This window comes from Rattus norvegicus, chromosome X (assembly GCF_036323735.1).
Source record: "Rattus norvegicus strain BN/NHsdMcwi chromosome X, GRCr8, whole genome shotgun sequence".
Taxonomy (NCBI): Eukaryota; Metazoa; Chordata; class Mammalia; order Rodentia; family Muridae; genus Rattus; species Rattus norvegicus.
In genome coordinates this window covers 78437150-78581328 of record NC_086039.1, presented here as the reverse complement: position 1 = coordinate 78581328, position 144179 = coordinate 78437150, and the positions used below count along the sequence as shown (strand labels likewise).

At 38.7% G+C, this 144179-nt stretch overlaps 1 long non-coding RNA gene across 9 annotated transcripts; it reads right to left on the bottom strand.

Annotated features, from left to right (window-relative positions):
- Positions 1 to 50825: 50825 nt before the first annotated feature.
- LOC102554698 (uncharacterized) lies at positions 50826 to 123504 on the bottom strand. Of its 9 annotated transcripts, none has more exons than XR_005498274.2 (11): positions 123443 to 123504; positions 122135 to 122273; positions 68839 to 70114; positions 68497 to 68749; positions 65389 to 66665; positions 65047 to 65299; positions 61939 to 63215; positions 61597 to 61849; positions 54363 to 60721; positions 54141 to 54229; positions 50826 to 54031 (listed from the first exon to the last, which is right to left on the bottom strand). It is a non-coding gene; the product is annotated as an uncharacterized LOC102554698 (long non-coding RNA). The 9 variants fall into 9 exon arrangements; XR_005498272.2 differs by lacking the exons at positions 122135 to 122273; positions 123443 to 123504 and adding an exon at positions 85297 to 85887 and having other exon boundaries at positions 54363 to 56796; positions 57844 to 60721; XR_005498273.2 differs by lacking the exons at positions 122135 to 122273; positions 123443 to 123504 and adding an exon at positions 85297 to 85468 and having other exon boundaries at positions 54363 to 55348; positions 56544 to 60721.
- Between the last annotated feature and the right edge of the window lie 20675 nt (positions 123505 to 144179).

Sequence of the window (144179 nt, the reverse complement as noted above, 5' to 3'; positions counted from 1 at the left end):
AGATTTTTAAATAAAGTATTCATTGTGTGTAAAAAAAAACATGAAGATTTTTAAATAAAGTATTCATTGTGTGTAAAAAAAAAAAAAAAAAAAAGAAAATGCTTTCATTTCTCCACTGTATGATTTTGGCTTCTTTGTCAAAGATCAAGTCACCACAGTTGTCTGGGTTTGTTTCTGAGTCTTCAGTTCTATCAATTGATCTACTTGCCTGTCTCTGTACCAGTACCATGGGATTTCAATCATTATTGCTCTGTAGTATAGCTTGAGTTTGTAGACATTGATTCCCCAAGAAGTTCTTTTTCTACTGTGAATTATTTTCCCTATCTTGGGGTTTTGTTATTCCAGATGAAGTTGAGAATTGCTATTTCTATCTCTGTGAAGAATTGAGTTGGAAATTTGATGGAGATTGTATTGAATCTGTAGATTGCTTTTTGTAAGATGATATTTTTACTGTGTTAATCCTACTGATCCATGAGCACTGGATATGTCCATTTTCTGAAATCTTTGAATTCTTTCTTCAGAGACTTGAAGTTCTTGTCATTCAGATCTTTCACTTCCTTGGTTAGAGGTACACTAAGATATTTTATATTATTAGTAACAGTTATAAAGGGTGTTGTTTACCTGATTTTTTTCTCGGCCATTTATCCTTTCTGTAGAGCAAATCTACTGATTTTTTTAAATTAATGTTATATTGTACCACTTTGCTGAAGTTGTTTATCAGCTGTAGGAGTTGTCTGGTAGAATTTTTGGAGTTGCTTGTGTATACTATAAAATCATCTGCAAATAGTGATATATTGGCTTCTTTCTTTCCAATTCATATCCCTTTGGCCTCCATTTGTTGTCTAATTGCTCTAGCTAGAACTTTGTGTACTATATTGAATAAATAGGGAGAGAGTGGGCACCCTTGTCTTGTTCCTGATTTTAGTGGGATGACTTCAAGTTTTTCTCCATTTAATTCGATGTTGGCTGTTGATTTGATATACACGGCTCTTATTATGTTTAGGTGTGTGCCTTGAATTCCTGATTGTTCCAAGAATTTTAACATAAAGTTGTGTTGTATTTTATCATAGGCTTTTTCAGCATATAATTGGATAATCATGTGATTTTTTTATCTTAGGTTATTTTTATAGTAGATTACATTGATGGATTTCTCTATATTTAACCATGCATGAATTCCTGGGATGAAGCCTACTTGATCATGGTAAATGGTGGTTTGGATGTGTTCTTGGATTTGTTTTGTGAGAATTGTATTCAGTACTTTTGTATCAACATTCATGAGCAAAATTGCTCTGAAGTTCTCTGAAGTTGGGTCTTGGTGTGAGTTAAATATTAGCATAACTGTGGCTTCATAGAATGAATCAGTAGTGTTCCTTCCATTTCTGTTTTGTGGAAGAGTGTGAGAAGTATTGTTAGGTCTTCTTTGATAGTCTGTAGAATTCTGCACTAAAACCATCTGGCCCTGGGTTTCTTTTTCTTTTTTCTTTTTTTTGGAGGGGGGTTGGCAGGCTTTTAATGACTGCTTCTATTTCCTTAGAGGATATCAGACTGTTTAGATAGTTTATCTGGTCCTAATTTAACTTTGGTACTTGGTATCTGTCTAGAAATCATCCATTTCATCTAAATTTTCCCAGTTTTGTTGAGCCTAGGCTTTTGTACAAGTATCTAATAATTTTTTGAAACTCCTCAGTTTCTGTTGTTATGTCTTACTTTTTATTTCTTATTTTGTTGATTTTGATACTGTCTCTGTCCTCTTTAGTTAGTTTGGCTAGGGGTTTATATATCTTGTTGATTTTCTCAAAGAATCAGCTCCTAGTTTTGTTGATTCTTTGAATAGTTCTTTTTGTTTCTAAGTGATTGATTTCAGCCCTGAGTTTGATTATTTCCTGCCATCTACTTCTCTTGGATGTGTTTTTTTCTTTTTGTTTTAGATCTTTCAGATATGTGCTGTTAAGTTGCTAGTGTAGCATTTCTCCAAATTATTGAGGAAGGCACTCAGAGCTATGAGGTTTCCTCTTAGCACTGCTTTCGTTGTATCCCATAAGTTTGTGTATGCTGTGCATTCAGTTTTGTTAAATTCTAGAAAGTCTTTAATTTCTTTATTTCTTCCCTGACCAAATTATTATTGAATAGAGAGTTATTCAGGTTCCAAGAGTATTTGGGATTTATTTTTTTTGTTGTTATTGATAACCAGCCTTAGTCTGTGCTGATCTGATAGAATGCATGAGATCATTCCAATCTTGTATCTGTTGAGACCTGTTTTGTGACATTATATGGTCAATTTTGGAAAAGGTACCATGAGGTGCTGAGAAGATATATTCTTTTGTTTAAGGATGAAATTTTCTGAAGATATCTATTAAATCAATTTAGTTCATAACTTTTGTTAATTTCACTGTGTCTCTGTTTAGATTCTATTTCTTTGATCTATACATTGCTGAAAGTGGGGTGTTGAAGTCTCCCACTATTGTTGTGTGAGTTTCAGTGTGTCTTTTGAACTTTAGTAATGTTTCTTTCACAAATGTGTGTGGCCTTTCATTTGGGGAGATGTTCAGAATTGAGAGTTGATCTTGATGGATTTTTCCTTTGATGAGTATGAAGTGTCCTTCCTCATCTCTTTTGATAACTTTTGGTTACAAATCTATTTTTATTGGATATTAGAGTGGCTATTCAAGCTTGTTTGGAGACTTTTTCCATTGTTTTAATCTGAGGTAGTGTCTGTCTTTGTCACTGATGTGTGTTTCCTGTATGCATCAAAATGCTTGGTCCTCGACAGGAGCTGGATGTAGATCGCTCCTGAGAGACACAGCCAGAATACAGCAAATACAGAGGCGAAGGCCAGCAGCAAACCACTGAACTGAGAATAGGACCCCTGTTGAAGGAATCAGAGAAAGAACTGGAAGAGCTTGAAGGGGCTCAAGACCCCATATGTACAACAATGCCAAGCAACCAGAGCTTCCAGGGACTAAGCCACTACCTAAAGACTATACATGGACTGACCCTGGACTCTGACCTCATAGGTAGCAATGAATATCCTAGTAAGAGCACCAGTGGAAGGGGAAGCCCTGGGTCCTGCTAAGACTGAACCCCCAGTGAACTAGACTGTTGGGGGGAGGGCGGCAATGGAGGGAGGGTGGGGAGGGGAACACCCATAAGGAAGGGGAGGAGGGAGGGGGATGTTTGCCCGGAAACCGGGAAAGGGAATAACACTCGAAATGTATATAAGAAATACTCAAGTTAATAATAATAATAAAAATGCTTGGTCCTGTTGTATATATCTTTTATAGTCAGTTTGCCTATATCTTTTTATTTGGGACTGTATCCATTGATATTGAGAGATATTGAACACCAATGATTGTTGGTTCCTGTTATTTTTGTTGTTAGAGGTGAAATTATGTTTGTGTGGTTCTCTTCTTTTGTTGGTTGTTTTTTTTTGTGAGATGATTATTTTCTTTATTTTGCGTGGGTGCAGTTTCCCTCGTTATGTTGGAGTTTTCCTTCTATTGTAATCTGCAGGGCTGGATTAGTGGAACGATATTGTTTAAATTTGTTTTTGTCATGGAATATCTTGGTTTCTCCATCTATGATGATTGAGAGTTTGGGTGGGTATAATAGCCTGAGCTGGCATTTGTGGTCCCTTATGGTCTACATGACATCTCTCCAAGATTTCTGGCTTTTAGAATCTCTGTTGAGAAATCTGATATAATTCTGATAGGGTTGCCTTTATGTTACTTTGCCTTTTCCCTTACTGCTTTTAATATTCTTTCTTTGTTCTGTGTATCTAGTGTTTTGATTACTATGTGACAGGAGGAATTTCTCTTCTGGTCAAATGTATTTGGTGTTCTGTAGGCTTCTTGTACATTTTTGACCAACTCTTTTTTTAGGTTAGAGAAGTTTTCTTCTGTGATTTTGTTTAAGATGTTTTTATGGACATTTGAATTAGGAATCTTCACTCTCTTCTGTTCCTATTATTCTTAGGTTTAATCCTTTTCTGGATATTTTCATTTAGGAGCTTTTTGTGCTTTGTATTTTTCATTGACTGTTATGTCAATATCTTCTACAGTATCTTCTACACCTGAGATTGTCTCTTCTGTCTCTTGTACTCTGTTGGTGACTCCTGATTTCCTTCCTAGGTTTTTATCTCCAGAATTTATTTCCTCCCTTTTGGATTTCTTATTGTTTCCACTTCTATTTTTAGGTCTTGGACTTCTTTGTTCAATTCCTTCACCTGTTTGGTTGCGTTCTCCTGTATTTCTTTAAGGAACTTATTTATGTCCTCCTTAAGATCCCTCATGAGATAGGATTTTAGGTCAGAAACTTGCTTTACAGTTGTGTTAGGGTATACAGGGCTTGCTGTGGTGGGAGAACTGGGTTCTTATGGTGCTACATGGCTTTGGTTTCTGTTGCTTATGTTCTTGTGCTTGCCTCCTCCCATCTGGTTATATCTGGTGTTAACTGGCTTTAACATCTCTGACTGGAGCCTTCCCATCCTCTGAGCCTTTTATGAAGGATGTCCCTTCTTGAGTCAGGCTGTCTGTAAGTGGGGGAGGGGATCTGGAGTTCCAGATCTGAGAGCCTGGTTATGACAGACCTCCTGGGAGTCAAACTGTCTGTGTGTGTGGGCATAGGGGTGGTGATGGAGCACTTGATATGCCCCCAGGTGCAGTTGTGGACTGAAAGGATGATGTGTGTCCAGCAGGGCAGATGGGTACTGTTTCTGCTTTGCCCCAAGGGTTCCCAGTTAGACCAGGTATTGGGATATGTGGATGTCTGACCTGTAAGCCTGCTTATGACAGATCTCATGGGAGTCAAGCTGTCTCTAGGTGTGGAAGGGGGTCTGGAGAACTGGTTTTACCCTGGTCAGAGTTGTGGACCAGAAGGAAAATGTGCCTCCACTGAAGGAAAGGCCATCCAGACACTGCCCCACCTGAGGATCCATCCCATACTCAGTCACCAAACCAGACACTATTGCAGATGCCAGAAAGTGCATGCTGACAGAAGCCTGATATAGCCTTCTCCTGAGCTGCCAGAGGCTGACAAACACAGAGGTTGATGCTCACAGCCAACCATTGGACTGAGAGCAGGGTACCTGATGGAGGAATTAGAGAAAGGACTGAAGGAGCTTAAGGGGTTTGCAATCCCATAGGAAGAACAGCAGTATCAACTAACCAGATCCCCCAGAGCTCCCAGGGACTATACCACTGTCCAAAGAGTGCCTATGGATAGATCCACTATCCATAGTGGGTCCATCTACATATGTAGAAGAGAATGGTCTTTTGGGCATCAATTAGAGGAAAGGTCCTTGGTCCTGTGAAGGCTGGTTGCCCCAGTGTAGGGGAATGCCAGGGCAGGGAGGTAGGAGGGTGTGGGTGGGTGGGTAGAGGAGCACCCTCATAGAAGCGGGGGAAGGGAGGATGGGATAGGGGTTTCTGAAGGGAAACCAGGAAAGGGGATAACATTTGAAATGTACATAAAGGAAATATCCAATAAAAGAAAAGAAAAAATGTTTCTCCTACAGTAGGGCAGATGTGTCCTGCCTCTGCTGGGCCCTGTGGGGGTCCCTGTTAGGCTAGTTATTGGGATGGGGGTGTCTCACCTGTGTGCCTGGTTATGCCATACCTCCTGAGAATCAAATTGTCTCTAGCTGTGAGTATCAGAGGCAGGAAGTGCTCTGGGATATACTTGTAATCACAGCATTTAAGAGGTAGAAGCAGGAGGACCAGGAGTGGAATGTAATCCTCAGCTATACAGAGATTCCAAAGTCAATCTGTGCTATGTGATACTTTGTCTTAAAAACGTGTGTGTGTGTGTGTGTGTGTGTGTGTGTGTGTGTGTGTGTGTGCGCGCGCGTGCATACTACATATATAAAACTCTGAGGATAAAATGAGTTCATCAGAAAGGATTCAATCTCAATGCAGAAAGTGTTAGTAGCTTCAGTAGGATATAACCCTGCTATTTTAAGAGAAGTTTAATCAAAGTTTTTACAACTTCACAAGGAAAGCACAAGAATAGATTGTGATAAGCCTATTGTTTTTTCAGTGTTTTGAAAAAGAAGCTACCAGCCTCAGGAGAAACACCCCCTTTAGGTGCATGTATGAGGACAGTACACTAAAAAAAGGCCACTATAATAATGTACTTAGAAGCATGGTGCAACTCTTTTGCTCTTCTGAAACTGATGGTAAAGCTAACTCGCCCTATATTAAGGGATTTTCACACGGATTTTAAATGCTGCAAATATATGTAGAATATTCACAAAATATTCCTGTAGGAATATTCACAAAAATGTTGCTTATGATTTTATTTTTCATATGTATTTATAAATGATGTCTTCATTTGTTCTATTCCCCCTTTTATAATTTATTTTGTTTGCTTTGGGTTTGTTTGTTTGAGATAAGGTCTTCCTGTATACTTTAGGTTACTCTTAAATTCAGCACATAGCCCAACCTGGTCTAGAAGTCTTGATTTCCAAACTCAGCCCCCAGAGTATTTGGTTTATTGCCAAGAGCCATCATACTTAGCTTCAATTTTCTGACCGTTTCAAGTAAGTATACATAAAATAAGGAGATCTGTGTTTTCCTTTTTTACTTGATATGATATATAGTTATCAGAACGATAGGCTACCAGTGGCACTGAAGTCTAGAATAAAGTGAATACATGTGAGGGATCAAATGAGTAAGATTCTTTCTCATTGTGTTGACATAAAATACACGATTCATTTATTCTTATTTGAAAAGCAAGTAAAAGTACCCATATGCAATTTGTTGACTCTCATGAATAGGTTAAGTACTATGCTAAAGTTTGATTCTCATAACTGGGTTACCAAGCTACTATGTAGTGAAACGGGGATTGGAAACAGACCTGCTATCATCTTAACCTTTGTGTCTATACCTCAGTTAAACAGCCCAAGCTCACAATACTTGAAAATATTTAATTACATTATATGATTAACTACTTCCTTAAACTACGATGAAATAGTGTTTCTTAAACATAGTAGTAGTGGAAATACAAGTTTGTTTTGCTATACTTACATCATTTATAGTAGTGTATACTGTAACCCTCTCTGATATATCCAAGTCCATTTTATATGTCATAGCAACTAAATCACTTGTTGGGGATTTAGCTCAGTGGTAGAGTGCTCCTTAAAAAAGAAAGTTTTCACATTCATATTACTCTACCTTCAGGATTCAGTGTCTTGATTGTTCCTATATTCTAGGTGTGGAAGCCCATTTTATCTTCAACAATCTTGCTCAAACTAGCTGAAAGAGCAGATTTAATTTATTAATAAGAATGATTGGAAAATATGTTTTAAAGGAGACATATGAAATACAAACTGCAATATATTTTATACCTAGCAGAATAATGAATACTATAAAAGTTTTCAATATCTATAGTAACCAACAGTTTACGAAACAACCCAGGTCTATGCAGCACACTTTAAATGTTATTGATTTAGATGACAATCAAATATTTCACACTGTCAAAACAAAATTTATTAGTCTATCACAATCCCCTTTTTACAGAGTCACAGCAATACCTGGCTTCTCTAGATCATTCCTGGGAGAAAATTCAAACATCTGAACATGATTTGAAAGCATAAAATGTTTAAGCATCTTTCTTTTCTAATGAAATTAACCTTGTTTTCATGTGCTATTTTAATTTCTCATGATTTTTTTCCTTGCTGATTCTCAGACTCATTAAGAACAGAGTGAATTTTAATTAAAGTATTGACTTGCCATATGAGTAAAAAGTTTGTTAGTAATTAAATTCTAAAATGAAACGTTGTGTCTGCCATTGACTCATTGCAGGTCTTTAAAATTTTCACTTTACCTTCTTCCTTAACTATAGCAACATAATGTCATCTAATAAGTTCTTAGATTTATTTTCTATATTGCAAGGATGCGTGACTCATAGACCCATGAGTAATATTTATAATTTCTTTCACAGAAGTAGCCTCATGAAAACCTATTTTGAATTCTGTTAGCCATTTATACACTTAGTTTTATATTCATTAAAAACTTGACAGGAGCCACTGTGTGGATCTGAGATGGCTTAATGGCTAGAGATACTTGCTTCTGAGTCTGATGAAAGGATGGACTGGGTTCATTCCTTAAGACCTACATAGTAGAAGGAAAGAACCTACTCTTGCAAGTACCTTTTGAGTACAACTGTGGTTGAAAAATCATTCTTCATTGAAGTGTACTTTTTCAAAATCCTAAATTGAAATCAGAAACAAGCATATTACAAAATAATTTTTGTAGAAAGCATGATCCTTTATGCAAGGATTTTTATGATTTAAAAATAGAATATATAAACAAAAATTGGTGTGTGGCTTTCTGCCCTGTCATTTAGATATAATGATAATTATGGAACCAGAGCATAGTGCACTTCACTAACTGTGTGCAGAAATAATACCACACATGTGCAGTTGCTCCTCTGTCTCCTTTGCCAAGAAGTAGTGTCAACCTGACATTTAAATAACAATGACTATCCTAGGTTCTGAGAATCTTAAGAATATTATTAGACAGTCAAAGTAATTAACAAATGTTATCCTCCTTATTCTAGTAGGCAACAATAGCAAAACAGCAACGTTTTCACTCTAAAACACAGAACAATTTGAAATCTGAGGGTAAAAATATTTCATGCTTTGCAAAACCTTAAAACAAATTAAATTTCAAGGTGATTAAAAACTATTATCAAGTTTCTAAATAGAAATCTAACCTTGGATATTAATCTAAAAGTATACTTACAGCTAGTAATTAATAATTTAAAGATGTATAAGATGACATTTTATTAAACTATATTTCATATATAAATTGCATATGCAGCAATTCATGGTGCTGGTAAGTAAATTTATTTCATTAAAAATGTCTAAAGTAGGAGATTATTTACTATCAAAATATAAGTAATTTTAAACTTAGAAGGCTTTAGAAACAATCAAAAAATGAACAAAATTATTTTTGAAAATAGAGGTAATATAACACTACTAAACACAGCTCTCATGAAGGCTGGACACTTCAGTCTTAACCTGGAAACAAGTGTTCAGTCTCATAGCTCTTCCAATAGAGTTTTAATTACTTTTCATACAGTACAGTGGCTTCATCCCCATCCTCCAGCACACACTAAAAGTACAAATCAATCATGGTATCGACCAGTCTCAGAACTAATAATTCTCCAGGGAGAAACTAATTCATGCACAAGTCATTTCTGAAAAGGTAATCAATGCTTAAGTAAATGTAGGGGTTTCATGCCTCTGTTCTTCAAATTATCAAGTGATAAACTAAAGCAAAAGGTGGAGAAATTTTTTCAAATAAATATTATAGCTATATCACATGCTTTCTTAGATTCTCTTTCTTTTACTTAATTTTTTTCATACAATATATTTTGGACCATGTTTTTCCCACCGCACCCAGCTCTTTCTAGATTCCCCCCTTCTCCTTACCAACCCAACTTCATGCTCTGTCTCTCTCTCTGTGTCTCTCTGTGTCTCTCTGTGTCACTCTGTGTCTCTCTGTGTCTCTGTCTCTCTCTGTCTCTCTGTCTCTCTGTCTCTCTCTCTCTCTCTCTCTCTCTCTGTGTGAGTGTGTGTGTGTCTAAAAACAAAACAACCAATAGGATCAAAAATATTAAAAAAAAGATTCAAGAGATAACTACATTATGACTGAAAATTATTTTATATATAATACCATTGAGTTACTATAAATTTTTATTTTAGTATCTATTCCTATACTGAAAAAATATTATAGACAATTATCAGATAAAGGGATGGAAGCTCTGTTTGGGTAAAGGCATTATATTTCCATTGGGGGAAAAATACATGTATTCATGTCATAATAGCAGAAGTAAAGCTTTCTGTCCAGAGGGGACTAGAAGGGGAAGAATCGATTGTTTTAAATTATCATACCTAAATTTAATTATGAATTTAATGTGTTTCATAATCTATATAGATTTAGGATTTAAGATGGCCCAAATATCAGCTTCATCTTGTGTGTGTGTGTGTGTGTGTGTGTGTGCTTGCTTGCTTGCATGTCAAGGTACATATGTGGATGTAAAAGGACAATTTCCTGTAGTTGACTCTCTCCTGATCTTCATGTGGGTGCTAGAAATCAAATTCAGGTTATTAGACTTGTTCAAGAAGTATCCTAACATACTGAGCTATCCAGCCAGTATCAGTGCTCAATTTTTTAATCTAGTAATTTCTGTCTTATTAATTTTCTAATTAATGCAATGTCCTTAAATATTTTCAATCATGCTTGTGTTCTTTATGTACTTCCTTCAAATTAATTGATGCTATGTAATACATAATTGTACAATAAACACAGTTTGCATATGTGTACATTTTTAAAAGGATATTAATAACCTTAATAAAATAAAAGTGCACCTACAACATCAAGTTAAAATTGTCTAGACAATGTCTAAATTATTTAAAAGATCTTGTTAAAAAAATCTCCATAGAAAACAAGGGAATTTCTCTTTTTCATTACCTCTGCAGACACAAAAATTAAAATTAGCATATCAGAGTCTCAAAGGGATCTTATAAATCTAAAGCAATAGAAAGGATGCTGCACTTCTTTTTGTTTTGTTCTTTCTTTTTTTCAGAGGTGGGGACCGAACCCAGGGCCTTGTGCTCGCTAGGCAAACGCTCTACCGCTGAGCTAAATCCCCAACCCCTGGATGCTGCACTTTTAATAAAGATAAACCTCTAGAGATTTATTTCCACAGGAAGAAAATAGATTTAATAACAGTATTTTCCATATGTTATATTCTTTCAGAGTTCAAAAAGGGATTGCAAATAATCACTACACTCTCAGGTGCTCAAAATATGTAAGCCACTTAAGAGATAACATTTTTAAACACTGTGGACAATCCCTTGAGTAGAAAAACTAAATTTAAATTGTTACATTGAAGTCCATACATTGTCCAACTTTTAAAATCTTTCGGAATAAATATCTTTACTGCAGGCAGTAAAAGCTAGTCCATTGAAAGACCAAGCTCTATTTATCAACAAGTGTAGATATAATTGTCCGGGCACTAAATGGATTCCTTGCTTTCAGCCTAATACATTTCAATCCAAAATAAACTAATTGCCATCTATACTATGATATTTATTATTCACAGCAAATCTTTTTAAAATTTAGATTAATATAAAGGCATTTAATCTTTGGGAAATAAATTAATCTCTATTCATGTTCATAAACTTCTGGAATGCCTACAACATTTGAAAACATCATTTCATTTCCCAATACAAAAGATGAGATGTTCTTTCTGAATCATAGCACAACATCTAGATTTTAATACTCTTTACCTTAGTCCATCGTCATTTAGCTTTAATTTTTACCATTAAACTGAATGCTCATCGTCACTGGTTCAATGTCAGTGATGATTTAGAAAAACAACCTCCACTATATGGTATACAAAAGAAGTGATAAAATCTTGTTAGTGTTATGGCAGAAAGCTCATCCACATAAGAATATCTGATTGTAAGAATACCATGGATGGTATGTCATCTGACTACTTAGAATAGCAACTCTACTGTGCTTAGCCACAGTAATCTGGTAGAAACATTTTGGCTTAGGGAGTTGTGTGCCACTTACACACAATCCTCATTATTCAATGAAGGATCAGTATTTCTTCTCCCCACTATAGGAAAGGTGGTCAGTGTATTAAATTCAAACTTTGTGTGGAGCCCACAAGTTTGACTGTAAACCACACTGGTGGTAATGTGAGATTCTAACACAGGAGTCCTAGAAAAGCAAAAACAAAAGATACAATCATCCTCCCCATATCTCAAAGACTTACAGTGGAAAAATGAGACTGAATCCCTATAAGAAATTATGTGTATCAGAGGCTTCTTCCTATACTAATGCTATAATCCCTGAGAAATGGAATATGTCAGGGCTTAGATAGGAAGGATAACTGTCTTAACCTATGAAACTCTGATCTTTATAGTATTGAAGAAACGAGTAGTAAAAGCAGAAATCATCCCAGCCCGCAGCAGCTCTCTGCTCCCAGACCCGGTGAGAGAGAGACCCAACCGCCTGGTCAGGTGGGCACTCCTGAGGCTGCAGAGAGGAAGAGACCACCAACTCTGCTCACCCCTGCCCACATCCCTGGCCCAAGAGGAAACTGTATAAGGCCTCTGGGCTCCCGTGGGGGAGGGCCCAGGAGCGGCAGGACCCCTGCCTGAGACACCGCCGGAACCTGAAAGAAACAGACCGGATAAACAGTTCTCTGCACCCAAATCCCGTGGGAGGGAGAGCTGAACCTTCAGAGAGGCAGACAAGCCTGGGAAACCAGAAGAGACTGCTCTCTGTACATACATCTCGGACGCCAGAGGAAAACGCCAAAGGCCATCTGGAACCCTGGTGCACTGAAGCTCCCGGAAGGGGCGGCACAGGTCTTCCTGGTTGCTGCCCCCGCAGAGAGCCCTTGGGCAGCACCCCGCGAGCAAACTTGAGCCTCGGGAACACAGGTAAGACCAACTTGTCTGCTGCAAGAAAGCTGCCTGGTGAACTCAAGACACAGGCCCACAGGAACAGCTGAAGACCTGTAGAGAAGAAAAACTACACGCCCGAAAGCAGAACACTCTGTCCCCATAACTGACTAAAAGAGAGGAAAACAGGTCTACAGCACTCCTGACACACAGGCTTATAGGACAGTCTAGCCACTGTCAGAAATAGCAGAACAAAGTAACACTAGAGATAATCTGATGGCGAGAGGCAAGCGCAGGAACCCAAGCAACAGAAACCAAGACTACATGGCATCATCGGAGCCCAATTCTCCCACCAAAACAAACATGGAATATCCAAACACACCAGAAAAGCAAGATCTAGTTTCAAAATCATATTTGATCATGATGCTGGAGGACTTCAAGAAAGACATGAACACACTTAGGGAAGCACAGGAAAACATTAATAAACAAGTAAAAGCCTACAGAGAGGAATCGCAAAAATCCCTGAAAGAATTCCAGGAAAACACAATCAAAAAGTTGAAGGAATTAAAAATGGAAATAGAAGCAATCAAGAAAGAACACATGGAAACAACCCTGGATATAGAAAACCAAAAGAAGAGACAAGGAGCTGTAGATACAAGCTTCACCAACAGAATACAAGAGATGGAAGAGAGAATCTCAGGAGCAGAAGATTCCATAGAAATCATTGACTCAACTGTCAAAGATAATGTAAAGCGGAAAAAGCTACTGGTCCAAAACATACAGGAAATCCAGGACTCAATGAGAAGATCAAACCTAAGGATAATAGGTATAGAAGAGAGTGAAGACTCCCAGCTCAAAGGACCAGTAAATATCTTCAACAAAATCATAGAAGAAAACTTCCCTAACCTAAAAAAAGAGATACCCATAGACATACAAGAAGCCTACAGAACTCCAAATAGATTGGACCAGAAAAGAAACACCTCCCGTCACATAATTGTCAAAACACCAAATGCACAAAATAAAGAATATTAAAAGCAGTAAGGGAAAAAGGTCAAGTAACATATAAAGGGAGACCTATCAGAATCACACCAGACTCCTCGCCAGAAACTATGAAGGCCAGAAGATCCTGGACTGATGTCATACAGACCCTAAGAGAACACAAATGCCAGCCCAGGTTACTGTATCCAGCAAAACTCTCAATTAACATTGATGGAGAAACCAAGATATTCCATGGCAAAACCAAATTTACACAATATCTTCCTACAAATCCAGCACTACAAAGGATAATAAATGGTAAAGCCCAACATAAGGAGGCAAGCTATACCCTAGAAGAAGCAAGAAACTAATCGTCTTGGCAACAAAACAAAGAGAATGAAAGCACACAAACATAACCTCACATCCAAATATGAATATAAAGGGAAGCAATAATCACTATTCCTTAATATCTCTCAATATCAATGGCCTCAACTCCCCAATAAAAAGACATAGATTAACAAACTGGATATGCAACGAGGACCCTGCATTCTGCTGCCTACAGGAAACACACGTCAGAGACAAAGACAGACACTACCTCAGAGTGAAAGGCTGGAAAACAACTTTCCAAGCAAATGGTCAGAAGAAGCAAGCTGGAGTAGCCATTCTAATATCAAATAAAATCAATTTCCAACTAAAAGTCATCAAAAAAGATAAGGAAGGACACTTCATATTCATCAAAGGAAAAATCCACCAAGATGAACTCTCAATCCTAAATATCTATGCCCCAAATACAAGGGCACCTACATACGTAAAAGAAACCTTACTAAAGCTCAAAACACACATTGCACCTCACACAATAATCGTGGGAGATTTCAACACACCACTCTCATCAATGGACAGATCATGGAAACAGAAATTAAACAGTGATGTCGACAGACTAAGAGAAGTCATGAGCCAAATGGACTTAACGGATATTTATAGAACATTCTATCCTAAAGCAAAAGGATATACCTTCTTCTCAGCTCCTCATGGTACTTTCTCCAAAATTGACCATATAATTGGTCAAAAAACAGGCCTCAACAGGTACAGAAAGATAGAAATAATCCCATGTTTGCTCTCGGACCACCACGGCCTAAAACTGGTCTTCAATAACAATAAGGGAAGAATGCCCACATATACTTGGAAATTGAACAATGCTCTACTCAATGATAACCTGGTCAAGGAAGAAATAAAGAAAGAAATTAAAAACTTTTTAGAATTTAATGAAAATGAAGATACAACATACCCAAACTTATGGGACACAATGAAAGCTGTGCTAAGAGGAAAACTCATAGCGCTGAGTGCCTGCAGAAAGAAACAGGAAAGAGCATATGTCAGCAGCTTGACAGCACACCTAAAAGCTCTAGAACAAAAAGAAGCAAATACACCCAGGAGGAGTAGAAGGCAGGAAATAATCAAACTCAGAGCTGAAATCAACCAAGTAGAAACAAAAAGGACCATAGAAAGTATCAACAGAACCAAAAGTTGGTTCTTTGAGAAAATCAACAAGATAGATAAACCCTTAGCCAGACTAAGGAGAGGACACAGAGAGTGCCTCCAAATTAACAAAATCAGAAATGAAAAGGGAGACATAACTACAGATTCAGAGGAAATTCAAAAAATCATCAGATCTTACTATAAAAACCTATATTCAACAAAATTTGAAAATCTTCAGGAAATGGACAATTTCCTAGACAGATACCAGGTATCGAAGTTAAATCAGGAACAGATAAACCAGTTAAACAACCCCATATCTCCTAAGGAAATAGAAGCAGTCATTAAAGGTCTCCCAACCAAAAAGAGCCCAGGTACAGACGGGTTTAGTGCAGAATTCTATCAAACCTTCATAGAAGCCCTCATACCAATATTATCCAAACTATTCCACAAAATTGAAACAGATGGAGCACTACCGAATTCCTTCTACGAAGCCACAATTACTCTTATAGCTAAACCACACAAAGACACAACAAAGAAAGAGAACTTCAGACCAATTTCCCTTATGAATATCGACGCAAAAATACTCAATAAAATTCTGGCAAACCGAATTCAAGAGCACATCAAAACAATCATCCACCATGATCAAGTAGGCTTCATCCCAGGCATGCAGGGATGGTTTAATATACGGAAAACCATCAACGTGATCCATTATATAAACAAACTGAAAGAACAAAACCACATGATCATTTCATTAGATGCTGAGAAAGCATTTGACAAAATTCAACACCCCTTCATGATAAAAGTCCTGGAAAGAATAGGAATTCAAGGCCCATACCTAAACATAGTATAAGCCATATACAGCAAACCAGTTGCTAACATTAAACTAAATGGAGAGAAACTTGAAGCAATCCCACTAAAATCAGGGACAAGACAAGGCTGCCCACTCTCTCCCTACTTATTCAATATAGTTCTTGAAGTTCTAGCCAGAGCAATCAGACAACAAAAGGAGATCAAGGGGATACAGATCGGAAAAGACGAGGTCAAAATATCACTATTTGCAGATGACATGATAGTATATTTAAGTGATCCCAAAAGTTCCACCAGAGAACTACTAAAGCTGATAAACAACTTCAGCAAAGTGGCTGGGTATAAAATTAACTCAAATAAATCAGTTGCCTTCCTCTATACAAAAGAGAAACAAGCCGAGAAAGAAATTAGGGAAACGACACCCTGCATAATAGACCCAAATAATATAAAGTACCTCGGTGTGACTTTAACCAAGCAAGTAAAAGATCTGTACAAGAAGAACTTCAAGACACTGAGGAAAGAAATTGAAGAAGACCTCAGAAGATGGAAAGATCTCCCATGCTCATGGATTGGCAGGATTAATATAGTAAAAATGGCCATTTTACCAAAAGCAATCTACAGATTCAATGCAATCCCCATCAAAATACCAATCCAATTCTTCAAAGAGTTAGACAGAACAATTTGCAAATTCATCTGGAATAACAAAAAACCCAGGATAGCTAAAGCTATCCTCAACAATAAAAGGACTTCAGGGGGAATCACTATCCCTGAACTCAAGCAGTATTACAGAGCAATAGTGATAAAAACTGCATGGTATTGGTACAGAGACAGACAGAGAGACCAATGGAATAGAATTGAAGACCCAGAAATGAACCCACACACCTATGGTCACTTGATTTTTGACAAAGGAGCCAAAACCATCCAATGGAAAAAAGATAGCATTTTCAGCAAATGGTGCTGGTTCAACTGGAGGGCAACATGTAGAAGAATGCAGATCGATCCATGCTTATCACCCTGTACAAAGCTTAAGTCCAAGTGGATCAAGGACCTCCACATCAAACCAGACACACTCAAACTAATAGAAGAAAAACTATGGAAGCATCTGGAACACATAGGCACTGGAAAAAATTTCCTGAACAAAACACCAATGGCTTATGCTCTAAGATCAAGAATCGACAAATGGGATCTCATAAAACTGCAAAGCTTCTGTAAGGCAAAGGACACTGTGGTTAGGACAAAACGGCAACCAACAGATTGGGAAAAGATCTTTACCAATCCTACAACAGATAGAGGCCTTATATCCAAAATATACAAAGAACTCAAGAAGTTAGACCGCAGGGAAACAAATAACCCTATTAAAAAATGGGGTTCAGAGCTAAACAAAGAATTCACAGCTGAGGAATGCCGAATGGCTGAGAAACACCTATAGAAATGTTCAACACCTTTAGTCATAAGGGAAATGCAAATCAAAACAACCCTGAGATTTCACCTCACACCAGTGAGAATGGCTAAGTTCAAAAACTCAGGTGACAGCAGATGCTGGCGAGGATGTGGAGAAAGAGGAACACTCCTCCATTGTTGGTGGGATTGCAGACTGGTAAAACCATTCTGGAAATCAGTCTGGAGGATCCTCAGAAAATTGGACATTGAACTGCCTGAGGATCCAGCTATACCTCTCTTGGGCATACACCCAAAAGATGCCTCAACATATAAAAGAGACACGTGCTCCACTATGTTCATCGCAGCCTTTTTTATAATAGCCAGAAGCTGGAAAGAACCCAGATGCCCTTCAACAGAGGAATGGATACAGAAAATGTGCTACATCTACACAATGGACTATTACTCAGCTATCAAAAACAACGAGTTTATGAAATTCGTAGGCAAATGGTTGGAACTGGAAAATATCATCCTGAGTGAGCTAACCCAATCACAGAAAGACATACATGGTATGCACTCATTGATAAGTGGCAATTAGCCCAAATGCTTGAATTACCCTAGATGCCTAGAACAAACGAAACTCAAGACGGATGATCAAAATGTGAATGCTTCACTCCTTCTTTAAATGAGGAAAAAGAATACCCTTGGCAGGGAAGGGAGAGGCAAAGATTAAAACAGAGACTGAAGGAACACCCATTCAGAGCCTGCCCCACATGTGGCCCATACATATACAGCCACCCTATTAGACAAGATGGATGAAGCAAAGAAGTGCAGACCGACAGGAGCCGGATGTAGATCGCTCCTGAGAGACACAGCCAGAATACAGCAAATACAGAGGCGAAAGCCAGCAGCAAACCACTGAACTGAGAATAGGTCCCCTGTTGAAGGAATCAGAGAAAGAACTGGAAGAGCTTGAAGGGGCTCGAGACCCCAAAAGTACAACAATGTCAAGCAACCATATCTTCCAGGGACTAAGCCACTACCTAAAGACTATATATGGACTGACCCTGGACTCTGACCCCATAGGTAGCAATGAATATCCTAGTAAGAGCACCAGTGGAAGGGGAAGCCCTGGGTCCTGCTAAGACTGAACCCCCAGTGAACTAGACTATGGGGGGAGGGCGGCAATGGGGGGAGGGTTGGGAGGGGAACACCCATAAGGAAGGGGAGGGGGGAGGGGGATTTTGCCCGGAAACCGGGAAAGGGAATAACACTTGAAATGTATATAAGAAATACTCAAGTTAATAAAAAAAATAAATAAATAAAAAAAAAAGCAGAAATCATGTCAGAGAAGAGGCCAATTGAAACTCTTCCTATTCCAACTAAAAAGAAATCCCCCCATTACTCTGGAATATCTTCCAGTTCTATCCATAACAATTCATTGAAAGACTTCGATTCCTTATAGAGCACCTGCTTGAGAAGACAAAGCCACTGTAGCAAATAGAAAAGTGTCCAGTTGTGGTCTCCCTACCCTTTGTTTTTGGGAATCCTCATCTCTCAAGCTATCTAATTCCCCATGCCTACGCAACATAATACCACAGGAAACTTCTCCCATAACAAGTAATATTTCTGCAAAGAATTTTCTCATGATTTTATGTAAGAAATTTTTAGTGGGCTAGGAAACTGTCCTTCATGGCTGAGATACACTTATATGTCATGACTGAAAAGAGAACACTCTATAGAAGATTTATCTCTGTCTTCAACTAATAAATTTATGTATGAATGTGGTAGCAAAATGCATTATAGCTTTTAATAATTGTTAAACCATACTCTCCTAAGCTATACACTTAATTCTAAGACAAATATCAATAATAGCCTAATCAGGATTCCATTAAGAAGAGAGCCTCCAATAGCAAATTAGGAAGCTTCTTTTTCATATGTGTTTCTTCAAATATAGACAGCACACCCACAATGAAACCACCAAACAATGGTTAGGGAGCAATGACATATGAAAGCAATAACAATATCACTTACCAGTCACAGAAAGAATGGCCTATTCCAGCTGTATCTCACACTGTTCCAACTACACCATATAACAGAGTGCCGACTAGGTTCTCACAAAGGGGGCAATTGGCCATAAAATAGCTTGCCCCAAGGACTATTAGTGAAAGGGAGTATAAAAATCTTAGAAGAGAGAAGGAAATAATCACTGGGAGGCAGGGGGAAGGAGGGGTCTGGGTGGGAGATGAGGAGAGGGAGGGGAAAAAAGGAACAGAATCAGGTACGGGGTGGGCAGGAGAGAATCCCAAAGGGACAAGAGAATGAATAGGGATAAACAGCTTCATAAGGAAAGTGGGAGGCGGGGGAACCCTCTAGAAAGTACCAGAGACCCTGGATGTGACAAACTCACAACTCAATGGGCAAGGCCAAATTGCCCAACTCTGGGGAGAGGGAACTCAGAGTCCTCTAGTAGAAAGACAGGGCCTCAAGTAGAAGGACAGGGTTACTAACCCACAGTCAAATTTTCTGACCCAGAACTTCCTGTCTGAAAGAACTGTGGGGACAAAAATAGAGAAGAGACTGAAGGAATGGTAGTCCAATGGCCATCCCAACTTAGGATTCAGCTCATGAGAGAGCACCACGGCCTGAGGCTATTATGAGTGCTGTGATATGCTTATGCGTATAGACAGGAGTCTGGCATGTCTGTCTTCTGAGAGGCCCTACCAGCAGCGAACACAGACAAAAGCAGATACTTACACCCAAACATTGAACTGAAGTCAGGCATCCCTATGGTTAAATTAGGGGAAGGACTGAAGAAGCTGAAAAGTAGAGAGACCCCATAGGAAGACCAGCAGTCTCGCCTTACCTAGATACCAGGGAGCTCCCAGAGACTGAGTCACCAACCAGGAGCATACACAGGCCCTGGCACATTTATAGCAGAGGTCTGCCTGGTCAGGTCCTAGTGGGAGATGTTCTTAAACCTTGAAAGACTTGAGGCCCCAGGGAAGGAGGAGGTTGAGTAGGGGTTACACACTCTTGGAGACAAAGGGGAGGAGGAATGGGATAAGGAACTGTGGGAGAGAGGGCTGAGGGGCAAGCAATGGCAGAAATGTAAACTAAAAAAAAATAAATAGAATTCTTCCATTTCTAATAGGTATTTACCATTTACAATGGAAATTATTCCTTCCACAATGAGACCTACAAATACCAAGAGGCAGCTTTCAAGTACAATGGTAGGCATCTCGTGGTGGTAAAATCATAAAAAAACAGGAATAATTAGTATCTTTATTATTATTCATCTCTATATGCCATCTTTATGTCAAGCCTTGTGACTTAAGGAAATTAGCTATTCAGTCATTTGATATTTTTCATTTTTATAATGACTTAAAGATCCAGAGGTATGAACAGAGATATCTGTCTCTATATCAGAAAAAATATTTACTAATAGAATAAAAGTATTCACAGTTAATAACTTCCATGTGTCCACAGACTCATTTCAGAAATGAGCACATTAAAACAATGCAGCTGTCATCTGAAAACATTCTTTGCTTTTGCTCATAATTACAGTGATACACATTTAGTAGTTTAAAAAAGTATGTAATAATTCAAATGTCAACTTTGAGTAAGAAGACCTGAAAATAGCCTTTAGTAATCATATCTAATTCCTCACTACTTAACAATTATATAACTGTACGGGATGATGCCACAGGTGAGTCAAGTACAAGATAGAATGAGGCCTGTCGTTGGACGAGAAGGAAGGATGGACAGGAGAAAAGTTTGAGGGAATGTGGGGAGACTGGAAGGAAAGGAGGAAGAGAGGAGAAAGCTGTGGAGAAGCTGCAGAGAGGACGTGGAAGCTGATGTTAAGATCCCACACGGTTCCTTTACAGATTGTTATGAATGTTCTTAAGGGATGGATATGTACAGGACTTTGTATATTTAAGTGGGCAATTATATCCAAGCAATTGGATCAAAAGTTATTGGGTTGTGTGTTCTTTCTTGGGGCGATGTAAGTTTAAGAGAGTATGTGGCGGCTGGGACACTGAGCCACCATGGAATTAGGATGTATATTTCTGTCATGGTGGCAGCCTGCCTTGGGAACTGGATGGGTAGAGAGATTGTTGCCAGGCTCAGAGAGAGGCCTTCGGCAGTATTATATTGAATGGAGCAAAGTGGGTGAGAGGCTTTGCTGACTGAGATTAAGATACCTATCAGATATCTTGTGGTACTGTGGTGCCGGACCTATAGCCCGTAAAAAGACTGATTTATTTTTTTATAATTGTACCACAAGATAACTACTTAATGAAGGAGTGGACAACAGGAGGAAAGATAATTCTGGTTACAGATACACAGCAAACATGTGTCATTTGTATGATAAAAAAATACAATCCCTGGCCAGTGAGATGAATTCATGGCTAAATTCTTTGCTGCCATGCCTGACTGAGTTCAATCCCACAGACCCAGTGATGGAAGAACTCAGTCATACCACTTGTAATCTAGCTTTCACACGTGCTATAGTACACACAACCCTTATCAATAAACAATAGTTGTAATAAAGTATCATGAAGTGGTTTCTCTCCCAAGAACATGAGTTTTTTTTAACTTCTGTGGAAAATCCAGCTACCAGCTCATCTGACAGAAGTTCTCTATTTTATTTTGTATTCTTTTACTTTGCCCTGTATTCTATGCCATGCTAGATACTAGTTTGCATTAAACCATAGATAATATTCTTAATTATGACAAGCTCTCTCTTTTACAGCTAGACCTTAAAGCCTATCAAGATAATCATTCCCTTCCTTGCTTAGCATTCCTACTTAATCCTGATCAGCCCTTTTCAATAATGATGGTTATTTTTCATGTATTGAAGCTAGCACTTCTATTCATCTTTAGCAAAATGCTGGCACATGAAAATAGCTGAGCAGACATCTATCAAACAAATAATAAATACATTTTTAGAAATAAATCCCAGCTGGTTCCTGAAAGATATTCAATTTCTCAGTGGTTGAAAGAAGTATTTTGAAATACATCCTCCCATTTAATTTTCTCAGTAAACAAATATAAGTCATAATCTGATATTCTAATTTTTAAATTATAGGAATGGAGAAAGTAGTATTAAATCAATCAATTTACATTTATTAATAATCTGCCATGCACTAGGCACCAATTCTTAAATAGACAGAAATACTAAAAATAATCTGTATTTATCCATCATAACATACCACTTCTGTCTTGATCCTCCACTGAAATGTTTCTTTCTTCTGGATATTGGAATAATTTGAAAACTCTTGATAATAAAAATAATTAGTTCTATAACCCAGTGGCATAACATAGTATTTCCCATATAAAATGTGCTCAGAAAATATTTTTAAATAAATGAATAAGTTAACAAAGCTAATAGACTATTTTATATTTTTAAACTTTTAAAATACAAAGAACTCATGAAGTTAGACTGCAGGGAGACAAATAACCCTATTAAAAATGGGGTTCAGAGCTAAACAAAGAATTAACAGCTGAGAAACACCAAATGCATGAGAGGCATCTAAAGAAATGTTCAACATCTTTAGTCATAAGGGAAATGCAAATCAAAACAACCCTGAGATTCCACCTCACACCGATCAGAATGGCTAAGATCAAAAACTCCGGTGAGAGCAGATGCTGGTGAGGATGCAGAGAAAGAGGAAAACTCCTCCATTGTTGGTGGGATTGCAGACTGGTAAAACCATTCTGGAAATCAGTCTGGAGGTTCCTCAGAAAATTGGAAATTGCACTACCTGAGGACCCAGTTATACCTCTCTTGGGCATATACTCAAAAGATGCCCCATATAAGAAAGACACATGCTCCACTATGCTCATAGCAGCCTTATTTATAATAGCCAGAAGCTGGAAAGAACCCAGATGCCCTTCAACAGAGGAATGGATACAGAAAATGTGGTACATCTACACAATGGGATACTACTCAGCTGTCAAAAACAATGACTTCATGAAATTCATAGGCAAATGGAGGGAACTGGAAAATATCGTCCTGAGTGAGGTAACCCAATCACAAAAAACACACATGGTATGCACTCATTGATAAGTAGCTATTAGCCCAAATGCTCGAATTACCTTAAATGAACACATGAAACTCAAGAAGGATGACCAAAATGCAGATGCTTCATTCCTTCTTTATAAGGGAAACAAGAATACCCTTGGGAGGGGATAGGGAGACAAAGTTTAGAACAGAGACTGAGGGAACACCCATTCAGAGCCTGCCCCACATGTGGCCCATACATATACAGCCACCAAGCTAGATAAGATGGATGAAGCAAAGAAGTGCAGGCTGACAGAAACCGGATGTAGATCTCTCCTGAGAGACACAGCCAGAATATGGCAAATACATAGGCGAATGCCAGCAGCAAACCACTGAACTGAGAACGGGCCCCCCTTCTCGGGGGGGGGATCAGAGAAAGGACTGAAAGAGCTGAAGGGGCTTGAGACCCCATATGAACAACAATGCCAACCAACCAGAGCTTCCAGGGACTAAGCCACTACCCAAAGACTATACATGGACTGACCCTGGGCTCTAACTGCATAGGTAGCAATGAATAGCCTAGTAAGAGCACCAGTGGAAGGGGAAGCCCTTGGTAATGTAAATAAGAAATACCCAATTTAATAAAGATGGAGAAAAATGTATATTCTCTTTCTTAGGTTATGATATCTCAGTCCCATTTATGGATGAGTATCTCTTAGGTGCTCCACTTTGTCCTATGATCCTGATTATTGCCATTTTTTATAATTACTCTATCTAGTATTGCAAAACATTAAAAGAACCTCAATTATTCATATATGCTGTAATTACTCCAAATACATGCTTCTGGGATCAAGGAATTAGAAGCTGAGCACTAGTGAGTCATAAATGTGCCAAGGTCTCATCTCTCCCTAGGCCTTACATATACTATATATAAAGGACAATAGGTGAACATGAAGATTGCATGAGAATGGTCTATATTAACCAATAGAGAAACCAACCTTTCCCTGACACTCTATCTGCATGCTGTTAATTTATGGGCATTGTTTCAAAACTGAATAATACTTTCTGTTATTATTGTGATACTTATATACTTTGGGAATGCAAAGTAAGATTTCTTTTGGAATTAACATTTTTAATTAATTAATTTATTTATTCACCTTACATCCCAACTGCTGCCCTCACCCTTTTCTCAATCCCCACCTCATAAATCCCTCACCACATCCCCTTTTCCTCTGACAGGGTGAAGGCCCCAATTTCTTTCCCCCAGCCCTGTCACATCAAGTCTCTGGAGGGTTAAGCACATCCTCACCCACTGAGGCCAGACAAGACAGCCCAGATTGGGGAACCGATTCCACAGACAGGCAACAGCTTTGGGATCAACTTCTACTCCACTTATTGGGGATCTACATGAATACCTGAGCTTCATATCTGCTACATATGTATAGAGGACCTAGGTTCAGCCTGTGTATTCTCCTTGGTTGGTAGTTCAGTCTCTGGGATCCCCAAAGTGTCCAGCTTAGTTGAGTCAGTTGGTTTTCCTGTCGAGTTCCCATTCCCTCCAAGGCCCTCAATCCTTCCCTTAACTCTTCCATAAGACTCACCTGCACTTTGTCTAAAGTTTGGCTTTGGGTCTTTGCATCAGTTTCTGTCAGCTACTGGGTGGAGCTTCTCAGAGGACAGCCATGCTAGACTCATGTCTGCAAGTATAATAGAGTATCATTCATAATGTCAGGGATTGGTGCTTGGCCATGGGATGGGTCTCAAGTTGGTCTCGTTATTGGTTGGCCATTCCCTCAGTCTCTGCTCCATTCCCAGTCCCTGAATTTATTTTTGTTTTAAATTTTAAAAAGTTAAATGTTTTATTAGCTATTTTATTTATTTATATTTTAAATGTGAATTCTGCCCCACAAACCCCCTATCCCATCCACCTCCTTGTTGCTTCTATGAGAGTGCTTTACCCACACCACCTACTCCAAGCCCTGCCTTAGCATTCCCCTACACTGGGGCATCTAGCCTCCACAGGATCAAGGGCCTCCCCTTCCACTGATGTCAGATAAGGCAATCCTCTGCTATATATGCATCTGGAGCCATGGGTCCTCCCAACCCCAGTGCACACTTTGGTTGGTGGTTTAGTCCGTTGAGGTCTGGTTGGTTTATATTGTTTTTCTTCATAGACAGGTTAAATTTGGGGTTGAAAGTTTTGTGGGTGGGTTGATGTCCTTATCCCTCCTAGCTAATGTAGGTAGCCAAATAAGAGAGCTAATATTTTAATAACCATATTGTCATTATTAAATTCCACATTAAACGGGGAGAATGAATCATAAATAAATTTAGCACACATACCCCACTAGCTTGAATTGAAACAGAGTGGACTCCCCAGCTGCTCCTTGGATTAATCATAGGATGCTCTGCTCTGGCCTAAGATTTAGACCCAGGAGCCAGGAAAGAAAGCTGTGGAAAATTAAACGATTGACAATTGAGAAGAATTTTAGCCTCAGGTACAACTATCAAGAGAGGGGACAAAGTCACTGGAAATTGGATTCTCCCCACTGAGAAACATGGGGTATTTTTAATTAAATTATTCTCATACAATATATTTCAAACATATTTTTTGTTACAGTAATACATCTTCGTTCTTTAAATACTGAAAAGGTATTTCTAAATCAAAGATTATCAAGGCTTCTGCACAGAAGAGCACTAACCCTGTCAAGAACACTTGACAGGAAGAGATTTGATGCAGAGCTCCACAGCCTAGCTCCTTGTTTTCACAAACAGAGGAGTTCCACTGTGGCAGACATGCCCTGATTTAATGAACACAAAGGTCATGAGAATTTTCCAGTAAGGCTGTCATTTAGAATATGTGCAAATCGTCTCCATTGCTGCTACAACCAACAGGTTTCCTACTGATTTTCCCTCCACTGAAAAACAGGGGAAAAGAATAACTAGACAGAAACAGACTTATTCAAGTCTCAGATTGAGGAAGATTAATTAGACCTTTCCTCTCATAACCTTCATTTTAGGGGCAGATTTAGTTTTGAGGGACTACCTGGGACAGTAACTGGGAAATTCCTTGCTCATTAGAAAAAGAATGCTTAAGTAGCTTGCATTTACACATTTACACTGTATATCAAAGCAGATCAAAAAAGAAAGTAAGCCTTTTTTCTTCAGGCAAACCATTACTTGGAAAACTTTATTTCCCATATATCCTTTAAGCATCAGAAAAACATTGTAGTTTCATATTTTTGTCTGTTGTTACAATATTTTTTATAAAACTTATTTTTATAAGTTTTATAGGGTTTTGCTACAGTAATGTCCTTTTGGTTTTTCCCAGCTCCACAGAGGCATAATTGATAAATAAAACATTCATATTAAAGTTGTATCATGTGATGATCATTATATGCATAGATTATGAAATGAACTCCACATACATATACATAGAAATATTATCACATGCTGACAAGGATAGTGGATATTGCTGACAGTTGTATGCAACACTATATTTTAATATTTGTCATGAATTACCTTAAATCTGACATCTATATTGTCTCTTTTCTGTAAATTGTTGTTTTTAGCTTCTAAAATTAAAGCATACCAAGATGAGCATGAGAGATCATGACTGTAATCACAGCATAGGAGGAAAATAATGAGTTTGAACCAAGCACAAGTTACAGGGTGATTTCCAGACCAACCTGTATTCTAGAGTGAAACCTAGTCTCACAAAAGAAAAAAAATTAAAGTGAACACAGCAGAATAGGACACGACTTTTCAGATTATTGCAAAATTGCAAAGTAAACAGGCAAAAACATTTTAGAATGAACGTCTTGATTCCCAATAAAAACATGTTTTCCTTTTCTGATAATGGACCAAGACAGAGGTAGAGGGAATAACAATGAAACAAAGAAACTAAGGGACTAAAGGAACAAAGTGATTAATGTAACTAGCTAGTCACAGAAAGCATAAGTAATGAAAATGTGGGCGCCTTAGGTTACTGCATAAATCAATGGATCATTTTTCTGTACTGCCCAAACATCATCAAAGCTAACAGCCAATGAAAAATCAATCACACATTTTTAGTAAAAACAAGAAAAAAATCTACGATACAGATTCACCAATGCTTGTTTTTATGTTTTTTTTTGTTTGTTTGTCCATTGAACAAGAGGTTCACTCTGTATCTAAGACTGATGAGAAACTCTCTATACAGTCAACTACAATCCTTTTGCCTCAGGCCCCAAGTAGTGGGATAACTGTTGCTATAACACCCAGCTTGAAGATACGATTTTGATTTCCCAAAGAGCAGTACTTTTGTGGAGGAAGGAGAGGAAGATGATGCAGGTTATCACATGGCCCATGCTGCAAGCTCAGTATGTATGTATGGCATTGAACTCCTGATCCTCTTGCCTCTACAAGGGCTCAGATTACAGGTATGAACCATCAAGATAGTGAAATAGATTTTTCTTGAAAGGAATTCTACTTTTTTGGAAGTAAGGTATTATTTGAAAACCTAAGAACCTAAAATGTTATTTCCTTGTAATCTTCCTCATCTACAGTTCCATTTATCATAATCCTTTACCAACAATTTACATAGTCACTTTGCTTTGAGAACAAAGATCACTAATTTTACATTAGTTGCTATTCTCAGCAATTATTTTCTGAGTTTTCACTAGACTGATCTCTGAATAATTACATTACCTGTGGGATATTCAGTATTGATGACACTTATTATCTAGACCTAGTCTTTTATGTCAGAGTTCTACCACTTTGAGTTATCATTTTAGAATCTAAAGAGTACCATTACATGGACATAAAAACACTTCTCCACTACATTATTTTATTGATGTATATATTACAATTAATAACATGAAATTCCTAAAGTATTCAGCTTGATAAATAATTGATTATATATATATATATATAAAACCATTGCCTAATATATGCTCTGACCCCATTAAAAGATAGAGATTTTAAAAAAGACATTGCACTAGAAATATACTGATATAAATAGAAAATTTCAGGAAAGAATTAATGAATGTGGTAACATCTTAAATGAGTAGCTTGAGCCAGTACTAGGAATCTCATTTTGGAGACTATGAAAATTTGGAGTATAACAGAAACAGTGGTACCATGCAACTGACAAACTAGAAAGACTTACAAAAATCAGGGAAATGCAAATCAAACCTATATTCACACTCATTCTCATACCAACCAGAATAGATATTATCAAAATTACATAAAACCATTGTTGTTAGGATGCAGGGGATTAAAGAACCCTTATACAAGCTTAGTAAGAACATAAGTTAACCTAGTCATTGTAGAAATAACTATAAACCCATTTGAGAGCCAACAAGATGGCTCAGGGAAAGAAGTCTAATTATCACAATTTGATACTCCAGCTCCACGTGGCAAAAAAAAAAGAGAACTTACTCCCTCAAACTGTTCTCTGATCTTCACATGAACACTGTAGGATGTACATACGAGCAACACACAAATTCATTAATAATTAATTTTAAAAATTAAATACATAAATCTCCTTCAAGACCTATAAAATAAGTAAAATGGAGACAATCTGAAAACAGAAATGAAACAAATAATAAAGGGAGATGACCTGGAAATAAGAATAAAATAATTTATTATATATAAGAGACTGTCATATGTATTCAATAAAATTTTACTTGGCCATAAATAATGAAATTATTTTCTTTGAAGGAAAATTAATGAAACTGGAAATCACTCTGTTAAGCAAAATACATCAAGTAACACGTTTTTTCTTTTACATGTAAAATTTAGGAGAGAAATGAGTATATTAAAATGGAACTATTAGGAAAGTGAGTGGGAAACAAGGAGTTAAGGAAACAGAGTAGAGATCAACACAGAGATACAAATGATCAAATTACATTATATGCATTATGAATATGTCATTATAAATGCATTACTTTGTACAATTAATACATCATAACTTTAGACACAAACATGAAAACAACTTTCCTTAACGAATATATAAATACTTCAGTTATGAGCCAGTAGAAATTATTAAGAAAATTATTTTTTTAAAAAAAGAAAAAACTGATTGTGTTTAGGCTTTCATCTCTAAGACAAAATGTCCCATATAAACAACTTAAGGGTAGGGAGATATACTTTATCTCATGATTTCAGAAGGTTCAGTCCATGACTCTTTGGCCTCATGCATTTGGATATAACATCATGCTGGCAAAACACACATAGTGTCCAGAAACAATAGACTAATCAGGACAGTATATATTTTCCAAGGATCTACTCACACCAACTAAAACTGTGGATAACATATAATGCTCAAACTATAACACTGACATTTCCCTAGAGTAGCAGAGACACTTAATACTTGCAAAAGAAAGAAGACATTTAAAATGTTAAAACTAGTGCATGGTTTGCCATAGTGAAACTGATGTGTGAGGAAGACCTCTGACTTCTTAAGCCATCCCCAATGCCAGAGGCTAAGTAACTGGGATATCATTCAGTCAAGTAGCTGAGTATCTCAGTCATCTCTCTCCAACCCTAGAAAGACTAGCGAGCTTGATTCTACCCATGGAAAATCAGAGCACAAAAGATGGCTAAAATTTGTTCTCCTAATGAAAAGCAAAGCCCACATTAAGAGGCTCAAAATGTAGCCCAAACATAGTGAAAAACACCCCCAAAAATCTCAATATCATGACAGAGATCATAGAAGGAACTTCTAAGCCTATCTTAACAAAAGATGTGATCATAGATGAACAGAGTCACAGTTCTGTATGTTTTACTCTGAGACAGTTTCACTCTCTATAACCCAAGTTCCCATTGAAGAATGACTGCAAAGAGAAAATTCTGTGTGTGTGTGTGTGTGTGTGTGTGTGTGTGATATTATAACAATTAACAAAATAATGCCTTTATAAGAAAATAAATTTAAATTAGATTCATCATATTAGGTGAATTAAGCTACTTTGAAACACAAATAAAAATGCCACAATGTAGCCATCTCTCCAGCGTCTCGTAGAGAATTTTTAAATATTTGCTTTAAGGAAACAACAAATTGGAGGGGGAAAAGTAACTCAGTGCTATACCAGAGAAGCATAACAAAATATTGGAAACAATTTGAAAAACATTTTCAATCTTGAGATGAAAAACATTAGCAGTGAAATTTAAAAATGTGATAGAACACAGGGAAAGTAGGCTGTGCTAACAGACAAAAGAACTGGTGAGGTTGAATGAGCTCAGACCTCAGGAATCTCAGAGATTTGAGATCTTCAGGAGTCAAGCTCCACTTCCTACCTGTCTCTGTACCTGTTCTGGAACACATAACCATGACACCCCACTGAAAGGACCATAGATAGTCAGTCAGGTAATATAATGCCTGGAGTACTTCCCCATGCAAAAGGAGCATCACTAACATTTCAACCTCAGCTTACAGGAAACACCTACCCCCTAAATCCCACCCTACTCCTTAATATTTAGATAATCCTATTCCATACAGAATAAAGCACACAATTTATTTCACTGAGCATCCTCTGAGCGAGGCCATTTTCATTGAGATGTAACACTTGGGAAAGAGTTCTCTCTCCTGAAGTATTCACCACTGGAGCTTGTACCCACCTGACTGGCCAGGTTCATGCCACCATCACTGCCTGTGCTCCTGTCACTACCAACAAGAGACCTGGGACCCTGGATACCAGCCCTCTGCAGGCCACTGAAACCTTTTCACTTCTCTTCTAAGAGCTCTACTACTTCCAGCATTCCTAGCCAGACTGGAGTCTAGTGGAACCTATTAGTCTCTGGCTTGGCCTTGCCCTCCTTTTATTGCTCATTAAGAAACAGAAGAAGAAAGGACCACAATAGAAAGTAATAGCAGAAGGAAAAATAGAAGGAAGGAAAACTAGTCAGCTCAAATGGAGGGCTATTTGAAAATAAAATGTCAGAAGCAAAAATAATAAAAACAACAAGTGTTCTAAAATGTTGGGACAGTATAAAAAGAGACAATATTCAGGTTATAGGTTTAAAGAGGGCCCGAGAATACCAGTAGGAAAATGCTTATTCAAAGAAATAACTAAAAGAAAAGATACAAGTAATCAAATACAGAAAGGTGAAAAGTCCATAAACTGTTTTAACTCAACAAAGTCTACCACGATGGAAATTATAATTAACCTTTCAAAGGAGCAAGATAAAGAAGATTCACTGGTATAAAAGAATTAAAAGAAGGCCAAGGGATTGTCTCAGTTGGTAAACTGAAGGCCCTGAATTCTGTTCAAGTTTTGCTTCCTTTCATGTGTATATGGGTTCTGCCTGCATAGATGTTTGTGTACTGCACCCCTAACGCCCATGAAGGTCAGAAGAAGGTGTCAATCCCTTGAAACTTGAGTTATAGGCAGTTGTAAGCTGCCTGACAAACTATTGGACACCAAATTCAGGTATTTAGGAAGAGCAGCCAGTGCCTTTAACCACTGAGCCAGCTATCCAGCCACAGTATATGAACTTTGAACTCATGTAAAAAGAAATATGTACCTGTAATCCCAGAATCCCAGTACAGAGGAGAGAGAAAAAGGAGAATTTCTTGTGCTTTCTAGATAGCCAGTCTAGCAAATCAATGAGCTCGAGATTAAGTGAGAGACTCTGTCTCAAAATAAATAAAGAAATGAAATGAAGATAGGAACGATGACAATTAACATTTATTTCTGCTTTCCACATAGACATGCAAGCATATGTGTGCAAAGTGCCACAAGCACATGCATGTGTACACACACACACACATGCACAGAGAGAGAGAAAGAGAGAGAGAGAGAGAGAGAGAGAGAGAGAGAGAGAGAGAGAAGGAGGAGAAGGAGGAGGAGGCGGAGGAGGGGGAGAAGAAGAAGAAGAAGAAGAAGAAGAAGAAGAAGAAGAAGAAGAAGAAGAAGAAGAAGAAGAAGAAGAAGAAGAAGAAGAAGAAGAAGAAGAAGAAGAAGAAGAAGAAGAAGAAGAAACAATTAACAAATTGTCAAATGTCATATCCCACTCAGACAGATAATAAAGAAATATCAATAGTTACATTGCTAGAAGAAAGGACCTAGCCAACACTATAGACCATTTCAGCCACCTCTTCTGAATATTATTTTCCATCATTAGTTGCTATGTAACTAGCCACAAAATAAACTCAATACATTTTATTTAGAATAAAATCAAATATAAATGCATAGAATCAAAAAGTATGAACCTGAGAAGCCAATTAGTAAAAGACTGAATAAAGAAAAATACTACTTTTTAAATAGAAAATAATGATACAACATATCAAAACAAAAGAGATAGAAGGAAACTAAAATTAAGGGGAAAGTTTATACTAATTATAGCTTATAACAGATAATAAAAATGGTCTCAAATTAAAATATGTATTACTGCATCTAAAGAGCCTAAAAAAAGTACATACTAAATCCAAAATTAATAAGAGGGAGGAAAGGATAAATATTAGAAAGAAATAATGACAAAAGTAAACAGTATGAAGTACCAACAAAACAAATACCTTTTTCTTTAAAAAAAAGTAAAAAAAGACAAAAAACAAAAACAAAGCTTTGGCTAAACTAAGAAAAAGACATAAATCACAGAAATAAATAAAATAAAAGCCAGAAACAAGAATGAGAGAACTTATAACAGATAATGCAGAAATAAAAATGATAATTAATGATTATTATAACTATACCTGTAAATCTATCTGGATAAAAGAGAAAATATCTGTATACATATACCCTACAAAAATTTAGCCATGGAAAAATGTGAAATCTCACCAGAATAATAAGTAATGAAATTGACTCAGCACTAAAAATGTCTGCCATCAAAGAGAAGCGCATAGTCAGATACTAAATGCAAACATTTAGAGGACAAAGATCAATAGTTCTTATGTTATTTCAATAGCAGAAAGGGACAGAGTTCTCAAAACCCATTCTATAAGGCAAATCTGTTCCTGGCATGAACATACTGCTAATGTACCATTAGATTTAATTTATTATTATTTTATTAAGTTCTGCATTTAGATTCATCAAGAATACTAATAAACTGAAACTAAAAGCTTACTAAATTGGTACCTTTGATGAACTGGAATTAATGCCATTGATTCAAGGGTAGTCCATTTATATTTATATAAATCAGTGACATATGACACATCAAAGCAATAAGATAGAAGGACATGAATCATATAATTACCATATAGCACTTATGCCAAATGGAGGGAAACTAAGATTTCCACTTTTACAATTTCTAGTCAACATATTACTGAAAGTGTTACCTAGACAACCAGGTAGGCACTGTCTTCCTGGAATTGGATGTAGAGATGAAGATACAGTGATGTATGTCCTATAGATTTTATTATTTGCAACATACAGTTTCTCCTCTCAATCATTTTTTGAGACAGTTTCTTTTCTTTTCTTTTTTTTTTAGGTTGGCCTTGAATTCATACTACTTCTGCTTTTTCCTTTCAAGAGTTGGGATCACAGGTATATGTCATTATACCTGTATTTCTATTAAGTTTACCTTTTTTAACATACCAGATTACTCTTAAGACTTATTACAGAATCAAACCACCAGTGCAGAGCGACGAAAAAAGAAAAAGCCAATACTCAATTAAACATGACCAACATTGCAGACATTATTGTCCTTTTCAACTTGATATGGTAAAATTGATCACTAAGTGTGACTCAGCATGATTCTATTCCAGTGTCTCCTGTTGGTGTTGTGTGTAATTTGTTACCAGTTTTCACTTGGACCTATTGATAATCCATTGCATTTTAATGAGATGGCCAGCAACGATTGTCTTAGTCATTTTGTTTTTCCTGTTATTCTGATAAAATAACTCAAAGTAACTCAAGGGAGAAAGAGAGGATTGATTTACCATTCAAGGGTATAATCCATCATGGTGGGGAAGTTAAGACAGCAGGTGCCTGAAGCAACTGGTCACATTAAGCCCACTATGAGGAAGCAAAACATCATGGTTATGCTGATTAGCTTCTCTTTCACCTCCTACATAAGTTCAGCACAGCTCAGTGAATCAATGAGTTTATTGGGGTTACTAACAAAACTCAATGATAGAGGCACCATCAAAGTTCACGCTAGTATGGGTGATGATTCAGGAACGCCAAAAAGCTGAAATTCCCATGACAACTTGCAGGGCAGGCAGTTCAACAGGTTGTAGTGTCCTTTCCAGACACTCAGTTGGTCTGAGCCCCTTCCAGGAATCTGCGCAGGTCTTTGCCACTTCCAGGCAGCTCAGCCTGTCTAAGAATGCTTCTATACCTACTCTGGGAAGAAGGAATTATTATATCTGGTCAGTTTCAGGGATTTCCTAAAGGTTCTGAGCTGTTTAGTTCTTGAGTCTTAGAGAATATCCATTTAGAACATCTTTAATCTTAAGGAACTTCCATGCAGGGTGTAATGTTTCACCTTGATTGCTGCTACACAGCAGCATCCTCTAACTTTTTTCTTACAAGCTCATTCTTCTACACAGAAACTAGGCTACCCTTGAACTCACAAAGATCCATTTACTATGCCTCTGCCCCTGCCCCTGTCCCTGCCCTTGCCCCTACTCCTGCCTCTGCCTCTCAAGTGCTAGGATTAAAGTATGTGCCATCATGTCTGACACATTATATTTTCATACATGTACTTAATGTATTTCAATAATACTTGCCATTTGTTACATTTTTGTCCCCTACACACACTGACTAATCTCATTACTCATCTTAACTAGTACCCTTTTATTTTCATGCTTTGTTTATTTATTTTTATTCATTTATTTATTTATTTATTTATTTATTTATTCCCTTTATCATAGTGATCTGGTAAGTTTCATTAAGATTGCTTACATAAGCATGCAAAAGGGTTTTTGCCCCTCAGGAATAACACCACCTCTGGAGTTGCAATACCACTTTCAATGTGTGTAAATCCTCAGGGAGGTGTAGGATCCCATAAGCCCCACTTCATTGTGACTGGATATGAATGGGCTCCAGGTTGTATAAATCTTATGCAGGTAGTTACAGCTGCTGGAGTTCAAGAGTGCAGCAGCCATATCATGACTGAAAGCCAGTTCTCCACACCCTTCCCCCAGCCCTTAGGTTATTTCCAGACGTGCTTCAGCAATGTGCCCCCAGCACTAGATATATAAATGTCCTAGTCGTGTAATAATCACTTATTTTTCAGCATTGGGACTCATTATTAGTTTTTGCAACTCTCACTGCATAAAGAAACTTCACAGAGTGACAGCAGCACTAATCTCTAGTCAAAAACATAGTTATTTAGAATGCAATTTGACAGGTAGATCGTGTCTATTTGCAAAACAGCAGTTACTTCTCCAGTGGAGTTGATGACCTCTTCATCCATTGACTTTTGATTAAATTTTTATTAGCACGTATGAGTTCTCTTCTGTGAAATGGACCCTAAGTCTAATCAAAAAAGCAGTTACTCACGCTTATAATAGACTTGACACCATTGCACCATGTGTAGCTTTCCTGGATACTCATTATTATTACACTCAAAGTCTGCATCTGAGTAAAACTTCACATGACAATTTTTTCTAGTAGCTTGCACACTTTTGACCCTATGAAGACTAACTACTAGGGAGGTAGCCTCCAGCCTAATTAAAGCTTGACTTTTATAAGTCCTGCCGCTGCTAAAAACAGCTTTATCCACCCACATAGGGTAATTCCATTCAAACTTTTTTTTAAATTCATCTTTAACTATCTAACCAACCAACTCTCTAAATTCCCTTAAAGCTTTATAATGCATTGTTCATTAGGTGGACCTTCTCCTCCACTCTCTGCTCAGCACAATCTCCTGGGACTCCCCTCACCACTTAACCTTTACATTCACTAAACTTATCCATACCAAATATGTCCCTTTCCACTTTCATATCACATACATTGTACTATTTCCATCCCGCTTAAGGAATCCCTTTTCTTCTCTCATGTGCCCTTTTTAGTTTCAAGGTCTCTATATACACTCACTCCTACATAAATGCACAAACATAAATATTGGAAGCTAGAATTTACATATGAAATAAAGGATGCAGTATTTATATTTCTAAAGCTGAGTTCTAGCACTTAATATATTTGCTAGTCCCAAGCATTTCTTGAAAATTTCCTAGTTTCATTTTTAAGGCAGAATAAAATTTCATTGAATATATGTATAGCACTCTAATCATCTATAGGCTTGTATTTTTCTAAACCAAAAAACTTTTGCTTTGATCATCCTTTCATTTGTTGATGGAAATCTAGGTGGATTCTATCCATATCCTTCCTGTTATTTATAGAACAACAATAAACATGGATTTCCATATTTGTAAATATAAGCATGAGTATAGGGCCACCCATGGACATGTGGGCACCCTATCAGAGGCTACTGATTCTCTTCCCCAACAGCAATCAACTTCTAGCAGCGCCTCAGTTAGGGGCAGGATCCTCTTCATATGCCCCTTCCTTAACTATACTGGTATTGTGTCTTATTTGATCTCAGATAGGTCTTGTGCAAGAAACCACAACCAGTATGAGTTTATAACTGCAAAACCCCTTCTATGTTCAGAAAACACTGTTTCATATTGTTCCTCTTTCTCCAGAGCCCATAAGCATTAGGGGTAGAGGGTAATATAGGTGCCTTGTTTAGAGTTAGGTAATTCACAGTAACTTATTCTATGCATGTTGTGAGTCTCTGTACTAACTACCATGTACCATGTCCCATTGCCAGCTTGTGTCACTAGATGGTACTAGCATATTTGTAAGATGGGTTCTGGTAAAAGGAAGTTAATCCACTGGAGGCACCCCCCCTCAAGGCTATTGGGAAACTAGATTTTTCCTATCCTGGTTTCCCATCCATCATGGAGTAAGTAGCTTTCTTTTGCCACACACTATTCCATGAACTGTCTCACTATAGACTCAAAACAAAACAGATAAGCAACCATGGACTAAAATGTATAAAACTATGAGACAGGAAGAAAAAACTAACGCGAAAGGCAAACTCAAATAGGTCTTAATTATCTCTAGCATCAAATAAAATTTACATGAAACAAATAAGCATAGAATAAAACATGGATGTCCTTTATGTTTGGAGACTGATTCCACACTTAACAAACATCTATGAGGTGGTTTGAATATGTACAGCCTCCATATATCATTTGTATGAATACTTACCCCAAAGGGAGTGGCATTAATAGGAGGCTCAGTCTTCTTGAAGTAAGTGTGGCCTTGGTGGAGGACCTGTGTCACAGTAGGGGTCATACTTTCAGGTCTCCTATGCTCAAGCTCTACACAGTATGACAGTTTCCTTCTACCTGTGGTCAAGATGTACAACTCTCAGTTTCTTTTCTTGTATCATGTCTATCTGCCTAATGCCAGGATTCCTGCCATGATGATAAAGGACCAAATGTCTGGCACTGTAAACAGGCCCCAATGAAATGGTTTCCCTTTAAAAGAGTTGCTGTGGTCATTGTATCTCTTCACAGCAATAACAGCTTATCTAACAAAATCTGTGAAAGAATTTCTTCTGGTCTCCATCTAAATCCCATAGCTAGGGCTGTCCCACAATCCTCCATACACAAATACTGTCCAGAATGAGCATTCTCCCAGGAGTGCTGTCACTCCTAAGCTCATAGGTGACACCACCACTTTTGTTTCAATAACTGGCCAAAGAGAGACCCACCAGGAGTGCACAGGGCATAAGAACCACAGAGTAGCATGTAACAGGATCCTTCAAATCACCATCTGCACCCCAGAGCCTTGTGTACCCAAATCCTGCTGGGAGAGAGACGATTGTCCAGGAGTGCTGGCACACCTAAGAGCATGAATTTACAGGCCCACAAGAGGGAGAAGTTCCAGCCAGAGACTACAAGACCAACTAATAGCAAAGGTAACCAAAGAGCAAGAGGCAAGCACAAGATCATAAGCAACAGAAACCAAGAATAATTGGCAACATCAGAACCTAGTTCTCCTACAAGAGCAAGTCCTGAATACCCTAACACACCAGAAAAGCAAGATTCAAATTTAAAATCATATCTCATGATGATGATAGAGGATTTAAGGAGGACATAACTAACTCCTTTAAAGAAATACAGGAGAACACACGAAAAAAGTTAGAAGACCTTGAAGATGAAACACAAAAATTACTTAAAGAATTACAGGAAAACACAATCAAACAGGTGAAGGAATTAAAAATTGAAATAGAAACAATAAAGAAAGCACAAAGGGAGACAAACCTAGATAAAGAAAACCAAAGAAAGAGACAAGGTGTCATAGATACAAGCATCACCAACAGAGGACTCCATAGAAATTGTCGACACAACTGTTAAAGATAACGTAAAAGGGAAAAAGCTACTGGTCCAAAACATACAGGAAATCCAGGTAACAAGGAAAAGATCAAACCTAAGAATAATAGGTATAGAAGAGAGTGAAGAATCCCAGCTCAAAGGACCAGTAAATATCTTCAACAAAATCATAGAAGAAAACTTCCCTAACCTAAAGAAAAAGATGCCCATAAACATATAAGATGCCTATAGAACTCCAAATAGATTGGACCAGAAAAGAAACTCCTCCAGTCACATAATAGTCAAAACACCAAATGCACAAAATAAAGAAAGAATTTTAAAAGCAGTAAGGGAAAAAGGTCAAGTAACATATAAAGGCAGACCTATCAGATTTACACCAGACATCTCACCAGAGACTATGAAAGCCAGAAGAACCTGGACATATGTCATACAGACACTAAGAGAACATAAATGCCAACCCAGGTTACTGTATTCAGCAAAACTCTCAATTAACATAGATGGAGAAAGCAAGATATTCCATGACAAAACCAAATATACACAATATCTTTCTACAAATCCAGCCCTACAAAGGATAATAAATGGTAAAGCCCAACATAAGGAGGCAGGCTACACCCTAGAAAAAGCAAGAAACTAATCGTCTTGGCAACAAAACAAAGAGAAGAAAAGCACACAAACATAACTTCACAGCCAAATACAAATATAACAGGAAACAACAATCACTATTCCTTATTCTCTCTCAACATCAATGGACTCAATTCCCCAATAAAAAGATGTAGATTAACAAACTGGAAACGCAATGAGGACCCTGCATTCTGCTGCCTACAGGAAACACACCTCAGAGACAAAGACAGACACTACCTCAGAGTAAAAGACTGGGAAAAACATTCCAAGCAAATGGTCAGAAGAAGCAAGCTGGAGTACCCATTCTAATATTGAATAAAATTGATTTTCAACCAAAAGTCATCGAAAAAGATAAGGAAGGACATTTCATATTCATCAAAGGAAAAAACCACCAAGATGAACTCTCAATCCTAAATATCTATGCTCCAAATACAAGGGCACATACATAAATAAAAGAAACCTTACTGAAGCTCAAAGCACATATTGCACCTCACACAATAATAGTAGGAGATTTCAACACCCCACTCTCATCAATGGACAGATCATGGAAACAGAAATTAAACAGAGACATACGCAGACTAAGAGAAGTCATGAACCAAATGGACTTAACAGATATTTATAGAACATTCTATCCTAAAGCAAAAGGATATACATTCTTCTCAGCTCCTCATGGTACTTTCTCCAAAATTGACCATAAAACATTGTCATAAAACAGGCCTCAACAGATACAGAATGATAGAAATAATCCCATGCATCCTATCAGACCACCATGGGCTAAAGCTGGTCTTCAATAACAATAACGGAAGAACAGCCACATATACATGGAAGTTGACAATGCTCTACTCAATGATAGCCTGTCAAGGAAGAAATAAAGAAAGAAATTAAAGACTTTTTAGAATTTAATGAAAATGAAGGTACAACATATCCAAACTTATGGGACACAATGAAAGCTGTGCTTAGAGGAAAACTCATACGCTGAGTGCCTGCAGAAAGAAACAGGAAAGAGCATAAGTCAGCAGCTTGACAGCACACTTAAAAGCTCTAGAACAAAAAGAAGCAAATACACCCAGGAGGAGTAGAAAGGAGGAAATAATCAAACTCAGAGCTGAAATCAACCAAGTAGAAAGGAAAAGGACCATAGAAAGTATCAACAGAACCAAAAGCTGAATCTTCGAGAAAATCAACAAGATAGATAAACCCTTAGCCAGACTAACCAGAGGAAACAGAGAGTGTGTGCAAATTAACAAAATCAGAAATGAAAAGGGAGACATAACTACTGAATCAGAGGAAATTCAAAAAAATTCATCAGATTCTACTACAAAAGCCTATGTTCAACAAAACTTAAAAATCTGCAGAAAATAGACAATTTCCTAGACAGATACCAGGTACCAAAGTTAAATCAGTAACAGATAAGCCATTTAAACAACCCCATAACTCTTAAAGAAATAGAAGCAGTCATTAAAAGTCTCCCAACCAAATAGAGCCCAGTTCTGGATGGGTTCAGTGAAGAATTCGATTAGACCTTCATAGAAGACCTCCTACTAATATTATCCAAACTATTCCACAAAATTGAAACAGATGGAGCACTACCGAATTCCTTCTATGAAGCCACAATTACCCTTATACCTAAACCAGGCAAAGACCCAACAAAGAAAGAGAACTTCAGAACAATTTCCCTTATGAATATCGACACAAAAATACTCAATAAAATTCTGGCAAACCAAATCCAAGAGCACATAAAAACAATCATCCATCATGATCAAGTAGGCTTCATCACAGGGATGCAGGGTTGGTTTAATATACTGAAAACCATCAACGTAACTCTCTATATAAACAAACTGAAAGATAAAAACCGCATGAACATTTCATTAGATGCTGAGAAAGCATTTGACAAAATTCAACATCCCTTCATGATAAAAGTCCTGGAAAGAATAGGAATTCAAGGCCCATACCTAAACATAGCAAAAGCCATATACAGCAAACCAGAAGCTAACATTATACTAAATGGAGAAAAACTTGAAGCAATCCCACTAAAATCAGGGACTAGACAAGGCTGCCCACACTCTCCCTACCTATTCAATATAGTTCTCAAAGTTCTAGCCTGAGCAATCATACAACAAATGGAGATCAAAGGGATACAGATTGGAAAGGAGGAAGTCAAAATATCACTATTTGCAGAGGATATGATAGTATATTTAAGTGATCCCAAAAGTTCCACCAGAGAACTCCTAAACCTGATAAACACCTTTAGCAAAGTGGCTGGGTAAAAAATTAACTCAACTAAATCAGTAGCCTTTCTCTACACAAAAGAGAAACAAGCAGAGAAAGAAATTAGGGAAAGGACACCCTTCATAATAGTCCCAGGGGTTGGGGATTTAGCTCAGTGGCAGAGAACTTGCCTAGCAAGCGCAAGGCCCTAGGTTCAGTCCTCAGCTCCAAAAAAAAAAAAAAAAAGACATAATAGTCCCAAATAATATAATATACCTCAGTGTGACTTTAACCAAGCAAGTGAAAGATCTGTATGATACGATCTTCAAGCCTTTGAAGAAAGAAATATAAGAAGACCTCAGAAGATGGAAAGACCTCCCATGCTCATGGATTGGCAGGATTAATATACTAAAAATGGCAATTTTACCAAAAGTGATCTACAGATTCAATGCAATTCCAATATACCAAATCCAAATTCTTCAAAATACCAATCCAATTCTTCAGAGAGTTAGATAGAACAATTTGCAAATTCATCTGTAATAACAAAAAACCTAGGATAGCTAAAATTATCCTCAACAATAAAAGGACTTCTGGGGGAATCACTATCCCTGAACTCAAGCAGTATTACAGAGCAATAGTGATAAAAACTGTATGGTATTGGTACAGAGACACACAGATAGACCAGTGGAATAGAATTGAAGACCCAGAAATGAACCCACACACCTATGGTCACTTGATTTTTGACAAAGGAGCCAAAACCATCCAATGGAAAAAAGATAGCATTTTCAGCAAATGGTGCTGGTTCAACTGGAGGTCAGCATGTAGAAGAATGCAGATCGATCCATCCTTATCACCTTGTACAAAGTTTAAGTCCAAGTGGATCAAGGACCTCCACATCACACCAGATACACTCAAACTAATAGAAGGAAAAGTGGAGAAGAATCTCAAACACATGGGCACTGAGAAAATTTCCTGAAGAAAACACCAATGGCTTATGCTCTAAGATCAAGAATCAACAAAGGTACATGTTCCACTGTGTTCATAGCAGCCTTATTTATAATAGCCAGAAGCTGGAAAGAACCCAGATGCCCTTCAACAAAGGAATGGATACAGAAAATGTGGTACATCTACACAATGGAATACTACTCAGCTATCAAAAACGATGACTTTATGAAATTCATAGGCAAATGCATGGAACTGGAAAACTTCATCCTGAGTGAGGTAACCCAATCACAGAAAAACACACATGGTATGCACTCATTGATAAGTGGTATTAGCCCAAATGCTTGAATTACCCTAGATGCATAGAACACATGAAACTCAAGAAGGATTACCAAAATTCAAATGCTTCACTCCTTCTTTAAAAGGGGAACAAGAATACCGTTGGGAGGGAATAGGAAGGCAAAACTTAGAACAGAGGCTGAAGCAACGCCCATTCAGAGCCTGTCCCACATGTGGCCCATACATATGCAGCCACCAAACTAGAAAAGATGGATGAAGCAAAGAAGTGCAGGCTAACAGGAACCAGATGTAGATCTCTCCTGAGAGACAAAGCCAGAATATGGCAAATACATAGGCGAATATCAGCAGCAAACCACTGAACTGAGAATGGGATGCCTGTGAAGGAATCAGAGAAAGGACTGAAAGAGCTTGAAAGGGCTTGAGACCTCATATAACCAACAATGCCAACCAACCAGAGCTTCCAGGGACAAAGCTACTACCCCAAAACTATACATGGACTCATCCTGCGCTCCCACTGCATTGGTAGCAATGAATAGCCTAGTAAGGGCAGCAGTGGAAGGGGAAGCCCTTGGTCCTACCAAGACTGAACCCCCAGTGAACAGGATTGTTGGGGGAGAGCGGTAAGGGGAGGAGGATGGGAAGGTGAACACCCATATAGAAGGTGAGGGAGAGGGGTTAGGGTGATGTTTGCTGGAAAACAGGAAAGTAATAACAATTGAAATGTAAAGAAGTAACCAATTTAATAAAGATGGAGAAAAGGAAAAATTATGAAAAGTAAAAAAAAAAAAAGAATTACAGGAAAACACAACAAAACAGATGAAGGAATTGAACAAAATCATTGAGGATCTAAAAATGGAAATGGAAAAAATAAAGAAATCACAAAGGGAGACATCCTCAGAGATAGAAAACCAAGGAAAGAAATCAGGAGTCTTAGAAACAAGCATCACCAACAGAATATGAGAGACAGATGAATGAATCTCAGGGGCAGAAGATACCATACAGAACATTGACACAACCATGAATTATGATGTAAAACACAAAAAGCTCCTAACTCAAAAAATCCAGTAAATCCATGACACAATAAGAATATCAAACCTAAGGATAATATTTACAGGAGAGTAAAGACTCCTAACTTAAAGGGCCAATAAATATCTTCAACAAAATTATGGAAGAAGACTTTCCTAATCTAAAGAAAGAGATGCCCATAAACATACAAGAAGCCTACAGAACTCCAAATAGATTGGACTAGAAAAGAACTTCCTCCAGTCACAAAATAGTCAAAATGCCAAATGCACAAAACAAAGAAAGAATATTAAAAGCAATAAGGGAGAAGAGTCAAGCAACATATGAAGGCAGACCTATCAGAATTACACCAGACTTATCAGTAGAGACTATGAAAGCCAGAAGATCCTGGGCAGATGTCATACAGAAACTAAATGAATATAAATGCCAGGCCAGGCTACTACATACAGCAAAACTCTCAATTAACATAGATGGAGAAACAAATCCATGAGAAAACCAAGATATTCCATGACAAAACCAAATTCACACAATATCTTTCCACAAATCCAGCCCTACAAAGGAGAGTAGATGGCAAATTCCAACACAAGGAGGGAAACTACATCCTAGAAGAAGCAGGAAAGTAATCTCCTTGCAAGAAAACCAAAAGAAGACAGACACACAAACATAACTCCACCTATAACATTAAAAATGACAGGAAACAAAAATCACTATTCCTTAATATCTATTAACATTAATGGATTCAATTACCCAATAAAAAGACATAGACTAACAGACTAGATATGTAAAGAGGACCCAGCACTTTCCTGCACACAGGAAACACACCTCAGTGACAAAGACAGACACTATCTCAGAGTAAACTGCTGGAAGACAATTTACCAAGCAAATGGCCCCAAGAAAAAGTGAGAGTAGCAATTCTAATATGAAATAAAATCAACTTTCAACCAAAGCTTTTCAAACCAGATAAGGAAGGACGCTTTATATTCATCACAGGAAAAATCCACCAGGATGAACTCTCAATCCTGATTATCTATGCTCCAAATGCAAGGGCACCAAAATTCATAAAGGAAAACTAACTAAAGTTCAATGCACACATTATTCCTCACACAATAATTGTTGAAGATTTCAACACCCCACTCTCATCAATGGACAAACGTGGAAACAGAATTTAAACACAAACCAAGAGAAGTTATGAACCAAAACGGATTTACCAGATATTTATAGAATATATCATCCTAAAACAATATAGCTTCTTCTCCGCAGCTCATGGTACCTTCTCCAAAACTGACCACATAATCTGTCAAAAGACAGGCCTTAACAGATATAAGAAGATTGAAAGAAGCCCATGTATCCTATCATTACCACAGACTAAGGCTGGTCTTCAATAACAACCAAAATGACAGAAAGCCCATATATACATTGAAGAAGAACCACATTGTACTCAATGATAACTTAATCAAGAAATAAAGAAACTAAAGCCTTTTTAGAATTTAATGAAAATAAAGGCACAACATACCCAAACTTATGAGACACAAGGAGAGCAGTGATAAGAGGAAAATCCATAGTTCAGAGTGGCTCCAAAAAGAACCTGGAGAGAGCGTGCATTAGCAGCTTGACAGCATACTTAAAAACTCTAGAACAAAAAGAAGCAAATACACCCAGGAGGAGTAGAAGGCAGGAAATAATCAAACTCAGAACTAAAATCAACCAATTAGAAATAAAACCAGGATCTGATTCTTTGAGAAAATCAAGGAGATAAACCTTAGCCAAACTAACCAGAGGGCACAGAGAGTCTATCCAAATTAAGAAAAAATCAGAAATAAAAAGGGAGACATAACAACAGAATCAGAGGAAATTCAAGAAAATCCTTGGATACTACTACAAAAGCTTATATTAAACAAAAGTGGAAAATGAGGAAAAAATGGACAATTTTCTAGACAGATAACAGGTACCAAAGTTAAATTAAAATCAGATAAACCATATAAACAGACTCATAACTCCTAAAGAAATGGAAGCAGTTATGAAAAGTCTCCCAACCAAAGAAGGCCTAGGAACAAATGGGTTGAGTGCAGAGTTTGATCAGACATTCATAAAGACCTAATACAAATACTGTTCAAACTATGCAGCAAAATAGAAACAGAAGGAACACTACTCAATTTCTTCTATGAAGCCACAATTATGCTTATACCTAAACTACACAAAGACCCAAAAAAGAAAGAGATATTCAGACCAGTTTCCCTTATGAATATCAATGCAAAAATACTCAATAAAATTCTCACAAACCAAATTCAAGAACGCATCAAAATTGTCATCCATCATGATCAAGTAGGCTCCATCCCAGTGATTCAGGGATGGTTCAATATAAGGAAATCCATAAACATAATCCACTATGTAAGCAAACTCAAAGAAAAAACACACAATCATCTCATTAGATACTTGGAAAGCATTTGAAAAAATTCAATACCCCTTCATGTTAAAAGTCTTGGAAAGTTAAGGATTTCAAGGCCCATACCTAGACATAGTAAAAGCCATACACAGCAAACTACTAGCCAACATCAAACTAAATGTAGAGAAATATGAAGCAATTCCACTAAAATCAGGGACTAGACAAGGGTGTCCACGCTCTTCCTATTTATTCAATATAGTACTCGAAGTCCTAGCCAGAGCAATCAGACAACAAAGGAGGTTAAAGCCATACAAATTGGAAAGGAAGAAGTCAAAATATTACTATTTGGAGATGCTATGATAGTATACCTAAGTAACCCCAGACATTCCACCAGAGAACTACTAAACCTGATAAACAACTTCAGCAAAGTGGATGGGTATAAAACTAACTCAAACAAATCAGTAGCCTTCCTCTACACAAAAGATAAATAGGCTAATAAAGAAATTAGGGAAACAGCACCCTCTTGTAACTCTCTGCTGTGAACCTTGTTCACAGTCCCATCATCTGCCCCCTGTTGTCATTGCCACAATTCCCAGTATCCTAGTAAAATCAAAACTCTAGAAGCTTGTAAATTATCAATCACATTTATATCACTCCACAAAACATCCACACAATATACTCAGAGTCAATTGATAATGAAATTAACTGCCCACTTAGATTAAGACAAATTTTCCTATAGTAATCCATCCCTTATAAGATATTCATAGCTAATTAAAGTCACATGGGGGTGGATCATCCTTCTCCTCCTCTATCTTCTCTTCTTCTCCTGTCTTTCTCCTCTCTCTCTCTTTCTCTCTCTCTCTCTCTCTCTCCACACACACACACACACACACACACACACACACACACACACACACGTACATGTAGCATAAATGGTTTTCTGATTTCTATGGAGAATGTAATGCTAATTTTTTTTCCTTTCTGCTTGATTTATTTAGAAAATTTATCTCTTTTCTGCTCATATAATGTTCTTAGCAAAGTTACTTTATTCTGTTGGTCCTGGTGGTACATGAAGATCTTTGGATATAGGGGTATGAGGATCAGAAGTTGAAAGCTAACCATGACTACATAGTATGTCTGAGATACTAGAGAGATCACTGGATAGGTAAAGAGTGCTTGTAGCTCTTCACGAGGAATAGAATTCAGTTCTACATACCCATATTGGGCAGCTCACGATTCCCCTTATCTCCAGGGTATCTGTCACCGTCTTTTAGACTCCATGGGCCTCTGTACACATGTGGCATTTACAAAAACAAAAACACACGTATACATATAAATTTTAAAATACATCTTAAAAAACAACAAAAATTGTGATTTTGAGAAAGCCCTGGGATATATGAGATCCAAGTTTAAAAAGAAAGAAGAAAAAGAATAAAGATATTTTTAATTTATGCTCTTATTTGGGTTTGTTTTACTCTATTTTAAAATTTATGAGATTTTTAAAAAGATTTATTTTGTATATATAAGTGCTTTTTTCACATATAAGTATGGATCCCTCATGAGTGCCTGGTGCCTGCAGAGCTCAGCAGGAATTAGATTCCCTTGAGCTGGAGTTACAATTGTGGACTTCCTTATGGGTACTGGGAATTCAATGTGGGTCCTCTAGAACAAACAGTGCAATCAAGAACTGAGCCATCTCTCCAGCCCCTTTAGTTTATTTTAAAAGTGATATTAAGCCTCATTTTTTTCTGTTCAGATTCATGTACTTTCTCTATTAGTTGTGTTGATGATGATTGGCAGGAAGCAAATGAAAAGGTGTGTGGAGAGTCGTGAAAGTCTACCTTAACAAAAAGAGATTTTCTGCTTCCTTTACAACCTCTCCCTGCCTCATCTCCAGCAATTGCCTCCTCAGATCTTCCCACAAGATTCTCCAAAATTCAGAGAATTACGCTTTACCAGCCTTTCAGGGAACTGCAAAGTTATTTCCTCTAAAGACTCAATCCCACCACATACCCATCCACCCTGAAAGGCCACTATGTGTTCTACTCTTGTGAGTTGCTAGAACAATTTGCTACAACCTTATCCTGTTTATCCCATATGTGGGACTACCTTATATACTTGTTCCTGTCCAGGAAGGGCTTCAGAAATTTCTGCAAATATCAAAGTTCCCAGGTGCCCAAGTCCCCTATATAATAGCACCATATTTGCATGTAAACTGCACACATCCCTCCACATACTTGAAATCACCTCTACAAGACTTAAAATACATAAGAAAATATGCACTCTATATAAATGGTTGTATTGGATTACTTAGAGAATGAAAGAAAAGTCTGCAAACATTCAGTATAGATGTTGTGTTTTTCTTCAAGATATTTCCTGTGTGTAATTGATTAAATGTGTGTGAAACCAGATACTAAGGGATACTATGTCTTAAAAACCATGTTATCCAATGGTTGAATACCATTGAAATTTGGGTAAACTAAGGAAAATATGTACCCATGAACCCTGGTATTCTAGCTGGATAGAAGGTATCCAAGCCTGACATTGTTGAGAAACCACCAACTTCCTTACATGTGCTTTTCAGAATGACACCAGAAACACCCTGTCTACATTCTGGGGCCAGGTATAAGCATTTTACTTCAGTCTTCTTGTTATCAGGTTGGTTTACTTCTCTCTGTGTCCTTGTCATAGGAACACCCTTTGATTGTAGAACAGTGCAGGTCTTTTTTTGCTTAAAAAGACTGAAAAGCAATAGTTAACACAACTTCAGGACAAATAGCAGAAACCAGCAAGGGTTTCAGTTATCCTAGATTTAAGTGAGACAATCCCAACTGGACTTCCGTTTTTATTACTATGACTATTGTTAATATTATTTGATTGAGACATGGTTTTCATGTATCCAAGGGTTGGTACAAATATAGATATAGATATAAATATAGATATAGATATAAATATAGAATTAAATCTATATATGAAATCTTTGACCATTGCCCCCCTCTTGGTCCACCCTCTGAGAGTTTCTCATCACAATCCACCTCACCCTGTCTCTAAAAGGATGCTCCCCTCACTAGGCCTCCCCACTCCCTAGGGCCTCAAATCTCTTGAGAATTAGACACATCTTTTCCAAATAAGTCCAGACCAGGAAGTCTTCTTCTATGTATATGTCAGCATCCTCCGACCAGCTCCTGTGTGTTGCCTGTTTGGTGTCTCAGTGTCTGGGAGATCCTAGGGGGCCAAGTTAGTTGAGACTGCTCATCTTCCTATGGTGGTCTTCCCCTTCAGCTTCTTCCATCCTTCCCATAATTCCACCATGGGGGGGGTTCCAGAGTTCAGTCCAATTGTTAGATATAAGTATCTGAATGTGTCTCAATCAGTTTCTGGTTGGGCCTCTCAGAGGAAAGCCATTCTTAGTCCCTGTCTACAAGCATACCATAACATCAGTAATATTGTCAGGTCTTGGACCCTCCCCTTGAGCAGAATCCCAAATTGGTTGGTCACTGGACTACCTTCAGAGTCTTCTCCATTTTATCCCTGCAGTTCTTTGAGACAGGAACAATTCTATGTCAGAAACTTAAAACTGTGTGTTGGTAACCCCATCCCTCCACTTGAGGCCTTGTCTATCTACTGGAGTTGGATGCTTTTTAAATTTTCTCTCCCCAAAGTTGGGCATTTCATTGAGTCCTGTGAGTCTCAACTCCCAGGTCTCTGGTACATGTTGACGAAGATATGGAGCAAGCAGAACATTAATCCTTTGCTGGAAGGACTACAAAATTGTGCAATCACTTTGGAAATCAATTTGGTGGATTTTCAGAAAATTGGAAATAGTTCTACCTCACTATCCACCTATACAACTCCTGGTCATATACAGAAAAGATATTCAACTACCCCACAATGACACTTGCTCAACTATGTTCATAGCAGTTTTACTTGTAATAGCCAGAAACTGGAAACAACCTAGTGGCCCCTCAACTGAAGAATGGATATACAAAATGTAATAAATCTATACATTGAGGTACTATACAGCTATTAAAAAAAGATACCATGAATATTGTAGGCAAATGGATGGAATTGAGAATATCATCCTAATTGGGGTAACTGGGACCCAAAAGTCATGGATGGTATATAGTCACTTAAAAGTCAGTATAAGAGCTGAACCAATCCCACAGCTATCTGTACCCAAATCCTGTGGGAAAGAGAGCTGGACTCTCAGAAGTGTGGCAAGGGGCAGGATAGATGTCCAGATGTCCAGATGTCCATGATAATTAATAGAAATCTGAAACTTGCCAGGATGTAAAGCTTAGGGGCAGGGCATCATGACCTGGGATAAGGGAAGGACCCAACAATCAATGGGGTGACCTAAATTGTGACTCACAACATTGGGTTTATGGAACCTGAAGAGGCTATGTCTTGTAACTAAGCAAGGACCACAGTGAAGCTATAGTCACATCAAATCATTCACAAAACTCTTGACTGAAAATTTCTCCTGTCTATGAGAAATGTAGGGCATATAGCAGACCAAAGCAATAACTGCCCCAACAAGAGACCCATCCCATGGGTGACCACCAATTCCTGACATTATTAATGATACTATGTTAGGTTTGCAGACAGAAACATGTTTTCCTCTAGGAGATTCTACCCAGCACCTGACTCAGACAGATACAGACACACAGCCAAACATTGAATGGAGCTTGTGAACTCTTATGGAAGAGTTGGGAGAAGGATTGAGGGCCCCAAAGGCGATAAGACCTCTAAAGGAAAACCAACAAAATCAATTAACTTGGACCATTGAGGCTCTCAGTTATTAAACTATCAACCAATGAGCATACACAGACTGAACCTGGGCCCCAAACACATATATAGCAGAGTGCAGCTGTGACATCAGTATAGAGTCCATGCTGTTTACTGCCAGTTATATCAGTGATATCATCCTAGACCCAGAGGATACAAAAGACCATGTACATAAACCTCTTCCACAGTGGCAGGATGGATCAATGACATCAATAGCAAATCTGGTGTCAAAAAGGCTATTTTATTTAATGTGGTCTACATTGTGGGGTGCATGCATGCATCAGGGAAATCATCATAGTTTCTTGTGGAAGTTGTATCTCAATAGTATCTATGGACACAATCCTGTTTGCTTGTGACAGCAGGCAGTATTGATATCGTTATAGATTCCAGTTGCAAGTATCATCACACATATTTCTCAGATGGCCTTCAGAACACTTAACATGAAATAGGCAGCAGTATTATGTACTTCAAGATAGACTCTTCCGGCAGTAGGGCTCACAGACATCACCAAGCTCCTGAAGGTAAACACTGACTAGGGATATAAACATGGTTACCATAGGCAGCAGTGTTAAGTGGCATCAAGATATTTTCCTTTGCAATTGTTATGAATGATATAATCCTTACAGTCCAAAGTATCATAATATCCCTAATATCCTGGTGGCTAGTAGCAGCCATCATCAGGCTTAAACCATGGTGTTTATTGCCAGGAGATATTTTTGACATGTACACAGTTTCAGAGGATGTATCAGACCATGGCAAGTAATGTCTACTCTAGTGGCAGGATAGACCTTTGACATCAAATTGGTTGCAACCAGCAGCACAAATCATGGTACGAGATGGCATAAGTATTGATTGCTGACATAAGCATAGATTCAGGTAGTATTTGAATAATTCATATTCCAATTGGCAGCAGAGAACACGACCATACTGGCTGTTCCTGGCATCAAGGATTGTGGACACACAATGGTATCTTTTCCCAAAATATACCAATGATCTCAATATAACATATCTCAGAACACTTCACAACATGACCTCAGGCAACAATATTGACTATAAACTTCAGAATAGACACTGGTGGCTGGAGAACTCCTTAATATTAACATTCTCTTCAGAAGCAACATGGACTATGTGTAACATGGGTACTGTTGGCATCATGGATGATGGACATCAACATAATTTCTGAGGGCAGGTTAGATTGGTGATGATTGTATAATTTCCAGTGGCAACAGGGAACATTGATGAGGTTGCCTGTAGCAGCATGGATCTTGTGCTATCCTACCATATATGTTGCTAGGTATGTCAGTGACGTCAGTATATACTCAGAGGGAAAGAGTCTATTGGCATAAATCTCTTCTAATGTCACAGGATGGATCACTAACACAAACATCACTTCTGGTGGTAGTATACATGATAGTCTGTAGCAAGGGATAAATGCACGCATCAGGGACCTCACCATAGTTTCTTGTAGCAGGTAGAATCTCAATAGCAATGAAGGACATCATATTGTTTGCTGATGACAACAGGTAGCACTGACATGAACATTGCTTCCACTGGAAAAGTGGGATCGCTAATATAATCATCCCAATCCATAGCGGGACCTGGGATCACTAACATCTTGTAACTTGTGACAGAATGGATCCGGGATATACTGTAATTTTTGTTACTGTGGAGTTGTCATTGACATCATAGTTTCACTGGAAGTTCAGATCATATACTGAAACCTCTTCTCTAGTTCCAGCATAGATCCTCAACATCAAAATAGTTACAGCTGGAAAGTATCTATAAGGTTGCAGAATTTATATCAATAACTATTCTGGTGACAGTTAGGATCTTATACATGGCATGCTCTACAAAGCAACTACAATCATACGTCAGGGACATCACCATAGTTTCCTGTGGCAGGTAGGACCTCAATAGGAATAATGGACATCATCATGGTTGCTGGTGGGCCAGAGGCCTCAGTGATCTAGGATACACCATAGTGTTTGCTTCTAGAAGGTATCAGTAACATTGATGCAGTTTCAGAGGACAGATCAGACTATGAACAGAAACTTCATTTCTATTGGCAGGATGGATCCTTGACATAAAATGTGGTACAGCTGGCAGCATATATTTATTATATAACATAGTCTCAGATGGCAGAAAAATGGATCACAGACATCAGTATAGGTTCTGGTGGCAGCTGGAATCACTCAGATTAATGTGGTCACATGTGTCACCAGTGATCACTGACATTATAGCTGCTCATTGCATCAAAATTCATGGGCATACAATGGTGTTTGTTGCCTTAATGTATCACTGACCTCAACATATCACAGAAAGGTTAACTCAACAAAACCTTAGTTAGCAATATTGACTATGAACTTCACCATAGACTTTGGTAGCAACAGGTTTCCTTTACATTATCAGTCTCTTCAGAACCAACATGGACTATGGCATTCAACCTTGATGCCGGTGTTATCATTGATGATGGACATCAGCATAGTTTCTGGTGGCACTTTGAATTAGTGATATTAACATTGTACTCATTTGCAACAGGGATCACTAAAATCAAGGTTACCTGTGGCAGCATTTATCTTGGGCAATACCATTGTATCTGTTTCTGAGCATATCATGGACATTGGTATAGATTCAGAGGGCAAGAGAGAATATTAACATAAACATCTTCTCCATTGTCAGGATGGATCAATGACATCTTGAACAATTCTTCTGATTTCAGTGAGGATCTTATGCATAATATAGTCAAAAGAGTTATGATTAGTCAGCAGGGGCTTCATGCATGCATAAAAGGCATTTCATACACTCCTGTGTTTTGTTGTACTGGTACATGTCCTTAATGCATGCATTTATCCCTTGGTACATGTTAGTTTCATAGGGCAGGTCCTACCTGCCACTGGAACAATAAACACCATCACAATTAGTGATGTCAGTATGCAGCCATGACATCAACACTGCTTCAGGAGGCAAGTCAGGTCACAGTCATAAAACACGTCTCTGGTGGCAGCATAGTACACATACATCAACATGACTTAGGCAGTATTATCGACCATGAACTTCAAGACAGACTCTTCTAGCACCATGGATAACAGACATCACAAAGCTCTTCAGAGGCAGCAACATCTATGGATAGTAATATATTTACAGGTAGAAGCATGGATGAGTGACATCACTATATTTCTGTTGGCAGTTGTGGTAACTGATATCATCCTGGTCCAAAATGGCAGCACAAATATTTAATATGATGCTTGCTATTGCAGCAGGGACTATAGATATAGTATGATATCTGTTGACAATTGTATCACTGACATCAGTGTTGATTCAGAGGGTAGAAGAAATTATGAACATAAGTCTCTTCTCCAGTAGCAGGATGAATCAATTATATCAAATTTCTTCTTGTGGCAGAAAGGATATTACTCATAATGAGGTCTAAAAAAAAGAAAAAATATGCATGTATCAGAGACAGCAGCACAGTTTCCTATGGCAGGTAGGATCTCAGACACCAATCTTATTCCCAGTGCCAGCTGAGAACACTCACCTCAATATGACCCTGCACATCAGTATAGAACTTGGAATTCAGCCTGTTCTCATGCAGCAGCACAGATCCTTGTCATCAATAAGGTCTTCCTAGGAAATAGAAACGATGGATGCCATCATGTTTCCTAGGTCCAGTATATAGCACTGACAGGAATATAGGCTCATATTGTAGATCATATTAGAGACTTAAAACTAGTTTTCAATAGCAGCACACACTACTTACCTCATTATGATCTTTGGAAGCAGTTGTGACCATGAACTTCACAATTGACACGCTGGCCACATTGATCATAGACATCAAGAAGGTCTTTAGAAACAGCACTGACTATGGATCTCAATGTGGTTATAAACAGTAAAACAGGTGAGTAAAATCAATATATTTCTCTTAGCAAATAGGACAATTGATATCACATTTAGTCCAAAGTATCAATAGGGATCATTAAAATCCTGGTTGCCTGTAGCATTAGGGAATCTTGGATATACTATGATGTCAATTGCCAGGAAGTATCAGGAACATCATGGTAGTTTCATAGGGCAGGGAGGACCATGAGAAGTAATAATATCTATAGTGTCAGAATGAATCATTGACTTCAAAATTATTATAGCTACGAGTATACTTCTCATAAAGAACATTCTCACAGGTGACAGAAGCATGCATCACTCACATCAGTATAGATTCCAATGACAATTGGAATCATTCATATTAATGTGGTCCCAAGTGGGGAAAGAATCACTGACAATATGGCTGCTTGTGGCATTAAAGAATATAGACATACAGTGCTGTCTCTTCCAATGATGTATATATCAGTGAACTCATGGTTTACATCAGGGGATTCATGCATGCATCAGGGACATCAACAGAATTTCCTGTAGCAGGCAGGATCTCAGATATTAATGTGATCTCTAGTGCCAACTCAGAACACATACCTCAATATCACCTCAACTGTCAGTATAGACCTTAGAATTAACATGTCCTTAAATAGCAGCAGAGATCCTAGCCATAACCATGGTCTCTATCAGCAATAGGAATCCTGGAGTCCATCATGATTCAGCATTGCCATCAACATAGCTTCAGGTTGCCGTTAGGATCACAGACATCAAACATGTCTCCAGTAGCAGCACACAACACTTACCTCACTTTGACTTTAGACAGGGATTGAATTACCGTGGAATTCACAATAGATCCTTCTGGTTGATTTAACTAGAGGCCTGAAATATCATGGACATACAGTGGTGTCTGGTGTGACTATATGTATGACCTCAACATAACATATCTCAGAACATGTAACTCAACATTATCAAAGGCAGCACTATTGACTGAACTTCATTATAGATTCTGATGGTCTCAGGGATTCTTAACATTGCTATTTGCAATGACCACACAGATTATGGATGTCAACATGATTATCAGTGACAACATGGATTATTATCAGTAATGTCAGTATTTCCCTTGGTAGTTGGGATCACAGATGTTATCAATTTGGTCCAAAGTGGGAATAGGGATCACTCATGATCTGGTTGTCTATGGCAGCAGGGATCTGTGAGATAACATGGTGTCCATTGCCAGGAAGTACAAAGGACATGAAAATACTTTCAAAGTGCAGGTATGACCATATAGAGAAACCTTATTTCTAGTTGTAGAGTGAATCATTGCATCAAATTACTTATGAATGCAAGATACTTCTTAGATTTTCTGCAGAAGCATAGATAATAAGCATCAGTAGTGATTCCGTTGGCAATTAATAAAGTCATATTAATGTGGTCACAAATGTCATAAGGGCTCAATGACATATTGGCTACTAGAGACCAGAAGAATTATAGACACACAGTGGTGTCTGACTTTTATAAATACATACTCAACATATATCTTGTCTCAGAACATGTAACTCAACATGATCCAAGACAGCATTATTGACTGAATTTCATTGTAGATTCTGATGATCTCAGGGATTCTTAACATCCACAATGTCTTCAGCACCAACACTGACTATGGATTTCAACATGGCTACTAGAGGCAGCATGTATGACTCACATAATCAAAGTCTCTGCAGCCTCTTTGCATTAGTGACATAAACATGGTACCCCATGAAGCTAGGATCACTGACAATAAGTTTGCCATTGGCATCAATTATCTTGGACAATACCATGGTGTCTGCTGCCAGGTATATATCAGTGCCATCAGCACTGATTCACAGGAGAGAAGAAATTATGGTCACAAACCCTTCTCCAGTGACAGGATATATTATTGACAAAACTAGCACTTATGGTGGTAGTAAGGATATTGTGTGTTTCATGGTTGATAGTAGGTTCTACATGTATGCATCAGGGACACGAACAGAATTTCCTATGGCAAGTTGGATCTCATAAATCAATCTGATCTCACGTGCCAGATAAGAACACTTACCTCACTATGACCTCATGTGTCAGTATGGACCTCAGAATTTAGCATGTTCTCCAGAAGCAGCACAGATCATAGCCATCACAATAATAGACTCCATCATGATTTCTGGTTATAGCATGCAGCACTGACATCAACACAGCTTCAGGTTTCACACATGATCACTAGCATCAACATCACTAGCATCACTAGCATCACATGTCTCCAGTAGGAACACACAGGACTTGCCTCATTATGACCTTTAGCACCAGAACTAACACTGAAATTCACAACAGATTATTCTGGTTGAGTTATCACAGACATCAAGGCCTCTTCAAACATGCTACTTATGGTTCACAATGTGGATACAAATGACAGCATAGATGAACGACATCAATATTTTTCCCTTGGCAGTTGGGATCACGAATGTCATCAATTTGTTCCAAAGTGGTAGTAGCAATTATTCACTGCCTGGTTGACTGTGGGCATAGGAATCTGAAATATACTATGGTATATCTGTTGCCAGGGATATCAAGACAGTTTCATAGGGCAGGTATGACCATGTACAGAAACCTCTTGTCTAGTGACAGAATGCAACATGACATAAAAATGGTTACAGCTAGAAGAACCCTTCTCATGAATTGGGCAGAATCTTAGAAAATTGGCATCAGTGACGATGCCATTGCCAGTTAGAAACAGTGATATTAATGTGTTCCCAAGAGGCAGCAGGGATCACGGACATGACTGCTGGAAGACTGAAATATATATAACAGACAACCGTGTCTGTTGCCACACTATATGTGACTTCACCATAATATATCTCAGAACATATGACTCAACATGATCTCAGACATCAGTATTGACCTAAAACATTACCTTAGATTCTGCTAGCCCCAGGGATCATTTGCATTAAAAATATCCTAAGAGGCATCATGGACTATGATTTTAAACATGGCTACTGAAACCATCATAGTTTCTACAAGCATTTGGTAATGGTGATATTAACATGGTAAGCAGGTGCAGCAGGGATTACTGACAACCAGGTTGTCAATGGCAGCATGGACCTTGGACAATACCATGGTGTATGTTGCCAGGTATATATCAGTGACATCATCATCAATTCATAGGGCAAATCATACATCTCTTCCCTAGTGGCAGGATAGATCACTGTTATCACTATCACTTCAGGTAGCAGTAAGGATCTTGCACGTAACAAGGTCAAAAATCAGGGGCTGCATTCATGTATCAGTGATCTCAACAGAATTTCCTGTGGCAGATAGGATCTCATATATCAATATGATCTCCATTGCTAGCTCAGAACACTTACCTCAATATCACCTACCACATCATTACAGACCTTTGGATTCATCGGGTTCTCAAGCAAAAGCATAGATCATAGCCATCACCAGTGTGTCCATTAGCAATGGAAATAATAGATTCCATCATGATTGCTGGTCATCAAACAGTGCTGACATCAAAACAGCTTCATGTTTCAGGCAGGATCACAGGCATCAATATTTATTACATGTTTAAAATGGGGGGCTACACACATGTATAAGGAACATCAACCAATTTTCCTGTTTCGGGTAGGCTTCTAGATAACAATCGGATCTCCAGTACCAGCTAAAAATATTTACATCAAAATGATCATGGGCATCAGTATGGACCTTGGGATTCATTGGATTCTCAAGCAGCAACACAAATAAGAGCCATCACCATCAGCATTAGGAATAATGGACACCATCATGATTTCTAGTCACCACATGCAGCACTGGTATCAGCACAACTTCTTGTTACAGGTAGGATCATAAGCATCAAAATACAATGTTTTTTCACATCAGGAGCTACATGCATGCATCAGGAACATCAGTAGAATTCCCTGTGGTGGGTAGGATCTCAGAGATTAGTTTTGTCAGCTAACAACACTTACCCTCAATATGACCTTGGATGATATTGGTCCCAAGGTCCTTGGAATTCAGAAGTTTCTCCAGAAGCAACACAGATTCTAGTCATCATTAGGTTTTCCATATGTAATAGGAACAATGGCCTCTATCACGCTGGCTGATTAGAGCATACAATGATATCAGCAGAACTTCAAAATGAAGATATGATCACTGACATCAAAGGTGATGACAGTAATAGTATACGGCTCTTTCCTGTTTATAAACTTAGGCAGCCATAATGACAATGATCTTTACAATAGACTCTAGTGGCCAAGGGATCTCAGCAGCCAAGGAGCTCGTCAAAGGCAACATTTGTTGCTAAGCCATTCCACCTACAAACATTGACTATGGATCTCAACATGGTTACCAGTGGTATCATGGATGAGTGATATCAATATACTTCCCTTGGCAGTTGTGGTCTCTGGTTTCATTGAATGGTCCAAAGTGGGAGTAAGCTTCACCCCTGACCTGGTTGCCTATGGCATCAGGGTTGTGGGATATAAAGTAGAGTCAGTTGCCACAAAGTATTAGGGAGCATCAAAATAGTTTCAGAGGAGAAGTATGGTCATGAACATAAACCTCTTCTCTAGTGGCAGGATGCATCATGACATCAAAATTGTTATAGAGGGCAAGAATATTCTCATAAATTGAGCAGAAGAATGGAAAACAGATATCAGTAATAATTCCATTGGCAGTTGGATAAACTCCTATCCCTAATGGCAGCAGGTATTACTTGCATGGCTGTTGGAGGCCTGAGGTATTATGGACATACACCAGTGTACATCACCACAATTTATATGCTCTCAACATAACATATGTCAGAAAATATAACTAAACATTACCATTGGCAGCACTATTGAACTTGAACTTCACCTTACTTTGATGGATTCAGGTACCATTAACAATAATCATGTCTTCAGAAGCAATATATTCTATGGGTTTCAACATAGCTCCTGGTACAGGATGGATGATTCACACCATCCAAGTTGCTGTAGGCACTTTGGATTAGTGATATTAGCATGGTTCCCAGTGGAATCAGAGATCACTGACAACTTTGTCAAAAGCAGTATGGATGATGGGCAATACTGTGGTGTCTCTTGCCAGGTATATTTCAGTGACATCAGCAACAATTCGAACAGCAGATGAAATTATGATTATAAACCTCTTCTCCAGTGGCAGGATAGATATTAGGCATCACTTCCACTTCTTGGGGTGGTAATGATGATTAACAGCAGGAGCTACATGCATGCACCCATGACATCTTCTGAATTTCCTGTGGGAGGTAGGATCTCAGACATCAATATGATATCCAGGGCCAACTAAGAACACTTACCTCAGTATGCTAGAAGGCATCAATAAGAACCTTGGAATTTATCAGGTTCTCAAGCAGAAATGTAGATCATAGCCATTCCAGGATCTCCATCACCAATAGGAATAATGGACTCCTTCATGATTGCTGGTCACAGAATGTATCACTGATATCAACATAGCTTCTTGTTAAAGGTAGGATCACAGGCATCAAGATACATTCCATGATAGACATCACAGACTACATGTTTTTGTCAGGAACATCAACAGAATTCCCTGTGACACTTAGGATCTCAGCCATCAATCTGTTCTCCAGTGTCATCTCAGAACACTCAATATGACATCAGTTGTCTGTATGGACATTGGCATTCAGGTAGTTTTCCAGAAGCAAATGAGATCATAGCAATCACCAGGGTCTCAATCAGTAATAGGAATAATGGACTCCATAATGATTGCTGGTCACAGCTGGAGCACTGGCATCAGAATAACTTCATGTTTCAGGTAGTCACAGGCATCCAATGCATCTCCTGTAGCAGCACACAACACTTACCTCATTATGACCTTGGGCATCACTACTGATCATGAACTTCACGAAAGACTCTGCTGTCTCAGAGATCTCACACATCGGGGAATACTTCCATGAAAACACTGACTTTGGATTTCAACATGATCACCAGTAGCATCATGGATGAGTGACATCAATATACTTCCTTTGACAGTTGGGATCATTGATGTCATCGATCAGGTCCAAAGTGACAGCAAGTATTAGTCATAACCTTGCTGCTTATGGCAGCATTGATCTGGAATATGCCATCTTGACTTTTGCCAGGAAGTATTATGCATATCCAGTACTCTGCATATTCAGATGATCAGTAGGACCTTGTACAGAAACCTCTTCTGTAGTGGTAGGCTGCATCATGACATCAAAACGGTTAGACTGGTAAAACATTTCTCCTAAATTGGGCAGAAGCATGAATAACAGTCATAATCAAATTTTCAATGCTTTTGGAGACATTCATAGTTTGTGCTCCCACATGGCAGCACGGATCACTGACATCATGTCTGATGGAAGCCTGAAGTCTAATGGACATACAATGGTGTCTGTTACCACTATATAGGTGACCTCCACATAATATATCTCAGAAACTGTAACTCAAAATCACCTGTGGAATTATTATTAAAGTTTCACTTCTTTGTAGACTCTTCTGGCCTCAGGGATCCTTGATATTAATAATCTCATAAGTATCATGTACTATGGGTATAAACAGGGCTTCTGGATTAAGCATGGATGAATGACATCATCATCGTTACTGCAGGCACTTTGGATTACTGTTGTTCAATATAACCTCCCTTGAAAATGGATTGTGACCTAGAAGTCCCTAGAATAAATGATCTGCTCTGCATACCCAGGTCACTTTTGATCATTGTGTTTATCACAATAGACACCTAGCCAATTGTTTATAACAATAGAAAGCCCCTCGGGACCCACAGTGTTCTCAGTAGAAGCAGAGATCACTGACAAGGTTTCCAATGGCAACGTGGATCTTGGCCAATTCCATGGTATCTTTTTCCATGTATACAACAATAATTTCCATTTTGAATCAGAGTGCATAAGGTATTATGGTCATGCACCTCTTTCCCAGTTACAGGATAGATGTAGCATGACATATTTTCTATATCACTATCTCTTTTGGTTGTAGTAAGAATTTTATACATTACATGGTTGACTATGGGTGCTACATGAATGTATCACACATCAACAGAGTTTCCTGTGGAAGGTTTGATCTCAGACATCAATTGAATCTCCAGTGTCAGCTCAGAACACTTACCTCAATATGACCTTGGGCATCAGTATTGACTGTCAAATTCACCAGATTCTCAAACAGCAACACAGATCATAGCCTTAACTATGATATGCCATCAACGATAGGAATAAGGGACTCCATCATGATTGCAGCTCATATCATGCAGCATTTACATCTACATAGGTTTATGTTTCAGATATTATCATAGGCATCATCATATATTGCACATATAGCATCTGGACCTATATGCATGCATCAGGAACATCAACAGAATTTCCTGTAACAGGCAAGATCTCAGTCATCAATCTGATCCAGGTAAGATCTGAGTCATCAATCTGATCTCCAGTGCCAGCTATGAATAATTACCTCAATATGAATTCAGGAATCAATAAGGACCTTGGAATTTATCAGGTGCTCGAACAGCAACACATATCTTAGCCATCATCAGAGACTCCATCACCAATATGAAAAATGTACTCCTTCATTATTTCTGGACACAGAATACATCACTGACATCAACAGAGCTTCATGATACAGGTAGGATTGCTGGCATCAAAATACTTTGCATGATCAACATCGGAGGATACATGCATGCATCAGAAACTTCAACTGAATTTACTGTGATGGGTCGAATCTCAGCTATCAATCAGATCTCCAGTGCCAGCTCAAAACAATTACCTCAAAATGACGTTCTGCATCAGTATGGACCTTGGCATTCATCAGGTTCTCCAGAAACAATGTAGATCATAGCCATCGCCAAGATCACCTTCAGTGATATTAACAATGGACTCCATCTTGATTGCTGATCACTTCAAACAGCAGTGACCTTAACATAACTTCAGGTTGCAGGTAGGATCACTGGCATCAATGGTGTCTTCATTAACAAAACACAGTACTTACCTCATTATGACAGTAGGCAGCACTACTGACAATGATCTTTATAATAGACTCTTCTGGCATTGGGATCTAAGACATCAGGGATCTTTTCCAGCACAACACTGACTATGGATCTCAGTATTGTTACCAGTGGCATTGTATATGAGTAATATCAATGTATTTTCTTTGGATGCCGGTATTTCTCATGTTATCAACTGATCCAAAGTTGCAGGAAGGATCAGAGATACACCATGGTGTCAGTTGCCATGAATATCAGGGACATTAAGATAGTTTCAGATAGCAGGTATGGCCATGAACAGAAACCTCTTGTTTAGTGACAGGATACAACATGACATAAAAATGGTTACAGCTGGCAGAACCCTTCTCACAAGTTGGACAGGATCATGGATAACTGATATCTGTAATGATTTTACTGGCAGTTGGAGACACTCATATTAATGTGCTCTCGTGAGGCAGTGGAGATCAATGATATCATGGCTGCTGAGGCCTGAAGTATCACATACATGCACTGTTGTCTGTTGCCAGTATATATGTGACCTCAACTCACTATATGTGGAACTCTCAACATGACCTGAGGTTGCAGTATTGACTGTGAACTTCAGCGTACATTCTGCTGGCTTCAGGGATCCTTGACGTTAGAAATCTCTTCAGAAGCAACAATGATTGTAGGTTTCAATATGGACATTGATGGCTCATGGATGATTGTCATCATAATATTATCTGGGGACACTTTGGAGATTCAGGTTCTAATTAAAAAGAGAGAATATAAAAGGAGTAAAGAGGGTAAGATAAACTAAGGATATCTGGAAAAGTCATAAGAAATCACACTATTAAGTAGCTACAAAAAGACCTATATACCATATAAGTCATAAGTAAATGAACACACATAATTTAATTAAAAATTTACCCTTTAGCTTACATATTAAAGCAAATGAATGCAATTATTTGTATCTCTTTTATTTCAAATTATGTAAAATTTTTAATTATATCTAATTTGCTTCAGATGATAGAATTATATTTTTCTCCATCTTTATTAAATTGAATATTTTTTATTTACATTTCAATTGTTATTCCCTTTCCCAGTTTCCAGGCCAACATCCCCTTAACCCCTCCTTATCACAGCTAAATATTACCCAAATATTTGTGATTTTTTTCATGTGGGGTTTGATTGATACTATATCCATCAGCTAGAAAATAATAGTACTAGATTCTCCCCTATGTTCTATGACCTCCTTAGCTATATGATTTTGGTTAAATTTGTATTATGGAACATTGGTCCTTTCTTGTGTAGTGGGCCTTGAATTCAACCAGAACCCTAACATCTACAGACTAAATTTACCTAGTTTCCTTATTCTTTATTGATGTGTTTTTAGGTGAAAAAAATCCCCTCACCATTTTCTCCCTTCTAATTCGGTTTCTATTCCTGTAGCAGTAACTATCCCCTTCATATTTCATGTGTCCTTTCTGTTAAACCCATGAAGTCCATTGAAATAGTTACTTTCCAGGTGCTGTGATAAAATACCATGACCAAGGCATCTTACAGAAGGAATAGTTCATTTGGGAATATGCTCTCAGATGGAAAAGTCTCCATCATGTTAGGGTTGTGTTCCAGAAAATGTCAGGAATAGTAGAATGAGGAGGAAGCTGAGAGCTCTCTTCTTTTACAAGCACAAAGAAAGGAACTAAACTGGTAATTGAACTAAGCTATATATACCCAAAGCCAGCCTGTAATAACATATTTCTTCTGGCATCACCATAAACTAACTATATCTTCCCAAAAACCAGCACCAAAGGAGGATAACCTCCTTCCTGATGGAAGCCTGAAGTCTAATGGACATACAATGGTGTCTGTTACCACTATATAGGTGATCTCCACATAACATATCTCAGAAACTGTAACAAAAAAATCACCTGTGGAATTATTATTAAAGTTTCACTTCTTTGTAGACTCTTCTGGCCTCAGGGATCCTTGATATTAATAATCTCATAAGTATCATGTACTATGGGTATAAACAGGGCTTCTGGATTAAGCATGGATGAATGACATCATCATCGTTACTGCAGGCACTTTGGATTACTGTTGTTCAATATAACCTCCCTTGAAAACGGATTGTGACCTAGAAGTCCCTAGAAGAAATGATCTGCTCTGCATACCCAGGTCACTTTTGATCATTGTGTTTATCACAATAGACACCTAACCAATTGTTTATAACATTAGAAAGCCCCTCGGGACCCACAGTGTTCTCAGTAGAAGCAGAGATCACTGACAAGGTTTCCAATGGCAACATGGATCTTGGCCAATTCCATGGTATCTTTTTCCATGTATACAACAATAATTTCCGTTTTGAATCAGAGTGCAAAAGGTATTATGGTCATGCACCTCTTTTCCAGTTACAGAATAGATGTAGCATGACATATTTTCTATATCACTATCTCTTTTGGTTGTAGTAAGAATTTTATACATTACATGGTTGACTATGGGTGCTACATGAATGTATCACACATCAACAGAGTTTCCTGTGGAAGGTTTGATCTCAGACATCAATTGAATCTCCAGTGTCAGCTCAGAACACTTACCTCAATATGACCTTGGGCTTCAGTATTGACTGTCAAATTCACCAGATTCTCAAACAGCAACACAGATCATAGCCTTAACTATGATATGCCATCAACGATAGGAATAAGGGACTCCATCATGATTGCAGCTCATATCATGCAGCATTTACATCTACATAGGTTTATGTTTCAGATATTATCATAGGCATCATCATATATTGCACATATAGCATCTGGACCTATATGCATGCATCAGGAACATCAACAGAATTTCCTGTAACAGGCAAGATCTCAGTCATCAATCTGATCCAGGTAAGATCTGAGTCATCAATCTGATCTCCAGTGCCAGCTATGAATAATTACCTCAATATGAATTCAGGAATCAATAAGGACCTTGGAATTTATCAGGTGCTCGAACAGCAACACATATCTTAGCCATCATCAGAGACTCCATCACCAATATGAAAAATGTACTCCTTCATTATTTCTGGACACAGAATACATCACTGACATCAACAGAGCTTCATGATACAGGTAGGATTGCTGGCATCAAAATACTTTGCATGATCAACATCGGAGGATACATGCATGCATCAGAAACTTCAACTGAATTTACTGTGATGGGTCGAATCTCAGCTATCAATCAGATCTCCAGTGCCAGCTCAAAACAATTACCTCAAAATGACGTTCTGCATCAGTATGGACCTTGGCATTCATCAGGTTCTCCAGAAACAATGTAGATCATAGCCATCGCCAAGATCACCTTCAGTGATATTAACAATGGACTCCATCTTGATTGCTGATCACTTCAAACAGCAGTGACCTTAACATAACTTCAGGTTGCAGGTAGGATCACTGGCATCAATGGTGTCTTCATTAACAAAACACAGTACTTACCTCATTATGACAGTAGGCAGCACTACTGACAATGATCTTTATAATAGACTCTTCTGGCATTGGGATCTAAGACATCAGGGATCTTTTCCAGCACAACACTGACTATGGATCTCAGTATTGTTACCAGTGGCATTGTATATGAGTAATATCAATGTATTTTCTTTGGATGCCGGTATTTCTCATGTTATCAACTGATCCAAAGTTGCAGGAAGGATCAGAGATACACCATGGTGTCAGTTGCCATGAATATCAGGGACATTAAGATAGTTTCAGATAGCAGGTATGGCCATGAACAGAAACCTCTTGTTTAGTGACAGGATACAACATGACATAAAAATGGTTACAGCTGGCAGAACCCTTCTCACAAGTTGGACAGGATCATGGATAACTGATATCTGTAATGATTTTACTGGCAGTTGGAGACACTCATATTAATGTGCTCTCGTGAGGCAGTGGAGATCAATGATATCATGGCTGCTGAGGCCTGAAGTATCACATACATGCACTGTTGTCTGTTGCCAGTATATATGTGACCTCAACTCACTATATGTGGAACTCTCAACATGACCTGAGGTTGCAGTATTGACTGTGAACTTCAGCGTACATTCTGCTGGCTTCAGGGATCCTTGACGTTAGAAATCTCTTCAGAAGCAACAATGATTGTAGGTTTCAATATGGACATTGATGGCTCATGGATGATTGTCATCATAATATTATCTGGGGACACTTTGGAGATTCAGGTTCTAATTAAAAAGAGAGAATATAAAAGGAGTAAAGAGGGTAAGATAAACTAAGAATATCTGGAAAAGTCATAAGAAATCACACTATTAAGTAGCTACAAAAAGACCTATATACCATATAAGTCATAAGTAAATGAACACACATAATTTAATTAAAAATTTACCCTTTAGCTTACATATTAAAGCAAATGAATGCAATTATTTGTATCTCTTTTATTTCAAATTATGTAAAATTTTTAATTATATCTAATTTGCTTCAGATGATAGAATTATATTTTTCTCCATCTTTATTAAATTGAATATTTTTTATTTACATTTCAATTGTTATTCCCTTTCCCAGTTTCCAGGCCAACATCCCCTTAACCCCTCCTTATCACAGCTAAATATTACCCAAATATTTGTGATTTTTTTCATGTGGGGTTTGATTGATACTATATCCATCAGCTAGAAAATAATAGTACTAGATTCTCCCCTATGTTCTATGACCTCCTTAGCTATATGATTTTGGTTAAATTTGTATTATGGAACATTGGTCCTTTCTTGTGTAGTGGGCCTTGAATTCAACCAGAACCCTAACATCTACAGACTAAATTTACCTAGTTTCCTTATTCTTTATTGATGTGTTTTTAGGTGAAAAAAATCCCCTCACCATTTTCTCCCTTCTAATTCGGTTTCTATTCCTGTAGCAGTAACTATCCCCTTCATATTTCATGTGTCCTTTCTGTTAAACCCATGAAGTCCATTGAAATAGTTACTTTCCAGGTGCTGTGATAAAATACCATGACCAAGGCATCTTACAGAAGGAATAGTTCATTTGGGAATATGCTCTCAGATGGAAAAGTCTCCATCATGTTAGGGTTGTGTTCCAGAAAATGTCAGGAATAGTAGAATGAGGAGGAAGCTGAGAGCTCTCTTCTTTTACAAGCACAAAGAAAGGAACTAAACTGGTAATTGAACTAAGCTATATATACCCAAAGCCAGCCTGTAATAACATATTTCTTCTGGCATCACCATAAACTAACTATATCTTCCCAAAAACCAGCACCAAAGGAGGATAACCTCCTTCCTGATGGAAGCCTGAAGTCTAATGGACATACAATGGTGTCTGTTACCACTATATAGGTGATCTCCACATAACATATCTCAGAAACTGTAACAAAAAAATCACCTGTGGAATTATTATTAAAGTTTCACTTCTTTGTAGACTCTTCTGGCCTCAGGGATCCTTGATATTAATAATCTCATAAGTATCATGTACTATGGGTATAAACAGGGCTTCTGGATTAAGCATGGATGAATGACATCATCATCGTTACTGCAGGCACTTTGGATTACTGTTGTTCAATATAACCTCCCTTGAAAACGGATTGTGACCTAGAAGTCCCTAGAAGAAATGATCTGCTCTGCATACCCAGGTCACTTTTGATCATTGTGTTTATCACAATAGACACCTAACCAATTGTTTATAACATTAGAAAGCCCCTCGGGACCCACAGTGTTCTCAGTAGAAGCAGAGATCACTGACAAGGTTTCCAATGGCAACATGGATCTTGGCCAATTCCATGGTATCTTTTTCCATGTATACAACAATAATTTCCGTTTTGAATCAGAGTGCAAAAGGTATTATGGTCATGCACCTCTTTTCCAGTTACAGAATAGATGTAGCATGACATATTTTCTATATCACTATCTCTTTTGGTTGTAGTAAGAATTTTATACATTACATGGTTGACTATGGGTGCTACATGAATGTATCACACATCAACAGAGTTTCCTGTGGAAGGTTTGATCTCAGACATCAATTGAATCTCCAGTGTCAGCTCAGAACACTTACCTCAATATGACCTTGGGCTTCAGTATTGACTGTCAAATTCACCAGATTCTCAAACAGCAACACAGATCATAGCCTTAACTATGATATGCCATCAACGATAGGAATAAGGGACTCCATCATGATTGCAGCTCATATCATGCAGCATTTACATCTACATAGGTTTATGTTTCAGATATTATCATAGGCATCATCATATATTGCACATATAGCATCTGGACCTATATGCATGCATCAGGAACATCAACAGAATTTCCTGTAACAGGCAAGATCTCAGTCATCAATCTGATCCAGGTAAGATCTGAGTCATCAATCTGATCTCCAGTGCCAGCTATGAATAATTACCTCAATATGAATTCAGGAATCAATAAGGACCTTGGAATTTATCAGGTGCTCGAACAGCAACACATATCTTAGCCATCATCAGAGACTCCATCACCAATATGAAAAATGTACTCCTTCATTATTTCTGGACACAGAATACATCACTGACATCAACAGAGCTTCATGATACAGGTAGGATTGCTGGCATCAAAATACTTTGCATGATCAACATCGGAGGATACATGCATGCATCAGAAACTTCAACTGAATTTACTGTGATGGGTCGAATCTCAGCTATCAATCAGATCTCCAGTGCCAGCTCAAAACAATTACCTCAAAATGACGTTCTGCATCAGTATGGACCTTGGCATTCATCAGGTTCTCCAGAAACAATGTAGATCATAGCCATCGCCAAGATCACCTTCAGTGATATTAACAATGGACTCCATCTTGATTGCTGATCACTTCAAACAGCAGTGACCTTAACATAACTTCAGGTTGCAGGTAGGATCACTGGCATCAATGGTGTCTTCATTAACAAAACACAGTACTTACCTCATTATGACAGTAGGCAGCACTACTGACAATGATCTTTATAATAGACTCTTCTGGCATTGGGATCTAAGACATCAGGGATCTTTTCCAGCACAACACTGACTATGGATCTCAGTATTGTTACCAGTGGCATTGTATATGAGTAATATCAATGTATTTTCTTTGGATGCCGGTATTTCTCATGTTATCAACTGATCCAAAGTTGCAGGAAGGATCAGAGATACACCATGGTGTCAGTTGCCATGAATATCAGGGACATTAAGATAGTTTCAGATAGCAGGTATGGCCATGAACAGAAACCTCTTGTTTAGTGACAGGATACAACATGACATAAAAATGGTTACAGCTGGCAGAACCCTTCTCACAAGTTGGACAGGATCATGGATAACTGATATCTGTAATGATTTTACTGGCAGTTGGAGACACTCATATTAATGTGCTCTCGTGAGGCAGTGGAGATCAATGATATCAGGCTGCTGAGGCCTGAAGTATCACATACATGCACTGTTGTCTGTTGCCAGTATATATGTGACCTCAACTCACTATATGTGGAACTCTCAACATGACCTGAGGTTGCAGTATTGACTGTGAACTTCAGCGTACATTCTGCTGGCTTCAGGGATCCTTGACGTTAGAAATCTCTTCAGAAGCAACAATGATTGTAGGTTTCAATATGGACATTGATGGCTCATGGATGATTGTCATCATAATATTATCTGGGGACACTTTGGAGATTCAGGTTCTAATTAAAAAGAGAGAATATAAAAGGAGTATAGAGGGTAAGATAAACTAAGAATATCTGGAAAAGTCATAAGAAATCACACTATTAAGTAGCTACAAAAAGACCTATATACCATATAAGTCATAAGTAAATGAACACACATAATTTAATTAAAAATTTACCCTTTAGCTTACATATTAAAGCTAAATTGCATTAAATGAATGCAATTATTTGTATCTCTTTTATTTCAAATTATGTAAAATTTTTAATTATATCTAATTTGCTTCAGATGATAGAATTATATTTTTCTCCATCTTTATTAAATTGAATATTTTTTATTTACATTTCAATTGTTATTCCCTTTCCCAGTTTCCAGGCCAACATCCCCTTAACCCCTCCTTATCACAGCTAAATATTACCCAAATATTTGTGATTTTTTTCATGTGGGGTTTGATTGATACTATATCCATCAGCTAGAAAATAATAGTACTAGATTCTCCCCTATGTTCTATGACCTCCTTAGCTATATGATTTTGGTTAAATTTGTATTATGGAACATTGGTCCTTTCTTGTGTAGTGGGCCTTGAATTCAACCAGAACCCTAACATCTACAGACTAAATTTACCTAGTTTCCTTATTCTTTATTGATGTGTTTTTAGGTGAAAAAAATCCCCTCACCATTTTCTCCCTTCTAATTCGGTTTCTATTCCTGTAGCAGTAACTATCCCCTTCATATTTCATGTGTCCTTTCTGTTAAACCCATGAAGTCCATTGAAATAGTTACTTTCCAGGTGCTGTGATAAAATACCATGACCAAGGCATCTTACAGAAGGAATAGTTCATTTGGGAATATGCTCTCAGATGGAAAAGTCTCCATCATGTTAGGGTTGTGTTCCAGAAAATGTCAGGAATAGTAGAATGAGGAGGAAGCTGAGAGCTCTCTTCTTTTACAAGCACAAAGAAAGGAACTAAACTGGTAATTGAACTAAGCTATATATACCCAAAGCCAGCCTGTAATAACATATTTCTTCTGGCATCACCATAAACTAACTATATCTTCCCAAAAACCAGCACCAAAGGAGGATAACGTGTTCTAATGCCTATAGGAGATATTTCTCACTTAAGTCAACATATTCAGGCTCTGCTGTCATTAGTTGTATGGTCCATATCCCTAAAAATATAATTTTCTGTCTTCCAATAGGGACCAAAAGGAAGTGGATAAAGTTCCTTAGCCAGCAGTAGGATTTTCTAAAGATCTTGCCCTACATGCGAGGTTGTTTGGCTTGAACTTGTACTGGTCTTATGCATATAGTTATTTTCACTATGATTTCACATGTAGAAATGCCTTCTTGTGTCTGGAAAACAGACTTTCTCTGTATTTAGTCACTACCTTTGGCTCTTGGAGTCTTTCAACTATATTCTCCATGGTGAACTCTGAACCTTGAAAAGAGGGGTGCTGTTGTGATTTAAGTAAGAAATGCTCCCCATTAACTTTGGAATTCAAACACTTGGTCCCAAATGATTGGTGTTGCTTGTAGGGCTGAGGTTGGGGTTATGAATAAGTCTATTATTGCAGGTGGCAAATCAGGGCAAATATCATTTCACTACCACCTATTTATCCTCTCTGCTTCCTGCTTTTACGTCAAGATGTGAGCACTTAGTATCCTAATATAATCTGGACAAGACAAGGACCTAAGAAGCAGGCTGGTTTAGCCATTCTAATATCCAGCAAAGGAGATTTCAAACCACAATAAGTTAACAGAGATGCAAAAGGACACTTCATATTCATCAAAGAAATGATCCACCAAGGTGACTTTTAGATTCTTAGCATCTATGCCCCAAATGCAAGGGCACCCACATTTGTAAAGGAAATGAATATTAATAAAGCTTATATTATACATTGACTCACATTCAGATTGAGAGACTTCAATACTGCATTCCCAACAATGTACAACTCATCCAGACAAAACTTAAACAGAGAAAAACTGGAGCTAACAGACCTTGTGAAACAAAGGTACCTAATATCATCTAAAGAACACTTCACCCAAACAGAAAAGAATATAAGTTCTTCTCAGCACCTCATGGAATCCTCCAAAACTGACTATATAGTCACAAAGTAAGTTTGAAAAAATAGAAGAAATTTGAAATAATTCCTTGTATCCTATCAGACAACCCCAGATTAAACGTGAATTTAAACAACTATAAAAATAACAGAAATCCTACATATTCCCAGAAAGCGAACAAACTCTCTGCAGAATGACTGCTGGGTCAAGACAAATGTAAAGAAAGAAATTAAAGACTTTATAGAATTCAATGAAACTGAATGCAGAAGATACCCAAACTCATAGAAGACAATGAAAATAGTGATAAAGGAAAAGTTCATAGCACTAAGTGCTACATAAGGAAATTGGGGAGGTCTCAGTATAGGAATCAATATCATACCTGAAAGCTCTAAAACAAAAAGAAGCAATCATGTTCTAGATTATTAAATGGCAGAAAAAATCAAACTTAGTGCTGAAATCAATAAATTAGAAACAAAGAGAACAATACAAAGAATCAACAGAACTAAGTACTAGTTTTTGATAAAAATAAACAAGATAGACAATCCCTTAGCCAAACTAACTGAATGAGAGAATGTCCAAATTAACAAAATCAGAGACAAAAAGACAAAAAGACCTACCAGACCTGGAGACCATCCTGACAATCATGAAAGCATACTTTAAAAGCATCTACTTGATCAAATTGAAAAATCGAAATTAAATGGATAATTTAATTGATATATTAGTTACTAAATTTAAATAATGATCAGATAAACAATTTAAATAAACCTATAACATCTATAGAAATAGAAGCATTCATTAAAAGTGTGACAGCCGTAAAAGCCCAGGCCAAGATCTTTTTTAGTAAAGATTTTACCAGACTGTCAAGAGATAATGCCAGTATTACTAAAATCAATTCCCTAAATATAAAAAGAATATTTGCAAATTCATTTTATGAGACCACAGTCACTCAGACACCTAAACCTCACAAAGATTCAACAAAGTAAGAATATTACAGATCAATTTCCCTAATGAACATAAATACAAAAATACTCATAAACCAAAGAGACATCAATATTATGCATCATGATAAAATATGTCTCCTCCTAAAGATGAAGAGGTGGTTCAACATACAAAAATCAGAAAAGTAATCCATCATATAAACAAACTTAAAGAAAAAAAACCACATGATCATTTCATTGGATTCTGAAAAGCCTTTGAAAAAGATACAACACCCTTCATGATAAAAGTCTGGAAACAGTAGGGATACAGGGCCTTACCTAAACATAATAAAGATAATTCATAGAAATCCAGTCACTAAAATCAAATTAAATAGAAAGAATTTCAAAGCAATTTCAATAATACAGAACAAGAGAAGGCTGTCTATTCTCTCACACACATTCAAGATATTAATTCAAGATTAGCAGGAGCAATAAGAAATCTGAAAGAGATTACGAGGATACAAATTGTAAAATAAAGTATCACTATTTATAGATGATATAATAGTAAAAGTTACTCCCAGAATTCTTCCATTGAACTCCTAGAGCTGATAAACATCTTCAGTAAAGTGGCTGAACATGAGATTAATGAAAAACAATCAAACAAATAAATGTAGCCTTTCTATACACAAATGACAAACAGGCTGAGAAAGACTTCAGGGAAACAACATCCTTCACAATAGACACAAATAATATAAAATATGTTGTTATAACTATAAGCAAACAAAAGAAGTCTTGTATGATAAAAACTTCAAGTCTCTGAAGAAAGAAATTGAAAGAGATATCAAAAGAGAAAGATCTCCCATGCTCATGGATTGGTCAGATTAACATAGTAAAAATTGTCATCCTACCAAATGTAATCTTTGCAGTCAAAGCATTTGCTATCAAAATTCCAGGACAAACTTTTACAGATCATAAAAGGGCATTACTTGGCTTCATTTGAAAAACAAAACAAAAGTAAATAACAACAAAAATAAAAGCAAAACAACACAGGATAACTAAAACAATTCTATACAATGCAGGGACATCTGGAATATGTATTCCTGATTTCAAGCTATACTAAAGAGCTGTAGTAATAAAAACTGTAAGAAAGCAACCACAAATGGGGAGGGAGGGAGAGACAGAGAGGGAAAGAGAATGGAGGTGGCAGGAGAGGGGAACATGATCTGGTTTGGGTGGGGGACAAGGGCCAGCAGAACCCCGAGGGCCAGCAGAAAGAATGGAAACAGTTGACCTTGAGAGGAAGGAGGTTGGGAGGATGCTCTAGAATGTACAAGAGACCTGGGAAGTAAACGACTCTCAGGAATCAAAGGGGTGGGTACCTTACATGAAATCCCCTACAATGAGGAGAGGAAACTTATTGAACTTAATCGCCAACAGAAAAACAGAGCATCAAGTAAGGGATGAGTTTGCTATCCCACAGTCAGTGTTCTGACACATAATTCTTGCTGTCTGAAAGAAATGCAGGGATGGAAATGGAGAAGAGCCTGAGAAACAGAAGGTCCAGCAATAGGCCCAAAGTGGGATCCAACTCAAGATGAGGCCGCAAGACCTGAAACAATTACTGACTTTATTGGGCATTCACAAAAAGGGAGCTAACATGACTGCCCTCTAAAAGACCCAAAAAGCAGCTTGAAGAGACAGACACAGATATGTGCACTCAATCAATGAACAGAAGCTGCTGACCCTTCTGGTTGAATTAGGGAAAGCTGGAGGAAACTGAGGAGGAGGGCAACCCTGTAGGAGAACCAGCATCTCAATTAAGCTGGACCCTTGAGATTTCTCAAACACTAGATCACTAAACAAGTAGTATACACCAGCTGAAATGAAGTCTCCAACACATATTCAGCAGAAGACTCACAGGTCTGGGTTTAGTCAGAGATGATGCAACTAACCCTCAAGAGACTGTAGGCCCCACAAAATGTATAGGTCTGGTGGGGGTGGGTGGGGTGGGGACATCCTTGTGGAGATGAGGGAGGGGGACGAGGTGGTCATATGGGATGTGGAACAGTCAGGGTGTGGACCAGGAACAGAATAAAATCAGGAATATAAAAATAAATAAATAGCAGTCCAGGCAGCGCCAGGAACTGAAGGGACGCAGTCAACAGTTCTCTCCACCCAAATACCGTGGGAGGGAGACCTAAACTTTCAGAGGGGCAGACATGACTGGGAAGCCATAAGAGACTACACTCTGCCCACATTTCTGACTCCAGAGGAAAACACGTAACGCCATCTAGGACGCCGGTGCATGGGGGCTCCAGGAAAAGGCTGTACAGGCCCTCCTAGTTGCTGCTCTCACGAAGAGCTCAAAAGCAGCCCCCAACGAGCAACCTGAGCACCAGGACCACAGATAAGGCAAAGTTTTCTGCTCCAAGTGACCTGCCTGGTGGACTCAGGACACAGGCCCACAGGAACAGCTGAAGACCAGTAGACAGGAAAGACTACACGCCCGAAAGCAAAACACTCTGTTCCCATAACTGGCTGAAAGAAAACAGGAAAACAGGTCTACAGCACTCCTGACACACAGGCTTATAGGACGATCTAGTCACTGTCAGAAATACCAGAACAAGGTAACACCAGAGACAACCTGATGGGGAGAAGCAAGCTCAAGAACCCAAGCAACAGAAACCAAGACTACATGGAATCATTGGAGCCCAATTCTCCCACCAAAGCAAACACTGAATATCCAAACACACCAGAAAAGCAAGATCTAGATTTAAAATAACATTTGATCATGATGCTGGAGGACTTCAAGAAAGACATGAAGAACTCCCTTAGAGAAACGGAGGAAAACATACATAAGCAAGTAGAAGCCTATAGAGAGGAATCACAAAAATCCCTGAAAGAATTCCAGGAAAAAACAATCAAACAGTTGAAGGAATTAAAAATGTAATAGAACCAATAAAGAAAGGACACAGGGAAACAAACCTGGATATAGATAACCAAAGGAAGAGACAAGGAGCCGTAGATACAAGCATAAGCAACAGAATATAAGAGATAGAAGTGAGAATCTCTGGAGCAGAATATTCCATATAAATCATCGAAACAATGGTGAAAGATAATGTAAAACAGAAAAAACTACTGGTACAAAATATACAGGAAATCCAGGACTCAATGAGAAGATCAAACCTAAGGATAATAGGTATAGAAGAGAGTGAAGACTCCCAGCTCAAAGGACCAGTAAATATCTTCAACAAAATCATGGAAGAAAACTTCCCAACCTAAAGAAAGACATGCACACAAGCATACAAGAAGCCTACAGAACTCCAAATAGATTGGACCAGAAAAGAAAATCCTCCCGTCACATAATATTCAAAACACCAAATGCACAAAATAAAGAAAGAATTTTAAAGCAGTAAGGAAAAAAGGTCAAGTAACATAAAAGGCAGACCTATCAGATTCACACCAGACTTCTCACCACAGACTATGAAAGCCAGAAGATCCTGGACAGATGTCATACAGACCCTAAGACAACAAAAAATGCCATTCCAGGCTACTGTATCCTGCAAAAATCTCCATTAACATGAATGGAGAAACGAAGATATTCCATGAAAAAACCAAATTTACACAATATCTTTCTACAAATCCAGCCCTACAAAGGATAATAAATGGTAAAGCCCAACAAAAGGAGGCAAGCTACACCCTAGAAAAAGCAAGAAACTAATCGTCTTGGCAACAAAACAAAGAGAAGAAAAGCACACAAACATAATCTCACATCCAAATATGAATATAACAGGAAGCAATAATCACTATTCCTCAATATCACTCAACATCATTGGTCTCAACTCCCCAATAAAAAGACATAGATTAACAAACTGGACATGCAATGAGGACCCTGCATTCTGCTGCCTACAGGAAACACACCTCAGAGACAAAGAAAGACACTACCTCAGAGTGAAAGGCTGGAAAACAACTTTCCAAGTAAATGGTCGGAAGAAGCAAGCTGGAGTAGCCATTCTAATATCAAATAAAATCAATTTTCAACAAAATTCATCAAAAAAGATAAGAAAGGACACTTCATAGTCATCAAAGGAAAAATCCACCAAGATGAACTCTCAATCCTAAATATCTATGCTCCAAATACAAGGGCACCTACATACATAAAAGAAACCTTACTAAAGTTCAAAGCACACATTGCAACTCACACAATAATAGTAGGAGATTTCAACACCCCACTCTCATCAATGGACAGATCAGGGAAACAGAAATTAAACAGAGACATACACAGACTAAGAGAAGTCATGAAACAAATGGACTTAACAGATATTTATAGAACATTCTATCCTAAAGCAAAAGGATATACAATCTTCTCAGCTCCTCATGTTACTTTTTCCAAAACTAACCATATAATGGGTCATAAAACAGGCCTCAACAGATACGGAATGATAGAAATAATCCCATGCTTCCTATCAGACCACCAGGGGCTAAAGCTGGTCTTCAATAAAAATGAGGGAAGAATGCCCATATATACACAGAAGTTGAACAGTGCTCTACTCAGTGATAACCTTGTCAAGGAAGAAATAAAGAAAGAAATTAAAGACTTCTTAGAATTTAATGAAAACGAAGGTATAATATACCAAAACTTATGGGACACAATGAAAGCTGTGCTAAGAGGAAAACTCATAGCTCTGAGTTCCTGCAGAAAGGAAGCATATATCAGCAGCTTGACAGCACACCTAAAAACTCTACAACAAAAAGAAACATATACACCCAGGAGGACTAGAAAGCAGGAAATAATCAAACTCTGAGCTGAAATCAACCAAGTAGAAACAAAAGGGACCATACAAAGAATAAACAGAACAAAAGTTGGTTAATTGAGAAAATCAACAAGATAGATAAACCCTTAGCCAGCCTATCAAGAGGACACAGAGAGTGTGTACAAATTAACAAAATTAGAAATGAAAAGGGAGAAATAACTACAGAATCAGAGGAAATTCAAAAACTCATCAGATCCTACTACAAAGCCTGTATTCAACAAATCTTGAAAATCTGAAGGAAATGGACAAATTCCTGGACAGATACCAGGTAAACAGATAAACCATTAAAAAACCCCATAACTCCTAAAGAAATAGAAGCAGTCATTGAAGGTCTCCCAAACAAAAAGTGCCCAGATCAAGACAGGTTCAGGAAAGAATTCAATCAGAACTTCATAGAAGACCTCACACGAATACTATCCAAACTATTCCACAAAATTGAAACAGATGGAGCACTACTGAATTCTTTCTATGAAGCCACAATTACTCTTATACCTAAACCACACAAAGACCCAACAAAGAAAGAGAACTTCAGAACAATTTCCCTTATGAGTATCAATGCAAAAATACTCAATAAATTTATGGCAAAACAAATCCAAGAGCACAACAAAACAATCATCCACTATGATCAAGTAGGCTTCATCCCAGGAATGCAGGGATGATTTAATATACGGATAACCATCAACATGATCCATTACATAAACAAACTGAAAGAACAAAACCACATGATCATTTCATTACATGCTGAGAAAGCATTTGACAAAATGATTAAAGTCCTGGAAAGAATAGGAATTCAAGGCCCATACCTAAACATAGTAAAAGCCAAATACAGCAAACCAGTAGCTAACATTAAACTAAACGGAGAGAAACTTGAAGCTATCCCACTAAAATCAGGGACTAGACAAGGCTGCCCACTCTCTCCCTACTTATTCAATATAGTTCTTGAAGTTCTAGCCAGAGCAATCAGACAGAAAAGGAGATCAAGGGGATACAGATTGGAAAACATGAAGTCAAAATATCCCTATTTGCCGATGGTATGATAGTATATTTAAGTGATCCCAAAAGTTCCACCAGAGAACTACTAAAGCTGATAAACACCTTCAGCAAAGTGGCTGGGTATAAAATTAACTCAAATAAATCAGTAGCCTTCCTCTACACAAAAGAGAAACAAGCTGAGAAAGAAATTAGGGAAATGACACCCTTCAGAATAGTCCCAAATAATATAAAATACTTCGGTGTGACTTTAACCAAGCAAGTAAAAGATCTGTATGATAAGAACTTCAAGCCTCTGAAGAAAGAAATTGAAGAAGACCTCAGAAGATGGAAAGATCTCCCATGCTCATGGATTGGCAGGATTAATATAGTAAAAATGTCCATTTTATCAAAAGCGAGCTACAGACTCAATGCAATCCCCATAAAATTCTTCAGAGAGCTAGACAGAAAAATTTGCAAATTCGTCTGGAATAACCAAAACCCAGGATAGCTATAACTATCCTCAACAATAAATGGACATCTGGGGAATCACTATCCCTGAACTCAAGCAGTATTACAGAGTGATAGTGATAAAAAACTGCATGGTATTCGTACAGAGACAGACAGATAGACCAGTGGAATAGAATTGAAGACACAGAAATGAACCCACACACGTATAGTCACTTGATTTTTGATAAAGGTGCCAAAACCATCCATTGGAAAAAAGATAGCATTTTTAGCAAATGGTGCTGGTTCAACTGGAGGTCAACATGTAGAAGAATGCAGATCAATCCATGCTTATCACACAGTACAAAGCTTGAGTCCAAGTGGATAAAGGACATCCACATCAAACCAGATACACTCAAACTAATAGAAGAAAAAGTGGGGAAGCATCTCGAACACATGGACACTGGAAAAATTTCCTGACCAAAACAACAATGGCTTATGCTCTAAGATCAAGAATCAACAAATGGGATATCATAAAACTTCAAAGCTTCTGTAAGGCAAAGGACACTGTGGTTAGGACAAAATGGCAACCAACAGATTGGGAAAAGATCTTTACCAATTCTACAACAGATAGTGGGCTTATATCCAAAATATACAATGAACTCAAGAAGCTAGACTGCATGGAGACAAATAACCCTATTAAAAAATGGGGTTCAGCCAGTGAACTAGTCTATGGGGGGAGGGCGGCAATGGGGGGAGGGTTGGGAGGGGAACACCCATAAGGAAGGGGAGGGGGGAGGGGGATGTTTGCCCGGAAACCGGGAAAGGGAATAACACTCGAAATGTATATAAGAAATACTCAAGTTAATAAAAAAAATAAATAAATAAAATAGTTTTAAAAATAAAAAAAATGGGGTTCAGAGCAAAACAAAGAATTCACAGCTGAGGAACGCCAAATGGCTGAGAAACACCTAAAGAAATGTTCAACATCTTTAGTCATTAGGGAAATGCAAATCAAAGGAACCCTGAGATTTCACTCAAACCAGTGAGAATGGCTAAGATCAAAAACTCAGGTGACAGCAAATGCTGGCGAGGATGTGGAGAAAGAGGAACATTCCTCCCTTGATGGGATTGCAGACTGCAACAACCATTCTGGAAATCAGTCTGGAGGTTCCTCAGAAAATTGGACATTGAACAACCTGAGGACCCAGCTATACCTCTCTTGGGCACATACACACAAGATGCCCCAACATATAAAAAAGACAGGTGCTCCACTATGTTCATAGGAGCCTTATTTATAATAGCCAAAAGCTGGAAAGAACCCAGATGCCCTTCAACAGAGGAGTGGATACAGAAAATGTGGTACATCTACACAATGGAATATTACTCAGCTATCAAAAACAATGACTTTATGAATTGCATAGGCAAATGGATTGAACTGGAAAATAACATCCCGAGTGAGGTAACCCCATCACAGAAAAACACACATGGTATGCACTCATTGATAAACGGATATTAGCCCAAATGCTTGAATTACCCTAGATGCACAGAACACATGAAACTTAAGAAGGATGACCAAAATGTGAATGCTTCACTCCTTCTTTAAAAGGGGAACAAGAATACCCTTGGCCGGGAATAGGTAGGCAAAGTTTAGAACAGAGGCAGAAGAAACACCCATTCAGAGCCTGCCCCACCTGTGGCCCATACATATACAGCCACCAAACTAGATAAGATGGATGAAGCGAAGAAGTTCAGGCTGAGAGGAACCGGATGTAGATATCTTCTGAGAGACACAGCCAGAATACAGCAAATACATAGGCAAATGCCAGCAGCAAACCACTGTACTGAGAACGGGACCCCCGTTGAAGGAGTCAGAGAAAGGACTGGAAGAGCTTGAAGGGGCTTGAGACCCCCATATGAACAACAATGCCAACCAACCAGAGCTACCAGGGACTAAGCCACTAAGCAAAGACTATACATGGACTGACCCTGGGCTCCAACCTCATAGGTAGCAATGAATAGCCGAGTAAGAACACCAGTGGAAGGGGAAGCCCTTGGTCCTGCCAAGACTGAACACCCAGTGAACAAGATTGTTGGGGGGAGGGTGGTAATGGGGGGAGGATGGGGAGGAGAAGCCCACATAGAAGGGGAGAGGGAGGGGCTTGGGGGAATGTTGACCCAGAAACCAGGAAGGGGAATAACAATCAAAATGTAAATAAGAAATACTCAAGTTAATTAATATAAAAATAAAATAAATAAATAAATAAATTTTAAAAACAAAATGAAGGGGCTGGTGAGATGTCTCAGTGGTTAAGAGCACTGACTCTTTTTCCAGAGGTCCTGAGTTCAAATCCCAGCAAACACTTGGTGGCTCACAACCATCTGTAATGAGATCTGATGCCCTCTTATGGTGTGTCTGAAGACAGACAGCTACAGTGTACTTACATATAATAAACAAATAAATAAATCTTTAAAGAAAACAAAAAAATGAAATGAAAAGTACTTTATTGGTAAATAAATTATTTGATTCTCTGGAGTCTAACTTTTTGTGTTCTTTGTATATATTGGACAATAGCCCTCTATCGGATGTAGGATTGGTAAAGATCTTTTGCAAATCTGTTGGTTGCTGTTTTGTCATAATGACAGTGTCTTTTGCCTTACAGAATCTTTGCAATTTTTTAAAGTCCCGTTTGTTGATTCTTGATTAGTTTGAGTGTATCGAAATCACCCTCTCTGACCTAAAGCTATACTATAAGGCAATATTGATAAAAACTGATTGGTATTGGTACAGAGACAGGCCGGCTGATCAATGGAATAGAATTGAAGATGCAGAGATGAACCCACACACCTATGGTCATTTGATCTTTGACAAAGGACCTAAGACCATCCAGTGGATGGGCTAATCAATATCCTTAGTCATCAGGGATAAACTCTTCCATTGTTGGTGGGATTGCAAGCTGGTACAACCACTCTGAAAATCATTCTGGCAGTTCATCAGAGAATTGGGCATAGTATTGCCTAAGTACCCAGCTGAACCACATCTGGGAATATATCCAAAAGATGATCCAAAATATAACAAGGACACATGCTCCACTATGTTCATAGCAGTTTTATTTATAATAGCCAGAAGCTGGAAATAACCCAGTTGTCCTTCAATAGAGGAATGGATACAGAAAATATGGTATGTTTACATAATGGAGAACTACACAGCAATTAAAAACAATGACTTCATGAATTTCTTAGGCAAGTAGGCAGAGCTAGAAAATATCCCGAGTGAGGTATCATAAAACACACAAACACACACACACACACACACACACACACACACACACACACACATAGTGTGTACTCACTGATAAGTGGATATTAGCCCAAAAGCTCAGATTACCCAAAATACAATCCACAGACCACATGAAGCTCAAGAATAAGGACAACCAAAGTGCAGATGCTTCAGTCCTTCTTAGAGGAGACAAAAATATTCATAGCAAGAGATATGGAGACAAAGTTTGGAGCAGTGACTGAAGGAAAGGCCATCCAGAGAGTACCCCACCTGGGGATCCAGCCAATGTACATAAAGGCACCAAACCAAGACAATATTGCTGATGCCACAAAGTGCACACCAACAGGAGCCTGATACAGCTATCTGCCGAGAGGCTCTGTCAGAGCATGACAAACACAACGTTGGATGCTCACAACCAATGATTAATCTGAGGATGGGGTCCCCATTGGAGAAGTTAGAGAAAGGATTGAAGGTGCTGAAGGGGTTTGCAACACCATAATCATAACAGTATCAATCATCCAGAGCTCCCAGGGTCTAAACCACCATCCAAAGAGTACACATGGATGGACCCATGGCTCCAGATACATATGTAGCAGACGATGGCCTTGTTGGGCACCAATGGGTGGAGAAGCCATTGGTTCTGTCATGATTCCACACCCACCAGTGTAGGGAAATGTCAGGGCGGGGAGGAAGGAAGGGGTGGGTGAATGGGTGGGGTAACACTGTCATAGAAGAAGGGGGTGGGTGATGGGATAAGGGGGTTATGGTGGGGAAACTGGGAAAGCTGATAACATTTGAAATGTAAATAAAATATCTAATGAAAAGATGAATAAAGAGAGACAATTTGACATTTGTATGCATCAGTAATATCCACTCTAACATAACTTCCACCAATATTTTCCTCAATATCATAAGAACAAGAGTGTTAGTAACCAAAGTTGACCTATTAGCATAATCTTTTCTTTTAAGATTACCATAGATTGGACTATAAAGGATTCTAAGTAGTTCTGTACAATCTGGACAAACTATTTTAATATGAAATATTGATATAAATTGCTAAATTTACAGTTATGAAGAAGCAACAGAACGATTTTTTTCTGGTTGGGGGTCACCAAAACATAAGAAACTGTATTAATGGTTGCAGCATTAGGAAGTTAGCAAACAACTCCTATAAATGGTACAAATAAGCTACCAGGTCCAAGTTAATACTAGAAGAATTTATAGTAATAGTCCTGTGAAAATAGTACAGACCTCCATACAATGGTCACTATAAAATTACATATTTCCTAATAAGATTCCACATACTAACATTTTCAGTGATTCTTATATACTATTTTTAGATGCCTCTTTGACCATAACAAAGGATATGTAGACCAAAGTAGAAAGTATGAACCACATTAAATAGCAGGCTTATCTATGTTTAGATTTGCTCAAGGTCACCAATCCTCTAATTCCATTTAATATCCTTAAACACAGGATTTAACTTCATTCCAATTTCTGGTGCCCCCATTTATCTTTGAACCATACATTTTGGATTATTCTTTCTCAGTTTGCTACACTTGATCAAAATGCTCCCCGTAAGTGTGAACCATAGAAAAATGTCCAAACTAGGATGCTTTGAGGCTTCTTTTGTTAATGCTATCATTCTAAATCTCTTTATGTTAGTCTCAGGCAGACCTTTTGGAAAAGGGCAAAAGCAGCCACATGCTTCACCAAAATACCAAAAGAATGTTTTGTAAGATACATACTATGAGTCTTCTCCTTTGAAGTTTCTTAGAGACAGGCCCCCACAGTTGAAATCACTCTCAGCAACACTGTCTTCCATGCTTCTAATCCTATGGACCGATGAGCCCCATTTAAAGCCTCCCCTCCATTACAAAATCCTAAAATAATTATTCCTTCAAACAAAACTATGGTCAGACCTACCATAGCAATACCATCAGCCCTGCTAGTAAATTCCTAATATTACGATCATGTCAGGAAGCCTGACAGCATATAGGAAGCCATGGTGCTGGAGGAGCCAAGGGTTCTACAGCTTTATCCAGTTAGGAGACTCTCTTTTACAGCCAGCCAGGAGTATGGTCTGGATCACTCTGCCCAGAATTGACAATGTCCTGACATTTCAAAGCACTGCCTCCATTGTGACACAATCTGACACACTTCCTGTAGGAAAGCTATACCTTCCCCAACAAGGCCACATACCTGATTATTGCAAACTACTTCTCATAGGCTAAACATATCTCACCAATCACATTCCAGTCTATGGCATTCATAGTCTTGTTTAAACACATGAGGCAATGGGATTATGACAAGCTCTAGCATTACACTATACAAAATATATTAACTCCAACTCCAAAAGTCCCGATAGTCTAACACACCACAACAATGTTTGAAAGTCCCAAGTCTCTTCTGAGAATCATGGAATATCTTGAGTATAATCCCCTATAAAATCAAAGGCAAGTAGTACATGACATACTTCAACCATCACAGGATATACCTTAACATTATAAAACATCATAGTTGATGATATAACTTACTTGATAATAATTGATGGTCATTACTTGAACAAAGGACTACCTAAAACCAGCAATACCCCAATCTCTGGTAAGCATTTCTGTCTTAGTTATGGTTTCATTACAGGGAAGACAGGAGAAGAGACTCCATGACTAAGACAACTCTCATATAGGAAGACATTTAATGGGGGCTGACTTACACTTTTAAAGCTTCCTTCTATTATCACCATGGCAGGAAGTATGGCAGCATAAAGGAAGCCATGGTGCTGGGGGAGCCAAGGGTTCTACAGCTTTATCCAAACGCAGGCAGGAAATTCACTTTCACAGCCAACCAAGAGGATGGTCTGAACCACACTGGCCAGACTTGAGACTTTCCTGAAACCTCAAAGCCCCACCTCCATTGTGACATACATGCTGTAACAAAGCTACACCTTCCTCACTAAGGACCCATGTCTGATCAATGCCAAACTTCTGTGGGCTAAACATATTCAAGCCATCATATCCATTCACTACCTGGCACCAATAGACTTTTTCAAACCAATGAGGGCATGGGGCCTATAACTAGCCAAAGCATCACACAAACTACCCAACTACAAAATTCCATATAGTCTAGCATAGACTCAACAAAGTGTAAACTCCTAAGTGTCTTATGATATTCATGTACTCTCTAAAATGCAGTCCTGTGGAAAACAAAATGTAAATAGTAGATCACATATTTACAACATCACAGGATATACATTAACATTTCAAAACATCACAGTGGAGCTCACTGCTCCCAAACCCCGTGGGAGAGAGAGAGCTCACCGACCAGACAGGTCGGCACTCCTGAGACTGCAGAGCGGAAGAGACCACCAACACTGCCCACCCCTGCCCACATCCCTGGCCCAAGAGGAAACTGTATACGGCCTCTGGGTTCCTGTAGATGAGGGCCCAGGAGCAGCAGGTCCGCTGCGTCTGAGACACCACCAGAACCTGAAGGGACCGACCGGATAAACAGTTCTCTCCACCCAAATCCCATGGGAAGGAGAGCTAAACCTTCAGAGAGGCAGACACGCCTGGGAAACCAGAAGAGACTACACTCTGCCCACATCTCTGACTCCAGAGGAAAACACCAAACGCCATCTGGGACTCTGGTGCATGGGGGCTCCCGGAGAGGGTGGCGCCACTCCTTCTGGTTGCTGCCCCCGCAGAGAGCTTATAAGCAACACCCCACGAGCAAACTTGAGCCCCGGGACCACAGGTAAGACCAACTTTTCTGCTCCAAGCGACCTGCCTGGTGAACTCAGGGCACAGGCCCACAGGAAACTGTAGGTAGGAAAAACTACATGCCCGAAAGCAGAACACTCCGTTTCCATAACTGGCTGAAAGAAAAAAGGAAAACAGGTCTACAGCACCCCTGACACACAGGCTTATAGGACAGTCTAGCCACTGTCAGAAATAGCAGAACAAAGTAACACTAGAGATAATCTGATGGCAAGAGGCAAGCGCAGGAACCCAAGCAACAGAAGCCAAGACTACATGGCATCATCAGAGCCCAATACTCCCACCAAAGCAAACATGGAATATCCAAACACACCAGAAAAGCAAGATCTAGTTTCAAAATCATATTTGATCGTGATGCTGGAGGACTTCAAGAAAGACACGAAGAACTCCCTTAGAGAAATGCAGGAAAACATAAATAAACAAGTAGAAGCCTATAGAGAGGAATCACAAAAATCCCTGAAAGAATTCCAGGAAAACACAATCAAACAGTTGAAGGAATTAAAAATGGAAATAGAAGCAATCAAGAAAGAACACATGGAAACAACCCTGGATATAGAAAACCAAAGGAAGAGACAAGGAGCCGTAGATACAAGCATAACCAACAGAATACAAGAGATAGAAGAGAGAATCTGAGGAGCAGAAGATTCCATAGAAATCATCGACACAACTGTCAAAGATAATGTAAAGTGGACAAAGCTACTGGTCCAAAACACACAGGAAATCCAGGACTCAATGAGAAGATCAAACCTAAGGATAATAGGTATAGAAGAGAGTGAAGACTCCCAGCTCAACGGACCAGTAAATATCTTCAACAAAATCGTAGAAGAAAACTTCCCTAACCTAAAGAAAGAGATGCCCACAAGCATACAAGAGGCCTACAGAACTCCAAATAGATTGGACCAGAAAAGAAACTCCTCCAGTCACATAATAGTCAAAACACCAAATGCACAAAATAAAGAAAGAATTTTAAAAGCAGTAAGGGAAAAAAGGTCAAGTAGTATATAAAGGCAGACCTATCAGAATCAAACCAGACTTTTCGCCAGAGACTATGAAAGCCAGAAGATCCCGGACAGATGTCATACAGACACTAAGAGAACACAAATGCCAGCCCAGGTTACTGTATCCTGCAAAACTCTCCATTAACATAAATGGAGAAACCAAGATATTCCATGACAAAACCAAATTTACGCAATATGTTTCTACAAATCCAGCCCTGCAAAGGATATTAAATGGCAAAGCCCAACAAAAGGAGGCAAGCTACACCCTAGAAAAAGCAAGAAACTAATCGTCTTGGCAACAAAACAAAGAGAAGAAAAGCACACAAACATAATCTCACATCCAAATATGAATATAACAGGAAGCAATAATCACTATTCCTCAATATCTCTCAACATCAATGGTCTCAACTCCCCAATAAAAAGACATAGATTAACAAACTGGATATGCAATGAGGACCCTGCATTCTGCTGCCTACAGGAAACACACCTCAGAGACAAAGACAGGCACTACCTCAGAGTGAAAGGCTGGAAAACAACTTTCCAAGCAAATGGTCGGAAGAAGCAAGCTGGAGTAGCCATTCTAATATCAAATAAAATCAATTTTCAACTAAAAGTCATCAAAAAGATAAGGAAGGACACTTCATATTCATCAAAGGAAAAATCCACCAAGATGAACTCTCAATCCTAAATATCTATGCTCCAAATACAAGGGCACCTACATACATAAAAGAAACCTTACTAAAGCTCAAAACACACATTGCACCTCACACAATAATAGTAGGAGATTTCAACACCCCACTCTCATCAATGGACAGATCATGGAAACAGAAATTAAACAGAGACATACACAGACTAAGAGAAGTCATGAACCAAATGGACTTAACAGATATTTATAGAACATTCTATCCTAAAGCAAAAGGATATACATTCTTCTCAGCTCCTCATGGTACTTTCTCCAAAATTGACCATACAATTGGTCAAAAAACAGGCCTCAACAGGTACAGAAAGATAGAAATAATCCCATGCGTGCTATCAGACCACCACGGTCTAAAGCTGAACTTCAATAAAAATAAGGGAAGAATGCCCACATATACGCGGAAGTTGAACAATGCTCTACTCAATGATAACCTGGTCAAGGAAGAAATAAAGAAAGAAATTGAAGACTTCTTAGAATTTAATGAAAATGAAGGTACAACATATCCAAACTTATGGGACACAATGAAAGCTGTGCTAAGAGGAAAACTCATAGCTCTGAGTGCCTGCAGAAAGAAACAGGAGAGAGCATATGTCAGCAGCTTGACAGCACACCTAAAAGCTCTACAACAAAAAGAAGCAAATACACCCAGGGGGAGTAGAAGACAGGAAATAATCAAACTCTGAGCTGAAATCAACCAAGTAGAAACAAAAAGTACCATACAAAGAATAAACAGAACCAAAAGTTGGTTCTTTGAGAAAATCAACAAGATAGATAAACCCTTAGCCAGACTATCGAGAGGACACAGAGAGTGTGTAAAAATTAACAAAATTAGAAATGAAAAGGGAGACATAACTACAGAATCAGAGGAAATTCAAAAACTCATCAGATCCTACTACAAAGCCTATATTCAACAATTCTTGAAAATCTGCAAGAAATGGACGATTTCCTAGACAGATACCAGGTAAACAGATAAACCATTAAAACAACCCCATAGCTCCTAAAGAAATAGAAGCAGTCATTAAAGGTCTCCCAATCGAAAAGAGCCCAGATCCAGACAGGTTCAAGAAAGAATTCGATCAGACCTTCATAGAAGACCTCACTCGAATACTATCCAAACTATTCCACAAAATTGAAACAGATGGAGCACTACTGAATTCTTTCTATGAAGCCACAGTTACTCTTATACCTAAACCACACAAAGACCCATCAAAGAATGAGAACTTCAGAACAATTTCCCTTATGAATATCGATGCAAAAATACTCAATAAAATTCTGGCAAACCAAATCCAAGAGCACATCAAAACAATCTTCCATCATGATCAAGTAGGCTTCATCCCAGGCATGCAGGGATGGTTTAATATACAGAAAACCATCAACGTAATCCATTATATAAACAAACTGAGAAAGAACAAAACCACATGATCATTTCATTACATGCTGAGAAAGCATTTGACAAAATGATTGTTAAAGTCCTGGAAAGAATAGGAATTCAAGGCCCATACCTAAACATAGTAAAAGCCAAATACAGCAAACCAGTAGCTAACATTAAACTAAACGGAGAGAAATTTGAAGCAATCCCACTAAAATCATGGAATAGACAAGGCTGCCCACTCTCTCCCTACTTATTCAATATAGTTCTTGAATTTCTAGCCAGAGCAATCAGACAGCAAAAGGAGATCAAGGGGATACAGATTGGAAAAGATGAAGTCAAAATATCCCTATTTGCCGATGGTATGATAGTATATTTAAGTGATCCCAAAAGTTCCACCAGCGAACTACTAAAGCTGATAAACACCTTCAGCAAATTGGCTAGGTATAAAATTAACTCAAATAAATCAGTAGCCTTCCTCTACACAAAAGAGAAACAAGCTGAGAAAGAAATTAGGGAAATGAAACCATTCAGAAAAGTCCCAAATAATATAAAATACCTGGGTGTGACTTTAACCAAGCAAGTAAAAGATCTGTATGTTAAGAACTTTAAGCCTCTGAAGAAAGAAATTGAAGAAGACCTCAGAAGATGGAAAGATCTCCCATGCTCATGGATTGGCAGGATTAATATAGTAAAAATGTCCATTTTATCAAAAGCGAGCTACAGACTCAATGCAATCCCCAAAAATTCTTCAGAGAGCTAGACAGAACAATTTGCAAATTCATCTGGAAAAACAAAAAACCCAGGATAGCTAAAACTATCCTCAACAAAAAAAGGACATCTGGGGAATCACTATCCCTGAACTCAAGCAGTATTACAGAGTAATAGTGATAAAACCTGCATGGTATTGGTACAGAGACAGACAGATAGACCAGTGGAATAGAATTGAAGACCCAGAAATGAACCCACACACCTATGGTCACTTGATTTTTTATAAAGGTGCCAAAACCATCCATTGGAAAAAAGATAGCATTTTTAGCAAATGGTGCTGGTTCAATGAGGTTAAAATGTAGAAGAATGCAGATCAATCCATGCTCACACATAGTACAAAGCTTAAGTCCAAGTGGATAAAGGACATACACATCAAACCAGATACACTCAAACTAATAGAAGAAAAAGTGGGGAAGCATCTCGAACACATGGGCACTGGAGAAAATTTCCTGAACAAAACAACAATGGCTTATGCTCTAAGATCAAGAATCAACAAATGGGATCTCATAAAACTGCAAAGCTTCTGTAAGGCAAAGGACACTGTGGTTAGGACAAAATGGCAAACAACAGATTGGGAAAAGATGTTTACCAATTCTACAACAGATAGTGGGCTTATATCCAAAATATACAATGAACTCAAGAAGTTAGACCGCATGGAGACAAATAACCCTATTAAAAAATGGGGTTCAGAGCTAAACAAAGAATTCACAGCTGAGGAATGCCAAATGGCTGAGAAACACCTAAAGAAATGTTCAACATCTTTAGTCATAAGGGAAATGCAAATCAAAAGAACCCTGAGATTTCACTCAAACCAGTGAGAATGGCTAAGATCAAAAACTCAGGTGACAGCAAATGCTGGCGAGGATGTGGAGAAAGAGGAACATTCCTCCCTTGATGGGACTGCAGACTGCTACAACCATTCTGGAAATCAGTCTGGAGGTTCCTCAGAAAATTGGACATTGAACAACCTGAGGACCCAGCTATACCTCTCTTGGGCACATACACACAAGATGCCCCAACATATAAAAAAGACAGGTGCTCCACTATGTTCATAGGAGCCTTATTTATAATAGCCAAAAGCTGGAAAGAACCCAGATGCCCTTCAACAGAGGAGTGGATACAGAAAATGTGGTACATCTACACAATGGAATATTACTCAGCTATCAAAAACAATGACTTTATGAATTGCATAGGCAAATGGATTGAACTGGAAAATAACATCCCGAGTGAGGTAACCCCATCACAGAAAAACACACATGGTATGCACTCATTGATAAACGGATATTAGCCCAAATGCTTGAATTACCCTAGATGCACAGAACACATGAAACTCAAGAAGGATGACCAAAATGTGAATGCTTCACTCCTTCTTTAAAAGGGGAACAAGAATACCCTTGGCCGGGAATAGGTAGGCAAAGTTTAGAACAGAGGCAGAAGAAACACCCATTCAGAGCCTGCCCCACCTGTGGCCCATACATATACAGCCACCAAACTAGATAAGATGGATGAAGCGAAGAAGTTCAGGCTGAGAGGAACCGGATGTAGATATCTCCTGAGAGACACAGCCAGAATACAGCAAATACATAGGCAAATGCCAGCAGCAAACCACTGTACTGAGAACGGGACCCCCGTTGAAGGAGTCAGAGAAAGGACTGGAAGAGCTTGAAGGGGCTTGAGACCCCCATATGAACAACAATGCCAACCAACCAGAGCTACCAGGGACTAAGCCACTAAGCAAAGACTATACATGGACTGACCCTGGGCTCCAACCTCATAGGTAGCAATGAATAGCCGAGTAAGAACACCAGTGGAAGGGGAAGCCCTTGGTCCTGCCAAGACTGAACACCCAGTGAACAAGATTGTTGGGGGGAGGGTGGTAATGGGGGGAGGATGGGGAGGGGAAGCCCACATAGAAGGGGAGAGGGAGGGGCTTGGGGGAATGTTGACCCAGAAACCAGGAAGGGGAATAACAATCAAAATGTAAATAAGAAATACTCAAGTTAATCAATATAAAAATAAAATAAATAAATAAATAAATTTTAAAAACAAAATGAAGGGGCTGGTGAGATGTCTCAGTGGTTAAGAGCACTGACTCTTTTTCCAGAGGTCCTGAGTTCAAATCCCAGCAAACACTTGGTGGCTCACAACCATCTGTAATGAGATCTGATGCCCTCTTATGGTGTGTCTGAAGACAGACAGCTACAGTGTACTTACATATAATAAACAAATAAATAAATCTTTAAAGAAAACAAAAAAATGAAATGAAAAGTACTTTATTGGTAAATAAATTATTTGATTCTCTGGAGTCTAACTTTTTGTGTTCTTTGTATATATTGGACAATAGCCCTCTATCGGATGTAGGATTGGTAAAGATCTTTTGCAAATCTGTTGGTTGCTGTTTTGTCATAATGACAGTGTCTTTTGCCTTACAGAATCTTTGCAATTTTTTAAAGTCCCGTTTGTTGATTCTTGATTAGTTTGAGTGTATCGAAATCACCCTCTCTGACCTAAAGCTATACTATAAGGCAATATTGATAAAAACTGATTGGTATTGGTACAGAGACAGGCCGGCTGATCAATGGAATAGAATTGAAGATGCAGAGATGAACCCACACACCTATGGTCATTTGATCTTTGACAAAGGACCTAAGACCATCCAGTGGATGGGCTAATCAATATCCTTAGTCATCAGGGATAAACTCTTCCATTGTTGGTGGGATTGCAAGCTGGTACAACCACTCTGAAAATCATTCTGGCAGTTCATCAGAGAATTGGGCATAGTATTGCCTAAGTACCCAGCTGAACCACATCTGGGAATATATCCAAAAGATGATCCAAAATATAACAAGGACACATGCTCCACTATGTTCATAGCAGTTTTATTTATAATAGCCAGAAGCTGGAAATAACCCAGTTGTCCTTCAATAGAGGAATGGATACAGAAAATATGGTATGTTTACATAATGGAGTACTACACAGCTATTAAAAACAATGACTTCATGAATTTCTTAGGCAAGTAGGCAGAGCTAGAAAATATCCCGAGTGAGGTATCATAAAACACACAAACACACACACACACACACACACACACACACACACACATAGTGTGTACTCACTGATAAGTGGATATTAGCCCAAAAGCTCAGATTACCCAAAATACAATCCACAGACCACATGAAGCTCAAGAATAAGGACAACCAAAGTGCAGATGCTTCAGTCCTTCTTAGAGGAGACAAAAATATTCATAGCAAGAGATATGGAGACAAAGTTTGGAGCAGTGACTGAAGGAAAGGCCATCCAGAGAGTACCCCACCTGGGGATCCAGCCAATGTACATAAAGGCACCAAACCAAGACAATATTGCTGATGCCACAAAGTGCACACCAACAGGAGCCTGATACAGCTATCTGCCGAGAGGCTCTGTCAGAGCATGACAAACACAACGTTGGATGCTCACAACCAATGATTAATCTGAGGATGGGGTCCCCATTGGAGAAGTTAGAGAAAGAATTGAAGGTGCTGAAGGGGTTTGCAACACCATAATCATAACAGTATCAATCATCCAGAGCTCCCAGGGTCTAAACCACCATCCAAAGAGTACACATGGATGGACCCATGGCTCCAGATGCATATGTAGCAGACGATGGCCTTGTTGGGCACCAATGGGTGGAGAAGCCATTGGTTCTGTCATGATTCCACACCCACCAGTGTAGGGAAATGTCAGGGCGGGGAGGAAGGAAGGGGTGGGTGAATGGGTGGGGTAACACTGTCATAGAAGAAGGGGGTGGGTGATGGGATAAGGGGTTTATGGTGGGGAAACTGGGAAAGCTGATAACATTTGAAATGTAAATAAAAATATCTAATAAAAAGATGAATAAAGAGAGACAATTTGACATTTGTATGCATCAGTAATATCCATTCTAACATAACTTCCACCAATATTTTCCTCAATATCATAAGAACAAGAGTGTTAGTAACCAAAGTTGAGCTATTAGCATAATCTTTTCTTTTAAGATTACCACAGATTGGACTATAAAGGATTCTAAGTAGTTCTGTACAATCTGGAAAAACTATTTTAATATGAAATATTGATATAAATTGCTAAATTTACAGTTATGAAGAAGCAACAGAATGATCTTTTTTCTGGTTGGGGGTCACCAAAACATAAGAAACTGTATTAATGGTTGCAGCATTAGGAAGTTAGCAAACAACTCCTATAAATGGTACAAATAAGCTACCAGGTCCAAGTTAATACTAGAAGAATTTATAGTAATAGTCCTGTGAAAATAGTACAGACCTCCATACAATGGTCACTATAAAATTACATATTTCCTAATAAGATTCCACATACTAACATTTTCAGTGATTCTTATACTATTTTTAGATGCCTCTTTGACCATAACAAAGGATATGTAGACCAAAGTAGAAAGTATGAACCACATTAAATAGCAGGCTTATCTATGTTTAGATTTGCTCAAGGTCACCAGTCCTCTAATTCCATTTAATATCCTTAAACACAGGATTTAACTTCATTCCACTTTCTGGTGCCCCCATTTATCTTTGAACCATACATTTTGGATTATTCTTTCTCAGTTTGCTACACTTGATCAAAATGCTCCCCGTAAGTGTGAACCATAGAAAAATGTCCAAACTAGGATGCTTTGAGGCTTCTTTTGTTAATGCTATCATTCTAAATCTCTTTATGTTAGTCTCAGGCAGACCTTTTGGAAAAGGGCAAAAGCAGCCACATGCTTCACCAAAATACCAAAAGAATGTTTTGTAAGATACATACTATGAGTCTTCTCCTTTGAAGTTTCTTAGAGACAGGCCCCCACAGTTGAAATCACTCTCAGCAACACTGTCTTCCATGCTTCTAATCCTATGGACCGATAAGCCCCATTTAAAGCCTCCCCTCCATTACAAAATCCTAAAATAATTATTCCTTCAAACAAAACTATGGTCAGACCTACCATAGCAATACCATCAGCCCTGCTAGTAAATTCCTAATATTACGATCATGTCAGGAAGCCTGACAGCATATAGGTAGCCATGGTGCTGGAGGAGCCAAGGGTTCTACAGCTTTATCCAGTTAGGAGACTCTCTTTTACAGCCAGCCGGGAGTATGGTCTGGATCACTCTGCCCAGAATTGACAATTTCCTGACATTTCAAAGCACTGCCTCCATTGTGACACAATCTGACACACTTCCTGTAGGAAAGCTATACCTTCCCCAACAAGGCCACATGCCTGATTATTGCAAACTACTTCTCATAGGCTAAACATATCTCACCAATCACATTCCAGTCTATGGCATTCATAGTCTTGTTTAAACACATGAGGCAATGGGATTATGACAAGCTCTAGCACTACACTATACAAAATATATTAACTCCAACTCCAAAAGTCCCGATAGTCTAACACACCACAACAATGTTTGAAAGTCCCAAGTCTCTTCTGAGAATCATGGAATATCTTGAGTATAATCCCCTATAAAATCAAAGGCAAGTAGTACATGACATACTTCAACCATCACAGGCTATACCTTAACATTATAAAACATCATAGTTGATGATATAACTTACTTGATAATAATTGATGGTCATTACTTGAACAAAGGACTACCTAAAACCAGCAATACCCCAATCTCTGGTAAGCATTTCTGTCTTAGTTATGGTTTCATTACAGTGAAGACAGGAGAAGAGACTCCATGACTAAGACAACTCTCATATAGGAAGATATTTAATGGGGGCTGACTTACACTTTTAAAGCTTCCTTCTATTATCACCATGGCAGGAAGTATGGCAGCATAAAGGAAGCCATGGTGCTGGGGGAGCCAAGGGTTCTACAGCTTTATCCAAATGCAGGCAGGAAATTCACTTTCACAGGCAGCCAAGAGGATGGTCTGAACCACACTGGCCAGACTTGAGACTTTCCTGAAACCTCAAAGCCCCACCTCCATTGTGACATACATGCTGTAACAAAGCTACACCTTCCTCACTAAGGACCCATGTCTGATCAATGCCAAACTTCTGTGGGCTAAACATATTCAAGCCATCATATCCATTCACTACCTGGCACCAATATACTTTTTTAAACCAATGATGGCATGGGGCCTATAACTAGCCAAAGCATCACACAAACTACCCAACTACAAAATTCCATATAGTCTAGCATAGACTCAACAAAGTGTAAACTCCTAAGTGTCTTATGATATTCATGTACTCTCTAAAATGCAGTCCTGTGGAAAACAAAATATAAATAGTAGATCACATATTTACAACATCACAGGATATACATTAACATTTCAAAACATCACAGTGGAGCTCACTGCTCCCAAACCCTGTGGGAGAGAGAGAGCTCACCGACCAGACAGGTCGGCACTCCTGAGACTGCAGAGCGGAAGAGACCACCAACACTGCCCACCCCTGCCCACATCCCTGGCCCAAGAGGAAACTGTATACGGCCTCTGGGTTCCTGTAGATGAGGGCCCAGGAGCAGCAGGTCCGCTGCGTCTGAGACACCACCAGAACCTGAAGGGACCGACCGGATAAACAGTTCTCTGCACCCAAATCCCATGGGAAGGAGAGCTAAACCTTCAGAGAGGCAGACACGCCTGGGAAACCAGAAGAGACTACACTCTGCCCACATCTCTGACTCCAGAGGAAAACACCAAACGCCATCCTGGACTCTGGTGCACGGGGGCTCCCGGAGAGGGTGGCGCCACTCCTTCTGGTTGCTGCCCCCGCAGAGAGCTTATAAGCAACACCCCACGAGCAAACTTGAGCCCCGGGACACAGGTAATACCAACTTTTCTGCTCCAAGCGACCTGCCTGGTGAACTCAGGGCACAGGCCCACAGGAAACTGTAGATAGGAAAAACTACATGCCCGAAAGCAGAACACTCCGTTCCCATAACTGGCTGAAGGAAAACAGGAAAACAGGTCTACAGCACCCCTGACACACAGGCTTATAGGACAGTCTAGCCACTGTCAGAAATAGCAGAACAAAGTAACACTAGAGATAATCTGATGGCAAGAGGCAAGCGCAGGAACCCAAGCAACAGAAACCAAGACTACATGGCATCATCAGAGCCCAATACTCCCACCAAAGCAAACATGGAATATCCAAACACACCAGAAAAGCAAGATCTAGTTTCAAAATCATATTTGATCGTGATGCTGGAGGACTTCAAGAAAGACACGAAGAACTCCCTTAGAGAAATGCAGGAAAACATAAATAAACAAGTAGAAGCCTATAGAGAGGAATCACAAAAATCCCTGAAAGAATTCCAGGAAAACACAATCAAACAGTTGAAGGAATTAAAAATGGAAATAGAAGCAATCAAGAAAGAACACATGGAAACAACCCTGGATATAGAAAACCAAAGGAAGAGACAAGGAGCCGTAGATACAAGAATAACCAACAGAATACAAGAGATAGAAGAGAGCATCTGAGGAGCAGAAGATTCCATAGAAATCATCGACACAACTGTCAAAGATAATGTAAAGTGGAAAAAGCTACTGGTCCAAAACACACAGGAAATCCAGGACTCAATGAGAAGATCAAACCTAAGGATAATAGGTATAGAAGAGAGTGAAGACTCCCAGCTCAAAGGACCAGTAAATATCTTCAACAAAATCATAGAAGAAAACTTCCCTAACCTAAAGAAAGAGATGCCCACAAGCATACAAGAGGCCTACAGAACTCCAAATAGATTGGACCAGAAAAGAAACTCCTCCAGTCACATAATAGTCAAAACACCAAATGCACAAAATAAAGAAAGAATTTTAAAAGCAGTAAGGGAAAAAAGGTCAAGTAGTATATAAAGGCAGACCTATCAGAATCAAACCAGACTTTTCGCCAGAGACTATGAAAGCCAGAAGATCCCGGACAGATGTCATACAGACACTAAGAGAACACAAATGCCAGCCCAGGTTACTGTATCCTGCAAAACTCTCCATTAACATAAATGGAGAAACCAAGATATTCCATGACAAAACCAAATTTACACAATATCTTTAAACAAATCCAGCCCTACAAAGGATATTAAATGGCAAAGCCCAACAAAAGGAGGCAAGCTACACCCTAGAAAAAGCAAGAAACTAATCGTCTTGGCAACAAAACAAAGAGAAGAAAAGCACACAAACATAATCTCACATCCAAATATGAATATAACGGGAAGCAATAATCACTATTCCTCAATATCTCTCAACATCAATGGTCTCAACTCCCCAATAAAAAGACATAGATTAACAAACTGGATATGCAATGAGGACCCTGCATTCTGCTGCCTACAGGAAACACACCTCAGAGACAAAGACAGACACTACCTCAGAGTGAAAGGCTGGAAAAAAACTTTCCAAGCAAATGGTCGGAAGAAGCAAGCTGGAGTAGCCATTCTAATATCAAATAAAATCAATTTTCAATTAAAAGTCATCAAAAAGATAAGGAAAGACACTTCATATTCATCAAAGGAAAAATCCACCAAGATGAACTCTCAATCCTAAATATCTATGCTCCAAATACAAGGGCACCTACATACATAAAAGAAACCTTACTAAAGCTCAAAACACACATTGCACCTCACACAATAATAGTAGGAGTTTTCAACACCCCACTCTCATCAATGGACAGATCATGGAAACAGAAATTAAACAGAGACATACACAGACTAAGAGAAGTCATGAACCAAATGGACTTAACAGATATTTATAGAACATTCTATCCTAAAGCAAAAGGATATACATTCTTCTCAGCTCCTTATGGTACTTTCTCCAAAATTGACCATACAATTGGTCAAAAAACAGGCCTCAACAGGTACAGAAAGATAGAAATAATCCCATGCGTGCTATCAGACCACCACGGTCTAAAGCTGGTCTTCAATAAAAATAAGGGAAGAACGCCCATATATACACGGATGTTGAACAATGCTCTACTCAATGATAACCTGGTCAAGGAAGAAATAAAGAAAGAAATTGAAGACTACTTAGACTTTAATGAAAATGAAGGTACAACATATCCAAACTTATGGGACACAATGAAAGCTGTGCTAAGAGGAAAACTCATAGCTCTGAGTGCCTGCAGAAAGAAACAGGAGAGAGCATATGTCAGCAGCTTGACAGCACACCTAAAAGCTCTACAACAAAAAGAAGCAAATACACCCAGGGGGAGTAGAAGACAGGAAATAATCAAACTCTGAGCTGAAATCAACCAAGTAGAAACAAAAAGTACCATACAAAGAATAAACAGAACCAAAAGTTGGTTCTTTGAGAAAATCAACAAGATAGATAAACCCTTAGCCAGACTATCGAGAGGACACAGAGAGTGTGTAAAAATTAACAAAATTAGAAATGAAAAGGGAGACATAACTACAGAATCAGAGGAAATTCAAAAACTCATCAGATCCTACTACAAAGCCTATATTCAACAATTCTTGAAAATCTGCAAGAAATGGACGATTTCCTAGACAGATACCAGGTAAACAGATAAACCATTAAAACAACCCCATAGCTCCTAAAGAAATAGAAGCAGTCATTAAAGGTCTCCCAATCGAAAAGAGCCCAGATCCAGACAGGTTCAGGAAAGAATTCGATCAGACCTTCATAGAAGACCTCACTCGAATACTATCCAAACTATTCCACAAAATTGAAACAGATGGAGCACTACTGAATTCTTTCTATGAAGCCACAGTTACTCTTATACCTAAACCACACAAAGACCCAACAAAGAATGAGAACTTCAGAACAATTTCCCTTATGAATATCGATGCAAAAATACTCAATAAAATTCTGGCAAACCAAATCCAAGAGCACATCAAAACAATCTTCCATCATGATCAAGTAGGCTTCATCCCAGGCATGCAGGGATGGTTTAATATACAGAAAACCATCAACGTAATCCATTATATAAACAAACTGAGAAAGAACAAAACCACATGATCATTTCATTACATGCTGAGAAAGCATTTGACAAAATGATTGTTAAAGTCCTGGAAAGAATAGGAATTCAAGGCCCATACCTAAACATAGTAAAAGCCAAATACAGCAAACCAGTAGCTAACATTAAACTAAACGGAGAGAAATTTGAAGCAATCCCACTAAAATCATGGAATAGACAAGGCTGCCCACTCTCTCCCTACTTATTCAATATAGTTCTTGAATTTCTAGCCAGAGCAATCAGACAGCAAAAGGAGATCAAGGGGATACAGATTGGAAAAGATGAAGTCAAAATATCCCTATTTGCCGATGGTATGATAGTATATTTAAGTGATCCCAAAAGTTCCACCAGCGAACTACTAAAGCTGATAAACACCTTCAGCAAATTGGCTAGGTATAAAATTAACTCAAATAAATCAGTAGCCTTCCTCTACACAAAAGAGAAACAAGCTGAGAAAGAAATTAGGGAAATGAAACCCTTCAGAAAAGTCCCAAATAATATAAAATACCTCGGTGTGACTTTAACCAAGCAAGTAAAAGATCTGTATGTTAAGAACTTTAAGCCTCTGAAGAAAGAAATTGAAGCAGACCTCAGAAGATGGAAAGATCTCCCATGCTCATGGATTGGCAGGATTAATATAGTAAAAATGTCCATTTTATCAAAAGCGAGCTACAGACTCAATGCAATCCCCATCAAATTCTTCAGAGAGCTAGACAGAACAATTTGCAAATTCATCTGGAAAAACAAAAAACCCAGGATAGCTAAAACTATCCTCAACAAAAAATGGACATCTGGGGAATCACTATCCCTGAACTCAAGCAGTATTACAGAGTAATAGTGATAAAACCTGCATGGTATTGGTACAGAGACAGACAGATAGACCAGTGGAATAGAATTGAAGACCCAGAAATGAACCCACACACCTATGGTCACTTGATTTTTGATAAAGGTGCCAAAACCATCCATTGGAAAAAAGATAGCATTTTTAGCAAATGGTGCTGGTTCAATGAGGTCAAAATGTAGAAGAATGCAGATCAATCCATGCTCACACATAGTACAAAGCTTAAGTCCAAGTGGATAAAGGACATCCACATCAAACCAGATACACTCAAACTAATAGAAGAAAAAGTGGGGAAGCATCTCGAACACATGGGCACTGGAGAAAATTTCCTGAACAAAACAACAATGGCTTATGCTCTAAGATCAAGAATCAACAAATGGGATCTCATAAAACTGCAAAGCTTCTGTAAGGCAAAGGACACTGTGGTTAGGACAAAATGGCAAACAACAGATTGGGAAAAGATGTTTACCAATTCTACAACAGATAGAGGGCTTATATCCAAAATATACAATGAACTCAAGAAGTTAGACCGCATGGAGACAAATAACCCTATTAAAAAATGGGGTTCAGAGCTAAACAAAGAATTCACAGCTGAGGAATGCCAAATGGCTGAGAAACACCTAAAGAAATGTTCAACATCTTTAGTCATAAGGGAAATGCAAATCAAAAGAACCCTGAGATTTCACTCAAACCAGTGAGAATGGCTAAGATCAAAAACTCAGGTGACAGCAAATGCTGGCGAGGATGTGGAGAAAGAGGAACATTCCTCCCTTGATGGGATTGCAGACTGCTACAACCATTCTGGAAATCAGTCTGGAGGTTCCTCAGAAAATTGGACATTGAACAACCTGAGGACCCAGCTATACCTCTCTTGGGCACATACACACAAGATGCCCCAACATATAAAAAAGACAGGTGCTCCACTATGTTCATAGGAGCCTTATTTATAATAGCCAAAAGCTGGAAAGAACCCAGATGCCCTTCAACAGAGGAGTGGATACAGAAAATGTGGTACATCTACACAATGGAATATTACTCAGCTATCAAAAACAATGACTTTATGAATTGCATAGGCAAATGGATTGAACTGGAAAATAACATCCCGAGTGAGGTAACCACATCACAGAAAAACACACATGGTATGCACTCATTGATAAACGGATATTAGCCCAAATGCTTGAATTACCCTAGATGCACAGAACACATGAAACTCAAGAAGGATGACCAAAATGTGAATGCTTCACTCCTTCTTTAAATGGGGAACAAGAATACCCTTGGCCGGGAATAGGTAGGCAAAGTTTAGAACAGAGGCAGAAGAAACACCCATTCAGAGCCTGCCCCACCTGTGGCCCATACATATACAGCCACCAAACTAGATAAGATGGATGAAGCGAAGAAGTTCAGGCTGAGAGGAACCGGATGTAGATATCTCCTGAGAGACACAGCCAGAATACAGCAAATACATAGGCAAATGCCAGCAGCAAACCACTGTACTGAGAACGGGACCCCCGTTGAAGGAGTCAGAGAAAGGACTGGAAGAGCTTGAAGGGGCTTGAGACCCCCATATGAACAACAATGCCAACCAACCAGAGCTACCAGGGACTAAGCCACTAAGCAAAGACTATACATGGACTGACCCTGGGCTCCAACCTCATAGGTAGCAATGAATAGCCGAGTAAGAACACCAGTGGAAGGGGAAGCCCTTGGTCCTGCCAAGACTGAACACCCAGTGAACAAGATTGTTGGGGGGAGGGTGGTAATGGGGGGAGGATGGGGAGGGGAAGCCCACATAGAAGGGGAGAGGGAGGGGCTTGGGGGAATGTTGACCCAGAAACCAGGAAGGGGAATAACAATCAAAATGTAAATAAGAAATACTCAAGTTAATTAATATAAAAATAAAATAAATAAATAAATAAATTTTAAAAACAAAATGAAGGGGCTGGTGAGATGTCTCAGTGGTTAAGAGCACTGACTTTTTCCAGAGGTCCTGAGTTCAAATCCCAGCAAACACTTGGTGGCTCACAACCATCTGTAATGAGATCTGATGCCCTCTTATGGTGTGTCTGAAGACAGACAGCTACAGTGTACTTACATATAATAAACAAATAAATAAATCTTTAAAGAAAACAAAAAAATGAAATGAAAAGTACTTTATTGGTAAATAAATTATTTGATTCTCTGGAGTCTAACTTTTTGTGTTCTTTGTATATATTGGACAATAGCCCTCTATCGGATGTAGGATTGGTAAAGAACTTTTGCAAATCTGTTGGTTGCTGTTTTGTCATAATGACAGTGTCTTTTGCCTTACAGAATCTTTGCAATTTTTTAAAGTCCCGTTTGTTGATTCTTGATTAGTTTGAGTGTATCGAAATCACTCTCTCTGACCTAAAGCTATACTATAAGGCAATATTGATAAAAACTGATTGGTATTGGTACAGAGACAGGCCGGCTGATCAATGGAATAGAATTGAAGATGCAGAGATGAACCCACACACCTATGGTCATTTGATCTTTGACAAAGGACCTAAGACCATCCAGTGGATGGGCTAATCAATATCCTTAGTCATCAGGGATAAACTCTTCCATTGTTGGTGGGATTGCAAGCTGGTACAACCACTCTGAAAATCATTCTGGCAGTTCATCAGAGAATTGGGCATAGTATTGCCTAAGTACCCAGCTGAACCACATCTGGGAATATATCCAAAAGATGATCCAAAATATAACAAGGACACATGCTCCACTATGTTCATAGCAGTTTTATTTATAATAGCTAGAAGCTGGAAATAACCCAGTTGTCCTTCAATAGAGGAATGGATACAGAAAATATGGTATGTTTACATAATGGAGTACTACACAGCTATTAAAAACAATGACTTCATGAATTTCTTAGGCAAGTAGGCAGAGCTAGAAAATATCCCGAGTGAGGTATCATAAAACACACAAACACACACACACACACACACACACACACACACACACACACACACACAGTGTGTACTCACTGATAAGTGGATATTAGCCCAAAAGCTCAGATTACCCAAAATACAATCCACAGACCACATGAAGCTCAAGAATAAGGACAACCAAAGTGCAGATGCTTCAGTCCTTCTTAGAGGAGACAAAAATATTCATAGCAAGAGATATGGAGACAAAGTTTGGAGCAGTGACTGAAGGAAAGGCCATCCAGAGATTACCCCACCTGGGGATCCAGCCAATGTACATAAAGGCACCAAACCAAGACAATATTGCTGATGCCACAAAGTGCACACCAACAGGAGCCTGATACAGCTATCTGCCGAGAGGCTCTGTCAGAGCATGACAAACACAACGTTGGATGCTCACAACCAATGATTAATCTGAGGATGGGGTCCCCATTGGAGAAGTTAGAGAAAGGATTGAAGGTGCTGAAGGGGTTTGCAACACCATAATCATAACAGTATCAATCATCCAGTCTCCCAGGGTCTAAACCACCATCCAAAGAGTACACATGGATGGACCCATGGCTCCAGATGCATATGTAGCAGACGATGGCCTTGTTGGGCACCAATGGGTGGAGAAGCCATTGGTTCTGTCATGATTCCACACCCACCAGTGTAGGGAAATGTCAGGGCGGGGAGGAAGGAAGGGGTGGGTGAATGGGTGGGGTAACACTGTCATAGAAGAAGGGGGTCGGTGATGGGATAAGGGGTTTATGGTGGGGAAACTGGGAAAGCTGATAACATTTGAAATGTAAATAAAAATATCTAATAAAAAGATGAATAAAGAGAGACAATTTGATATTTGTATGCATCAGTAATATCCATTCTAACATAACTTCCACCAATATTTTCCTCAATATCATAAGAACAAGAGTGTTAGTAACCAAAGTTGAGCTACTAGCATAATCTTTTCTTTTAAGATTACCATAGATTGGACTATAAAAGATTCTAAGTAGTTCTGTATAATCTGGACAAACTATTTTAATATGAAATATTGATATAAATTGCTAAATTTACAGTTATGAAGAATCAACAGAACGATTTTTTTCTGGTTGGGGGTCACCAAAACATAAGAAACTGTATTAATGGTTGCAGCATTAGGAAGTTAGCAAACAACTCCTATAAATGGTACAAATAAGCTACCAGGTCCAAGTTAATACTAGAAGAATTTATAGTAATAGTCCTGTGAAAATAGTACAGACCTCCATACAATGGTCACTATAAAATTACATATTTCCTAATAAGATTCCACATACTAACATTTTCAGTGATTCTTATACTATTTTTAGATGCCTCTTTGACCATAACAAAGGATATGTAGACCAAAGTAGAAAGTATGAACCACATTAAATAGCAGGCTTATCTATGTTTAGATTTGCTCAAGGTCACCAATCCTCTAATTCCATTTAATATCCTTAAACACAGGATTTAACTTCATTCCACTTTCTGGTGCCCCCATTTATCTTTGAACCATACATTTTGGATTATTCTTTCTCAGTTTGCTACACTTGATCAAAATGCTCCCCGTAAGTGTGAACCATAGAAAAATGTCCAAACTAGGATGCTTTGAGGCTTCTTTTGTTAATGCTATCGTTCTAAATCTCTTTATGTTAGTCTCAGGCAGACCTTTTGGAAAAGGGCAAAAGCAGCCACATGCTTCACCAAAATACCAAAAGAATGTTTTGTAAGATACATACTATGAGTCTTCTCCTTTGAAGTTTCTTAGAGACAGGCCCCCACAGTTGAAATCACTCTCAGCAACACTGTCTTCCATGCTTCTAATCCTATGGACCGATAAGCCCCATTTAAAGCCTCCCCTCCATTACAAAATCCTAAAATAATTATTCCTTCAAACAAAACTATGGTCAGATCTACCATAGCAATACCATCAGCCCTGCTAGTAAATTCCTAATATTACGATCATGTCAGGAAGCCTGACAGCATATAGGAAGCCATGGTGCTGGAGGAGCCAAGGGTTCTACAGCTTTATCCAGTTAGGAGACTCTCTTTTACAGCCAGCTGGGAGTATGGTCTGGATCACTCTGCCCAGAATTGACAATTTCCTGACATTTCAAAGCACTGCCTCCATTGTGACACAATCTGACACACTTCCTGTAGGAAAGCTATACCTTCCCCAACAAGGCCACATGCCTGATTATTGCAAACTACTTCTCATAGGCTAAACATATCTCACCAATCACATTCCAGTCTATGGCATTCATAGTCTTGTTTAAACACATGAGGCAATGGGATTATGACAAGCTCTAGCATTACACTATACAAAATATATTAACTCCAACTCCAAAAGTCCCGATAGTCTAACACACCACAACAATGTTTGAAAGTCCCAAGTCTCTTCTGAGAATCATGGAATATCTTGAGTATAATCCCCTATAAAATCAAAGGCAAGTAGTACATGACATACTTCAACCATCACAGGATATACCTTAACATTATAAAACATCATAGTTGATGATATAACTTACTTGATAATAATTGATGGTCATTACTTGAACAAAGGACTACCTAAAACCAGCAATACCCCAATCTCTGGTAAGCATTTCTGTCTTAGTTATGGTTTCATTACAGTGAAGACAGGAGAAGAGACTCCATGACTAAGACAACTCTCATATAGGAAGATATTTAATGGGGGCTGACTTACACTTTTAAAGCTTCCTTCTATTATCACCATGGCAGGAAGTATGGCAGCATAAAGGAAGCCATGGTGCTGGGGGAGCCAAGTGTTCTACAGCTTTATCCAAATGCAGGCAGGAAATTCACTTTCACAGGCAGCCAAGAGGATGGTCTGAACCACACTGGCCAGACTTGAGACTTTCCTGAAACCTCAAAGCCCCACCTCCATTGTGACATACATGCTGTAACAAAGCTACACCTTCCTCACTAAGGACCCATGTCTGATCAATGCCAAACTTCTGTGGGCTAAACATATTCAAGCCATCATATCCATTCACTACCTGGCACCAATAGACTTTTTCAAACCAATGAGGGCATGGGGCCTATAACTAGCCAAAGCATCACACAAACTACCCAACTACAAAATTCCATATAGTCTAGCATAGACTCAACAAAGTGTAAACTCCTAAGTGTCTTATGATATTCATGTACTCTCTAAAATGCAGTCCTGTGGAAAACAAAATGTAAATAGTAGATCACATATTTACAACATCACAGGATATACATTAACATTTCAAAACATCACAGTGGAGCTCACTGCTCCCAAACCCCGTGGGAGAGAGAGAGCTCACCGACCAGACAGGTCGGCACTCCTGAGACTGCAGAGCGGAAGAGACCACCAACACTGCCCACCCCTGCCCACATCCCTGGCCCAAGAGGAAACTGTGTTCGGCCTCTGGGTTCCTGTAGATGAGGGCCCAGGAGCAGCAGGTCCGCTGCGTCTGAGACACCACCAGAACCTGAAGGGACCGACCGGATAAACAGTTCTCTCCACCCAAATCCCATGGGAAGGAGAGCTAAACCTTCAGAGAGGCAGACACGCCTGGGAAACCAGAAGAGACTACACTCTGCCCACATCTCTGACTCCAGAGGAAAACACCAAACGCCATCTGGGACTCTGGTGCATGGGGGCTCCCGGAGAGGGTGGCGCCACTCCTTCTGGTTGCTGCCCCCGCAGAGAGCTTATAAGCAACACCCCACGAGCAAACTTGAGCCCCGGGACCACAGGTAAGACCAACTTTTCTGCTCCAAGCGACCTGCCTGGTGAACTCAGGGCACAGGCCCACAGGAAACTGTAGAAAGGAAAAACTACATGCCCGAAGGCAGAACACTCCGTTTCCATAACTGGCTGAAAGAAAACAGGAAAACAGGTCTACAGCACCCCTTACACACAGGCTTATAGGACAGTCTAGCCACTGTCAGAAATAGCAGAACAAAGTAACACTAGAGATAATCTGATGGCAAGAGGCAAGCGCAGGAACCCAAGCAACAGAAGCCAAGACTACATGGCATCATCAGAGCCCAATACTCCCACCAAAGCAAACATGGAATATCCAAACACACCAGAAAAGCAAGATCTAGTTTCAAAATCATATTTGATCGTGATGCTGGAGGACTTCAAGAAAGACACGAAGAACTCCCTTAGAGAAATGCAGGAAAACATAAATAAACAAGTAGAAGCCTATAGAGAGGAATCACAAAAATCCCTGAAAGAATTCCAGGAAAACACAATCAAACAGTTGAAGGAATTAAAAATGGAAATAGAAGCAATCAAGAAAGAACACATGGAAACAACCCTGGATATAGAAAACCAAAGGAAGAGACAAGGAGCCGTAGATACAAGCATAACCAACAGAATACAAGAGATAGAAGAGAGAATCTGAGGAGCAGAAGATTCCATAGAAATCATCGACACAACTGTCAAAGATAATGTAAAGTGGAAAAAGCTACTGGTCCAAAACACACAGGAAATCCAGGACTCAATGAGAAGATCAAACCTAAGGATAATAGGTATTTAAGAGAGTGAAGACTCCCAGCTCAAAGGACCAGTAAATATCTTCAACAAAATCATAGAAGAAAACTTCCCTAACCTAAAGAAAGAGATGCCCACAAGCATACAAGAGGACTACAGAACTCCAAATAGATTGGACCAGAAAAGAAACTCCTCCAGTCACATAATAGTCAAAACACCAAATGCACAAAATAAAGAAAGAATTTTAAAAGCAGTAAGGGAAAAAAGGTCAAGTAGTATATAAAGGCAGACCTATCAGAATCAAACCAGACTTTTCGCCAGAGACTATGAAAGCCAGAAATCCTGGACAGATGTCATACAGACACTAAGAGAACACAAATGCCAGCCCAGGTTACTGTATCCTGCAAAACTCTCCATTAACATAAATGGAGAAACCAAGATATTCCATGACAAAACCAAATTTACGCAATATCTTTCTACAAATCCAGCCCTACAAAGGATATTAAATGGCAAAGCCCAACAAAAGGAGGCAAGCTACACCCTAGAAAAAGCAAGAAACTAATCGTCTTGGCAACAAAACAAAGAGAAGAAAAGCACACAAACATAATCTCACATCCAAATATGAATATAACGGGAAGCAATAATCACTATTCCTCAATATCTCTCAACATCAATGGTCTCAACTCCCCAATAAAAAGACATAGATTAACAAACTGGATATGCAATGAGGACCCTGCATTCTGCTGCCTACAGGAAACACACCTCAGAGACAAAGACAGACACTACCTCAGAGTGAAAGGCTGGAAAACAACTTTCCAAGCAAATGGTCGGAAGAAGCAAGCTGGAGTAGCCATTCTAATATCAAATAAAATCAATTTTCAACTAAAAGTCATCAAAAAGATAAGGAAGGACACTTCATATTCATCAAAGGAAAAATCCACCAAGATGAACTCTCAATCCTAAATATCTATGCTCCAAATACAAGGGCACCTACATACATAAAAGAAACCTTACTAAAGCTCAAAACACACATTGCACCTCACACAATAATAGTAGGAGATTTCAACACCCCACTCTCATCAATGGACAGATCATGGAAACAGAAATTAAACAGAGACATACACAGACTAAGAGAAGTCATGAACCAAATGGACTTAACAGATATTTATAGAACATTCTATCCTAAAGCAAAAGGATATACATTCTTCTCAGCTCCTCATGGTACTTTCTCCAAAATTGACCATACAATTGGTCAAAAAACAGGCCTCAACAGGTACAGAAAGATAGAAATAATCCCATGCGTGCTATCAGACCACCACGGTCTAAAGCTGGTCTTCAATAAAAATAAGGGAAGAACGCCCACATATACGCGGAAGTTGAACAATGCTCTACTCAACGATAACCTGGTCAAGGAAGAAATAAAGAAAGAAATTAAAGACTTCTTAGAATTTAATGAAAATGAAGTACAACATATCCAAACTTATGGGACACAATGAAAGCTGTGCTAAGAGGAAAACTCATAGCGCTGAGTGCCTGCAGAAAGAAACAGGAAAGAGCATATGTCAGCAGATGACAGCACACCTAAAAGCTCAACAACAAAAAGAAGCAAATACACCCAGGGGGAGTAGAAGACAGGAAATAATCAAACTCTGAGCTGAAATCAACCAAGTAGAAACAAAAAGTACCATACAAAGAATAAACAGAACCAAAAGTTGGTTCTTTGAGAAAATCAACAAGATAGATAAACCCTTAGCCAGACTATCGAGAGGACACAGAGAGTGTGTAAAAATTAACAAAATTAGAAATGAAAAGGTAGACATAACTACAGAATCAGAGGAGATTCAAAAACTCATCAGATCCTACTACAAAGCCTATATTCAACAATTCTTGAAAATCTGCAAGAAATAGACAATTTCCTAGACAGATACCAGGTAAACAGATAAACCATTAAAACAACCCCATAGCTCCTAAAGAAATAGAAGCAGTCATTAAAGGTTTCCCAATCGAAAAGAGCCCAGATCCAGACAGGTTCAGGAAAGAATTCGATCAGACCTTCATAGAAGACCTCACTAGAATACTATCCAAACTATTCCACAAAATTGAAACAGATGGAGCACTACTGAATTCTTTCTATGAAGCCACAATTACTCTTATACCAAAACTAAACAAAGACCCAACAAAGAAAGAGAACTTCAGACCAATTTCCCTTTTGAATATCGATGCAAAAATACTCAATAAAATTCTGGCAAAACAAATCCAAGAGCACATCAAAACAATCATCCACCATGATCAAGTAGGCTTCATCCCAGGCATGCAGGGATGGTTTAATATACAGAAAACCATCAACGTAATCCATTATATAAACAAACTGAAAGAACAAAACCACATGATCATTTCACTAGATGCTGAGAAAGCATTTGACAAAATTCAACACCCCTTCATGATAAAAATCCTGGAAAGAATAGGAATTCAAGGCCCATACCTAAACATAGTAAAAGCCATATACAGCAAACCAGTTGCTAACATTAAACTAAATGGAGAGAAACTTGAAGCAATCCCACTAAAATCAGGGACTAGACAAGGCTGCCCACTCACTCCCTACTTATTCAATATAGTTCTTGAAGTTCTAGCCAGAGCAATCAGACAACAAAAGGAGGTCAAGGGGATACAGATCGGAAAAGAAGAGGTCAAAATATCACTATTTGCAGATGATATGATAGTATATTTAAGTGATCCCAAAAGTTCCACCAGCGAACTACTAAAGCTGATAAACACCTTCAGCAAAGTGGCTGGGTATAAAATTAACTCAAATAAATCAGTAGCCTTCCTCTACACAAAAGAGAAACAAGCTGAGAAAGAAATTAGGGAAATGAAACCCTTCAGATTAGTCCCAAATAATATAAAATACCTTGGTGTGACTTTAACCAAGCAAGTAAGAGATCTGTATGATAAGAACTTCAAGCCTCTGAAGAAAGAAATTGAAGCAGACCTCAGAAGATGGAAAGATCTCCCATGCTCATGGATTGGCAGGATTATTATAGCAAATATGGCCATTTTACCAAAAGCGATCTACAGATTCAATGCAATCCCCATCAAAATACCAATCCAACTCTTCAAAGACTTAGACAGAACAATTTGCAAATTCATCTGGAATAACAAAATGCCCAGGATAGCTAAAACTATCCTCAACAATTGTTGTGGTTTGCCTTGAAATTTTCTCTGAATTTGTTAAATAAAGGCAAGAGCGTGAGATTTGGACAGAGGGAAAAGTCAGGAGCAAGAGGGGGATTAGATTCAGAGAATAGGGTTAGAGAGGACAGTTGGCGACAGTTGAGCCAGTGGAACCTGAGCAGGAGGGGGAGAGGGTGGAACAGTTGAGAGTGTGAGGGGAGGAGAAGGGAACAGTTTAGAGACAGGATGGGGAACTGAGAAGAGTTAGAAGAGACAGGAGATGGAGAGAGGGGAGAAGCTAGGAGTCGTTGTAAGAGAAAGAGAAACTAAAGCATAAAAGAGTTGATATATTTAGGAGAGTGAGTAAAGAAAAGAGAGAGAGAGAGGAGAAGCAAGGAGTCGTTGTGGGAGAAGGAGAAGCTGGAGACTTGATAAATAAAAGGTGCAAGGGATAGATGGTACCAGGCTTTGTATATTTAAGTGGGCAATTATATCTTACCAATTGGATCAAAGGTTATTGTGTGGTGTGTTTTTATATGTAAGAGTCTCAGTGTAAGAAAGTGTGTGGCTGGGCTGTGTTTCCGCCAAGATATCCAGCAGATATCTCGGGCACTGAGGTGTGGAACCCAAGCAGGGTAAAACACTCAGAGAAAAACATTTACCGTTTCATTTTTATTTTTTTATTTTTATTATTTTTTACAACAACAAACAATAAAAGGACTTCAGGGGGAATCACTATCCCTGAACTCAAGCAATATTACAGAGCAATACTGATAAAACCTGCATGGTATTGGTACAGAGACAGACAGAGAGACCAATGGAATAGAATTGAAGACCCGGAAATGAGCCCAAACACCTATGGGCACTTGATTTTTGACAAAGGAGCCAAAACCATCCAATGGAAAAAAGATACCATTTTTAGCAAATGGTGCTCGTTCAACTGGAGGTCAACATGTAGAAGAACGTAAATCAATCCATGCTTATCACCCTGTACAAAGCTTACGTCCAAGTGGATCAAGGACCTCCACATCAAACCAGATACACTCAAACTAATAGAAGAAAACCTAGGGCAGCATCTCGAACACATGGGCACTGGAAAAAATTTCCTGAACAAAACACCAATGGCTTATGCTCTAAGATCAAGAATCGACAAATGGGATCTCATAAAACTGCAAAGCTTCTGGAAGGCAAAGGACACTGTGGTTAGGACAAAACAGCAACCAACACATGCAAAAAAGATCTTTACCAATCCTACAACAGATAGAAGGCTTATATCCAAAATATACAAAGAACTCAAGAAGTTAGACCAGAGGGAGTCAAATAACCCTATTAAAAAATGGGGTTCAGAGCTAAACAAACAATTCACAGCTGAGGAATGCCGAATGGCTGAGAAACACCTAAAGAAATGTTCAACATCTTTAGTCATAAGGGAAATGCAAATCAAAAGAACCCTGAGATTTCACCTCACACCAGTGAGAATGGCTAAGATCAAAACCTCAGGTGACAGCAGATGCTGGCGAGGATGTGGAGAAAGAGGAACACTCCTCCATTGTTGGTGGGATTGCAGACTGGTAAAACCATTCTGGAAATCAGTCTGGACATTGAAAATTGGACATTGAACTGCCTGAGGATCCAGCTATACCTCTCTTGGGCATATACCCAAAAGATGCCCCAACATATAAAAAAGACACGTGCTCCACTATGTTCATAGCTGCCTTATTTATAATAGGCAGAAGCTGGAAAGAACCCAGATGCCCTTCAACAGAGGAATGGTTACAGAAAATGTGGTACATCTACACAATGGAATATTACTCAGCTATCAAAAACAATGACTTCATGAAATTCGTAGACAAATGGTTGGAACTGGAAAATATCATCCTGAGTGAGCTAACCCAATCACAGAAAAACACACATGGTATGCACTCATTGATAAATGAATATTACCCAAATGCTTGAATTACCCTAGATGCCTAGAACACATGAAACTCAAGACAGATGATCAAAATGTGAATGCTTCACTCCTTTAAAAGGGGAACAAGAATATCCTTGGCATGGAATAGAGAGGCAAAGATTAAAACATAGGCAGAAGGAACACCCATTCAGAGCCTGCCCCACATGTGGCCCATACATATACAGCCACCCAATTAGACAAGATGGATGAAGCAAAGAAGTGCAGTCTGACAGGAGCCGGATGTAGGTCTCTCCTGAGAGACACAGCCAGAATACAGCAAATACATAGGCGAATGCCAGCAGCAAAACACTGAACTGAGAATAGGACCCCCGTTGAAGGAATCAGAGAAAGAACTGGAAGAGCTTGAAGGGGCTCGAGACCCCTTATGAACAACAATGCCAAGCAACCAGAGCTTCCAGGGACTAGGCCACTAACTAAAGACTATACATGGACTGACCCTGGACTCTGACCTCATAGGTAGCAATGAATATCCTAGTAAGAGCACCAGTGGAAGGGGAAGCCCTGGGTCCTGCTAAGACTGAACCCCCAGTGAACTAGTTTGTTGGGGGGAGGGTGGCAATGGGTGGAGGATGGGGAGGGGAACACCCATAAAGAAGGGGAGGGGGAGGGATTAGGGGGATGTTTGCCTGGAAACCGGGAAAGGGAATAACACTCGAAATGTATATAAGAAATACTCAAGTTAATAAAAAAAATTAAAAAAAAAGAATCAGTAAAATCACAAAAAAAAAATCATAGTGATGATACTGCACCAAATCAAGACCAAAAAATCAGCTTGACAAACTCCAAACTCTACATCCGCATGTTTGATATACAAAAAATTTCAGATTTTTAAACTATAATCCACTTGTGTTACCTAAAAGAAACTATAATCTTTCTTTTATACTGGTTCTACTCCCCTTAAGCAGCATCCCTCAACAGGCAGCCCATGGGGTTCACATATGACCTGGTGGGCTCTTCAAAAGTGCTTGAGTCACCCCATACAGTTCAGCACTCTATCACCCTAGCCTCTGGCTAATTCTGCTACACTGCTGCTGTTGTTCATGGTGGTCATCCCATGGTACTGGAATCTTCTACTGCAACTAGACAGCACTTTCACTAATGATCTCTCATAGGTTGTCTTCAAGATGCAAATCCTCAACTTCATTGTATAACCCCTTCAGTCCTGGACCTTTAATTGCAACTGAGTCTGCACCTTCTCAAATGGTCTTTCCTGACCTCTCACAGTGTCAAGCCTCAACTACTCCATTACCCTTCATTCCTTCTAAACCAGTACAAACTGGGGGATTCTTACACATTACCTGACTCTCAGTAGGATGTCTATCTCTGGAACACTGCTCCTTCTTGCTCCCAGAAAGCACTTCAGAAAATTTCACCTCAGTGATGGTGATCCCTTTTTAATCCCTGGCAATTTCTTAGCTTGAGCTATACAGTATCATGTCCAAAATTCCCAAGATCTACTAGATGCTGGGGCTGAAAAATGGCCCATTAGTTTAATTATAATCCGGCTTTCTGTTTTTGATGGTTTCTGTACTACCTATGTTTATCTATCATGGAATCTGTTCTCTAGAAGAACCTTGAACTCAGAGATTTACATATCTTTCATACCTGAGTGACGGAAGTAAAACTGTGTACTACCATGCATTGATCTAAGCTTTTCTCCACTGGGAACTTGCTCTGTACCAGGATTCCCTGGAAATCAGATATAGCTTGCTTTTGTCTCCTTATATTAAAAATGTTTACCACCGTGCCTGAACCTATGATTTTCATAGTGTGCTTTAAGATCTGGATCAAAAGCTTGTTTCATCCCATATCAAGGTTTGGAACAAAAGCCTATATTTTCTAATCACTGGATCGGGATCACAGATCTTCCCTCCATCTCTGGATTGTAGTTAATTCATATGACTTCAAGTTGACCCCCGAGAATAGTCATCATAATGCATCACTGCCAATTTGACATAACATATTTCCTTATCCAAGTGAAAATAATACCTAGGTCAGTATAATGCCTAACATTATATAACTATTCCTAGGTCAACTGCAAAAGCATAAATAATAAGATTAGGTAGATGGAAATTCCATGTGAAAGAGAGTGGGACCCTCAGAAATGCAGACAATCCTGAGAGCTCAGAGGAGACAAGTACTTCTGCCCACATTCCTGACCCAAGAGGAAACTGCCTAGTGTGCTCTGTGCCTTCTGGGCACAGGGTCCTAGGAGCAGTCAGGGGCAGGACTCTTCCAGTTTGTGCCTACACCAAGAGCTAAGAGCCAGTCGCCAGGAGCTCCTACACACCTGAGAGTAGAGGTAAGACCAAATCTTCTGTGTCAGAAAACATGCCTAGAGGCTTCCGGTCACACAAAATGAGGAGCAACACTGTTCCCAGATGCAGCTGACAAAAAACAGGTCTACATGAGTGCTGACACATAGGCCTATAGGAGGGACAAGCCACTGTCAGAGACAGCAAAACAAGCTAACACCAGAGACAACCTGATGGCAAGAGGCAAGTGCAGGAACCTAAGGAACAGAAACCAAGGCTACTTGTCATCATCAGAGCCCAGTTCTCCCACCAAAGCAAATATTGAATATTCAAACACACCAGGAAAGCAAGATTTGGATTTAAAATCACATCTCATGATGATGATAGAAGAAATAAAGAAGGACATAAATAACTCCCTTAAAGAAATACAGGAAAACACAGGTAAACAAGTAGAAACCCTTAAATAGGAAACACAAAAATCCTTTAAATAGTTAAAGGAAAACACAGCCAAACGGGAAGGAATCTAACAAAACTATCCAGGACTTAAAAATGGAAAGAGAAACAATAAAATAATCATAAAGGGATATAACCCTGGGAGTAGAACCCCTAAGGAAGAGATCAGGAGTCATAGATGTAAGCATCACCAACAGAATACAAGAGATAGAAGAGAGAATCTCAAGGGCAAAAGATACCATAGAAAACATCAGCACAACATTCAAAGATGATGTAAAACACAAAAAGCTTCTAACCCAAATATTCAGGAAATCCAGGACACAATGAGAACATCAAACCTAAGGATAATAGGTACAGAAGAGAGTGAAGACTCCCACCTTAAAGGGCCAGTAAGTATCTTCAACAATACTATAGAAGAAAACTTCCCTAACCTAAAGAAAGAAATGCCTATAAACATACAAGAAGCCTATGGAACTCCAAATAGATTCTCCACGTTAAGAAAACACGAATACCAGCTCAGGCTACTATATCCTGCATAATACTCAATTAACACAGATGGAGAAACCAAGATAATCCATGACAAAACCAAATTTACACAATATCATTCTACAAACTCAGCCCTACAAAGGATAATGGATGGAAGACTCCAACACAAGGAGAGAAACTAGACCCTAGCAAAAGCAAGAAAGTAATATCTTTGTAACGAAATGAAAAGAAGAGAGACACACAAACATAATCCCACCTCTAAGAACAAAAATAACAGGAAACAATCACTATTCCTTAATACCTCTTAATATCAATGGACTCAATTTCCCAATAAAAAGACATAGACTATCAGACTGGATATGAAAAGATGATCCAGCATTTTGCTGCATACAGGAAACAGACCTCAGAGACAAAGATAGACACTAACTCAGAATAAAAGGCTAGAAACAAATTTCCAGGCAAATGGTCTGAAGACACAAGCTGGAGTAGCCACTGGAATATCAAATAAAATAGACTTTCAACCAAAAGTTATCAAAAAAGATAAGGACGGACACTTCATATTCATCAAAGGAAAAATCCACCAAGATGAATTCTCAGTCCTAAATATCTATGCTCCAAATGCAAGGGCACCTACATCCATAAAAGAAACCTTACTGAAACTCAAAACACACATTGCACCTCACACAATAATAGGAGATTTAAACACCCAACTTTCATCAAGGGACAGATCATGGAAACAAAAATTAAACAGAGACATAAAGAAGCTTACAGAACTTATGAACCAAATGCATTTAACAAATATTTATAGAACATTTCATCCTAAAACAAAAGAATCTACATTCTTCTCAGCACCTCATGGTGCTGACCATATTGACCATATACTCAGTCACAAAACAGGCCTCAATAGATACTTGAAGATTGAAATAATCCCATGGATCCTATCAGATAACCACAGACTAAGGCTTGTCTTTAATAAAACAAAAACAACAGAAAGCCCATATACACATGGAAGCTGAAGAACGCTCTACTCAATGATAACTTAGTCAAGGAAGAAATAAAGAATGAAATTAAATTCTTTTTAGAATTTAATGAAAATGAAGGCACAACACACCCAAAGTCATGGGATACAATGAAAGCAGTACTAAGAGGAAACTCGTAGCTCTGAGTGCCCCCAAAAAGAAACAGGAGAGAGCATACATTAACAGCTTGACAGCACACCTAAAAGTTCTAGAATAAACAGAAGCAAATACACCCAAGAGGAGTAGAAGGCAGGAAATAATCAAACTCAGGACTGAAATCAACCAAGTAGAAACAAAAATACTATACAAAGAATCAACAAAACCAGGAGCTGGTTCTTTGAGAAAATCAACAAGATAGATAAACCCTTAGCCAGACTAACCAGACAGCACAGAGAGTCTATACAAATTAAAAAAATCAGAAATGAAAAGGGAGATATAACAATAAAATCTGAGGAAATTCAAAAAGTTACCAAATCCTACTACAAAAACCCATATTCAACAAAACTGGAAAATCTGGATGAAATGGACAATTTTCTAGACAGATACCAAATGCCGAAGTTAAACCAGGATCATATAAACCATCTAAACAACTCCATAACTCCTAATGAAATAGAAGCACTTAATAAAAGACTCCGAACCAAAAAAAGCCCAGGACCAGATGGGTTTAGTGCAGAATTCTATCAGACCTTCATAGAAGACCTCATACCAATACTGTCCAAACTATTCCACAAAATAGAAACAGAAGGAACACTACCAAATTCCTTCTATGAAGCCACAATTACACTTATACCTAAACCACACAAAGACCCAACAAATAAAGAGAACTTCAGACCAATTTCCCTTAAAAATATCAACACAAAAATACTCAGTAAAATGCTCACAAACCGAATTCAAGAAAACATCAAAATGATCAAGTAGGCTTCATCCCAGGGATGCAGGGATGGTTCAATATATGGAAATCCATCAACATAATCCACTATATTAAAAAATTCAAAGAAAAAACACTACATGATCATTTCATTAATACTGAGAAAACATCTGAAAAAAATTCAACAACCCTTCATGTTAAATGTCCTGTAAAGTTCAGGAATTCAAGGCCCATACCTAAACATAGTAAAAGCAATATACAGCAGACCAGTAGCCAACATCAAACTAAATTCAGAGAAACTTGAAACAATCCCACTAAAATCAGGGACAAGACAAGGCTGCCTAGTCTCTCCCTACTTATTCAATATAGTACTCAAAGTCCTAGCTAGAGCAATCAGACAACAAAAGGAGGTCAAAGGGATACAAAAGGGAAAGGAAAAAGTCAAAATATCAATATTTGCAGATTATCATCTGCAAATACTTGATAATATACTTATGACCCCAAAAGTTCCACCAGAGAACTCTTAAGCCTGATAAACAATGTCAGCAAAGTGACTGCATAAAAAATAACCTCAAACAAATCAGTACCTCCCTCTCCTTTAAGAATAAACAGACTGAAAAAGTTATTAGGGAAATTACACACTTCACAATAGTCACAAATAACATAAAATACCTTGGTGTTACTCTAACCAAGCAATTGAAAGATCTGTATGACAAGAACTTCCAGTCTTTGAGGAAAGAAATTGAAGAAGATCTAAGAAGATGGAAAGATCTCCCATGCTCAAGGATTGGCAGGATTGATATAGTGAAAATGGCCATTTTGCCAAAAGTAATCTAAAGTTTCAATGAAATCCCTGTCAAAATTTCTAACATAGAGTTAGAAAGAGAAATTTGCAAATTCATTTGGAATAACAAAAGACTCAGAATAGAGAAGACTCTATTCAACAATAAAAGAACTTCTGGGAGAAAACATCATTCCTGGCCTCAAGCTCTATTATAAAGCAATAGTGATAAAAACTGAATGGTATTGATACAGAGACAGACAGATAGACCAATGGAACAGAATTGAAGACCCAGAAATTAACCCACACACCTATGGTCACTTGATCTTTGATCAAGGAGCTAAAGCTATCCAGTGGATAAAAGATAGCATTTTCAACAAATGGTGCTGGTTCAACTGGAGTTCAGCATGTAGAAGAATGCAAATCAATCCATTCTTATCGCCTTGTACAAAGCTTAAGTCCAAGTGTATCAAGGATCTCTACATAAAACTAGATACACTCAACTAATAGAAGAAAAAGTGGGGAAGAGTCTCAATCACATGGGCACTGGGGAAAATTCCCTGAACCTATCACCAATGGCTTATGCTCCCAGATGAAGAATGGACAAATGGGACCTCTAAAATTCCAAAGCTTCTGTATGGCAAAGGACACTGTCAATAGGAAGAAAGGGCAACCCACAGATTGGGAAAAATCTTTACCAATTTTACATCTGATAGAGGGCTAATATCCAAAATATACAAAGAACTCAATAAGTTAGACTCCAGAGAGCCAAATATCACTAACAAAAAATGGAGTACATAGCTAAACAAAGAAGTCCCAGCTGAGGAATATCAAATGGCTGAGAAGCACCTAAAGAAATGTTCGACATCCTTAGTTATCAGGGAAATGTAAATCAAAACAACCCTGAGATTCCACCTTATACCAGTCAGAATGGCTAAGATTGAAAACTCAAGTGACAACAGATACTGACAAGGATGTGGCGACAACGGAACATTCCTCCATTGTCTTGGGGGATTGCGAACTGGTACAACCACTCAGAAAATCATTCTGGAAGTTCCTCAAAAAATTGGACATTGCACTACCTGAAGGCCCAGCTATAGCTCTCCTTTTTGCATACCCAAAAGATTCTCCAACATACAACAAAGACACATGCTCCACCATATTCATAGCATCCTTATTTATAATTGTCAGAACCTGGATAGAACCCAGATGCCGTTTAACAGAGTCATGGATACAGAAAATGTGGTACATCTACACAAAGTAGTATTTACTCAGCTATCAAAAACAATGATTTCCTGAAATTCATAGGCAAATGGATTTAACTAGAAAATATCATCCTGAGTGAGGTAACCCAATCTCAGAAAAACACACATAGTATGCACTCATTGGCGAGTGGATATTAGCCCAAAAGATTGAATTACCCAAGATACAATCTACAGACCACATGAAACTCAAGAAGGGTGACCAAACTGCAGATGCTTAACTCCTTAAAAGGGGGAACAAAAATATTCATAGGAGGGGATATTGAGAAAAAATTTGGAGCAGAGACTAAAGGAATGGCCATTCAGAGCTTGCCCAACATAGGTATACAGTCCATATATGTACAGCCACCAAAACTAGATAATATTGATGAAGCTAAGAAGTGCATGCTGACAGGAGCCTGATATAGCTGTCTCCTGAGAGACTCAGCCAGAATGTGACAAATAAGGAGGCAAATGTTAGGAGCCAACCATTGATCTGATAGCAGGATCAACATTGGAGGAGTTAGAGAAAGGATCGAAGGAGCTGAAGGGGCTTGCAACCCCATAAAAACAACAGTGCCAATCAACCAGAGCTCCCAGGGACTAAACCACCACCCAAAGCCTATACATGGACAGACCCATAGCTCCAACTGCATATGTAGCAGAGAATGGCCTTGTTGGGCAGCAATGGAAAGAGAAGCCCTTGGTCCTGCCAAGGCTGGACACTCCAGTGTAGGGGAATATTGAGGGAGGGGTTGGCAAGGGAGGAGGTTGGGGAGGGGGAACACCCTTATAGAAGAAGGGGTGAGGGATGGGGGAGGGGGATTATCTCTGGGAAACTGGGAAAAGGAATAATGTTTGAAATGTAAACAAAAAAAATTCAAATGAAAAGTTTAGCTAGATAGGATCTTGCTGCACGTTCACCTCTCCCTTAACTCCACTTGATATCCTTGAACACAGGATTTAGCTCCCTTCTATATCTTGCCCCCCTTTTATCTTTGAACGACACATTTTCTATTTTTCTTTCTCAGTTTAATATACTTGCTCAAAATGTTCTCCATCTGAGTGAAACCAGAACAAAATCTAAACTAGGTTGCTTTGCATCTTACTTTGTTAATGCAATTAATGTAAATCTCTTATCCTTAGCCTCAGGCAGACTCTTTGCCAAGGGCATAAAACAGCCCCTTTCTTCACCAAAATAAGCTACATAGTAAAATTGTTTCCTGTGAAGTCTCTTGAGACAGCCCCCCACAGTTCAAATTACTCTCAGCACCACTATCCATTATCATTCTACTAATTTGGCCCATTAAACTCTGCTTAAAGCATACCACTGCTTTCCTAAGTCCCAAAATCTAAATTCATTCAAATAAAAGCCTGGTCAGGCCTATCCTAGCAATACTACAGTCGCTGGTAGTAACTTCTGTCTTAGTTATGTTTTCATTGCCATGAAAAGAAATGTCTTATAAAGCAAGATATTTAATAAGGAATGGCTTACAGTTTTAGCGCTTCCTTCTATTATCATCATGTCAGGAAGTGTGGCAGCATGCAAAAGTCATGGTACTGGAAGAGCCATGGGTTCTGCAGCTTGATCCAAAGGCAGGCAGAAGATTTCCACAGGCAACCAGGAGGATGGTCTAGATTACATGACAGCCTTTAGAATTAGATGAGACCTCAAAGCCCTGCTTCCATTGTGACACAGTGGCATACTTCCTATCATATGGGTATGGCTTTTCCAATATGCCCACACATACTAATAGTACCAACTTCCCAGGTGCCAAGCATATTCAAACCACAACTTTATGGTTTCTACTAGAAAGCTGACTTATTTTATCTCTTGACTCGACTGCTTCCCTAAATCCCCTTCTCCTAAGTGAAGTTTCCAATAAATTAAAACAGATATATCCAAGGTTCTGCTATTTAAGAATACCACCTGGGGCACATATGTATACTATGGCTAATGTGCACAAGACTCCTTCAATCTAGTATAATCACTTTCTAAATAGAAGTGTTGTTTTCCCCCAATTTCCCTTTATAATTCTGTCTTCATTAGAGTTTTACTTCTGTAAAACAGACACCATAAACCAAATTTTCACTTATAAAGACTATATTTAACGGAGGCTGGCTTCCAGGTTCAGAGGTGCAGTCCATTATCCTCAAGATGAAAGCATGGCAGCATCCAGGCAGATGTGGGGCTGGAGGAGCTGAGAGTTCTATGTATTCATCCAAAGGCAGAAAAGAGAAGAATGACTTCCAGGAAGCTAGGGTAAAGGTCTCAAAGCCCATCTCCTGAGTGATACACTTCCTCCAACAAGGCCACACTTCCTAATAGTGCCCCTCCCTAGGCTAAGCATATTCAAACCACCAGATTCCTCTCACCGGCCATTATATGCTTTTCAAACACAAGCCTATGGTGGCCGCACTGATCCATAGCATAATAAAAATACATTCAGTCCAATTTCCAAAGTCCCCATAGTGCATAGCAGTCTCAAAAAGTTAAAGCCCAAAGCTCACTGTTCTGAACTAGCCAACGTGCATCAATAATTTCACTCCCTAGCAACGTTGGTTATTAAATTAAAATCATAGTGCTAAGAAAAAGACACCTTACCTTGAAGTTTCCAATTGTTTGCAAACACAGCTTTGTCATTGTCCTTGGCTAACCACCTCAACTTCATGGAAAACCCTAATGATAAAGGCATTATACCCTTTAACTAAAGACACAGAAAACTCCATCTCAAAGTGACTAGAAAACATTGTGCCAGTGTCAGAATATACTATACCATTTGCTTCAGGGGATAAAACTCACCCATGGTCTCACCCAGTGATGGAGGCAGCTTGCTATAACACTCACTGCCTTTACGGTCAAAATCTTCTCACTGTTGCTATGGTTGCACAACTATTATGAGGTAAGCATCTACTTTCTTATTGAGTTTGAGACCTGATCCATATGAAGGAATTTAATGTTTCGTACTGCAATTTTAGTTAAAGGCTAACAGATCTGGAATTTGGTCATAGGATAAGAACCTGCTATTAAAATTTAGAACTTACTATAATTTTGCTCATGGTGATGTTATAAAATTGTCTTCTATGTTTAGGTTTTTATATATAGATTGCCAGTACCCTTAGTCAAAATGCTTCTTTTGAAGTGGATAATAATCATTGGAAAGACTAACAACTTTCCAGTGTTCAAAGAATAAATGACAGTGAAAGCAAAATCACAAATGAGACCAAAATATCATCTTTCACACCCTTTAAATCTCAGGGAACAGCACCAAAGTGAAGGAGGGAACAACAATATAAGAAACATAAAATGAGGACTGCTGTGAAATGCTATCTTCTGGATAGGAGTCTAGGAATCACACTCATAAACTCATCAGCAACTGTCATTATCTAGATATCTGTATAAGATAAGCCATCTAGAATTATGGACATAAATACAGGGATGTGTTCTCCATGCTCCACCTCTTATGAGGAGCAATTGGCAGTTGGTAGCTGTGGGAGGGGGAGTTCTAAGCAAGTTTTCAATGTTCTCCGCCCCCCCGCAGGTTGAAGTTTTTTTTTATTAACTTGAGTATTTCTTTTTTTTTCCTTTTTTTTTTTATTAACTTGAGTATTTCTTATATACATTTCGAGTGTTATTCCCTTTCCCGGTATCCGGGCATACATCCCCCTCCCCCCTCCCCTTCCTTATGGGTGTTCCCCTCCCAATCCTCCCCCCATTGCCGCCCTCCCCCCACCAGTCTAGTTCACTGGGGGTTCAGTCTTAGCAGGACCCAGGGCTTCCCCTTCCACTGGTGCTCTTACTAGGATATTCATTGCTACCTATGAGGTCAGAGTCCAGGGTCAGTCCATGTATAGTCTTTAGGTAGTGGCTTAGTCCCTGGAAGCTCTGGTTGCTTGGCATTGTTGTACATATGGAGTCTCGAGCCCCTTCAAGCTCTTCCAGTTCTTTCTCTGATTCCTTCAACGGGGGTCCTATTCTCAGTTCAGTGGTTTGCTGCTGGCATTCGCCTCTGTATTTGCTGTATTCTGGCTGTGTCTCTCAGGAGCGATCTACATCCGGCTCCTGTTGGTCTGCACTTCTTTGATTCATCCATCTTGTCTAATCGGGTGGCTGTATATGTATGGGCCACATGTGGGGCAGGCTCTGAATGGGTGTTCCTTCAGTCTCTGTTTTAATCTTTGCCTCTCTATTCCCTGCCAAGGGTATTCTTGTTCCCCTTTTAAAGAAGGAGTGAAGCATTCACATTTTGATCATCCGTCTTGAGTTTCATTTGTTTTAGGCATCTAGGGTAATTCAAGCATTTGGGCTAATAGCCACTTCTCAATGAGTACATACCATGTATGTCTTTCTGTGATTGGGTTAGCTCACTCAGGATGATGTTTTCCAGTTCCAAACATTTGCCAGGGTTGTTTCCATGTGTTCTTTCTTGATTGCTTCTATTTCCATTTTTAATTCCTTCAACTGTTTGATTATGTTCTCCTGGAATTCTTTCAGGGATTTTTGCGATTCTTTCAGGCATTTTTGCGATTCCTCTCTGTAGGCTTCTACTTGTTTATTAATGTTTTCCTGTGTTTCCCTAAGGGAGTTCTTCACGTCTTTCTTGAAGTCCTCCAGCATCATGATCAAATATGATTTTGAAACTAGATCTTGCTTTTCTGGTGTGTTTGGATATTCCATGTTTGTTTTGGTGGGAGAATTGGGCTCCGATGATGCCATGTAGTCTTGGTTTCTGTTGCTTGGGTTCCTGCGCTTGCCTCTCGCCATCAGATTATCTCTAGTGTTACTTTGTTCTGCTATTTCTGACAGTGGCTAGACTGTCCTATAAGCCTGTGTGTCAGGAGTGCTGTAGACCCGTTTTCCTCTCTTTCAGTCAGTTATGGGGACAGAGTGTTCTGCTTTCGGGCGTGTAGTTTTTCCTCTCTACAGGTCTTCAGCTCTTCCTGTGGGCCTGTGTCTTGAGTTCACCAGGCAGCTTTCTTGCAGCAGAAAAGTTGTTCTTACCTGTGGTCCCGAGGCTCAAGTTCGATTGTGGGGTGCTGCCCAGGGGCTCTCTGCAGCGGCAGCAACCAGGAAGATATGCGCCGCCCCTTCTGGGAGCTTCAGTGCACCAGGGTTCCAGATGGCCTTTGGTGTTTTCCTCTGGCATCCGAGATGTGTGTGCAGAGAGCAGTCTCTTCTGGTTTCCCAGGCTTGTCTGCCTCTCTGAAGGTTTAGCTCTCCCTCCCACGGGATTTGGGTGCAGAGAACTGTTTATCTGGTCTGTTTCCTTCAAGTTCCGGCGGTGTCTCAGGCAGGGGTCCTGCCGCTCCTGGGCCCTCCCCCACGGGAACCCAGAGGCCTTATACAGTTTCCTCTTGGGCCAGGGATGTGGGCAGGGGTGGGCAGTGTTGGTGGTCTCTTCCGCTCTGCAGCCTCAGGAGTGGCCACCTGACCAGGCAGTGAGGTCTCTTTCCCATGGGGTCTGGGAGCAGAGAGCTGCTGCGGGCCGGGATCGGCGGGTGTGGGACTTCCGGTAAACACAGGACGTGCCCGGTCCTAGAGGAATTCTGCCTTTGTGTGTCCTGATTTCACCAGGCAGCTTTCTTGCAGCAGACAAGTTGGTCTTGAGTATTTCTTATATACATTTCGAGTGTTATTCCCTTTCCCGGTTTCCGGGCAAACATCCCCCTCCTCCCTCCCCTTCCTTATGGGTGTTCCCCTCCCAACCCTCCCCCCATTGCCGCCCTCCCCCCAACAGTCTAGTTCACTGGGGGTTCAGTCTTAGCAGGACCCAGGGCTTCCCCTTCCACTGGTGCTCTTACTAGGATATTCATTGCTGCCTATGAGGTCAGAGTCCAGGGTCAGTCCATGTATAGTCTTTAGGTAGTGGCTTAGTCCCTGGAAACTCTGGTTGCTTGGCATTGTTGTTCATATGGGGTCTTGAGCCCCTTCAAGCTCTTCCAGTTCTTTCTCTGATTTCTTCAACGGGGGTCCTATTCTCAGTTCAGTGGTTTGCTGCTAGCCTTTGCCTCTGTATTTGCTGTCTTCTGGCTGTGTCTCTCAGGAGCGATCTACATCCGGCTCCTGTCAGACTGCACTTCTTTGCTTCATCCATCTTGTCTAATTGGATGGCTGTATATGTATGGGCCACATGTGGGGCAGGCTCTGAATGGGTGTTCCTTCTGTGTCTGTTTTAATCTTTGCTTCTCTATTCCCTGCCAAGAGTATTCTTGTTCCACTTTTAAAGAAGGAGTGAAGCATTCACATTTTGATCATCCGTCTTGAGTTTCTTTTGTTCTAGGCATCTAGGGTAATTCAAGCATTTGGGTAATATTCATTTATCAATGAGTGCATACCATGTATGTTTTTCTGTGATTGGGTTACCTCACTCAGGATGATATTTTCCAGTTCCAACCTTTGCCTACGAATTTCATAAAGTCATTTTTTTTGATAGCTGAGTAATATTCCATTGTGTAGATGTACCAAATTTTCTGTATCCATTCCTCTGTTGAAGGGCATCTGGGTTCTTTCCAGCTTCTGGCTATTATAAATAAGGCTGCGATGAACATAGTGGAGCATGTGTCTTTTTTATATGTTGGGGCATCTTGTGGGTATATGCCCAAGAGAGGTATAGCTGGATCCTCAGGCAGTTCAATGTCCAATTTTCTGAGGAACCTCCAGACTGATTTCCAGAATGATTGTACCAGTATGCAATCCCACCAACAATGGAGGAGTGTTCCTCTTTCTCCCCATCCTTGCCAGCATCTACTGTCACCTGAGTTTTTGATCTTAGCCATTCTCACTGGTGTGAGGTGAAATCTCAGGGTTCTTTTGATTTGCATTTCCCTTATGACTAAAGATGTTGAACATTTCTTTAGGTGTTTCTCAGCCATTCGGCATTCCTCAGCTGTGAATTCTTTGTTTAGCTCTGAACCCCATTAGTTTTCAATGTTCTAATGGATAGCCTCATATCCAAGTTCATACGGGCAGCACTAATTGGACATAATGAATTACCACATACAAAAGATGCCATGAAATTGGGAGGGAAATATTCAAGGGGAAATAGCTGGTGTTTAACTGAGAAATTAGCAGAATATTATAATTGTATTTCAGTGTATGGAGACATGAGAGTTTATTTGGGAATTACAATTTCAGAGGATTAAAACTCATAACCATCGTGGCAGAGAGCATGGCACATTCAAACAACCACAGAAGAGTCTCTCTGGATTCCTGTTTAAAATTAGACTTATTAATCTCTCACTGTCAATGTCCCCATGCTATGCCATATCCTTTAATTTCTGAAGATGTACACTAAATACACTTTATTTTCTTTCCTTTTTTTCTCTAAAGCTCATTAATTTGTTGAAAAAATGTGTTGTGTACCACTTTGAAAGACGGAGGCTTGGGATTTTAATGAAAAATATTAACATAGGCATATGAAAGTGTGCAGATTATATTTACGTGGATGTTCTAGTTTCCTGTCTATTGGTGTGATAAAATGTCATGCTCTGTTGGAAAGAAAAGATTTTATTTCATCATGCAGCTGATAGTTTATCATGAGGGAAGTCAGGACAGGAAGTCTAACACTGTGTTGTTTTCCTTAGCTTGCTCAGTTTGTTTTCTTATGGGAGCCATTAGTAGTACTACCCATAGTAGCATGCGCTCTTCCACATCAATCACCAATCAAGAAAATATGTCACAGACTAGCCTCTAGGCCAATCTGATAAAAGCAATTCTTCAACTTGGTTTTGTCTTCCCAAACAAGTCATTTTAAGTCATGTTGATAAAACTAAGAAGAACCAACATAACAGACTAATGTGTTATACAAACTAAGCATCTACTAGTAATTTAGATTCCTGATTACATGTTCTGTCTCTATCATGGAGAAACATTTCATCTATTTTATACTGTACTCTTTCAGATTGCATTCTCCTGATTCTGAAACCAGGTTGGTTTTTTTTAATTTTATTATTCTTGGATATTTTATGTATTTACATTTCAAATGTTACCTCCTTTTCCCAGTCTCCCATACCCCCTCTCTCTCCCCCTGATTCTATGAAGATGCTCCCACTCGCACCCACACACTCCCACCTCACAGACCTGGCATTCCCCTAACACTGGGGAAATGAGGCTTCACGGGATCTAGGGCTTTTCCTCCTATTGATGATGGAGAATGCCATCCTCCCTACACATGCGGCTTTAGCATGTGTACTCATTGTGAAACCAGACTTTTTTATATTGTAATTTTTCTTTAAAGATTTACTTTTAAAGACATTAATTTGTTGAAAACATGTATTCTTTAGCACTTTCAAAAATTAAAGCCCTGGATTTTACATAGAAAAATAATAACTTATACATATACAATATGCTGTTTTCATGACCACTTTAACCCTATAGAAAAATAAATCACCTGGGCCAAGATGCAGAGTCTCTTGAACTGATATATGAACATATAGTAGGATATTTTCAATTTTTATGTCACACTTCAAACTGGCAAACATTTGTAGGAACAGGTTTGGAGTAGCATCAAGTATGGAATACACTGAACAGATTTCTACAGCTTAATACTTGATTCTTACTTGTAAGAATTACAGAAGTCAAAAATTTGTGAAGATATGCCCAGCATGTTGTGGGACCCTCAATTGGCCAAACTTCTGAGTGTGAATCAATCCTTTTATACAGCACTGACCTAGCACTCTCTTGGACATATTTATTTATTAAGGTATCCATTTACATGCCATATATTAGTCATGAAGTCCAAATAACTGTGGCATTATTAGAGTGAACAAATGTTCCTCGGTATCCTATAGGCCTACCCGGGTAGCAATAATCTCAGGCATATTCAGCATTATGATCTACAGTTTCCAATTAACTATATTTTGCCATGAAAGTCAAAATAATATGTTACCATATATTACATGCTAAGCTATATTGACTGCTGTTGTGTAAACTTTCCTGTGGCGATGACCAACATCATTTTACCCCTGAGAGGTCACCAAGGAAAGAACACAGATACAATTTAACTCAAGTTTACCTTGGCAAAACAGTGAGTGAATTACAAATACTTATAGGAATGTGGGTGAGTGGTGATTAATAGGAATAGGGGCAATTTATCACTGGCTACGCCACTGAAAGAGAAACCCGTTCCTTCCTCATTAACCATTAACTAGCTCTACCTCTATATAAACATGGAAGAGGATGTGGCCTTAGGGGCCCTCTCTTCCCCTAATCATTAACTCTCTATGAATCCTGGTGGAGAAATGTGGTTTCCTGGCACTCTTTCGTGATGGAATTTTAATGTTTCAGAACTCAAAGCCATGTTTCTTTCTGGTACACACACACACACACACACACACACACACACACACACACACACACAGAGAGAGAGAGAGACAGAGAGAGAGACAGAGAGAGAGACAGAGAGACAGAGAGACAGAGAGAGACAGAGACAGAGAGAGACAGAGACAGAGAGAGACAGAGACAGAGAGAGACAGAGATAGAGATAGAGACAGAGAGAGACAGAGATAGAGAGAGACAGAGACAGAGAGAGACAGAGACAGAGAGAGACAGAGAGAGACAGAGAATTTATTAACTTAATCTACCAACAGTTAACCTTTTAGAACCGTATAGATGTCTGGTCCTTGAGGCTGGCTACCTCTAAAGCTGGAGTCTTTGCACAGTGTTTTATACTAGACAGGTCAACAACCTCATAGTTGCTCAGTCCATGAAGTGTGGTGACTCAAGAGTCTCTGTCTCTTCTAGGAAACCTGGGAGTATCCAGGATTGCTCCTGGTTCTTAGCCAATGGTGTAAGCCTGAATGAACTAATTCAACAGAATCAGTAAGAGGTTAAATCAACTTGGCAGCAAGAATAATGTCTAATTGGTCAAGATGTGAAAGCCAAGCAAGAAAATAAATAATCACTTGTATTCCCTGTATTTTCCATTGTGGGCTGCTACCAGAATGTACCACCAATATTTGGGGTTTGTGGTGGAGGTGCTGTCTTCCTATATCAATTTATGCAATCAAGGCAATTGCCTCTTTGGGTGAGGTTCCTTACTTAGGTGATTCAAATTTGAGGCAAGTTAATGCCAACCATCACAAATCTGTTTTCTTTTCAAATTATGCTAAGCTGATCTTCATTTCTTCCTATTTCTTAGCATTATATAAATATATCTCCTATGTACAAGCATGGAAATGTCAAGTAATAAACATAAGCAACTCCTGCTTATTTAATGGCCAAAATAAAGTTTTAATTTATTAAAAACAGTTTCATTATTTACATTCATTCATCATTACAGTAAACTTTCTATCTATTCAAATATTGTCATCTACTTTGGCAAGAAATTCGGAGTTCACTTCCATTTTAGACTTCCTCAGATCAAGGGGAAAGTCTTGATAAACTGTATTGTATACTAATCATGTTATAGGTTCTGATTTCTTGACTTGCCTTTCAGTGTGTAATAGGTATTCGCTAAGGAAACATGGGAGGTTATAATTAGAAACATAATAAGTTTGTCCTCTTAGACTTATAATGAGATTTTTGCTTTGAAAATGAAAATAGTGGCTTCTGAAGACAGTTGTATATACTGTATTGGGTACCTCATTTAATTTATTTCATTTTATTTTCTCTTTTAATTAGCTTGCAAGTTAGTAGATTTCATTGTGAATTTTTTAAAAAAAATATGTATTATTATTTGTGTCAGTGTAGGGGTATGTATACATGAGTATTAGTGCCTAAATGTGCCAGAAGGAGACATCAGATCCTTTAGACGAGTGGTTCTTACACTGAGGGTCGTGACCCAATTGGGGCTTGACTGACCCTTTTGCAGGAGCTGCCTAAGACCACCATACAACACAGATATGTCCATTTCAATTCATAAGAGTAGCAAAATTGTAGTCATGAAGTAGCAACAAATAAGGATTTTTACGGTTGATGGTCCCCAGAACATGAAGAAATGTATTACAGGGTCACAGTATTAGGAAGGTTAAGAATCACTGGCTTAGAGCTACATTTGCAGGCAGTTGTAAGCCACATGACATGGACACTAGGAAACAAATTCAACAAAAACAAAAACAACAAGCACTCAACTTTAGAGTCATCTTGGCCTTCATCATGGCTTCTTGATTGGCACTCAGGAATCTTGTCCCCCCCCACCCCAAAGTAATTATTGACATCAGCACTTAAACTCTTCTATACCCAGTACTCCTGGTTTCAATTTGCTCCTATTCAAGCTACTTATTGTGCTCTCTTGGGGCTTATTTCTAGTTTCGTAGCATTTAGACACAGCAGATGTCATTACAAACATAAAATGTGTATGAGAATAAGGGTATTAGCATTCCACCAAAAGGAGGTGCCCTTGTATGGTCTCCACCTCCCAGGGGCTCACAGACAGTTAATATTTTCAGGGAAGAGGGAGTCTCATAAGACTCCTAACTGTTCTGTGAGAACTTGCAGGCAGTTAATAGTAATGAGGAGGAAGTAGTCACTAAGTTCCACTGATCTCTGATGCCAACTGCCAGTTGGCAGTTGACGGGAGAGGAGAAGATATTTTCTTTAATGTCATAGCTGTTAATAAGTGCCTATGTCCCTGTGAGTAATTCCTCATGTTTGCCCCTGTAAACAGTCCTAATAAAACTCGTTAGGTCACCAAAAAAGAAAAAAAAATGAGAGTAGAATAAGACCGGCCAGGAAGAGGAAGGTGATCACAGGAGATAGGGTCATGGCAGAAAACACAATCCGAATGGATTATACACCAGTGTGAAATGATGTAATGGAGCCCATTATTATGTATAATTAATGCTAATTAAAAAGTGAGAATTCTGAAAGGAAGTATCAGCACTTTGAATACATTCTTCAGGATTTTACCATGTTAAACTTAGATGGAAGGTATTTTAAGTGTTGATAGGATTTGTAAATGATGTTTTTAATTATTAGTTTTTTGACAAATGAATACAATGTACTTTGACCATATTATTCCTCCATCTACAACTCCTTCTAGAATCACCGATCTTCCCTTCCCACCCAACTTTGTGTCTCCTATTTAACCCATCAAGTCAAATTTGTGCTGTCTGTATACTCTAACCATTGGTAGTTTCCCTAAAGAGTGTAATTTTAGATGGGTATTAACAATTTAAGAATTCCAATTTTCTTTTACAATAGAGTGGAGTTAACATCAAGATGATATGTTTTGTAGGGAGATGGAGACATGAATCATTGTTGAAATCTGACATACTCGACCTGATCTTACATAGATTTTATATGTATATATATATATATATATATGTATATGTATATATATATTATTCCTTTAGAAAAGTTTCAAGAGACTCTAAATACTACTTCATTTTTTCCCTAGAGCTTTGCCTGTTTTAATAATTTCACTGAGCATTATATTTATAGTCCTGGTGACAAAACTCTCAATAATCTCAGAATTACTTTTTTAGATGATGTCTTTTTAGATTACTAACTATTGTAACTTAGAAATAGAACCATTAGTTTGCATATTATGTTATTATGAAAATAAATACACAATATTAAAAGGCAAGGATTCCTTTACAACCATAACAAAAAAATTAAGTGACATCATAAGCACTTGAGACAATATAATAAATTATTGAATAATTGAATATTGAACAATAGTAACTTCTCTTTCAAAGGCAAAGACTAGAATTTTATACTTTATAGAAATTTCTAAATTATTACTGAGATTTGGAACTAACGAATCTTTTCAATACTGAAAGTACCAGATGAAAAATATGCCAATAACAAAGAATAATGATATAAAGGAATCATCACATTCAACAGTTTTTGGTTTTGTTTTTGACACAAATACAAATGATTTTTAGTTTCTTGAAAATTGAAATTTGCATGGTGATGACTCAAAAATCTAGAAGTAATACTACCATGTATTATTTATACTACAACTCCATATATACATAAAAAACTGTAAATTATATACCACAGAGACTCACACACACACACACACACACACACACACACACACACACATACACACACACACACATATATATATACATATATATATATATATATTACAACACTATTAACAAGAGCTAGGTTATATACTATGACTAGGTACCCATGAACTGATATATGTACAAAAATGTCATACGTATATATAAAGTAATTCTGTTCAACCATAAATAAGAATGAAATTAGATCATAAGAAAATGCACTCAACTAGAGACCACACTATATTAAGCAAAATAATTTAGAATCAGAATATAAATATCATACTTCCCTTTTGGATTCTATAATTTTGCATATTTATACAAATTAACAGAAAATTTTATCCTAAAGCAAAAGAATATACCTTCTTCTCAGCACCTCATGGTACCTTCTCCAAAATTGAACATATAATTGATCACAAAACAGGAATCAAAAGATACAAAAAGATTGAAATAATTCCAAAGCATCCTATTAGATTACCAGAGACAAAGACTGGTTTTCAAAAACAACAAAAAGGTCAGAAAGCACACATACACATGGAAGTTCTACTCAATGCTAACTTGGTAAAGAAAAAAATACAGAAAATGAAGACTTTAGAATTTAAAGAAAAGAGAGACACCGCCGGACCCTGAAGGAAACAGACCGGATAAACAGTTCTCTGCACCCAAATCCCGTGGGAGGGAGAGCTAAACCTTCAGAGAGGCAGACAAGCCTGGGAAACCAGAAGAGACTGCTCCCTGCACACACATCTCGGACGGCAGAGGAAAAAGCCAAAGACCATCTGGAACCCTGGTGCACTGAAGCTCCCGGAAGGGGCGGCACAGGTCTTCCTGGTTGCTGCCGCTGCAGAGAGCCCCTGGGCAGCACCCCACGAACGAACCTGAGCCTCGGGACCACAGGTAAGTCCAAATTTTCTGCTGCAAGAAAGCTGCCTGGTGAACTCAAGACACAGGCCCACAGGAACAACTGAAGACCTGTAGAGAGGAAAAACTACACGCCCAAAAGCAGAACACTCTGTCCCCATAACTGACTGAAAGAGAGGAAAACAGGTCTACAGCACTCCTGACACACAGGCTTATAGGACAGTCTAGCCACTGTCAGAAATAGCAGAACAAAGTAACACTAGAGATAATCTGATGGCGAGAGGCAAGCGCAGGAACCCAAGCAACAGAAACCAAGACTACATGCCATCATCGGAGCCCAATTCTCCCACCAAAACAAACATGGAATATCCAAACACAACAGAAAAGCAAGATCTAGTTTCAAAATCATATTTGATCATGATGCTGGAGGACTTCAAGAAAGACATGAACACACTTAGGGAAGCACAGGAAAACATTAATAAACAAGTAAAAGCCTACAGAGAGGAATCGCAAAAATCCCTGAAAGAATTCCAGGAAAACACAATCAAACAGTTGAAGGAATTAAAAATGGAAATAGAAGCAATCAAGAAAGAACACATGGAAACAACCCTGGATATAGAAAACCAAAAGAAGAGACAAGGAGCTGTAGATACAAGATTCACCAACAGAATACAAGAGATGGAAGAGAGAATCTCAGGAGCAGAAGATTCCATAGAAATCATTGACTCAACTGTCAAAGATAATGTAAAGCGGAAAAAGCTACTGGTCCAAAACACACAGGAAATCCAGGACTCAATGAGAAGATCAAACCTAAGGATAATAGGTATAGAAGAGAGTGAAGACTCCCAGCTCAAAGGACCAGTAAATATCTTCAACAAAATCATAGAAGAAAACTTCCCTAACCTAAAAAAAGAGATACCCATAGACATACAAGAAGCCTACAGAACTCCAAATAGATTGGACCAGAAAAGAAACACCTCCCGTCACATAATTGTCAAAACACCAAACGCACAAAATAAAGAAAGAATATTAAAAGCAGTAAGGGAAAAAGGTCAAGTAACATATAAAGGGAGAACTATCAGAATCACACCAGACTTCTCGCCAGAAACTATGAAGGCCAGAAGATCCTGGACTGATGTTATACAGACCCTAAGAGAACACAAATGCCAGCCCAGATTACTGTATCCAGCAAAACTCTCAATTAACATTGATGGAGAAACCAAGATATTCCATGACAAAACCAAATTTACGCAATATCTTTCTACAAATCCAGCACTACAAAGGATAATAAATGGGAAAGCCCAACATAAGGAGGCAAGCTATACCCTAGAAGAAGCAAGAAACTAATCGTCTTGGCAACAAAACAAAGAGAATGAAAGCACACAAACATAACCTCACATCCAAATATGAATATAACGGGAAGCAATAATCACTATTCCTTAATATCTCTCAATATCAATGGCCTCAACTCCCCAATAAAAAGACATAGATTAACAAACTGGATACGCAACGAGGACTCTGCATTCTGCTGCCTACAGGAAACACACCTCAGAGACAAAGACAGACACTACCTCAGAGTGAAAGGCTGGAAAACAATTTTCCAAGCAAATGGTCAGAAGAAGCAAGCTGGAGTAGCCATTCTAATATCAAATAAAATCAATTTCCAACTAAAAGTCATCAAAAAAGTTAAGGAAGGACACTTCATATTCATCAAAGGAAAAATCAACCAAGATGAACTCTCAATCCTAAATATCTATGCCCCAAATAAAAGGGCAACTACATACGTAAAAGAAACCTTACTAAAGCTCAAAACACACTTTGCACCTCACACAATAATAGTGGGAGATTTCAACACCCCACTCTCATCAATGGACAGATCATGGAAACAGAAATTAAACAGTGATGTAGACAGACTAAGAGAAGTCATGAGCCAAATGGACTTAACAGATATTTATAGAACATTCTATCCTAAAGCAAAAGGATATACCTGCTTCTCAGCTCCTCATGGTACTTTCTCCAAAATTGACCATATAATTGGTCAAAAAACGGGCCTCAACAGGTACAGAAAGATAGAAATAATCCCATGCGTGCTATCGGACCACCACAGCCTAAAACTGGTCTTCAATAACAATAAGGGAAGAATGCCCACATATACGTGGAAATTGAACAATGCTCTACTCAATGATAACCTGGTCAAGGAAGAAATAAAGAAAGAAATTAAAAACTTTTTAGAATTTAATGAAAATGAAGATACAACATACTCAAACTTATGGGACACAATGAAAGCTGTGCTAAGAGGAAAACTCATAGCGCTGAGTGCCTGCAGAAAGAAACAGGAAAGAGCATATGTCAGCAGCTTGACAGCACACCTAAAAGCTCTAGAACAAAAAGAAGCAAATACGCCCAGGAGGAGTAGAAGGCAGGAAATAATCAAACTCAGAGCTGAAATCAACCAAGTAGAAACAAAAAGGACCATAGAAAGAATCAACAGAACCAAAAGTTGGTTCTTTGAGAAAATCAACAAGATAGATAAACCCTTAGCCAGACTAACCAGAGGACACAGAGAGTGTGTCCAAATTAACAAAATCAGAAATGAAAAGGGAGACATGACTACAGATTCGGAGGAAATTCAAAAAATCATCAGATCTTACTATAAAAACCTATATTCAACAAAATTTGAAAATCTTCAGGAAATGGACAATTTCCTAGACAGATACCAGGTATCGAAGTTAAATCAGGAACAGATAAACCAGTTAAACAACCCCATAACTCCTAAGGAAATAGAAGCAGTCATTAAAGGTCTCCCAACCAAAAAGAGCCCAGGTCCAGACGGGTTTAGTGCAGAATTCTATCAAACCTTCATAGAAGACCTCATACCAATATTATCCAAACTATTCCACAAAATTGAAACAGATGGAGCCCTACCGAATTCCTTCTACGAAGCCACAATTACTCTTATACCTAAACCACACAAAGACACAACAAAGAAAGAGAACTTCAGACCAATTTCCCTTATGAATATCGAGGCAAAAATACTCAATAAAATTCTGGCAAAGAGAATTCAAGAGCACATCAAAACAATCATCCACCATGATCAAGTAGGCTTCATCCCAGGCATGCAGGGATGGTTTAATATACGGAAAACCATCAACGTGATCCATTATATAAACAAACTGAAAGAACAAAATCACATGATCATTTCATTAGATGCTGAGAAAGCATTTGACAAAATTCAACACCCCTTCATGATAAAAGTCCTGGAAAGAATAGGAATTCAAGGCCCATACCTAAACATAGTAAAAGCCATATACAGCAAACCAGTTGCTAACATTAAAGTAAATGGAGAGAAACTTGAAGCAATCCCACTAAAATCAGGGACTAGACAAGGCTGCCCACTCTCTCCCTACTTATTCAATATAGTTCTTGAAGTTCTAGCCAGAGCAATCAGACAACAAAAGGAGATCAAAGAGATACAGATCGGAAAAGAAGAGGTCAAAATATCACTATTTGCAGATGACATGATAGTATATTTAAGTGATCCCAAAAGTTCCACCAGAGAACTACTAAAGCTGATAAACAACTTCAGCAAAGTGGCTGGGTATAAAATTAACTCAAATAAATCAGTTGCCTTCCTCTATACAAAAGAGAAACAAGCCGAGAAAGAAATTAGGGAAACGACACCCTTCATAATAGACCCAAATAATATAAAGTACCTCGGTGTGACTTTAACCAAGCAAGTAAAAGATCTGTACAATAAGAACTTCAAGACACTGAGGAAAGAAATTGAAGAAGACCTCAGAAGATGGAAAGATCTCCCATGCTCATGGATTGGCAGGATTAATATAGTAAAAATGGCCATTTTACCAAAAGCAATCTACAGATTCAATGCAATCCCCATCAAAATACCAATCCAATTCTTCAAAGAGTTAGACAGAACAATTTGCAAATTCATCTGGAATAACAAAAAACCCAGGATAGCTAAAGCTATCCTCAACAATAAAAGGACTTCAGGGGGAATCACTATCCCTGAACTCAAGCAGTATTACAGAGCAATAGTGATAAAAACTGCATGGTATTGGTACAGAGACAGACAGATAGACCAATGGAATAGAACTGAAGACCCAGAAACGAACCCACACACCTATGGTCACTTGATTTTTGACAAAGGAGCCAAAACCATCCAATGGAAAAAAGATAGCATTTTCAGCAAATGGTGCTGGTTCAACTGGAGGGCAACATGTAGAAGAATGCAGATCGATCCATGCTTATCACCCTGTACAAAGCTTAAGTCCAAGTGGATCAAGGACCTCCACATCAAACCAGAGACACTCAATCTAATAGAAGAAAAACTAGGGAAACATCTGGAACACATGGGCACTGGAAAAAATTTCCTGAACAAAACACCAATGGCTTACGCTCTAAGATCAAGAATCTACAAATGGGATCTCATAAAACTGCAAAGCTTCTGGAAGGCAAAGGACACTGTGGTTAGGACAAAACGGCAACCAACAGATTGGGAAAAGATCTTTACCAATCCTACAACAGATAGAGGCCTTATATCCAAAATATACAAAGAACTCAAGAAGTTAGACCGCAGGGAAACAAATAACCCTATTAAAAAATGGGGTTCAGAGCTAAACAAAGAATTCACAGCTGAGGAATGCCGAATGGCTGAGAAACACCTAAAGAAATGTTCAACATCTTTAGTCATAAGGGAAATGCAAATCAAAACAACCCTGAGATTTCACCTCACACCAGTGCGATTGGCTAAGATCAAAAACTCAGGTGACAGCAGATGCTGGCGAGGATGTGGAGAAATAGGAACACTCCTCCATTGTTGGTGGGATTGCAGACTGGTAAAACCATTCTGGAAATCAGTCTGGAGGTTCCTCAGAAAATTGGACATTGAACTGCCTGAGGATCCAGCTATACCTCTCTTGGGCATATACCCAAAAGATGCCTCAACATATAAAAGAGACACGTGCTCCACTATGTTCATCGCAGCCTTATTTATAATAGCCAGAAAATGGAAAGAACCCAGATGCCCTTCAACAGAGGAATGGATACAGAAAATGTGGTACATCTACACAATGGAATATTACTCAGCTATCAAAAACAACGAGTTTATGAAATTCGTAGGCAAATGGTTGGAACTGGAAAATATCATCCTGAGTGAGCTAACCCAATCACAGAAAGACATACATGGTATGCACTCATTGATAAGTGGCTATTAGCCCAAATGCTTGAATCACCCTAGATCCCTAGAACAAACGAAACTCAAGACGGATGATCAAAATGTGAATGCTTCACTCCTTCTTTAAATGAGGAAAAAGAATACCCTTGGCAGGGAAGGGAGAGGCAAAGATTAAAACAGAGACTGAAGGAACACCCATTCAGAGCCTGCTCCACATGTGGCCCATACATATACAGCCACCCAATTAGACAAGATGGATGAAGCAAAGAAGTGCAGACCGACAGGAGCCGGATGTAGATCGCTCCTGAGAGACACAGCCAGAATACAGCAAATATAGAGGCGAATGCCAGCAGCAAACCACTGAACTGAGAATAGGTCCCCTATTGAAGGAATCAGAGAAAGAACTGGAAGAGCTTGAAGGGGCTCGAGAACCCAAAAGTACAACAATGCCAAGCAACCAGAGCTTCCAGGGACTAAGCCACTACCTAAAGACTATACATGGACTGACCCTGGACTCTGACCCCATAGGTAGCAATGAATATCCTAGTAAGAGCACCAGTGGAAGGGGAAGCCCTGGGTCCTGCTAAGACTGAACCCCCAGTGAACTAGTCTATGGGGGGAGGGCGGCAATGGGGGGAGGGTTGGGAGGGGAACACCCATAAGGAAGGGGAGGGGGGAGGGGGATGTTTGCCCGGAAACCGGGAAAGGGAATAACACTCGAAATGTATATAAGAAATACTCAAGTTAATAAAAAAAAAAGAATTTAAAGAAAATGAAGGCACAACAATACCCTAAATTATGGGACACAATGAAAGCAGTGCTAAAAGGAAAACTCATGGCTCTGAGTACCTCCAAAATGCAACTGGAGAGAACATACACTAGCAACTTGACAGCACATATAAAAGCTGTAGAAGAAAAAGAAGCAAATATATCCAAGAAGAGTAGATGGCGGGAAATAATCAAACTCAAGGCTAAAATGAGACAAGTAGTAACAAAAAGACATATATAAAGAATCAAAAAAAAAAAAAAACAGGAGCTGCTTCTCTGAGAAAAATCAACAAGATAAATTAAACCCTTAGCCAGAATAACCAGAAGACACAAAGAGTGTATCCAAATTAACAAAATCAGAATTGAAAAGGGAGACATAATAACAAAATCTGAGGAAATTCAAAAAAAGATATTATTTTAAACAAATGGTGCTCGTTCAACTGACAGTCAGTCAGCATGTAGAAGAATGCAAATCTATCCATTCCTATCACCCTATACAAAGCTTAAGTCCAAGTGGATCAAGGACCTCCACATCAAACCAGATACACTCAAACCAATAGAAGAAAAATTGGGGAAGAACCTTGAACACATGGGCACTGGAGAAAATTTCCTGAACAGACAACCAATAGCTTATGCTCTAAGATTAACAAAATTAACAAATTAAAAATTAAAAAATTAAAAAATCTAAGATTGACAAATGGGACCTCATAAAACTGCAAAGTTTCTATGAGGCAAAGGACACTGTCATTAAGACAAAATGGCAACAAACAGAATGAGGAAAGATACCAATCCTATATCCGATAGAGAGCTAATATCGAATATATACAAAGAACTCAAGAAGTTAGAATCCAAAGAACCAAATAACCCTATTAAAATGAGCTACAGAGCTAAACAAAGAATTCTCAGCTGAGGAATAACAAATAGCTGAGAAGTACCTAAAGAAATGTTCAACATCCTTAGTCATCAGGAAAATGCAAATCAAAACAACCTTGAGATTCCACCTCACACAAGTCACAAAGGCTAAGATCAAAATCTCAGGTGATAACAGATGCTGGCAAGGATGTACAGAAAGAGGAACACTCCTCCATTGTTGGTGGGATTGCAAGCTGGTAGAACCACTCTGGAAATCAGTCTGGAGGGTTCTCAGAAAATTGGACGATGTCACCTAACGACCCAACTATACCACTCCTGGGCATATACCCAAAAGATGCCCCAACATATAACAAAGTGACATGATCCCCTATGTTCATAGCAGCCTAATTTATAATAGCCAGAAGCTGGAAAGAACACAGATGCCCTTCAACAGAGGAATGGATACAGAAAATGTGGTATATCTACACAATTACTACTCAGCTATCGAAAAAATGACTTCATGAAATTTATAGGCAAATGGATGGAATTAGAAAATGTCATCAAACACACATGGTATGCATTCACTGATAAGTGGATATTAGCTCGAAAGCGAGAATTGCCCAAGATACATTCCACAGACCACATGAAGGTCAAGAAGATGGACGACCAAAGTGTGGATGCTTCAGTACTTCTTAAAAGAGGGAACGAAAATATTCATAGTAGGAGATATAGTGACAAAGTTTGGAGAACAGACTGAAGAAATGACTATTCAGAGCCTGCCATACCTGGGGATCCAGTTCATATTCAATATATATATATATATATATATATATATATATATATATATATATATATATATATATATAGCCACGAAATCTAGACAATATTGATGAAGCCAAGAAGTGCATGCTGACAGGAGCCTGATACAGCTGTCTCCTGAGAGACTCAGCCAGAGCTTGTCATATACAGAGGTACATGTTAGCAGGAAAACATTGAACTGAGAACAGGGTCCCCACTGGAGGAGTTAGAGAAAGGATTGAAAGAACTGAATGGGCTTGCAACTCCATAAGAAGAACAATACCAACCAACCACAGCTGCCAGGTACTAAAACCACTACCCAAAGAGTACACATGGACAGACACATGACTCCAGCTGCATATGTAGCAGAGAATGGCCTTGTTGGGCACCAGTGGGAGGAGAAGCCCTTGGTCCTGCCAAGACTGGACCCTCCAGTGTAGGGGAATGTCAGGGCGTGGGGGTGGGAAGGGGTGTATGGTTGGGGAGGGGGAACACCATTATATAAGAAGGGGAAGAGAATGGAATAGGGGGATTAGGGGTGGGAAACCAGGAAAGGGAATAACATTCGAAATGTAAATTTTTAAAAATCCTGTAGAGAGAGAAAAGAAGAAGAAGAAGAAGAAGAAGAAGGAGGAGGAGGAGGAGGAGGAGGAGGAGGAGGAGGAGGAGGAGGAGGAGGAGGAGGAGGGAGGAAGAAGAAAGAAAGAAAGAAAGAAAGAAAGAAAGAAAGAAAGAAAGAAAGAAAGAAAGAAAAGAAAGGAAAGAAAGAAGGAAGGAAAGACCAACCACGGTGGCTTCACCTAAAAAAAAAAAAACAAATTTAGAACACCAGATACATACTTCTAAGGGAATTGTTGAAATAGACTGTCTACATATAGATATCTTCTTAAAGCAAACAAAAATGTAAATGATTAAATGAAATGTTACATTGTAAGAACTCACTAAATGGCTGGGGATTTAGCTCAGTGGTAGAGCGCTTACCTAGGAAGCGCAAGGCCCTGGGTTCGGTCCCCAGCTCCGAAAAAAAAAAAAAAAAAAAAGCTGGGGATTTAGCTCAGTGGTAGAGCGCTTACCTAAGAACTCACTAAATGGTTACTGTCATGATATGATTAAAATGTATGTCTACTCTACTCAACTATCCAAAAGGCCCTTTTCATTATAAGAAACAGAAAACATGTTTGCAGTATCAACATAAGATAAAATTGGGGAAAATAAGTCACATATTAATCTTGATAGAAAGTTATTGGATGTTTTCCCTTGTCTAAATTAGAAAGGAATATGTAGTCAACATTGTCAACTGGGAGAGAAAATAGATTTCAGGCTAACTTTAGTTACCTTGAGGGTAAATTCACAGTATCCATTTTTGTCCACTAGGTGACACAGTACGTAAAATAGTCTAGCAATTTTGTCATTACTTGACAAATTGTAACATGTATGAACATTGTTTTCTGAGTTTGAATCAATTTTCAAAATATATAGTGAGAGTGAGAGGAAAAGCAATAAACAAACACTATTGAGGTACAGTAAAATGAGGGAATCTGAAAAATTTGGAGCATAAAAATAGAAAATGCCACATAAAAAAATGAAAATAATTGTGCTTTTTGTATTAAGCACACAGCAGCAAAACAACATAAAATCAAATTTTCTTAAATAGATGTTTCAATTATCAAATAAATATGTTATCAGATAATACAATATCTAAAATCCAATATGATTTTTTTATGTGAATCCCAGAATTCTCGGGACAAAAAGAAGTTTATTTCTTCTCTGTACTATAGTTTTATCTCTTGTTTTTTAAATTATTGTTATTCTTTAATCTTTTTTTACAAACCAGTTGTTATCCCCCTCTCGGTCTGCCCTCTGACTGTTGCTCATCTCTTACCTCCTACCCTGTCTCCAAGATGAGGTCCCCACGTACTCCTCCCCCACCTCCAAACCTCCCCAAGTCCTGGGGCCTCAAGACTGTAGAGGGTTAGGCGCTTCTTCTCTCACTGACGTCAGACTAGGCAGTCCTCTGCTCTATATATGTCGGGGGCCTCGTACAATTTCCTCTCTTTCTGTATTTTTTATTTGTTAGTACCTATCTTTTAGCTTTGTTGAAACATTTTATGAA